The sequence below is a fragment of the Ochotona curzoniae genome, unplaced genomic scaffold, assembly GCF_017591425.1.
Source record: "Ochotona curzoniae isolate NIBS_2020 unplaced genomic scaffold, NIBS_Ocur_1.0 contig_1302, whole genome shotgun sequence".
Lineage (NCBI taxonomy): Eukaryota > Metazoa > Chordata > Mammalia > Lagomorpha > Ochotonidae > Ochotona > Ochotona curzoniae.
This window is the reverse complement of record NW_024465035.1, coordinates 11,778,911-11,923,089: the sequence shown is the minus strand read 5'-3', so window position 1 is coordinate 11,923,089 and position 144,179 is coordinate 11,778,911. Positions and strand designations below refer to the sequence as shown.

The window sequence follows — 144,179 nt, the reverse complement described above, 5'->3', positions numbered from 1 at the left end:
ATATTAAGTCCCTCAGATTTAAAGGATCTCCAATTGTTGTCTGTCCCACCAGAAGTTTTATATTCGGAACTTAAAAAAAAAACTCCATTGTAAATTTAGTGCATTAAATTTCCTTTACAGAAATTAAAATGCCTAACAAATTAGGTAGTTTGTAAATCATTCCTTCCAATACATAAACTGAATTTATGAAAATAGAAAAGTTAAGCCTTCAACCAGGAGTCTAGTGTGTATGTAGATAGTAAGAGTTCAACTTCAAATTGTGTGTCTACATCAACAACTCAGTAACACATTTCACATGGCATTATAAAACTGATATGTGGCTCCCAGTGGCAAACTTCTTTTGAACACTAAAATCCCTGAAAAATATCAAGCGTGCCTTTAATGCAAGATCTTAATTTTATAATTGTCTTCAATGTGTCTACATTTATTTCCAAATTTTCTCAAGGTTAAAGGAAACTTATTCATTAATGAGATATTTGTGTTATTTCAACTTTTTTTTTAATCTTCTCAACTACTAAAGGTTACCTAAAAGCTAGAAATAATGACTGGTACTTTCACAATTATTTTCAGGCTTCCTGCTGCTACCACCGTTAGGAAGATTGCATACCATCTGTGGGAGTCCTAGCAATCTCTTTCTCTTCTGTCTATTCACAAAACTTTGCAAGAAATACAGCCTTACCTTTTAATTAGATTTGTTCTGCTTGTTTCAGAATTATTTTCATCATCTGCCTAGATTAGGGCTATATGCAGCTCATAGTTTCAATAGATGCCTGTGTTTCTGGAGTAAACAATGTCATTTTAACAGCATGATCAAAGGGAAATGGGGCATACAGTGTGTTAAAAAAAAAGATAAGGAAAATGATTTAGGAGAGAAAAGCACAGAATCTATTAATCTTGCTATCCAGAGGCTGTTTTCACTGCTGCATTTTTTGAAGACTTGTTTATTTTTATTGGAAAGGCAGATATACAGAGGAAAGACAGAGAGGAAGATCTTCCATCTGATGATTCACTCCCCAAGTGGCCACAATGGCCAGAGCTGAGTGGATCTGAACCTAAGAGCCAGGAGCTTCTTCTGGGTCTCCTGCATGGGTACAGGGTCCCAAGGCTTTGGGCCATACCCTACTGCTTTCCCAGGCCACAAACAGGAAGCTGTATGGGAAGTGGAGCGGCCAGAATATGAACCGGCACTTAAGTGGAATCCCAGTGCATGCAAGGCAAAGACCTTAGCCGCTAGGCTACTGCACTGGGCCCACACTGTTCCAATTGCAAAATGATTGCTATCCATTAAAAAACAATTGTTAGCTAATCATTTATTCATTATACATACATTGAGGAGGCACTTATTAATATCTACCTTTGCCTGGTCTCTAAGAAAAAATGGATCAAAACAAATTCAATGTTTAATTATTGATTGTGCATAATTTTACTTTTACTCAACATGCCCATGCGTAGCAATCACCAAATTTAATTCACAGATAAGAAAAATAGGGGCTGCAAGGGATAAGAATACTATCCATTGTCCAATGTTATCAGATGGTCAAAACCAGGCACAGGCTTGATGATGGCAGGATCTAAGATGGAGTCATTTTGCTTCCAGAGATGTTACCGTGGAGCCCTCAGATAAACTGATTTCTGAAAACGTGTTAGTTTAATTTGTTTTTATAACTTATCTAAATAAAGTAAAAAAAAAATCACGTATTTCAGACCTATTTCATAAGACACATTATAGAGCATGGTGCTTAATTTGAGCAATAGAGACAGAGAGAAATCTTCCAATAGCTGGTTCATTCCCCAAGTGTTGGCAGCACTTGGGGCTGGGCTACTTTTTCCAGTATCAGTAAAACCCTAAAGTATGATTTATTCTGAGCCAACTGATTATGGCTTAGTAGACAATGAACAAGCTTATTGTCTGAGGACTGGGTCTCCTTTTTACTTTATTTAGTGTTTGAGCCATTAAGAGATTGGAAATTGGAACCCACACATGCCACCCGCCCAGCCAGCTCTCATTAGGATTCCTTCAATGGTTACTGTTAGTTATTTTTTAAAGTTAGCGTTCTAGTTATCATGATAGCATTACGCGCGCAGCTAATTCCCACAACCTGGTTATTTACCGTGAGCTGAAAACACCAGACGCAACGAGGTCTCTTAGGAAGTTTATTCCAGCGGGGCAGGAACGGGATGGAGGTGGTATGAGAACAGCAAGGGGGGAGATAGGGAGGAAGGAAGGAAGGAAAAGGAGGCCGGAAGGAAAAGAGAGACAGAGCCGCACCTGGGGGACCACCTTGTCACTCAGGTGAGCCTGCAAGGTGTGGGGCGGGCGTTGGGAGGGATGGAGAGCAGACCCCAGGGGATTGGTGCCTGAGACTGTCACAGGTGATTGCCTCAGAGTGATTGGTAAGTGGGCAGAGTTGGGGAAGGGGCTGGGAAATTGGGGGTGGGACTCTCAGGTGAAAGGCCTGATTGGTGAACAGAGAGCTGAGAGGAAAAGGAAATGGCGCTAGGTCCAGGGTGTGATATCCAAATAACTCCTTACAAAGTTACTCCTTTTCTACACTCAATACTCTCTCCCTAAACTCTGCAGCTCCCTCCTCAATGGGGTTTTCCGCCATGTTCTGTGCTGCATCTGCTTGGTGGGAAAAAGACGGTTCCAGCCAATGTTTCCCGAGTCTGTTACAAATGCCGTCCACATGATCATGTTTAGCCAACAAAGGCTACTGTTGTAGGGCCAGGAGTCCATGCCTCTAATCCTGGCTGACACAGATGGTGTGTGGGCAGAGATTCAGAATTTTTGAGTGAGAAAAGACTTGGACATATTAGGGCTACCAGCAGGATTTTATGGAACTTTCTATAGTGATGGTAAGAGTTTAGAAATTGCTATCCACAGTAGCCACTAGCCACACGTGGCACTTCAAATTTGACTAGAGTAACTAAAAAATTGAATTTTAATTTAACATTAATTTCATTCAAATGTAATGAGGCTATTCCATCAGAGAATAGATTATTCATTACTGATAGCGTAACACAAAGAGGAAGGGTCACGCAGGATTGGTACATAGCATGATTGGGACTGGAGATTGGATAGCTGCACTTCCAGTCTTATTCCTTCCCCTGCTTTCTAAATCCCAAAGGTGTGAATGTGATTCTGTAATTATACTGGAAGTAATGATATACCAGAGGCATCCTTTCTGGAGAAATCGGTCTTCCTTAGGCAGCTCCCCCATTCCTGGCATACTGTCTTTCTGGATCTATCAGCAATGTTTAGTGTGACATCTTTGCTAATTGACATCTGAGAGTTCATCAAAGCCAAATGGGACAAGGCACTCAGTTCAGCATCTGCAGCCTGAAAATATTTTACTTTTTCAAAGATAATGTGAGATCATTTGCTTCAAGCTCCACAGTGGGGCCTCCCAAGGATCGCTGAAAGTTGAGATGTAACCGTTTCCTTTGCAAAGTTCTGCGTGGCATCTTCTGGGATTTGTTCGCAGCCTCCACACCTCCCATGATGCTGAACAAGATCCTGTATCTTTAGCACATTTCAAAGCAAACATTTCTTGCCCAGGGTTTTACTGGCCTCTGGGTGGTTTCTTATGAGAATATTAGTATTCATTGAAGGATGCATTTTAAAACACTGCAAATTGACACTCAACTGGAGTATGGCTAAGAGCTTTCAGTCCAGGAAGATTTATCACTGTTGAGTGGAGAGAGGGAAAGAATTCTTCCTGCAATCCTCCCTTGTGATTTGACTCTCAGGGCTTTTCATCCTGAAACAGGTTTTCCCACACTGTATTGATAAGCTGACACAAACCAAAAGTTTGGTCTTTTTTTAAATTTTTCTTGTTTATTTGAAAGACAAGAGGAGAGAGAAACAAGAGAGACGGCAGGGAGATAGGGAGAGAGAGCACTTTGGATGATGTGTCATCGGGAGTGACCCTAGCAGCATTTCAGCCTATCACTTCACTTTGTGTTTCTCTCATTTAACTTTTTTCCGCTCGCAACATTTCGTAGTCACAGCTATCATTTCCCTGGTACACAGTAAGCATTTAGGAATACACTTTAAGTATTCATGATCTCTGATTACTTGGTCTATATTTTCATCTCCCGGGGCAACCAGGGATGCGTATAGAATGGCTAACATACCCTGAGAGATTTTTTTTTTCTAAACAGTTCTACTTTGACTTCATAAGAGACTCTAAGGATCTCTCTCACCATCTGTCAAGCTGGAAAAGATACCATAATCAGCGAAGAATGAAGCAAAGCGATGACCAGAAGGCTAAAATGAAATAGATTTTTTTTTTTTCAGTTGGAAAATATTTCTATCCCTTTTCGGCTCCCAAAAGCTGCAGACTCTATAGTGCAGACCTGTGTCTCATTTGGAAGCATGGGACAAGAAAATCTCTGATTCTAATTTGGATGCTAAAGTTTGTCCACCTGCTACAGTTTAAATGGGTAACATTAGGGTCCTAAAAGTTCATTCCATTAGACTAGCGATAACTCAGGGTTCCCCACCGAATAGATCTAATTTAAATCTGTTCAGTGGAATGCTATTTCCATGCCCTTCATATAGTGATCTAGAAACTTAGTGGGTTCTGGATAGTTTAGCATGGGTAAACATGGAGGTAAGAGTGGAGCAATGAGCTTTCTTTGTTCTTGAACAGCAGGTGCACAAGTCATTAAGGAAGAATAGGGATTAGTAGACTTGAAACTCTAATCAATCAAGCTTGATTTAAAATTCTGCCACCAAGGGCAAGTTGCTTGCTTTCTAAGCTTCTATTTTCTCCTTTTAAAATTTCACACAACAACATTGAACTTGGAGTGTTCTTATAAGGAAACATGCATGCTATTGTAGACCTTGACATGTTAGCATCAAAACAAAGACAATTATGGAATGGCAATATCTACATCAATAATGAACATATCAAAACTATAGAACATTCAAAGTTTTGCTTAAAATATGGGCTGCATCTCCTGCTTTTCTAGAAATTTGCAACTTGTTAATGCCAAGAGGGAAAAGAGTGATGATATATATTCAAAGTCCTTTACTTGTTGCTATTTTTGAGCAAATCCTTCTGGGTAGGGCTCCCTTGTGCTCCTGAACAAGTTTGAAACCTGAAGTATTTTCGGCAATTTGTCATCACCTCATTGGAAAGAGCAGTACTCAGAACGATGTGGCTGATGAAACACAGTAAAATTGAAATATTCTTTCATATATGGATTCTAAAAGGTCTACTTTCCATCAGTTTCTTGAATGACTGAAAAAAATCAAATAATCTCATCATTTTAGAATACAGTTTTATTTTTACTCCTTGTTTTTTTTTTATTTTTAATGATACAGTTCCATAAGCTCAGGAGTTTCCCCTTCTCACCTCCCCAATTATACTTTCCCCACTGATTTCCCCCATATTATTAAAATAAGATTGTCCTTCAAAAACAGCCAGAAGTCCATCATTCTTCTATTTAAGCGTATCCTGATATTGTAGGGAGAGGCAATAGTAGAACATCCAGCATCCTATCATCAAGATATATTTAAGTTTCTTTGTGACAAAATGGTCCCAACTAGAGACATCTTCCAGTTCATTTACAAATGCCCTCAAAAGCCATGATAAACTGGATTGAGCCAGAACCACACATTTGCAACTTTTTTCGTGATTTGTGTAGGTAACAGAGATCCAGGTAATTGCAGCATCTGATGGTGTGCCTCAGTAAGAAGTTGAGTCAGGAGAACGGTAGCTAGAACTTGAAATTGGGACTCCAATAAGGTGTAGAGTCCACCAAATGGTGACTCAAGCAGGGTACCACGTGCCCATTCCAATGTTTGCACTTAGGTGTCACACACATTCAACAGGATGATGCTGCAACATTCATAAAGTTTCTAAAAAAAACCCCATATATTTCTAAACAAGATTATTATACAAAAGTGTGGTATCAATACTACAGGCTGCAAGTCATACAAATGATTTAATTCACTCTCTTAGGAGTAGCCATTCACACAGACAGTAGTGAATTAAGGTAGGGAAATGACAATAGAGTTAAAATAATGTATTTGACTTTTGTAAGGTATGAAGAACTAGTCAAAATTAGGGTAATATGGTTTACTTACTTAGTGGAGGATTATAAAGCAAAGCTTGTGGTTATAAACAAAACTGAAAGCATGATACCATAAAAATTAAGAATTCAAAAGTAGGAAGAATGGAGGGAAGAAAGGTGGACAGGAAGCATCCTTATGTTCTTAAAACTGTGTATGTGAAATACATGTAAGCTCTTTATATAAATACTTACTTCCAGAAAAGTGAAAAATGGCTGCAGGAGTTCTGAGAGTGTCTGGAGTACAAGGTTTGCGATGCAGTGGATCTTCTCCATTCAGAGAAGCTTGCAAGGTTTGTTGAGTTTGCTGCTTCCTCAGGGAGTGAGTGGCAATAGCATTCCGGAGCAAACTCTTTGAAGGATAGCTGGCTGGACTGTGGTATGCATTCAGGCTTTGCTCCTTAGAACACCGGGCACAGATGAGCAGAATCAGCAGCAGCCGGGACCTCGTTAAAAACCACGCAATCTCAGACTTCAACCTTTCGCAAAGATCCAAATCTGCTTTTTGGTCAGGCTCCCTCTCCCCACCATGGTCATACAAATTACGATTTAAAAATACTTGGAACTGGTCTGTTAGAAACAGCATAAGCTGGCTCCACCTAATTCAAATTTCAGTGATGGAACTGACCAGAACGTTTTTGGAGGTCCCAAAGAAAAGAAGAAGGAATTGGCCACACAGAATCAGAAAAGAGGGTGGGCATTTGGCCTAGTGATTGAAACTGCAGCATCCTATTGCAGTGTGCCTAGCTTGAGCTCAAGCTTTGATTCCTGATTTGAGCTTCAGGCTAACACAAGCTCTTAAGAAAAACAAAAACAAAACCAAAACAAAAAGCTCTAATGGTTCAAATACTTTAGTTTCTTCCATTTATGGATTCAGCTTCAGCCTAACCCAACCACGGCTGGTGCAAATATTTGTCAGTCTTTTCCCTTCTCAAATAAAAAAGAGTAGAATATAAACTTGTTAAAAATCAGGAAAGAACATTATTTCTTTAAGAGCATAGGAATCAGGACATTCTCTTTCCCCATAAAGCAGTTATCCTGATTTTTTTTTACTCTCTGTCCCTTTTTCTTTCAGTTCTTGCCTTATTTGCTACATTTTTCTCTTCTTTCGTTAAACATTTACTGAATGTCTACTATTTACTCAGCACTGCGATGGCAATGGGGACCTAAGAAACAACTGAAATGGTACAAACCCCAAAGGAATTCATTGCTTCATTAGAAGCATAAATAATAAAAAGTGGCGTTAATGATGTAATCATAATTAACAGCATAATCAGAGCTATTGAAAATTTAAGAGGCAGATTTTTTTAAATGCATAATAAATCAAGTTGTTCCTAGTTAGCTTCCTACTTATAATCTGGAATTACAGTTAGATGCTACAGTTGGATGCTACAGTTGGGAGAATGACTAGATGCTTACAAGGCCAGAGTGGCACATGAAAGTGAAGTACAAGCCCTGTGGTTGGAACAAAATGTGATACCATGGTCGTGTAAACTAGATCAAAGGAGTCTTAAAAAATCACTTGTGAGAAAAATGTTTCTCTTTTACCAAATACCTACATTTTCCTTCTGAGTCCACAGCCAGTTCAGTACAGCTTTCTGGGCAGGTTCTGGCTAAGGGAACGTGGGTGAGCATTAGCAAACATCATTTAAAGGTCTCATCAGTAAAACTTATAGCTAAAATCCCATATTTTCTGGCTTATATAATGGCCCTTCTTGCCCTCCGGCCCAAGTCCTAGCGATGTTAGAACCTCCAACTGGAAGTTTTCTTGTCTTTGAATGAATATATGAAGCAGTACTGTTTCATTCCAACTTCTGATTGAAAGTTAAGCTAGGAATGATTGTGTAATACATTAAATAATTAGCTCAACTCGACTACATAACACATGAAAGATATTTTCCTGTTATCCTAAAGGCTCAGAGAAAAGCTTGGAATGTTTTCAGTGGAAAATATCCCAACTTCATATTCCTGGGAGATCCTCCTGGAAGAGTTTCCTGCCTGAATCAGTAATGTACCGATGAGTCAATTAACCATGGCTCATAATCACAGTTACGTAGCTCAGAACAGGTCCAGCAGGATCTGACGGCTGCGTGACTGGGAACCATTCATAGGAATAAAGGAAGGTTTGTGTGTCAAGCAATTACTCCAAGGACTTTTTCCTATAACATCCAACCCTTGGAGTAGATTTCTAAAACAAAACTGGGAAATGTAAATTATCAGTATTTTCCCAAGACCAACCTGAAGAAAGACAGATTTTTGGTACAGGGTTCAACAGTCTAGCTCAGTGATTTAATGAGCCTTTTGGGATCCTTCTTTCATTTATGTGCTTTCGTAGCACTTAATGGTTCTATCTTGATTTGAAAACATTTATTTATGGATTTGAATGGCAGGATGGAAAACAGGGAGGAATGAAAAGGGATCTTCCAATTTCTAGCTCACTAGTGTAATAGAGCAAAATATATTCAGACCATTCCTCCCCATCCCTTTGCCGTTACTAAACGCTTACTGAACATTCACACGCAAATTCATATCCTCCCCCAGTCTTCTTAGAAGGGTTCCAGGCTTTGCATTTTTTTACTTTTAAAATGAAAAATAACTGCAATGGATCATAGAGGTATGTGTGTAAGTGCAGCCATGAGCACACTGGTAAAAAGCACGTGAAGATAACAGAATCAGAGCTGATTAGAGTTTTCCAGACAAATGGAACCAGCAGAATGTATATGTATGGAAAGGATACGGGGCTTTGGTTCCATGCAGACCTTCAGCTGACTGAGTGAGGCCACCCGTCCTAGGGAGGCAACCTGCGCCGATCCGAAACTGGGAACCAGGAACCTCTTCCGGGTCCCCCATGTGGGTGCAGGGTCCCAAAGCTTTGGGCCGTCCTCAACTGCTTTCCCAGACCACAAGCAGGGAGCTGGATGGGAAACAGAGCTGCCAGGATTAGAACCGGCACCCATATGGGATTCCGGCGCGTTCAAGGAGAGAACTTTAGCCGCTAGGCCATGGCGCCGGGCCCCTGATTTAGTTATTAATCTCCTACCCAGACATCCTCACATTTATGATGCAGCACCCAAAACAATGCCTGATCAATTATTTGAGCCCTAGTGTCCATTCCACTCTATGCATATAATTAATCATCATACATGGAGAAATGAAGACAAAAATAGAAGTCAGAATGATGGATAGATATACAGATAATAGATAGATAGACACATTTAAAGATGCTCTCCCATCCAAGTACTAACCAGGCCCGACCCTGCTTAGCTTCCGAGATCAGACGAGATTGGGCGCGTTCAGGGTGGTATGGCTGTAGACTAAAGATGCTCTGATGCTGGCTTTAAAGACAGAGCCATGTGGCCATGCATGAGCAAGGCAGCAGGCTCTAGAAATTGTAAACGTGAACGAAACTTGCTTTTCCTTGGAGCCACTTCCTTGGAGCCCTGCCTATCCATCTTGAACTTAATGACTTTCAGATTTGTAACATAGCAAATTTACACTCTTTAAGCAACTACGTTTGTGGCGATTTGTGACAGCAACAAAAGAAACTGATTATAAATCCCAATTTAAAACTTTTCCTCAGAACCACAGGAAAGAATTACTCTTCTTTCTCTGGGGTTTCTGAGCCACTGGAATTCAAGCTGGGAGTTGCTGATGGATGGCAAATTTTTTTCTATCACTTTGGAAAACGCCATCTGTGAAAAAAACCAAGCAGAAAAAAAAAATAGAAAACTTAATGAAGACAGATTTTTAAAATACTTATTGTGATAAGAGTACCTAATTTGAGATCTGTCTTCTGACAAATTTTTTAACTGTAAAACGCAATGGTGTTCACTGCAAGTATAACGCTACACAACGCTATACTAGTCAAAATTCATTGCGTACAATATGAAAAGCTGAACAAGACCCATGAGAATATAACTCAGTACATTACCTGCTGTGATATCAGTGGTAGTCTGATAGAGATACCTGGAAAATCAAAGACTCAATTACAAAAAGAACATTAAAACATCTCATAGCTAATTGTAAATGGTCAGTAAACATTAGCTCTCATTACCATCATTCTTATTGCTATTTATTAGTATCATGACAATTCAGAGTATCATTACTGCTTTACCAACTGCAGTAATTATGGGAAAACCATGCTAGAATCTAACTGGAAAAATATTTTGTGAAGTGTGTTTAAGTACAAAAATAATTAAAATATTGTGGGCTTTAAAAAATTATGAATATATTTTTAACAAAGCAAATCACAAAAAAATTTTATTGATGTTGGTGGAGAGACAGGGTAGATACATTTTTTCATTAGTTGAAGAACACTCCAAATGCTATTTTTTGAACAAATTAGACTGTATAAATCAGGGGACTGAAAAAAGAGTGCATCTGCTCATTTGGTTGTTCAGGCCACATTCTATACAACTAAGTTAAAAGTGAAAAAAAAAGTGTTTTTACCAAAATAACAAAAACGAGACAGGAACACAAACTGATAATTTTCTTGGCGGAATCCTTGGGAACCCTGAATACTCCCACATAAATATACCAATGTTAGATTTTCTTACATAAATGCTTATTTATCTTTTTTTGGAATGCCTTTGGCTAGAGTTTTTGAAAACATTTTAGAAGCTCTCCTACAGTTTTTCAGTAACACTTTTACAAAGAGCTGGGGAATATCATTTTTGCTCAACAGTGGGAGGAAACGACTTGTTTCCCCTTTTAAAACATGAACATTAGATTTTATTGATGAAATAAACCAAATAAGAGACTGTGTTGCTGCTTCTGGTCTGGTTTCTTTAGTGGGCTTAAAAAGTATTTACTGAGGATCTGTGATAAGCAAGGCCCTGTGCCAAGTCCTTGGGCAGGAATTTAAACAAGATATTGTCTTTCTGCTCAATACCCATGAGTAAAGAGCTAGGACACAGAGTAGAAAATCAGCAAGCTCAGAACAGTGTAATGAACATCTTAATGTCCTATTAAGAGAAAGCTGTAGGAACGTAAGGTCAGGATGCTGATAAATAGGATGGGGAAAACGAACTCAACCAGAAGGAACTGTCCTACAAACCGAGATTGGAAGTAAAGGAAATCGGAGTCTGCCATGGAGTGGGAGTGGTGACCATGCCAGAGTGGGAAGCGCAGGTGCATAGATATGAAGATGAGATAGAACCCATTGAGCATACGAGTTTAGATAGAGTTCTCTCTCTTTTTTTTTCCTTTTCTTTCTGTTTTTGCTTATTTGAAAGGCAAGTAATGATGGCGAGTAAGGAAAGAAGGAAGGAAAGAAGGAAGGAAGGAAGAAAGGAAGGAAGGAAGGAAGGGAACATTTTCCATCTGCTGTTTCATTCTCTAAATGCCCTCAATCGCCATGTAAGCACCAGGTCAAAGCCAGGAACCAGATGATCAGCCCAGGCCTTCCACGTGGGGACCGGGGCTGGATTGCTTGGGATTGTCACATGCTGCCTCCAAGGGTGTACATTGGCCTGAAGCTGGAATTGGAAGTAGAACCAGAACTCAAAGCCAGACACTTTGATGAAATGCAATGTGGGCATTCTTAGCAGCATTTTAACAATTATACTAAATGTGCATGCTAAGGTTGCAGTAATTTGCAATGTTCTGTAGAGGGAAGAGTGTCCCAGGGTGGAAAGAGACATGGTGTTGGGGTCAATATATCATGAACTTCATCTTATGAGTTAAGGATGCCATATTATCTGAAATGTGTTCTCACCAAAGCATGAAGAGATTGGAAGGGAGCCACCTCAGAGAAAAGGAAGCTGATAAAAGATGTAGGCATCAATTCAGTTAACAAAACTTAACACAGGTGAGAAAAGATGGTAAGAGAATATGACAGCAACAAGGAGAATGTATCTGTAGGAATAGATAATCAATTGAATATTTTGGGTGGAGAGTCAAATTGGGAAAATTCTACACCTATGATGCCCAATTCAGCAGCCACGAGCCTTGCATAGCAAATGAGCACTTTAAATATGCGCCATAGTTTCAGATAACTTGATATGTTTCCCATACCTGATACTCCTAATATATTGTATACACCTAATATTGGAGATTTAGTATGAAAAGGGAATGTAAAGTATATCATTTATAATTTTATTTTGATCACAATTTGAAGTTGTAATTCAGATATAGATTCAAAATGAAATACATTATAAAATTAAATCCACATTTTTTTTTTTACTGTGACTGCTAAAAATTATAGATGTGGTTCACATTCATGGTTCATGTCAGATTTGTAATGAACAGCACTGATATAAAATGATTGGCCAGTGTCTGTCTTGGGTAATTTGGGGAACTGTGCTATCATTCAATAAGTTATAAAGGACGGAGGAGAAAATTTCTAGAGGGAAGACAAAGTGTTCTGTTTTTTATTTTTTCACTTGCTGACTTTGATGTGTCTACTGATCTTCCATGTGGTGCTGTCTGCTTTGTTGATAGTTTTAATATAAAGCTTAAAGGCTCAAGACTCAGTCTAGAGACAGATTGGAAGTGGGAAGTTGTAATCCTCCAAGTACCAACATTCTGTGAGGATGAACTAGACATTGTACTACTCACCAAGGACCCAGGCATTACACTCACTATTTTACATATATTTGATTCGCTAAGCAATTAATTCTGAATCTTCTAATAGGATTATCATCTTTGTTTTCCAAATGAGAAATCTGAGATCAGTGTAAACAAACTTCTGACATGATTAGGTGAGAACTTCCAGAATTACCCATGTATCCTCTGAGCTTGACACAAAGCAGCAGGGATCAGAGTTCTGACTTTACTCCAAAAAGAAGAAGCTAAGAGACATCTCTTCCTCTAGGGACCTGTCAGCCAGACTTGTCTGCATCTCCAGGGCCAGGTATGCAGGAATGAGACACTGGGGTGTGAGTACCAGGGAAGACTTCAATGGGTCAGGAGCATCAACTGCCTGGAGGTGCCCAAGACTGCTCCTGTGCAAGAGGCATCTCATTAACGAAAAAAAAAAAAAAAAACAGCACAGGGACTTCCAAATGTGGCATCAAAATAGTATATTGACATGCCAAAGAAAATACTCTCTAGAGTTCAACTGCAAGATATTTCTCATATTAGGAGCCAATCAAACAATAAACATATCAAAACCGTAAGAGAAAAAGAAAATGTGTTAGCAAGGTTTTGTCAGACAGAAGCAATAACAATAATAATGATAGTAATGATAATATACAATGTTTTTCAGAACTTGAGAACATTTAAATTTGTCAGCTTCAAAGATGATTGACTTTGTGGGGTATCTTTATTTTAAATAAATGCTTGCCTGTATCCTTCTTTTGCTTTGTTTTGTTTATGTCAATCTTATTGAGGAGTAATTTACGTAAAATAAGCTACATCTGTTTTAAACACAGCATTCAATGAGCTTGACAAGTGTAATTGCATTCCCTCCGGATATTTCCATCATGATAGAAAGTTTTCCTGTGTCCTACGGAAGTCAGTCACTTTCCATATTTAGCTCTGGGAACTACTGCTCTGCTTTCATTATAGATGAGCTCCACTTGATTTACAATGTCATAGATATTCAGTAACACATGGAATACTCTCACACTTTTGTCCTTAGTTTAGCATCATGTGTTTAACATTTTATTATGTTTTTAGTGTCTATCTGTAATACATTCATTGATTGTTTTGCAGGATTCCATTTGTGTGAATATTCTGTTGTTTTGCAGTTGTTTTCTAATGGACACTGGAGCTGTAAGCATTTTAGTCCTATTAGGCGTAAAGATGTTAGGACATTTCTGTGCAGCCTTTTGGTGCATGTAGGGGAGGATTGCTTTGCCACGGAGTAAAAAATAATCCCTTTCATAAAAAAGGACGAGCTTATTTCCAAACTGTTTATTTCCTTCTGCACTGTCTCTGAGATGAAAAGTAGACAATGTTTCCCGTGTTGTGTTTCTTTTGCAAAGAGAGCTGCTGCAGCTACCTAAGCATTAGACCCTACAAAACCTAGGTCCGCTTGTCAAGATGAGAGAGATGGGTCCAAGAATCCAGACTCATACATCAGGCAGGAAAAAACAAACAAACAAACAAACAAAAACCGGAGTGCAGTCAGAATCCCTGAGCATTCGCCATCTTCCTGTAGAATCTTACAGATGGATTTTGAAAGGGACAATTTTACCTATTAACTAGATAAGCGTGATTCTACATGTCACAGTGAAGGTGTCTTTAATGTGAAATTCACATTTGAGCCTACTGGACTTTATGCAGCATTAGCTTCCCAGCTGGCTTCTTGTCAATACCTCTTGGGAGGCAGTGAGTGGTATTTCTAATGCTTGGGCTATTGCAGTCTGTGTAGGGCACCCAAATGGTATTTCTACCTCCTGGGTTTGGCTTCCCAGTTCTGGTTTGTTGTAAGCATTTGCGGAATACATCAATAGATGGAAAGATGGAAGATATCTCCCCCTATCTTTCTGTGATATTATCTCTCAGAAATAAACTAAAAGTAATAAATAAAGCATAGTGGTATCTCATTGATTATTGATAGAGATGACTCAATTACTGTCCCCGGTGTCAAATTATATAAATGTAGTTATTTTTATTTCTACATGTAAGTCTCTAATTGTTATTAATCGTGTCACATCATTCACATTTTTCTTTGCATAGCAGTATGTAGGTGATAGACCTTAGCAACATTTAGTGTTAATGAGCAATATTAGGTTTTCCACTAAATAAGAAGGAAGGTACCTAAGAATACCACATATATTTTAATTATTTTTATTTTGTTTTAATGCTTACTACAAAAGTGAGGGAGTTGCAGATCCCTGTGGGGCTCTGATTATGGTGGAGAGGGTTGGGGTTGTGGGGATTTACGGGAAGATTGGTGAGACAAATGATTCAGTTTCCTGTCGTGTATCCATGGGATCAGGGTAGGAGAAGCAACACCGCTCTTTGCTGTCCATTTACCTCAGTGTCCAGGGAAGGAGACCATTGTTTGATGTCACTTTTGAGGCCTTGGTGTGGAGAATGTTCCAGGCATTTTACATGAGCTGTCTTGAGTGTTCTGAGAAGTTATTGGCTTCACTACGCCAGAGGTGAGAAATTCTGTCCAAGGTCTTGGCTGTCCTTATCTACCTTAGTGTGATTGCTGAAATCCTGACCTGGAGTCTTATTCAAACTGTCCTTTCCATTGTTGAATGAATTATTTAAATTCTTTGGCTTGAACGAGTTAGCTGTCTTGTCTTTGTGTTCATCTGGTTATACTGTAACTTCATTCTTGCATGAGGGTCAGGAACTGAGGTGGCTCATTCTGCAACATGCGCTCAGAGATAGGTCCACATGTCTGTGAACTTTCCTGATATCTGGGATTAAGTGCAAAGGTTGAACTAGGGAACCTGCTAAGAAACCTCACCTGGGAGGTCCTCAGACCTTTCTCTGGTGTAGGTTTAGGCTCAGTCTGGCCCCTTGCCTGCCAACACATGTACCAATCGGTGCAGCTACCTGGCTAGCCCTGGCTCTCACACAAACTAACAGGTGCTGCTGCCTAGCCAAGTCTAGCCTGCCCTTAGTCCTGGCTCCTGTGTGTGCCTGCGGGTACTGTGTTCTGTCCCATACGAACCCAATGCCATCCCCAGCTCTCATGTACTAAGCAGAAATTGTGCTCAAGCCATCAACTCTTACAAGGGCCATCCTCAATGGGTAAACCCCAAAATGACCCACCAGATCCACCTGAGATGCAGTAAAGTTAGCTCTCCTCACTTAACAATTCATCATTAACATTAATATCTAAGAGGCTGTGCAGCAGCGTAGCGGCTAAAGTCCTCGCCTTGCATCTGCCAGGATCCCATATGTGCACTGGTTTGTGTCCCAGCAACCTTACTTCCCATTCGGCTCCCTGTTCGTGGCCAGGAAAAGCAGCTGAGGATGACCCAAAGCCTTGGGACCCTACACCCATGTGGAAGACCCAGAAGAAGCGCCTAGTTTCGAATTGGCTCAGTTCTGGCTGTTGTGGTCACTTGGGGAGTGAACTAGTGGATGGAAGTTCTTCCTCTCTGTCTCTCCTCATTCCTGTATATCTGACTTTCCAATAGTAAATAAATAAATAAATCTTTAAAAAAATTAATACCTGTGTGAGTTTTGGGCAGACCAGTCCTACTCATTTCATAATGAGCATGTTTGGGATTACATAAGATAATCATGGATAACCACCCCCTCATATTGGCACATTTAATTAAATCAGATATTCTAATTTGCTTTTGGGGGGTGAGCGCCTTGGCATAATAGGCTATGCCTTCCCCTGCAGCACTAGCATCTCATATGGGGTCCAGTTCATGTCGCAGGTACTCGACTTATGATCCAACTCCCTGCTACTGGGCAAGTAGCAGAGCATATTCAAGCTCTGTACATTATAGCCATTCAGGAAGTAAACCAGCAGATGGAAAATCTTGTTGTCTGTCTCTTTCTTTCTGCCACTCAGCCCTTCAAACAAAAACAAATATTTTTAAAAATTTGCCTTTTGTATGTAAGATCACATGTTGCCAGGTTTTTGGCATGTTGTTCCTTTTGTGTGGTATTATTCTGTCAACCACAAAGTGGAAATTATTTATAACATATACATAGCAATCTCCACAATTGATTAATTAAGTAACTATGAGAAAATAGCCATCATATATATAGGTGTACCAGGGAAGCACCTGTGACTTGCTTCAACTTAATTCTGTTTCCTGTCTAATAACAACTACAGTCTAGGAAATCAAAATGATTACAAGTTAGGGATTTAGCTTAGAAGAGGAATAGTACCCAGCTCTTGGAACTGGAGAACGGTGTGAGCATTTCTAATTAAAACAAAACCATAGTCCGTTGCTAGGTAATCTGAATGATTTCCTTGTCTCTTCCAAGACAAAAGCCAAGATTTATATGCACTGCCTCAAGGTCTTACATATGAAAAATCTGTAACCCCACAGCAGAATGTCCCCCAGAAGAGAGGAGAATATGCTTAATTTCATATTAACTTCACAAATCATCATTTGGAAGTATCTATGTTTGCAAATTAAGAGGCTTTCCTAAAACTAATTAAAGCATACTTATTAACTTTTGGCAGAAAACTGCTATTCTTAATGTAAAGAAAATAAATTTAGAAGAAAGTGCCTGCAATCATAGGAATAAGACTTCTATTTATCTCTCAGCTTAATAACATTGACCATATTATATAGGGCATTTAAAAAATATCCCTCTTTTTGTATTTTCTAAATGGTTGATTAGATCCAAATCCATGGTTTCTTATTTTCACAAAGGTACCTTGATGGAGACATTCTATGTTGGAATTTTCACTCATTGATACAGGATGTACTATTACTGCTAATCAGAAAGCTGTGTCAGATAGCTTTATGTGGCTCACAGTAAGTTACATTCAGATACAACCCACTGAAGAATAAGGCAACCACACACACACTCCCAAAAAATTTGTGCTGAAGATCTCTCTGCTCGAGTATCATTACGACTCAGCCTTCCTGAAAGCCAACAAGCAAAATGACTTGTACGTGCAAATAAACTTGCTGTGACCTTGGCTTTTCACTGGTTCATTTCTCCTTGTCCACACCACTCCCACTTTTTGGTAGTAATTATTGTTTTGATTATACTTTGTGTTCAGATAAGAATCAGTAATGCCACGCTTAATGTTCTTTATAAGCATTAAAAAAAACCCTTCAGAGTATTGATTCCATTTGTTGAAAACTCCACTCTTGTTTTATCTAAAGTGGGTGCAAAAGTTCTGGACATGTAAAACAGGAAGTTTGCTGATAGCCCTTGGTCGTTATCAGTTAGGGGAAAGCGAGATTAATTTTCATCCTCACAGATGGATGTGGAAGGTGTGCTGCTCTGGGAGTCATCTCCGACATGATCTCTTTCCTGTTGAAATAAGTTACACGTTTATGAACTGCGGGTTTCTTTTGGCATTGTTTACATTGACTTGTCATAAAGGATCAACGGTTTCATCATCATCAGAAAAGTGAGGTGAGTTTTGCCTCAGTTTTTGTAGGATTCATGTTGCTCTGGTAGGGACTTTTTAAAATGAAACCTTTCACCTTCACAGTGCATCAAAACAGAGCTAGTTCAGATGTGTTAGTAGTAAGTTGGTGTCATTTATTTTGGTGCACCAGGATTTGAAAAGAAAGAAATACCAATGTTGCCCAGTCAGATTGAATTTTTCAAAGTTTCAAACCCAAGTTTATAATTATACATATGTGTAATGCAAAGGGTCTTTAAAGACCTCATGGAAATGAATATTTTGGAAAAAAGATCCGTGCGTGGAATCCAAATGTTTTATAATAAGCCATATAAAATAAGCTTATAAAATAAGCCAACCTTCCATAAATCTTTTCAAGTCCCGTTACATACCCAAGGGAATTGAAAACAAATATCTGCAGAAAAAAACAGGGTTTCCAGCTTCAATATTCATGATAGCTAAAGGGCAGATACAACACGAATACCCATCAATTGATGGATGAGTGAGCAAATTGCAGCATACCCACATGATGAAATATTATGCAGTCATAAACTGAAATATTTATCTGTACTGCTGATAGATGAACCTTGAAAACATTATATCAAATGAAAGAAGGCAGTCACAAAAGATCACATATTGTGTGATTTTTATTTGTCTAAAATACCCAAATCCAGCAGACCCATAAGACAGAAATTTTGTAGTTGCCAGAGGGCAGGGGAAGAAAGAAGAGAAAATGCTAATAAATAGAACGTATTCTGGAGTTTTTCCATTTTTGCACATGGAGAATTCTGAGTCCGTTAAAAATAAAATATAAACTTTAAAATGGCGAATTTTATGACGTGGTATGCATCTGAAGGAAGTTGTTATTTCTTTTTAAATCAAAAGTAAATGCATGGGGGAAAAAAACTCCTAATCCAGTGGCCTTCATCAAACATATGGCTATAACGCTAGTGGCATTCAAGAATTTATCATCACGTTGGATTTATGGATATCTTTTCAGAGAAAATTCACATTTTTAAGTCTCAAAATAGTGAAGCGAAAATAAACTCCCAAAATGATGTTTTGGGAAAAGAAATCTCTGTATTTCTTCAAATATGTTTTGCTTCTATTTAAATGGCTGCTTTTCAGATTTAGGTTAGTTTGAAATATTCACTTATTCATCCAAAAAAAAAAAACCCCAATAAAGCGGCTATGAGGTACTGAACTTACAACTAAAGTCTCTTTAGAGCATTCAGGGATGAATCCTACATGGGTAATGTTGAGACCACTTACAGAAAACACCACATGTCCATTTGCTATCGTCAGAGTCCTGATTCCTTTGCTGGGATCCATTTCTGCTCTGTCCACAGGAGATGTTGCTCACAGGATCTCTTCTGTAGATCCTGAAGATTTACTTTGAGTTCTTCACAGAACTCTCCTCTAGACAGACCCTATAAATTACTGAGCACAGAATTTGAAATGTATTTGCAAACTTCACTCACAAAACTTGCACATGATGTGTGAAGGAGGAACCTGCTTCACTAATCTCAGAGCGAGTTGCTGCTGGTGGAGGACTAGAATTTGGTTCTCACGATTCCCAACTTGTGAAAATGTAAATCATGATAAGTGAACATTAAGAGTAGAAGATATGCTAGAAAGAAGAGGAAAGATGAATGTGGACTAAGATAGAGAAGACTTTGTGGATGGTCATGGACTTACAGAAGTGGGAGACGAAGGGAAAGTCATGCCAGAATTCAGGCAATACCCAAGAGAAGGGCCAAGATGGAGAATGTCCATCATTAGGGCTGAAATAGAGCACATGGTTATCAGAGAACAGAATGTCCTTCTTCCCTTTCCACCCCTTTCCCTTCCTTCCCTTCCTTTGCCTTTCTCCCTCCTTCTCTTCCCTCTTGTCACTCTACATTTCAAGTAGACGAAATTTATTTTTTGAACTCAGAAAATACAGCATTTTCTCTTGTAAAAATTCTTTCTATCTCTTAGCATCATACGAAGGAAGTTTTGGAGGTGACTTCTCCGAAATTTTCCAAGGAAAAACTTTTGAACTTTCTCCAAAGATGCTTGCCTCATAAAGCTTTTTTTTTCTTTGGATCATATTTGTCCACCGTCTGAAGATTTTAAAATGTTAGGTTCATAAAATGCTGAGAGCACTTTAAGTCCTCTTTCCATTATATGATTTAAACGAACTAGTTATCTTTGCTCTGGCATGACAACGCATTGGGCCTGGAAAGGATTGCCTATAGACTGTTAAAGATCTCATTGTTTTTTCTGTCTCTTTCTTTCTCTGTAAGCTTACCTTTGCAACAAACATGTTACTTTAAAAAATCAAAATAAAAAATTCCAGCTCACCTAGACCTGACTCTCTGCCTGATTACCCTGTATCAAATTGAGTAAAATAATTTCTTCTCAGATTGTTTCCACAGAAGGAAGAGAGGCTATACCTTGATCTGATGCTAAGCAATAGCTCTTGGACAAATTGACCACATGTGCTAGATTCCATTGTTAAGGCTGTTCCTGGCACCGAAAGACACTCGTTTTCCTGGGTGGATAACCTCCACTTGGGTTATAACAATTCTCATCTGTGTACACCAGGTCATTCTCCCACAGGCGTGCTGTAGAGTTCCAAAAAAATCTCTGAGATGAAAGCTGTTTGTCCTAGAGAGGGCATTATTCCTACAGGATATCACAATTGTTGTATTCTTTCTTCTTTAGAAAAAAATGAGTCAGTTTTTGTCCTCTTTCAAATTTTCAAGTGGTAAAAATCACCCTAAACCAAATTGTTGGCTGGAAACTTCCACAGGTAAAAATAGAAATCTTCCTGCCATTCTTCCCTTCATCTTCAGCTCCAAAGAAGCTGAGAAGTCTTGAAATCTACTGGAAGCCAAATGCCACATTTTATAGCAAAGGAGATAGGAGTGCATGAAAAGAAACCATCTCTTTGAAAATTAAGCAAAACCATATTGCTCTTCAAATTTCCTATAAAATATATTCTAGGGGCGGCTCTGCACAGTGAAGAAAAAAGAGTAAAAACCTCAAATAAAAAAACAGATAGATAATTATAGAAATAAAGCAAGTAATGGGGCAAAACAGGCATTTGTAAGGATGAGGCAATTTTGCAAAATTCATATGTGTGTTATCATGGTGACATTCAGAATTTCCTGATCTTACCTTTCATCATGACAAACCTTTATAGAGGATGAAAAGACTTTAAATCAGAGTGCGTTAGGTACCTTGTTGAAAAGGTCTGAGAATAAAGGAACAAAGCATTAGGTGGCAAAGAGAGGCTTTTAGGAAAGGTTCCCTTTGTGTTGACTGAAGCTTCCTCAATCAGCCTCTAACGGGAGGATCTGCAACCAGATTATCCAGATTAATTTGCTGGGCCAAATTAATGGTTTCTTCTTTTATCTTTTTTTTTTTTTTAAAAAAAAAACACCTTAGACTTAATGTTTAAACTCAAAGGCCAGAATGCTCAAAAAAACCTTGTTGGCTGCTGGTTTAAAAAGAAGAGCTCAATGGTTTGAGCTCGAAACTGTGCTAAGAAAGAAACAAAAGGCTGGTGAAACAGGTGAGGATTCATTCACCCCGGTGGAGCTAGAATTGCTTCTACGATTGTTTTACAGTGGGTTGGGGGAAAGTAACACTTCATGAATGATTCTGTTTCACTAAAGACCAGCATGCAATAATAACCGGAAATAAAGTGAAATAGTATACTGGTGGGAAACTAACCCCGGTTACACTTTCAGGGAATGACTGAAGTATGAACGTGATGAAAGGGATGTTGAAGTTAAAAATATTGTCTTTTTCAGGAAACAAAAAGATGCTTTTTTGACAAGGTGTTTCAGAAATATACAAAAAGCCAGTTCTCCCTGCTCACCTAGGCAGTACCGTGACCGATGCTGGGCGTGCTAGATGTGGGAATTCCATCCCTAGGAACACCTGAAATTCATCCGGGTTCTAATGAACAGAAAGAGGAATCGCAGCAGCTGCACACGCTACAGGACCTTCTTGCCAGGGAGAGCAGTGAAATCCATTCATTTTCAACTTAGTAACCTTTCCTTCAACACTATGCCAGCCGGAATTCCAAGGACCTGGGCCAAAGGGATGTGTCTGATTGTTAGAATTACTGCATGTCTTTAATCACAAATCTGATGTTATATAAAGATGACACTGAAAGCTGAAGATTTTCTCTTCTAATCCATCTCTCTTTGTGAAGTTGTAATAAGAAAATATAAAAGATTCATTTTGCCTCTTGTATTTGTTTTTCCAACTTTAGTTGCTTATTTACTTTTCACTTACTTAGTGCTTCAATCTGACTTTGCTTTTCTCCAGTCTGCCTGAAGCATGCTCCTGCTAATTGCTTAAGATGACTCCTGGGACACTTTTTGCTTCAAGATGCTTGGTGAATCCTGTCAATTATACTTGGGTTTCTAGCTGAGACTTGGCACGCATGCCGTTCTTGCCTTCTTTTAGATCTGGGAGGGCACCTTAAAATTGGCATTTTCATCCATCAATAAGACAATGTAGCATGCAAAATAACCATGAGTATTCAGAGCCAGAAATTCTTCTGTCCAGTGTTTACTCTGGGGATACCCAAAAAAGTCTAGAAATGTCCTCAGAGTGGAGATTATCCTAAAGGAGTAGAGAGCTGGGGTAGGAGGCAGCAGGTGTTTGGTGTAGGAAAATGCACATGAAATAAAATGTTGTAAGTCTCACAAAGGAAGTTTTAAATATAGGCCTTTTTCTTACCCGCTTCTTAAATTTTGTAACCCCTCAGGCCCACGTGATAACCAATGGCTAAATCCTTGCTTTACACATGCTGGGATCCCATATAGGTGCTGGGTTGTGCTGGCGGCCCTGCCTCCCATCTAATTCCCTGCTTGTGGCCTATGAAAGCAGCAGAAGATGACCCAAAGCCTTGGGATCCTGCACCCACATGGGAGTCCTTGAATAACCTTCAGGCTTCTGGCTTAGGATGAGCTCAACTCTGGCCATTGCAACCACTTGGGGAGTGAACCAATGGATGAATGATCTTTCTCTCTGTATCCTCTTGTCTCTGTGTATCTGCCTTTCCAACAAAAATAAATTTTTAAAAACTTAACACTTTAACACTGTACTCACTTAGTGGACTTCTTTGTTCGTGATTTTCTTCTGGGAACCACTGGCATAGCTGAGAATTTGAACAAACCTTAATCTCCGTCTGTCTCTTTTTATGTCCCATAAACTCTACACTCTTGAGCATTTACTGGCAACATTTTCAATCCTTTCTATTGCAGTTGGTACTGCTTATCTCAGTCTCTGCATCCAAGACTCCTAAGTGAGGAGCTGAATTTGCTTCCATGGCGTGAGGGGAAGAATGGTGGAGGACTGGACTCCAGGAAGTAGCCAGTGAGGTCTATGAATATGTAAATTCAAAGAAGCAACAGTAACATAAGATTTCATTCCTTCTTATATTCTGAAGCCAGAATAACTTAGTTTTTATATCCATGCTTGTGAACTTACGGTGATACTTTATAAAGACTAATAAAGCATTGTCCATTTTCCCTGTTCATTCAAAGCATTTTGTGTTGCTGTATCAGAGATTGTCTAAAGCCAAATTGTAAGGTCATCATCCCTGAAAGATGCTGCTCAATACCATTTAATGTTTAAATTTTTGAAATTTTTTTATTGTTTTAGTTTAAGAGGCATACTTAGAAAGAGAGAGAGAAAGAGAGGCAAAGAGAAGTGTTCATTCCACTGGTTCACCTCCCCAAATTAGTCACAACGGCTAGGCTAGACCCAAGCTGAAGCCAGAAGCCAGGAGCTTCTTCCTGGTCCCCCATATGGGGGACAAGGGCCTAAACATTTGGACCATCTTCAGCTTCTTTTCCATACACGTTAACAGGGAACGAGATCAGAAGTGGAACAGCTTGGAGCTCCACTCGGTGCCCATGTAGGATGCCAGCATCTCAGGCAGCAGTTTCATTAGCTATGCCACAGTGCTGTGCTGGTCCCATTCAATAATTTTTATTTAGAATTTCTGACTAGAAAAAGAGTGATCATGCATCTGTGTATGTGTGTCCGTAAGAGTGATCGTGAGCTATTGGGACAAATTCATCAGACAAGCATAGATAACATTGTTTGGTTTAAAAGTCTCTACTACAAAGTAACAACTAGAGAATTGTGTGTGTGTGTGTGTGTGTGTGTATGTTAACAAATGACACAAAATGCTATTTGAACCAGCCACAAATGTTAAAATGGATCCAGTAAATGTGTTGTATCTTTCCTTTCACACTGGAGTTACGGTAATTTCGCAAAACCATAATTGCTTTATTCTGAAGGTCAGCAACTCTTTTTAGATTCCTAATGTGATTTTGTCCATTAATCCAGGCATTTAAGACTCAATTTCAACTTCTAACTCTAATATTTTGACATGGAACCACACCCCCACAGTAGGAAAGAAAGAATTTGACTTCATGTCTTTTTCTAAAACCATGACTCCTGTTTTTCGATTTTTATAATGGAGGTTTTTTTTCTCCTGTTTGAGAGGTATCATTACTTTCCTTTAGTGATTGTATTTTATGTCACATTTCAATTTCTGTGCCTCAGCTATTTTTCACCTCGACATCACTTTGTCAAGTCTTCATTATACAATGGCTCTTTCTATGCACATAATGAACAAAAATATCAAGGGAAAACTGACACTCTTCATGAGTTTATTTCTGAAGCTAGAATTCATTTACATGGGATCAACGATATTTTAGTATCACACTGGGTGCACTACATTTCTAAGATGAGAACATTCAAAACTGATAATGTTATTATTCAAAAGAAAGCTAAATGGAACAAACTTGCTTGCTTCTTTCTCTTCAGAAGAAACCCTCTGATTTAATTTGCATACTTTGAGTGCAATGCATAGTAGATGATTTATTAGAAAGATCACAAGCATTTCATACAGGATAACCTGTGCCAACTCATTGACATTTTGCTTCTTTCTTCTTGAAATAATGGCCAAGTTGCTCCTGAGAGGGCAGAGGGATTTGTTCATCTTGCCCCTACTTCCAACTGACTCCTTGAATTCTTCTCATTCTCTTTGCAGGTTCAGTTTAATTTTCTCTCTTTTTCAGGGCACCACCAACTAGCTCTTCTTTCATACTTTCAATCCCCTTGCCCATCATGTCTGTTAGTTTTTTTGTTTTGTTTTTTATCTCCTAAGATTTAGTTTCCTGATTTTCATAGTCTCACTATGCTAGTTGTGCAGTAAACTTACTTCATTTTTGTACTCATTGAATCAAATTTCACCTATCAAATTTGTTGCAAGTCCTTAGTAGAGGAGACATCATAGTATGGAGAAGGCAACAGTGCGAACAGCACAGTCATGCTATCTTTTGTAATGCAATGGCAGAAACGTCAAAGAGCAATGTCCCAAAGGAAGCAGTGGGGACCTGTGACTGAGGAAGCGCTGTCTTCATTTCTAGTTTTCTAAGAATTGTTGAGGTCTTCTTTGAATTAGAATATCTCCTCATCTAACTGGGGATATATATCCAGGCTCATAAACCAAGATTGTTTCAGAATGCTGATACACTCCTAGTAGCTCTGACATGTCTCCTTGAATGGCCCACAAGACCATACTAGATGAAATACCTTGGGAAGATTGTGATAATTGTGGTGATTATTGCACATTATTATTGCCAAATGGGGATCCTCTGGCCAAGGACCCTTTGACTCCTCCCCAGTTACTGCATGTTCTCAATCTTTTTCTCTAATCCTAGAATCCAAATATTGGCTTTTGGGTCATGAAGCGCAGAGGTTGGCAGTTCTCTCTGCTGTGGGAAAGTGTGAAGTTATTTCAACAAGGCTGTAGAATAATATTAAGATTTGTTTTTCTTGAAATTTAGAGCATCACCCATTACTTACTATTTGGAACTTATTAAGTAATTATTGAAAGGCTTCTTTCCTTAGTCAATGGCATGATACTTCACAGTGGACAGACAAGACCGATAAATACTACTAGTCATATATATTCACATTCCTGAGGAGTCACTTCACATCAGCTCACACTGGATTTGCCCCTGGGAATGGAGTATGGCTAGTGGCTATGGGAAGTAGACTTTGTAGCACCAGGAGGATGAGGAGCCCCTGGGTATCTGAGAGCTGCTACTGGGGAGCTGAAACCTGCTCGTGGTAAGCAAGGACTGTGCCTGTTCTCTTGGCTAGGAGACCTGTTTAGCTGGGGAATCTTGGGCATGTGCACAAGGATGGGAAATTTAGTTAAGTCTTCCAGGTCCTTCTCTGGCAAGGAAGCACATCAAATTGAGTCTTAATTTAAATCACATGTACTTCATGTTCTCATACTATGCACTTGGTATACATTTTCTTATTTAACCTTCTAGACAACTTTGCTACAGAGGTATTATTCCATTTCACTTTAGAGTCAAGGAAATTTAAGTACATAGAATTTAAGCCATATCAGGTAGCTTTCTAGAGTAGAAAACTTGACATTCAAATCTAGGCTTATCTCATTCTACAGCTGTGACATGTACGGTAACACAGAGTGTGAATTTTCTTTATTAATCAAAGTACATTACGCTTTCAATTAACAATGTGTTTTGACATTAGAATACAGATGAGAAAGTGCAATGGAAATTTTTGATGTTACCACATCCTAGTTAATATGTTCTCACAGCTCAACTAAAGGGAAACTTTGGGAGCATGAGTGGTTTGGCTCCTAAACGAAATGTAAAGTCATCTTGCAAAAACTAGACATATTCTACTTCCCACAGATGATACTTTATCAGAGCTTTGTAAAATTTTGGTCATTTTTATGTTAACCTCAGACACTTTAAGTTAAGATGTAGACACATGACTTAATATGGGTCTAATAAAGCTCACCTATGGTGATTTTCTTCAGTGAACTAAACAAACTTCCATTACTGTTTACTGTCATTTGTAGTTTTATATCAGAATAAAGCTGAACACATAACAGGCTGCATTTTGATATGCGTGACATGATTGCTCAAATAATTTTATAAGGGAAGCACACGGATTGTGTCTGTGCTCGTCAGATGCATACTTACTCCCAAAATAAAGTGATTAACTTCTCCGGATTCAGAATTCAGCGTCATTGATAGATTTTTCTTAATCGTTGTTGACGTTCATCCACTTACAACATCAGGCACCATCTTGGTCAGCACTCTGCTTCTCTCTTTACCTCTAAGTAACCTTTTACGGTTATTTCTTAGAATTAGAGTAGTTAACAATTGCAGCCACGATACCACATAACAAACAACCTAAATGTCTCAATGACTTAAAGGATTTGGAAATAGTTACCTTTCCAAATCATTACTCCTTATTACGAAAGTCATTGGAGGGTGATTCTATTATAAGTTGTCACATGATGAATGGGTCTTTCATCCTCTTTCAGACAGTGGTTACTTGAGATGTGTTTGCTTTGTAATGGTTAGCAGAGCCCAGGAAGGTAGGTAAGTTTTGCTCTGAATTAGTGCACTGTGATTTGTCAAGCAGAGGTACTTCGGGTCACATGATACAGATTAGAAGTGATGAGAATGAGATAAAATCTCTGGCAAGAGGATTTGTTTTCTTGTTTTTTTGGGTCTTTACATTTTGCCTGCTGGTTCCTTTTTCTATAGATCTATATCTTTATATCTATCTATAGATAAAATCACAACAGACAGCTAAGAAAAAGCCGCTTTAAAATGTCATTTAATTTGGGCAAAACTAAACACTAGGAAAGAGATTAAAATTACAGAGAAGCTACTTCACCCCAAAGCTGCTATTTTTCTTACTTTTGATTTTTTTTTTTTAAGATGAATCAGAAAGTTCTGTTCTGAAGAAGTATCTCTGACTGGGAAAAAATGGAAGTTGAATTTATAGCATATTTTCTCAAAGAAGAGTGTATATGTTTCATCTAAAGCACCTAATTTGTCATACAGTAGGACAACATGAGCATTCATAAATCACCATTCAGCACATGCCCAAAATGCAGTGCATCTGAATTTACTCTCTTAAGATCTCTTACCTTAAGATAACAGTCAACTGCTAAAATTATTGGTAAGAGTCTTGGTCCTGACGGTACAGGTGAAACCCAAATGCATCCATCACTATTACATCGTTTAGTGTATTACTTACTAAAGATGAGAAAGGGTTCTTATCAAATCATGCTAGCTTGTTGATAATACGGCAGCTTGGTTAAAATATGCACAGTCAGCTTTGATGAGACCCAACGTCTCTTTATTGATAGAATACTCACAAGTAACTTTTCATCATAGCAGAAGCGAAATTCAAGACTAAAGGCACAAACTTGGAATGGGATCAGGTTATTCTGACACCGGAGAGACAGCACAGCCTATCATATATTAGAATTGAGGTCATGGTTCCCCCCTCCCTTACAGAAGGGAAGACCCTTGGTTTTGGATAAAGGGGATAAGACTGGCAAATAATGTATGTTTCCTCAACATAAATGAATTAACTGGAGAGTTAATTACCATGGTAATGAAAAACTTGTGGGTCTTTTTTGTTCTCCCGGCATGAGACAGCATTGGGAAGGAAAGGCTTGGTGATGTGGTCTCTAGAATCCTGCATATATTTGAAAATGTGTCATTCGTTGAGTTTTTTCCTCCTTGACTTCAAATTCTTTCATCTATAAGATGAATTGTAGTAATGTGCATTTCAGGGAGTAGCTGACATGAATTAACGTGACACCTGACACTTAGTACTTGCTCAATAAATATCAACATAGGTGGCTGTTGCAGTGGTGTAGTAGACTAAGCCCTTCACCCACGGTGCTGGCATCCTTTATGGACACTGGTTCAAGTCCCAACTGCTAGAATTCTGAACCAGCACCCTGGTTACAGTCTGGGCAAGCAGGAGAGTATGGCAGAAAGCCTTGGACTCCTACAACTACGTGGAAACCCGGAAGACAGTGTTAGTTTCTGACTTCATATTGGTACGATTCTGGCCATCGTGGCTGTTTGGGGAGCAAACCAGCAGTTGAAACATCTATTTCTTTCTTCATCTGTCCCACCTTCTCTCTGTAATTCTGCCTTTTGAATGAACTAAACTAAAACAAAGCTTTAAAAAAGGTATTACTACAATAAATGTTGTCATCTGAAATTATTATTTTGATTATTTTTAACAATTTTAAATTTATGCTGCATAGAATTTGGCAGAAATATGCTATTATATTGAAATCTAACACCACACTTCATCTTAATTTGACAAACATAGGTTATAGTCTTTTACAGCACTTTAGATTTGCATTTTAGTCCCTGTGAGATTGTAGTTGAGTAGCTTGAGAAAGAATATTTGATTTCACATACCTTTGAAGCATATCTTTTTTGGATGTTGCAAAGCACAGCCTCTCATACTATAATCTCCCAAATAAAAACACAGAAGCCAACCAGTCTTTCCAACAAAAAAGGCTGTAGAAATACATATGTGGAGATGTAGCAGAGCTGGATGGGCACAAATCCCCACTGCTTGCATAGCTCAGGTCAAACATTAGACAAGACAACTAATAAATTGCATTAACTTGAGCTGAGACATTTTTTCTGTAAGGTGACAGTGGTTACAGCTTTTGATTAAAACCTTAATTAGAAGAGGTCTTCAAATAAAATTAACTCCATCCTTTTCTGACAGTGAGGAGAAAGGATCTGAGGTCATTTGATCCATGGTACAATTTAAATCAATTCTATTTTAGGCTAGATCGTGTTGAACTTGACAGTAAAACCATGTTTCCTGGCTAGAATAATTAAGGTGTCTTTATAAAATCTCATTCATTATAGGTATTTTCATTATGAACCTTATCTATATTAAAGGCCAAAGTATAACGTTAGTAACAACCACAATAACAAATAAAAATGATGGTGATGATAGAGAGACAAGGCAGATAAGTAGATGATAGATGGTATCATCTATACATGATAGAATCTAATACATGCCTGAGTGTTTTCCCAAGCAAATTCTTAAATTTACCTACTTGATGTCTCTGTTGCTAAAACTCCTGTTTGGGTCACTAAGCTTTGGTTTCCCACTTGTACTGAGCATAGCAATGATCTTGGTTTCTTATCCCAGTCTTTCTGCAGTCTGATCATTCATTCTGGACATGTTGCCAGCTACCCTGCAGAAATGGAAAGCTGATTGCGCCTATGGCAGCTGAGGACTCTTCAATGGATCTCACAGGGCAGAACAGGCTGATTTTTTTCCCAGAGAACTAAAGGTAGGGGAGGCAGACAAAGAAATCTGGAGAATTATTGGATTAAAGACAATCATTCTGGAAAACATATCAGGCTTACTCAAGAAAGCAAATGACAGCAACTAGGAAGGGTCTGACAAAAAGAAAATATTATTGAGGAGGAAATTTGCAGCAACTAATTTATTCCCCTTTCGTGCAGAATTTTATGAATATACATGGAGGGGGAGAGTAAGAGGGAGATCCTTAATAAAGTTCAAAGACATGAGCATAACTCCTTCTGCATAATATACCTTGGAGTCATGTCTATTTTGTTCACTGTTTTTTACAATTGCTCTCATTTTCTACAACTGTCTATATGGCCAGATTTTTAAACACTGAAGTCATTTTCATTTTGCAAGCAAAAGAAAACAAGTCCTGGGGTCTGTTTTACTACACCACCAGGCAATGGAAACACTCGGTTAATTGGGGCTCTCTGCACTGGCAGTTCTCACCTCACTGTGTAGTTGAGTCTGGGGCACAATGAACTGCTTTCTAAAAGGCATCCTACCACCCTCAGCTTCCATGTATCTTTTTTGCAAAAGTCCTTTGAGTCTCTTGCTGGTAGAACTATCATTCCTGTTAGCCAAGCAGAGCCAGCTGTGGGCATCATGGACCAAATGGTAAGCTGATTCTAATGACAGTGTTTCTTTTGAGAGAAGTGAGAGACAAGGGCCTCATTTATAATCCTGGTCAGAGTTTTTGAACCCCCTATATAGAGAGATGATCATTGAAGTTGTGAACGGAGCTAATCTACTGTGAAAAGTACTGGAAGGAATTTGATAACACACACACACACACACACACACACACACACACACACACACACTTCTCCCCAGTTTAAGTCCCTCATTTTTAAGAATAACTATTTTAATGGAGTTGTTGGAACTTCTAGCTCTGAGGAAAATGCCTGAGGAAGCCAAGGCAGGAGCTTGCAATCAGGATTCAGGGATAAAATCGGGGACACGCAGATATTACATCACTTTTCCAATTAAGATGTTTTATTACGCAAGGCCATTTCCTTTTTGAAATAGTCACATGGATATGAAGTCAGAACGGTCTGCTCATCCATTATTTTGGCTCTTTTGCTCTAAAATAACTGAAGCAAAGCCTCTGATCCTGTTTCTGTACTTGCATCTCCACAGGGGACATTTCCAGAAGAGACCGATTCTTTGCCAAAGCAAAGTTGATCCTTAAAAATTAAAGGTCACATGGAAAGAAATAGGCATGGTAGCTAAAATGTGGCGGCATTCATTGATTCGCTACATTGGCTACAATTTCCTCTCCAAGAAAAGCCTCCTAACTGCGCCTTGGATATCAAAGGTTTCTGTTGCGTTATTTTAACAGAGCCCACCATAAGAGAACACCACAGACTCTATAGTTGAAGCAGGGATTCCCCTTAGCACAATGACAGAGGCTTGAAGGTCCAGATGAAGGTGTTAGAAGGTTTGGTTTCATGGGAAGTCTCTGCCCTTAACTGAGCGGTGCCGTCCTTCCTGCTGTGTCCTCATCTAGGCTACCTCTGTGGGTACACATTCCTGCTGTGTCTGTGTCCCTCTCCCACTTTCTTTCTACACAGACAGGAATTAAACTGGATTATAGCCCAGATGGGCAGCTTCATTCTAACCACACAATCTCTTGAAAGATTCTATTTCTAAACATCATTCCATTCTGAGGCACTGGGGGTTAGGGCTTCAATACACAATTTTTTTGGGAAGGAGCACAATTCAGCCTACAACATATGTCAGTTATGAAAACAAAACCGAAAAAAAGCAACTAAAGTATTGCTTACTCTCTTATAACATTAACAACAATGGCAATGTAATCGGGCAGCCCTGAGATGAATATGTGGCTCCCCCAGTTCCTTTCTACCCAGCCTCAAAAACAAACAAGCCTTTCAAGCCAGATTGTCCCCATTCTTCTAAATGCCTGACTTCTGTCCAAAAGCATTCATGCCTCATAAAGAGGTTTATGTACAGAGTATGAGTTTTGGTATCAAGTCAATGTCTGGAAAATCCCATTTTCTCACTTACTGCCTAGGAACGTATTGGACATGTCACTCAGCATCTCTGGGTTCTAGCTCCTTCACTTGGAGAAGAGTGAATGCTTTCATCCTCTGTGAACTCCATTCCTAAAAGACAGGTGGGGAACAAACAGAGCAAAGCTCACTGGGGGCCTCTGAAATCGGGGGATTTCACAGCAAAGGACAGTTAGATATAAGACATTTCTGGAACGTGATAGTAACTCTGAGGAAATAAAGAAAACCAGAGCTTGAACAACATAGAATATGTCTGGAAACAATCTACGAAATTGACGAAAATATGAACGTGAGCAGATAAAGATACATTTCCTCCTACTTCGTTACATAAAATGACTGTGGGATCTGAAAGGGACAATTCTAATGGAATGGAAACTTGCAAATGATAAATTGGAAAACAATCAGAATAACTGATGACTCTTGTGTAATAGATGCCAAAAAGTAGAAGCAATTAGACTGCAGCTAGATGGGCAATGAGATCACGGACATCACTAAACAAGAAGCCCTAACTTTTCTGGATCTCCAAGCATGTGAGACAAAAAAAGGAAACCTTAAGAGGGGTTCACATTACATGCATGCCCCCTGAGGTGACAGTGTTCACTCTGTCATGGCAGCTAATTTTGTCCAAAAAGCAGTGTTCTAGAAGAAACTCTAGTGCAAGGTGCCCCTATAGGCAGTGCTATCATCTTAATCTACACACGGAAGAGGTTCAATGTAAAACAGAGGCCTAGGTCTAACCTACTGAGTCCTGCTCATTAGGGCTGGGAGAATGAGGGAACAGACCCCAATACTATGCCAAGTAAGTGATTAGCTGTTGATAGGTAAAAGTGGAGATTTATACACAGGGACTCCTCTGTTTACATTTTTAAAAGATTTATTTATTTTTATTGGAAATAATGATATACAGAGAGGAAGAAAGGGAGATCTTCCCTCTGCTGGTTCACTCCCCAAGTGGTCACAAAGGCCACAACTGATCCGATCTGAAGCCAGGAGCTTCTTTCAGGTCCCCCACGTGGGTACAGAGTCCTAAGGCTGAAGGCAATTCTCAGCTGCTTCCCCAGGCCACAGGTAGCAAGTAGGATGGGAGTTAGGGCCGCCAGGATTAGAGTCCGTGCCCACGTGGGATCCTGGTGTGTGACTTTAGCCTCTAGGTTAACCTCCATTTACATTTCAATGTGAAGGTGGAAAAGCGCTTCTCAGTGACAATAGGATAAAGGATTGGTCCTGTTAGTCTCCCCAAAGGTTGCCTCAGGCAGTACTTTCTCCTCTCATTTGAAATTCTCTTACCACTGTAACTCACTCACCTGGGGGAGCCCTGGAATTGGCAGGACTGAATCAGTTTGAGAAGACCAGTAGCTTGTCTCCTTCAGAAAAAATGGAGCCAATTGAGAAGAAGCTGTCCTTGTGTGATCAACTCTATCACTTCCCCTTTGTGCTTTTTAAGTATTTATTTTTATTTGAAAGCCAGGATGCCAATGTTAGGAAGGAACACACAGAGACAACTTCCATCTACTGCTTCACTTTCCAGGTGTCTTCAGTAGCTGGAGCTGCAGCGAGAAGAAGTCAGGATCCAGGAGACCCATTTAGGTTTCTGACATGGATGGCAGAGACCTGAGCTCGTAGGCCATCCTTTGTTGCCTACCCAAATGCATTAGCAAGATCTTCCATCAGCTGATTCACTCCCCAAGTGGCCACAAAATTGGATGAGAAGAGTAGCCAGGACTGGAACTATGGGATACTCCAATATGGGATGCTGGCTTTGCAAGCAGTAACTTAATTTCCCATGCCACAATGCTTTCCACTAGGATCATCTTCTTTTAAAATCTGTTCAATAATCAATGACATTAGTTCCAAAGACAGAAAGTCAATCCTTAGGTCAACAAATTATAGATTGCTTTCCATTTTCCAAATTCTTCTCTGACAGAAAATTAAACAAATGAAAGAGCACAGAGCTGTGACCCTAACTTCAGAGATAACTACAATTTCTTCATTTCAGGATTAGTTTTTAAGAACAGACCTATAGAAGTACTGTCATGTGAATGTCTGGATGGCCACTGAGAGTACACAGATGGTTCTTTTTGAAAGAAGTGAACAAAATACATAACATTTGAAAGTCAGAGAAGAAACCAAGCTCACGAATTTGGTCAATTACTATTTCTGTAATAAAAAGTGTAAATGTTTTTGCTGAACTTGAGAAACCTAGTCCACCCCTAGGCCAAGTTACTAGCAGGTTCACTTTGTTTGGTGTTACCATGATCTCTCAATTCTTTCGGTATCTAGTTCTTCATGTTACCCCCAGTCTGTATGCAGGGGTCACATTCTTCCTTTTGGTTCTACACATTGACATATGGAGGCTATCTGTAACAAACAGATCTGGTAATTCTATTTGCAGGAATAAGAAGGTTTTAAGAATGACAGATTTCTAAAAGGTTAAGCTGCAGCCTAGAGTGCAGGCATCTCACAGGGGTGCCAGCCAGAGGGCCCAGTTCTGATCCAACACCTTGTTCGTGCACCTGGGAAGGAAGCAGAGGATGGTCCAAATGCTTGGGTCCTTGCACCCAGGTTTTAGACACGGACGAACCTGTGGGCTCCTGGCTTCAGCCTGGTCCCACCCTGACACATGTAGCCATTTGGGAAATGGACCAGCAAGTGGAAGATTTCTATTTTCATCCCTCTCTTTGTAACACCGCCTCTCAAATGAATAAAATATCTTAAAAAAAAAACAACTTTTTTTTTAATTTGAAAGGCATATTCTACAGAAAGAGAAGGAGAGACAGGGAGAGAAGATATTTCATCTAATGGTTTGTTTCCCCAGTGGCTGCCACGGACAGAGCTGAGCTGATCAGAAGATTGGAGCCAAGAGCTTTTTTTCTGAATCACAGACATATGTGCAGAGTCCCAAGGACTTCTGCCACCCCCCATGGCTTTTCCAGATTATACGTACAGAGCATCTGGGACACAAACCAGCATCCATATGAGATGCTGGTGCCAAATGGTGGAGGATTATCTGTGCTGCAACACGGTGGTGGCCCCAGAACCACAGATTTTAAAACTCATGTGATGAAGCCTTATACACATTCTGAATTCTCAAAGAAATTTGCTTATATCCTGGTGTATTTTCCTAATGTGCTTGTGTATCATTAGAAGCAATTTTCCAGGAAAGATAATTTGTGTCCTGGAAGGGAAAATGGGCGGGAAATAAGGACAGAGTAGCGGTTACCCTCAAACCTGGATGGATTTCAATGTCAAAACTTATAAAATAAGTATCTAAGATCATCCTTAGGACTTTCCTCGCCCTGAAATTCTAGGTGCTCACTTATCTCTTGTGCTCTGAACATTAAAATTGAGCAGAATTTTCCATTCCTCAACTCTACCAGATATGAGAAAGTACTGTAGGCATTGAAACTCGTGAGTCAAAAAGAAAAACTTACGCGCTATCTCACACTGTCTTAATTTTTGATGATGTTAGAATAAGAATTATTGTGAGGATTCTGAGAAGGATGAGAAACAGAACAAGGCATACCTTGCAGATTTTGTATATCAGTACATTGCCGTTTGCCAGAAAAATGTTCTTGAAAGTTAAATCTTCCATTACATCATTTTTTATCACTTTATAATAAAATGTTCCAGTTGGCTTGCATGTCTGATGCTTTGCCTTGCTTCAGAGATAAACACATTGTCAAAGATTAGCCTAAAATTCCTATATATTTACACAAGTTCGAAGTTAAGAGAGTGACGCCACAGGAGAAGGTTAAGAAAAGATATTGTTATTTAAATACATTTATAAGGCAAGATTGGGAGCCTCGGATAATGAGATAATGATTCAAAAGCCATAGAATCCACGAGTAGAAACAGCCACAAAGTTTTGGAAAGTAAGGAAACAAGCTGTTAGCAATAAAATAAAATAAAAGAGCATTGTGGTATGCTGTGTTAAGCTACCACTTTTGAGGCTGTCATCCTATGGCAGTACTGGTTCAAAGTCCTGACTCATCCACTGCTGATCCAGCTCCCTGCAAGCACCCGGGAAAGCACCAGAATGGGGCTGAGTTGTGTATGTGAACCAGCTGGAAGCTCAGGATGGAGGTCCTGGCACCTGACTTTGCCATGGTCCAAATCTGACTGCTGCAGCCGTTTGGGGGTATGAATTGGCAAATGAAAGATCCTTCTACTCTCCTTTCTGTGACTCTGCTTTTCAAGTAAATATATTTTTAAAAATATCTGGAGAATTCTGTGTTACGTACATATTTGTAGATGTGAATCTCATTAAGTTCCTTTTACTCACTGACACTGGACACTGCTACCCAATGGGTTAGAGCGACCCTGCAAGCTGAAGGAAGAGCCTTATCCTTTCTCGTACTTAAAAACAAACTCAGCACTCACTTCTTTAAGTTTTGTTTTGTTTGCTAAGAGTTGAGTTCCTTCTCCAATGGCCTAAAACAGTTCATCAGAACCTAAATTTTAAGAAAAATCTATTTTTGGAAAGCATGAATGGTACTTGTAACTAGTGTTTCTGTAAGATTCAGGCAAGGAGGTTTTTAATGAAACTAAGACGTGTATTTCAATTTCACGTGTGAGATGTATTAGGGAGAGATACAACATAACAAGCGTGTAACTACACGTGCAACATTCCTAAGAGAGTTTTCATTTACTCAGACGATCACTCGACCTGTGCCGTTTGTCATTAGGAAGGTAAGCTCTTCTTAGTATGGTTCTCAAGGTTACTTTGAGCATCTCTGAATGGATTATGTGATTTCTGAAGACCTTTGCAAACTGAACATGCCCCACCACTCAGACAGAGTTGATTCATCTTATCAGGAATTGCGTTAGTAAAGCCTTGCTTTTCCTGTTCTTTAGAGAGAAGCATGTGTTTTCAATCCAGTTATGCGTTTTCCCACGGTAGCACTTTCAGAGACATATTATAATATTTGCCTCCAGGGGGCGTTAAATCTTCAGCGAAGCTCCAGTGTCTCTGGAAGGAACTCAATTCTAGTTAGCAATAGCAGGTAGCTTGACTTTCACTGGAACGAAATATCCTTGATTTCACAGGCTCATATCCTTGATTTCACATAGGGAAGTTATCTCAGCCCTGCAGACTAGACCTCACGGCTCTCAGGGTGGTGAATGTGGACCTGAAAACATCCAAAGCCCTGGAGGGTCTGCCAGGAGCTGAGCCCAGCTTCGTTCGTCAGAGACATGTGCCAGGCCTTGGATTGGCTGACCCTTGCTGTCTCCTCCGGTAAATCTTTTTTTAAGAGATCATTTTAGGGCTTTCCAAAGGGTATAATGTGATTCCTCAGGGTCCAAAAATAACCTCATATGGAAGAGGAACCCACTTTTCTGCAGAAGCTTATTAAGGGGTACCTTTGCCACTACTTCTGAGTGAAAACATGGGTGTCAGAGTGCTTGCAAGCCTGAGGAACTAACAACTTAGGAAGAGGCAACTCTATGAGCGCGAGGCACTTCTGTTTACTACCACAGAGGTATAAAGAGACCATTATATCTATGATGTTTGCTGTAAGCACTAGATTCCTGGATTAATTACTTGATTCCTGAATCTCTAACTCCGCATCCATGAAAGTGGTTCTAAGTATCAACTAAGACAATCCGAGAGAGCTCCTGGTAGAGTCAAGGCCCCCTCCTTGTTATTTAATAGAATAATTTATCTTATTCCCTCGTTTCCATTTGAGATCTCTGCCAAAACTGCTCCAGGCTTGCCTCTCACTTCTCCCCTGACAGAGACCTTCATCTCAAATACCTTCTTCTGTCTGGATCTCTCTGCTTCTTCTCTCTTCCTTCCACATGTTATCACCTCAAGGGAGTCCAGGCAAATTTCCAATAATATCTGTAATGACAACCTTAAAAGCTCCAAACACCACGACTTTGTACTCCATGAACCAAACGTGCTTTCCCTTACTATTAATGACAGAACATAGTACCTCAGTTGTGTGGCAGATTTATAGGTGCATTCATCATCTTTGAAGAGTTGCATAAATGTGTCCTTAATGTACATCCATTTAAACATGTTAAATTACACATCTAGCAGCCAATTCGGTAGGAACAAATGAAAAATTTCAGTCCTTAGAGACAGAAAGACATGACCAAAATTTAAGTTTAATAGTTCTATCTGGCAAATCCTTGAATCTTTCTGTTTCTCCTATATAAATAGGGTTGTTTTATGTGCAGTAAGGATTTAGAGACAAAGCAATAATATAACAAGGCTTCCACACAATTGCTGTTGCATAATTAAAGCTTTCTCTTCCAGCATAGCTATTTCTGTATTTTTCACACATCCCTGTCCATTGGATGACAGTATTGAGGTCAGAATATATGTATGATTCTTTTCTGTTCAATTTCATTCAGCACAAAGTGGAAACCCAATAAATATTTGGTCTTTATGGCTGAGCAAGACCCATTTTGTAAACAAATGTCCCATCTTACACCTGCTCAGGATGCCACACACCTGAGCTTGCTAAAGCTTGCTACTTTAAACTCTGACAGATATATGACTTGGTCAATAATTCAGCTATGCCTCCCTAGTGCACAGTAGCACGTAATAACACATTTTTCTTTACAATCATTCTTTAGAGTCATAAGGGTTATCTGCTTTTCTTTACAGCAAATAGAAGGAACAAATTATTTTCTTGATCAATAAGTCACTCTGTTTTCCATGGTTCAAAGTTAAGCTTTTATTTGGTTTTAAATTAAAAAAATAAATTTCATTATTAAATAGTGAGATGAATCTAGCTAATGTTCAGACAGTAGCTTACTCAAGAATATACCACTTAGGGGTCCAATAAAAGGAATGAACCATCTAAACTAAAAGAATTTGTTATGTTGTCATGTTTGTTAAAAGTTTAACAGTGGCAGAATTCAAAAGAAACCAAAATAGAAAGTTTCAATGTTTACAATGGATGAGAGAAGTAAACCACTTATTCTACTTTAGTTACAAACTACTTTCTTTCTCAGTGCCAGTCAGTTTGAACACTATACCACAGTGCTAATGTCATCAGGTTCATCTGCTTTCTTCTGCCTGCTTGGCAGGGATTTCAAGTATTCCAGGTGTCTCCGTGCATCCTCCTGGTTTTGCCTCACATAATATACCACGTATGAGATCACCATAGTGAACCAGCCAAACATGGTGACCAGCATGGCATAGTCAGTAGTTTTCTTAGGGAGGTTACAAAGGTCAGCATCATTGGCAGCGTTGAGGAACGGTCTTCCCGCATGCTCATCCAACACAGAGGTCTTACAGATCACATTGTGGGCTGTCTCGTGATTGGAGGCCATGCTCCTTAGAACCTGCTGCAGCGTGCAGTCACAGTGCCAGGGGTTGTTGGCAATTCTGGCCCTGGCCTTCAGGTTGTTGAAGGCATTTTTGTGCACGCTTTGAATCCTGTTGTCGGATAAGTCCAGACTCTGCAAGGTTTCAGCAACTCCTTTGAAGGCATGCTCATCGATAAATTCAATGCCATTTTTAGACAGGTTGAGAACTCTCAGTTGATGAAGGTCCTTGAAAATCTCATTGGGGATAGATGTGATCTGATTGGAGTCCAGGTATAATAAGACTGTCTCGGGGGGAAGATCTCTGGGTATTTCCTTGAGATTTGCATTGCTACAGGTGACATTTAAACCCCCAGAGGAAGAACAAAGACAGCCCTTGGGACACATACTGGCAGAATGAAAGCACAGTATCATAAGAACAAAACTTTGAAGGAGGAGACACATGGAGAGGGAGCGGGTTAACCACAGGTCTACCAGATTCATGCTGGAATGTCACCATAATCACAAGCCCATTCCTCATTGATTCCAACAAGTGTGGCAATGCTTCCAGCCCTGTCCACACTGTCGATTTCCTTCTTACGTGACTCAAAAGGCTGCAGTTAATACATGCGTCTCCTCATTACTCCTGTTCTTGCTTGGGCACCTAAAGAAAAGGGAAGCAGATGCAATTAGTTCTTTGCAAAGGGAGGTACACTGCAATTAAAAGAGCTTCCAGGCGTCTGGCATCCTAGGCAGGTAGGCAGGCTAGTTAGGCAGGTAATTTCCATCAAAGCCTTTGGGACTTGTGTGCGTAATAAGAGTCTCCTGTGCACATCCCTGGTGCTGCAAGTGAGGACTTTCTATAAATGACAACATTTCCGAATTCTGGTGCCTTGTCTCAGTTCGAGCAGAGTTCAAGCAAAGTGTCCCAATTTTCCTCACCTCCATTATTATTCTCCACAGTCTGGACCCCCTGAAAATTCTATAGCAATAGAATTCAATGACGTCTTTCACACCTTGCTACAATGGCAGTTCCATTCATGCAATTTAGCCCCGGAACTTGGGAAGAAATGAGAAATAATTCTAATATTTCATGGTTAATAACCATCAACAGGAGTGTCTGTCATGGCTTCGGAACTTGGAATAGTGGCACCAAAAATCATCTTATTCAGATGAGAACATGAATGAGTCATTGCAACCTTCACCAAAAAATGTTGCTGGGACTGACAAGCAAGAACCTTAAGAAGAGGGTCCTCCCATTGGACTCCTAAGGTTGCACTGCATACCCGAAGATGTTTTTATCTGAACTTTTTTTGGTGGTTAATTTTCTATTTGAATTTTGAATTATGTGGTACAATTTCATATAGGCTGGGACCCCCCAAACTCCCACCCCCTCCCTACAGATTTTCCCCATTTTACTACAATGGTGTAGTCCTTCATAAGGAATCATAATTTTATCAGTCTCTTACTTAAGTGTACCCCGACATTGTTGGTACAGACAATGTCAGACAGTCCAGCGTCTCATTGCCTACACATGTCCACCAGTTTCATTGTGAATCCATCTTTTGTTTGAAAACATATCTGAACTTTTAAAGGAGTCTGTTTTCTAAACAGCACATATCCCCTCCAAACAGAACTTTAAGTAAAAAATGACACACATTTATAAAACCATTTTGGTATGAAAAGATAATGAGAAAAGAAACCTCTAAGATACATTAGCCCAAGAATCTATATGCAATATAGATTTACCCAGTGATGAAAGGAACCCAGAAATTTTGAACTAAATTGATACAAGCAAGGCTATAAAGCTGACTCTGCAGCACAGAACAGAGATGAAAGTATTAAGTTAACCCTAAGAACTATTCATCAGGTTAGAAAGGCTAGACATTATCATTGGAATCAATTCATAGAGAAGACTAGTGGATTTCGGAGGGATTATGTGACTTACCCAAGGTCGAATAGACAGGACTGACGCGAAACCCTTTGTTCTGATTCATTAATCTCTCAATCCATTTCACTACCTCTACAGTTTTCCCCCCAACCCATCTGCTCTGTGTGACCAGTGAGCAATTGGTGAGCTTCACTGGTTGTGATTTCTAGTGCTGTGAGGTTGCATTCTAATCCCGGGAGCTATGAATCTTGGACCTCAGCAGAGATGGCCTTCTGCACTGGGGGAGGGAAACCAAGCCTGATTTCAGAAGATCCTACCCTCCCCCAGGATCTGAGGAACAAGAAGAGCATTAGCTTCTCGTACATTCAACCACTGAATTTCTGCATGAACAAATGACTTTGCAAACTTATCTTTTATAATGATCCCAGATGGATAAATACAGAGGAAAATGACTCCAAATGTTACCAAACTCACAGAAGAGATGATTAATGTGAACTGAAAACATAATGAACTGGGTTGTTAATCATGGAAAAAATAAGATTAGCAACAACAGACTGGAGTAGACGTACTTTTGGAATCCAAGTCCCTTAAATGCTAGAGAATGTTAGAGAAGGGCCCCAAGGCTTGCAAAGCCATCTATCAACAGCTCATTTCATTTGCAGGGAAAGTGTCCCTCCCTTTTATGTCTGTCTTTAGCACTGCACTAGATGGTATTTGGGGCTTCCAGTAATTATGCAGATGGGAGAGAGAGAGAAAAAAACAATAAAACAGATGAACTAGGGAGAAAGCTCAGGGAAGAGAGAAGGGGAACAGAAAGCAAGACAAAAAATATTGAAAGAAAACGTGAGAAGGGCAGAGGAGAAGGGAGGCTTGAATGTGAACAGCGAAAATAAGCAAAAGGCAACCCAGCAATTCCCTATTAACCAAGCCTGAACCTACTGAAAAGTAAGAAGCTTCCCTATCATATTTCTGCTGACATTGATTGACAAATTGATTGATCGCTTGAAGTGATTTTTTAAAGATTTATTTTTTTTTCTATTGCAAAGTCAGATATACAGAGAGGAGGAGAGACAGAGAGGAAGAACTTCCATCCAATGATTCACTCCCCAAGTGACTGCAATGGCTGGTGCTGTGCTGATCCGAAGCCAGGAGTCAGGAGCCAGGAGCTTCATTCTGGTTTCCTACATGGGTGCAGGGTCCCAAAGCTTTGGACCATCCTCAACTGCTCTTCCAGGCCACAAGCAGAGAACTGGATGGGAAGCAGGGCTACCGAATTAGATCCGGCACCCATATGGGATCCCAGACATGTCCAAGCTGAGGACTTTAGATGCTAGGTCACCTCGCTGGGCCACTTAGAGCTCTTTTGAAAACAAGATATACTTGTTTTTATTTGAAAGGCAGAGTAACAGAGAAGAGAAAAAGAGAAATATCTGTGATGCATTGGTTCATTCCTGAACTGGCCACGATAGCTACAGCTGAGTTGATCCAAAGCCCGATTGTGCAGAAGGCAGAAGCGTCCTTCAGGCATCTTACGTGAGTATAGGGAACAAGGTTTTGGGTCCTCCCCCACTAGCCTGCCCTGACCAGGAACTGGATCAGAAGTGGGGCAGCTGGGATATGAAATGGTGCCCATACAGAATGCCGGTGTTTACTGGCTGAGGGAGGATTAGCCAGTTGAGTCATCACACAGACTCTCCAAGTGATCTTCAATTCAGATTATAATCTGCTTGAAGGCAAGGGCTAGACTCTGCTTCAGGTAGAAAGAATAGTAAATAATTAAACGAAGAGAATAGTCAGTAACTTGTATCTCAGTTTTGTTAGTAATGTGCATTCTCTCTGAATCTCATTTTCTTTATCTTCATACAGATTAGAAAAGCACTTAATTAAACAATTGATTAGAGAATTACATGAGATGATCCACATGAAGTCCTTAGTGCAGTGCCTTGTAAGTGGTGTAAGCTCAATACTTGTCAGCCCTATTGATTAGGATTACTTCCAGATACATCAGCAGCATGTGGCATAGGGCTTGGCATATGGTAAGGGGCTAAATAGGTATCAATTATGTTGATAAAATAATGAAACTTCAAGTGTTGGGTTATAATTTTGATTCTCTACTGTGATAGGTATGATTATTTTGAGGTGGGCATTTGTTGAAGTGGTTGGAAGATACACGTTCCATCCTGGAGTAATTTGCTTGAGTCTGGCCCCATTATTTCCACTCAGTTTCTTTTTAATGCACATTCCGGGAGTCAGCACATGAGGGCTCACGTACTTGAATCCCTGCCACTCATGTGGGAGACTTGACTGGAATCCCAAGCTCCCGGCTTCAGGCTGGTCCAGCCTCAGCCTTTGTGAGCCTTGCAGTGTGAATCGGCAGATGGAAGATCTCTCTTTGTCCATCTCTGTCTTTCTCTGTATCTCTGCATTTCTAACAAAATGAAAACAAGTAACACAAAATCAAACTAAATAAGACATGTCAGATGTGTACAGGTTTGGCATGTCAATATGCCAGGCTTTGGAAATGTCATAAGGACAGGCTCCTAGAAAATAGAAGAAAAAAATGAATTCTTTCATTTCAGGGTTTCACACAGAAAGTGATTAGGAACCAGCTTGAGTTCTCACTATGAGAGTATAAGGCCTCTCTACCATTCTCCAAATGGTCCTCCCACACGCTAGATGGGATGTTGCTCCAAGTCCAGACGTAGAATATCCATTGCATTCAAGAAGACTGGGACTCAACCTAAATATTTCATTTCCCCTCTGTGCTGTTTGATAAGAGGAATAAAACATCCTGGGAAAGGTTAGATTGCTAGAGCAGTGACGTTTGTCCTTTAATGCCTTGTCCTTTAGTAAGGATGACGTTCAGGCAGTGCAGGATTGTGCAGAGCGTAGCCACATAGACTCATATATGGAAACTGAATCCCCCAATGTGAGGATATTTGGAAATGAGGCCTTTGGTGGAGGTGAATAGGTCATAACAACAGAGCAGGAGTGGGATTAGAGCACTTGTAAGGAATACACAGGAAGCCAGCATTGTGGCAAAGCAGATAAAACACCACCTGCTATGCTGACATCCTGCTATGCTGGTTCAAGTTCCAGGTGCTTCAGCTCTAATTCAGCTCTATGCTGTTTCCTGGGGGGAAAATGTGGGAATATGGGCCAATTCCTGAGAGTTCCTATATTGACATAGGAGATCGAGAAGAAACTCCTGACCTTCTAGATTCATTCTGGACCAGGGTTGGCTACTGTGGAGAATGAGAGAGCTGTCTCCCTTGCTTGACACTGTCTTTGTGGAATGGCTAAGAGTGAATAAAGGAAGACATGAGGAGAGAGACACCTCAGATGGGAAAAAGGTTGACATTCCTCCGACTAGTTATCATCCAGCAAAGCAGAGTACTCAACCAAGTGTTCAAACCTCAGACTACATTCTGCTTTGTTTCCAACCACATCTCTGGCATAAACCCCAAAAGGCAAATAAACTATATTTCTGAGAAAGAGATTCCTGGTAAGAACTTCCAAATGAATGAGGAAACATAAAAAAGGATCAGCAGCATGTTGGTGAAAATAAGAGCAGCCAAAGCAGTCACTGCTTGTGCTTGTAACAAGGAACCAGTTTCTCTAAAGGGATGGATGGAGTTAGGCAATAATATTTGTCTCTCCCAACACCCCGCCCTCTGCAATTCTGAACTCACAGGACACCCGATCCTTACCACTCAGACCCTTCAAATATGTCTGGGTAAAGCAAGAGTAATGACATTGCTGAATGTGGTATTTGGGTATTAGCCATGCATCAAAGAAACAAATTGGATCTGTCCGCATTCTCCTGCCACAAAAATTTCTGAGCTGTATCACTTAAGTTTGACACTGTGTGGTAACTATCAAATATTATTTACAGGAAAAAACAGAAAGTTCCCTTAGTAGATGGCTCATTCAGTGAGAAGACACCTTATTCAGTGGCTGATCAACAGTTCTGTTTGCTTTCCAATGTTTTTCCTCATCTTGAAGGATGGTCAGGGATGCCCAGATTTTCCAGCAAAAGCCTTTCCTAGGCCTTCTGAGAACTGAATACATCAATTCAGAAAGAAATACTAGACATATCAACTTCTTGCAGCTACTTTCTATGACACTCTGCTAACAAAGAGGGGGCATTTTAATTATATATATATCCAGTCTGTATATATGTGTGTGTATCTATAATATATATGGTTTCTATGTATATGTATATGTGTGTGATCACACACACATGCATGCATATATATAAATAATGACAAGAAGGTCTTTTTAATTGACAACACAAAATTAATACCAGTGGGGAGAGGAATTCATATGCTTAAAGACTTGAAAGTGAAATATTCCACATGGCAAAAATAAGGTCATAGACAAAGTCAAGGGGCCAATGACAAAACATTGTACTTGTTTTTCAAATATACAAAAAGTAAAGAAAGAAGTTATCCAAACAGAAAAATGGATAGCAAAACAACAGATGCAAATGCCAATGTATATAATATATATCATGTCTATAAAATAAGCTATATGGAAAGATTCTTGCTTTCCATGGACAGTAAACCACATTTCTGGTGAAATATCAATCCTTTCAGTAAAACCTCAGATTATGAACTTGTGAAAGACATATCATTTTCAAACAGATAATGAGAGAGTAGACCGGCTAGTTCTTATTGTATGAGCTATTTGGAAATGCCGAACAGACGTTTATAATTTAAGACTTGGCTTGTGCTGATAGCAAGATATCAAAAGATGTTCCTCCAGAAAAGCATCTTAATAAGATGGGTACTCCAAGGGACCAGCATGTGGTGCAGCAAGCTAAGCTACTGTTTGTGACATTCTCATCCCACATCAGAGTGATGGTGTGGGTTCTGGCTGCTCTGCTTCCAATCTAGCTTCCTGACAATGTTCCTGAGAAAGCAGCTGAAGTTGGCCCAGGGACTTGGTCTCCTGCTGCTCACACAGATTTCAGGATAGAGTTCTGGCTCTTGCCCTCAGCCTGGTTCCACTGTAGCTGTTGCAGCTCTTTGGAGAGTGAAACAGCAATAAAAGATCTACTTTATATATCTACTTCATACATATATATGTCACTTTGCCTTTTAATTACACAAATAAATGTCTTCCCAATACACAAATAAATATCTTAAGTACTATTTATTAATACATTAGTCTAAACTTTTTCAAAAGCAGTTAAATATGTAGATTAAGGTGTAATTAATATGCATGTGCACGAATCACAAAGAATGTCTCAGAAACTTAATAAATGGTTCTCTCAAAATGAATTGTGAAAGAGGATTTGTCAGGGGAAAGAAGTAATTGTCTTTAGTTAATCTCCTAAAGGAAGCTTTTGATATTGTTTTATTTATTTTAAATGTAGAGAGTCTTCCATTCCTGTTTCACTACCCCAAATGGTCGCAGGAAATGGGCTTGATTTAGGCTGAAGCCATCCTGGTCTTGCACATGGGTGGTAGGGCTCAAGTATTTGAGCTATGTTCTGCTGTTTTCCCCAGAGCATTAGCAGGTGACTGGAGCAGAAATGGAGCATCAGAGACTCAGACTCTCAGCCTGATACAAGATGCCTCTGTTGCAGGTGTCAGCCTGCTTCACTGCATCATGGTACTGGCCCATTCTGCATGGTTTCAACTTTTTATGGTCTATAAACATATCGAACTTCATTTTGTCAGAAGACTGAAAAGATAATAACACACATGGATTAGGGATTAGCTGGGAAATGAACCCAAACATAAAGCCTCAGAAAGAAACTGTTGGGCAACAGTGGCCAAACAAAGTGGAGAAGAGAAACCTTAAAAAGCAGAACGTATTTCAAGATCGAAACATACAAGCAGACAACAGTCTATCAAAACAGGATTCGGACCCACAACCTCTGCAGCAAGCAGTCCAAATCAACTTAGAGTTTCTCAATACATGAGAGCTTCCCTAATTTTTGACCCAACTTTCAACTTTAGACCAACGAAACAAAGCCAAAGACGCAACCTGGCCAATCCACAGGATGCCCTGCTTTGTGTCAGCCCACTCGGGGCAGCTCCAGTTTCCAACCAGGGTAGATCTACAGCTTTTATTCTTCCTCACTATGAGGCTTTTACACTTCACACTTTCCAGCCTCCCTTTGAATTTGCCAAATGCAAAAGATGTTGGCTAGTTCCCTTTCTGTAGAAACTTCAGAAAAAAATAATCTTGTTTGATCTAAATTTAGTGGTTTCCATTTATTTGCACAAAATCTTATGTCTGAGGACTTGATATTTTCAAGGCAATATTTCCAAAATTAGTTTTCATACCTCATTATAGAAAATCTATCCTGGTTTTTTTTTCATATCATCAGATTTTGTGGAAACTCTGGATTTCCTGACCCAAAAAAATTGTTCAAAGGGAATGAGGGCATGAAGAATGCAGACGAGTGAATTAGACGGGGAGTTTTCTCCATTGCTGCTCTATGGGCTCATGTTTACACACACAGCTCCTTCATTCACATCTGAGGTTGGAGTCGGATCAAGCACGAAAATCCTGCACTGCTGTCTCTTTCAAAGGAAGATTCATCAGCGCTTCAAAGGGTGTATATGAAAGTAGAATCACAAGTTGTGCCCTTCAGCTCCACCCAACAGCCTCCTGTCTCCTCAGCAAGCCACCTGTTCTTTCCTCTTGATTTCTGAAAATGAAAATTTTGTTTCCATTCTTCTTCCTCTCTCTCTCTTGCTTTACATTCCTGATGCTTCCTTTCTATTGGAAACCTACAGCACTTTTTTTAATTTTCAGAAAAAAAGGATGAAAAAAAAAAGGAAAGATAATAAACCTCCTTCCTGAGCTGCTCTGCATCTGTTGCCTCTCTGCTCTTTTCCCTAGCATTGGGTTAAAACAACACCCTGTGTCATTCTCGCAGGCCAAGACACTTTGATGCTGTTGATTGTTACCAGCAACTTCCTTTCCCAGTTGTGTCTCCCACCATGCTTTATTACATAGAATTCATTATTATTATTTTTTATTGGAAAGGCAGATATACAGAGAAGAGGAGAGACAGAGAAGAAGATCTTCTGTCTGTTGATTTACTCTCCAAGCACCTGCAATGGCTGGAGCTGAGCCAATCCGAAGCCTGGACCCTCTCCCAGGTCCCCCACACGAAGGCAGGGTCCCAAGGCTTTGGGTCATCCCTGATTGCTTTCCAAGGCCTCAAGCAGGTAGCTGAATGGGAAGCAGGGCTGCTGGGATTAGAACCAGCACCAATATGCGATTCCGGTGCATGCAAGACCAGGACTTTAGCTACTAGGCTACTGCACCGAATGCTTTCTAACTCATTTTAAAGACGTCAGCTAATTTGTCATACTATAAATTCTGAGGCCCCATAAGAAAGGTCAGGTCATCCATTTTTATTTTTTTATTTATGTTTTTAATATTTATTTCAGAGGGAAGGAGAGACAGAGGGGAAGATCTGTCATCCGATGAGTCACTCCCCAAGTGGCCACAACAGCCAGAACTGGGCTTATCCAAAGCCAGGAGTCAGGAGCCTTTTCCATGTCTTCCACGCAGGTTCAGGGTCCCAAAGCTTTGGGCCGTCCTCAACTGCTTTCCCAGGCCACAAGCAGGGAGCTGGATGGGAAGTGGGGCCACTGGGATTAGAACTGGCGCCCATATGGGATCCCAGAGTGTGCAAGGTCAGGACTTTAACACTGCTGACCTGGAGGTGGGAGGAAGAGGAGAAATCAAGTTGCTGGCTACTCCATCTCCCTCTGAGCTTGAAACAAAAGGAAGGAACGGAAACCAAAACAAAACCCTCGGTATCTTGGTTAATGATGTGACTTGAAAAATACTTTTAAATAACTATATTTAATGTTTACTTGGCTTTAAATTATTTGTGATTTTACGTCATGGTAGAACAATCGATTGCTTTAAATCAAGCACTGCATTAAGTGTCTGTTTTTATTCAGCAAGTTAAGGTTGGTCATCAAGGCAGCAGTAGTTAAAGCGATGGTATAGATAACAGGCATTATGTATTTTATTCAAACACTATACATATCACCTCACAAATCTGCATACTCGGGGAGACATGCTTTTTGATTATTTCTAACTAATTACTTATTTATTTATTTTTAGTGAAGCTTGGAAAATTCTGGGGTGCAAAAACAGTGGAACTAGCTTGAAGTGAAGAAACCAAGGCCCCAGTCCTGTTGAGAGGAACTGATCCAGCACAGGCATTTATGTGTGGTCAGGGCCGACCCACAACCTTTACCAGGTGGCACATGGCTCAGGTGGATACCAGCAGTTGTGACCCCTTACACAAACAATCAAGCTGCTAAGTCACAGAGCAAGTTCTTCTATATCTTTCAAGATTTCTTTATTTAAACAGCAGAGGTAAAAGAAAGAAGGAGTGACAGAGAAAGAGAGAGAGCTATAAATCTTTCACTAACTGCTTACTCCTCTAACGGCCAAAATGAGCAGGCCAGGTTGCAACCAGGAGCCTGGAACTCCACCCAGATCTTCCACAAGGCACCTTAGTAGGAAGATGGATTGGAAGTGGAACAGCTGTGATGATAACATCCAGTCAATTACAAGTCAAAAACAAGTTCTCACCTTGAGTTCTTTGGCTTCCACCACGTGTGGGTCCAAAGACACCATAAAATATTTTGCTGCTAAATTATATATTGTTTTCATTCTCTGCCAGTTTGACATGTAAAACACCTAGAAAAATGTTCTTTTACATGATAGAACAGAATAGCCACATTAGAATAACCACTTTGGTTATCATTCCTCCTCCTGTTATCATACCACCTTCGGCTTGCGTTTGTCTTCTATTATGACAATTATAACCTATAAATTAGAACCACTACCCTTTCATTGCTCTCTTTCCGGTAGATCATTTTTCCATTTTTTTCTAAAGAGTCAATTATTTGATTTTTCCTGTATCATTCACTTCCCTATGTTACTCCAAGGAGGATCTGAATAATCCACAGTTGTGGCAGAATCATGGAATGGTAAAGAAAATAAATCATGAGTATATATACATTGGGTGGGGATAATTTTGATAATGGCAAATATTGTATGGGTATCCACTCTTAGACAAGAACTGGGGTAGATGCTTTTAATGATGCAAGGAATCTTATTCCATATCTTATTTAAATCATTAAGATGGTAAGATTTGAAACATTTGTGGTGATAATATTGAGGTACCATTTGGGGCTTCCGTTTTCTATTCTTAAAGGCTTAACATTTTTGAGAAGTGTTGGGATGTGATAAAGGTATTTTGCATGGAAGGTCGACTTGAAACTCTGATGACTCAGGGTGAGCTAAGGTTACCCGAATCTTCCCCTAAATATCTAGGTCCTAATCTCTAGAACCTATACATGCCATTTTCATTAAAAATAGAGTTTTCAGATGTGATTAAGTTAGAAATCTTGATTTGTACAAATCCTCCCAGATTATTCAGTAGACACCTAAGTGTACTTTTATATGTCCTTGTAAGACAGGGACGAAAGAGCTGATGCTGTAGCTCAGTGCATTAAGCCACCATTTGCAATACCAGCATCCCATATTGAAATGACCCATTTAAGTTCTAGCTGCTCTTTTTCAAATCCATCTTCATTCTCAAGAATTCAAAAAGATTCCTTCCTAAGAAAGAGTGGAGGATGGCCCAAGTGCTTGATCCTCTGCCACCCATGTGAGAGACCTACAAAGAAGTGCCTATCTCCTGCTTTCAATTTGGCCCATTCTGGTAGGGTTGCTATAGGTATTTTTCTCTCATATTCTGATTTTCAAATAAATAGATGAGTAACTCAAACAGATATTTTGCACAGAAGGGGCTAAGGAAATGGCACTACTGAAAAATTACACTGGAAGTTTCAAGTAGCAAAGAATACATTCTGTCTTATGCCCTTAAAAGAAATTCTATGATATTTCCCATTGAAACTGATTTCAAATTTCTGTCTCCGGATCTATTATAGAGCAGCTGTTCATTGATTTTACCCACTGATGTGGGAAAGTATAATAGCAGGAAGGTAGTATAGTGGCAAGTGGATGCTAGAACTCCAACTCAGCTGTATCTGACCCTCATTACACAAGAGAAGAATTTTTGCTGCCACTGAGCTTCTCGGTTAGCTCCAAATCCCCCACAAGCCAAAATAAGAAAACAAAAATGTCAAATTGCAAAATGGCTATTGTCTAATACAGCGACAGATGATGTACTAATGAACAATTAGCAGAGATAACATTTTCAAATATCATGATTTTTAAAAGAGCCTTGGAAAAGGCCACTGCACAACATAATGGATAATGTCTTTGAAATTTCAGTGATGATGCAGACTGATTCTTCTTTAGCCTCAGGCATGATGTGAAATCATTGTTCTGTGAACATCATCTAGGGGTGATGTTTGCTAGATATGCAGAATAAAACCGGGATGGGATAGAAAATGTGACAGAACAGCAGAGCTAGTATGTCTTTTTTAGGCAGTGTGTCCATGCAATTTGTTTTCCAAAGACACAACCGGTATTGAAAAGCAAGGCTACTCACAATTATGTTGGAACAATAGGCTCAAGGAGGAGCTGTCTAAGCGAGATGAGATGTTTCATTTTCCTACAAACAGCCTCCTTCAGATGGGAAGGTATAACCAAATCTGCAGGATGTCAGTCTCTAAATGACACTGAATGAGAATTCACAATCTACCTAGATCATAACCTTCTAGGGACCACTAGCTTCACATTTGATAAATAGCATAACACAGCAGATACAACATTAAAAAATGTTAAAAAGACAACCTGGAGTGCAAATATCCAACAAATGTAATACTTTATTTGACCAGTCCATTTTATAGGCAAGAATTTTGTATTTCTATCTTTTTCAAAGTTCTTAGACCTAGGGACATTTCTCATGTTGAAAATTATTTTATGTGTTAATTATTTAAAAGGAAGATGGATAAAAAGATTTTCCATCCCTCAGCTTACTTGCCCAGACTGAGTTCACTAAACCAGGTTGATCCAGGATGGAAATGAACCCACCCTTGAGCCTCCTTCCCAGGGTCTGCTTCAGCAAGAAGCAGTGCTGGAACTCAAACTCAAGCATTGCACTACGGGATGTAAGCATCCCAAGGAGCACCTTAACATGTCGAAGGTCATTGTCGCCATTTTAATTACTGAGTAGAGCTTCAGTAGTATGGTTATGTATTAGGTCTACATGCACATTTCTCTTTTATTATATCTTTAGATCATCTTCCATATTTTAAAATATTCCAATTAATGTGGAATTAAAATACATCAAGGATAACATAATGATCAATGTCTTTAACATGAGTTAAGAGTTGGCTGAATAAGATCTGTGACCATAGTATCAAAACTAACCTACAAAAGCTGTTCTGTGGGGAAGCTGTTCCTGAAGGGGCCGATCTGCTCTCTGCTGTTCTTGGGCATTGTGGCTACAAAGACATATGATGGGAACCATTCTCTCGGTTCCTTTTGATCCCTGGTTAGAACTAAGCAGGTCAAAAAGCCAGGTCCATTTTATTTATCTATTTGTTTGCTTATTTATTTATATTTTACTAAAAAATATTGCAAAAACTCTTCACTTAAAGCTCCTATAACTATTTCTCCGCGATAATTCATTCTTTTGTCCAAAAAGATCTATTGTGGGAAACCACTACTTCTTTGTGTTTTCCTTAAGATAGTAGAATAGCAATTGCTAGAGAGTAAAAAGAGTAGGGTAGCAAGGTTAGGGAAAAACCGAATCATGTCAAACAGGAGAAGCATGCTCTACTACTCTGCAGCAGTAAGACGAACACAGTTTACAATAAGCTGCTTTATATTTTATGAAGAACAGGAAGGCAGGAGTTTGCAGATCTCATCCATAAAGCAATATTAATGACAGGAAAATAAAAGTTACCATGGTTTGTCCTTTACACATTGCAAACAAGTGTTTAATTATCACACTGTACCCTGTAAACAGGAGGAGACTTGCAAAAGTTCCTGGGAAGACAAATTGAAGGATCATGTATGCTTCTATTAACTTTTAAGCACTAATTTATTTTATTTGGTTGAATACATAAAGCAAGAGATATAGGGACAAGTAGAGAGAGAGAGATACTCTTCCATTCGCTGACTTACTCCTGAAATGGTTATGATAATAGGAGCTGGGCCAGACAAAAACCAGCAGCCTGTATCTCCACCCTGGTTTCCCATACAATTGGCTAGGATCCAAGTAGCTGGAACATTTGCTGGGAATCACATCAGCAGACGGCTGACCTGGAAGTTAAGCTGTCATGAGTCAAATCAGTGCTCCCATAGGAGAGGCCAAGGTTGTAAGGGGCAACCAAGACCCTGTTGTTCCACAGTGCTGGCTTAACCATGATTTTTTTGAGGAGCACTCATGGGTGCAATTAGTATAAACAAAAACAAAGTTTCAAGTAAAAGTATAATGGTACAGATATGTATATATTAGGTTTTATAATACTTAATGCCTACTATAGCAAAAAAGTTTTAAAACTACAATTAATATATCCGTTCATAACAAAGAGACTAAGCAAATGAATGTGATATTAATAAGGAGACTGAATAAATTTCAAACTCTGATAAAATGATGTTAGATGCATCTTACAAGGGGAGTATTGTCATGTATGAACTCTGTGCAAGAGAACGGAGGCTTTCCATACACACACCCATGCACACATACTGTGTTCAAAGCTTTAAAAAAAAGTTGTCCAAACAACAACAAATTGACAAAAAAAAAAAAAAAGATCTTATCCCCCCAGGATTCTGAAAATTGGTGATACAGAGGAAAATTGTTGTTTTATATAATTTTCTACTATCATACCTCCTTACCAGGAACATAATCACAAATGGGAAATAAATTTAAAGATCTGTGTATAGGTATTGATGGATAATGTATTTTTTGGTAGGAGCTTTGCAGGGCATAAAAGTACATGAGACATGACATCTCGCTATACCAGGTAGGCATCTACACTTTCTGATTCCCAGAAAATCAATTCCTTTAGAGATTCATTAGAGAATTGAGTTGTCATGTCTTGCAAATCCTGCTGAAACAGAATTGAAATATAATATGTTTTCATAATCCAGAAGTCATAGCCATGTATGGCTATTATTTCGCCCTCACTGCATGTTTTCTTTGCAAGGCTAGCACCCAATGGAGCCCACTCCCCCAATCCCCAGGCCTGGAGAGCATACCACCCCCTATTTTCATATTTGCCCTCTCATCCCCAATAAGTATTGATTAAAACTGGTTTCACATAAATTTTCCCTGACTTATCCAGGTGGACAACCTGAGACTGATGCCTCTTGATTTTAACTAGAGCAAAGAGTCATCATTTTCACACTGCTTATCCTTAGTTTCAATATTCTTCCCAATCAAGATTTTAGAAATCTGCTTATAGAACCAGTGAAGCGGGTGGGAGGCTGAGAGATGAGGCGGATAAAACAGATAATGAATAACATGATGATGCAGGTAGTCCAGAATCTCATACAAGAATCTCATGCTTCTTGGCATCTCATAACTCTTCCTCTCCCAAGCCACTATCCATCAAGCCAAGTGGAACCTGCTAGCAGAGTCCAAGCAGTGAATACATCATTGCCAACTTCCATGTAATTCACCCTGCATTGCAGATCAGAGCTTTTTCATTCTCTCTCGCACTTTGATGTGCATTCCCAAATTTCATCTCCCCAGTGATCACACGAGGGATCAAGCGAGGTCACATTTATCCTTATTTATTTTCTCCTGCGATACATTTTTCAAAGAAATTTAAGCCTTCCTTTAAAGTGGAAGACACAGTGGAAATAGTTGCCAACTAATGTCCATAGAACTGTGAAGCCAAACCAGGAATTTGCGTCTCTGTTGCTGAATGCAGTCTAATTCTAAGAGCGGAATCATCAGACAGGCTGCCACCTGTTTGCTTACTGAAGCCAGTGGATAAATATGTCAGCCCCAGTTGCATCAGAAACGTGAATCTACTCCACAATTGTCCTTGCCTCTCCATTCTCCACATGAACTACTTACCTTCTGAGTTAGATGCAGATTTTTACCAACCTAGAGAGAACTTCCTTCACAGCGTAAGAATCCCTGAACGTGGAAAACGACACTGGGGTTATGGCACTTTTTTCTTTTTTCCATAGGTTGCTGTTTATTGAAGTTCCAAAGAGATATACATTGCCATGAGTTAGCTTGGTTTTCCTTTGGGAGACGCCCGGAAAAATTAACAGCTATCTAGGGGATTAGCTTTTGTCAACAACAAACCAAATAAGAATTTCCAAACCCATTTAATTGTCTGCTTGACACAGTAAGACTTCTCCTACCTCCTTGTTCAGACACAAGTCAGCTAAAATAAAATGGAATTGGTATTCTTCACGTTAGCATCTGTTTCAGAGATGCAACCAGCAGGTAAAATAAATAAAAGTGGTAGAAATCTTCCAGGCAAATCTATGAAAGTCAGACAAGGAGGAACGAGTAATTTCTGGAACATACTATAAATCCCCTCTTGTTGTCTCATAAAGTTTGCACAAATGTCAAAACATAGATCACCGTAGCATGCTGTCCTACATTTCACTCCCCGTGAGGTTTCAGAAACTGTGATCAAGCAACTACCTCATAAAACTGATGTTTATACACAACTGGAGACACGCTAGGTCACCCACCACTTTTTGGTGGGCCTGACATGTCTGCCCAACTTCTTGATATATTAACAATGTAAACAGGAGTACAGAATGCCCAAGCACTGCCTTCCCCTTCTCTGTTTCCACTTCAGAAATTCCAAATGACAGATGATAGCACTAGACAGAGCAGGGCAAAACTCCTGTGCCAGAGCGGACCTGAGGACCACATAGAAATCAATGCTGTGACTACAACTCTTCTGTCAAGATGCAGTCCCTGCAGGTGAGCACAAGAACCAAGGCTGGGAGCAGCCCAGACCAGACCAGTTACATTACCTGCTGGCAAACCTGTGGGACAGGTTCGGAGGTGGGCCAGACTATACCAGTTTATAATATCTACTGGCAGATGTGAGAACCAGGACAGGGTGCAGGCCAGCCCAGGTTGGGTAGCAAAACCAGCCAGTTCATATTAGGGCTGGGTCTAGAGGCTGGGTGGGCTGGGTCTAGGGGCTGGGTGGGCTGGGTTAGGCTGCAGCACCCACCAGCATGAGCTGGAACTGGGTGCAGGCTTGGCTGGGCCAGGCTATAGCACCTGCCACCCAATGATGAGGTGAGGTGAGTCATGCCAAACTGGGTTGCAGCACCAACCAGCACACATGAGACTCAGGGAGAAGGGTACAAGCCCAGTACGGGAACAGGGCAGGCTCTCCTGCTGGGCCACTGCTCTTGCTAGTGAGCATGAGAACTGGGACTGTGGGCAGACAAGGCCAGGCATGACTACATGTGAACTGTGTTATGGGGAAAGGCAGGTTAGGCTAATTGTTTGAGTCAGAGTCCGTGCAGGCTTGTTGGGCCTTGCTGCAGCATCAGCTGCGAAGTGCTGGGTCTAGGGTCTTCAAAATCTTTCGACATAGACTGCAGAACCACCTGGAGAGTGCAAGATCAGGGACTGAGAGTAGGCTCAGTAGGGAAACAATGACCACCTCTCCGAAACTCCAAGCATGAGAACCAGGGCTGGGAGCGGACCTGGCTAGACAGGTGGTGGCATCTGCCAGCATGAGTGTGGGCTGGGTAATGGAGTCGGTTGGCTTGAACTAAGCTCCACTGTCTATTATGTACAGGATGTGAGGCAGACTGGACCAGTTGGCCTCACTGGCAAGCACAGGAACCAGGGTTGGGGGAAGGTCTGGTGGGGTCATTGGAATCATTCCAATTAGGCTACAGTTCCTGCTGGTGAACGTGAAGGCTGAGAGTAGTGGGCTGAGTTGGCCTGGGCCACAGAATCCATTGGTTTACATAAGAGATTGTTGTGGAGACAGAAACGACCCAGGGTTTGCGACTACCAGTGTGTGTATAGGTTGGTGTGAGTGACAAGACTGAGTCAGACCCCATACCAACAAGCACTATGAGTCAGGTCTGGGATCACCTCAGATGAGGTTTCTTTGGGAATCCCCCCAACTTCACCACTGAACCCAGAGCTCCAACAACAGAGAAAATCGCAAGATCTGTGGTCTGACAGTGGGGTACGTGTGTTAGAAGTAGGCCTCCTTGGTGGCTATGATGGTACAGTAAATGGCATGCCCAGATTCACATGGAGGATACAACAGTCCATTGGGGCTTGCAAAGGAATCTTTTACCACAGCAGAGGATGGAAGACAGAACAAATCGGGCAAACATCCCAGCTAAGCATTGACAGCAAGACTCTAAGGTGGACTAAGTCAGTTAATGGACCTTGTAAGTATTTCTTCAACCTTGGATCAGCAAGAATGACAGCATTTCAGAACTATTGAAGCCACTTAAGCAGAACCCTTGGAGCATGCTCCACATCGGAGACCCTGGGATGACATCGGGTGGCCTTTCCCCATCCCTGGGCACTGAGGTGGTTGACAAGCTGGGTGCAGCTTCTCCGTTTATCTTCCCACTTCCCCCAGGTACAAGAGAAAGTAAAAGGAATTTTGGAAACAATGATCTCATCTCATCCACTTTCTCTTAATCCTCAATCCTTCCTACCCTAATCAGCTATGTAAACATCATAAATTTTTCTTTTTTTAAAAAAAGCTGTGAGCACCCCACAGCTGTCTCAGGGAGAATAACGCTAAGATATATTCAGAATCTGCTTGTTCAACAAAGGACTAAGTATCTGAAAATGTAATGGAGGCCCTCAAGAAGCTGAAAATTTCAGGCTGGGACAGGTCACCCTGAGCTTACCAGTGTAGGCTTTTGTGTGCTCACATGTGTTCCAGTTCATACAGCAATAAAGGAGGCAAAGGGGTATGAGACAGAAGCAGTGGAGAAGAGAGAAGTGGAGGGTGAGAGTGAAGACGAAGGAGTGCGGTACTGACTGTGCACCTCACTTGGACAATCAGGTCTGAAATAAAAACAGAAGCCCTGTGTCATGGAGAAAATCTGAAGAAGACAAAGTCCAACTCAGGAACATTTATATTTAGCAAAATGAGGATGGTGCCTATGTTGCCCGCAGAAAGTTGGGGCCACTATCAGGAGGCGGCCAGGCCTTGTCGAGTGGTTGCCACTGTTGAACATGTCAGCAATGCCTTTGCATACACTGTCTTTAAGCCTGAGACAATGTCTTGGCTCGCAACGTTCAGCAGCACAGCCAAAACATGGAGGTGCAATTTTTCTAGGAGTGAGAGGCAGGGAGAGACTGATCCTGCACATAGTGGGCTTCTCACTTGACATGGGCCAGTATCTCCCATCACAGCTCTCATCTGTTTCAGCCTCAAGAAGAAAGACAGCACTCTGAACCCTTAGGAGCCCTAGAGGCCACTGAGATTGTACTTAGCAGCCACAATTCCCTGCAGAGGATGCAAACATTGAGGCTTCAGGAAGGACGGTCTCCGCAGGACAAGGCAGCGATCTTCCCATGATGCGGAAACCCAGGCCTCTGCCATGCCAGCTTGCATTCATTCCTGGGTCTGTTTGCCCAACCAAGTGCCCAACAGCAAGTGCAGTGCTTGCCTTTCAGGAGGAGATGGAGTGTTGGCAGTGGCTAAGGAGTGGGATGGGGTGGGATGCGGACAGGCCATCTCTATTGGTGCTGGGAAGTGTCCCCTGTCCAGACCGAGCTTTTCCCCCAGAGTGCAAAGAAGTAGAACCATTCTTCCTGTAGTTTTTGATTTAGAATGGATGCCTGTTCCCTCTGCAGGGGAACGTTAGTCTTCTCGCTCGTGAGCAGAAAAGGACAAAGAGCTGCAGGCTCTTTCTGCCTTCTGAAAGTCTATGTCTTGTCTGTCATTGTAATCTTCAATGCTTTGTCCGTGCACATATCCTAAAGGTACCTGAATCCCTTTCTCAGGTAATCATGATGGGCAATTCAGTGAGGTGTCATTATGTTGTCCAAGCAAGGAAACATCCGACAATCTTTCCAGAGGCTATTGGCACATTGTCTCCTGCTTTGGCGACACTGTCCAGTGGCTGCTATGCGATGAACTCAGGCTTTGGGAGGTGGAGGAACCAAGGCTAATTCTGAATGATTCAAACTCCAGATTATCTCAAGCTCTGATTCTCTTTCCTTTCCATCTGCCTCCCTGGTCCTGGGTCATCTTCTCTCCTCATTATCAACAGCACCAAAGGGAAAGCAGAGGAAATGAAGGGAGAGGAAATTCAAATGAATCAATTCTGCCACTTGTTAGCAGCTCAAGTCGCAAGTGTGCAGGAGAAGAGGCTGCAGCTCTCAATTCTCCATGCTATTCTGGGCCCCTGTGCTCTGCCAGGCAAGTTAGAGTGGGTTGTATGGAAATTATCTATGCTGTGAGAGAAGGGGTAGGTGGAAGGGGCTCTCTCTAACTGCACCATCTTCAAAGAAAAGGAGAAGGAGTTACATGCTTAGCAGCGAAATGCTGCACAGAGCAGCCCAGATTTTATGAAACAGTCTCATGTTTGGATGCACTCTCTCCCCTTAGAATCAGAGCAAAAAGGATACTGACACGTATTCTGAACATTTATAGTACAGAGTGTCATAGCAGGGAAAGGAAAATGCCAAGGACAGCAAAAGCAAAGGAGGATGCTGCAAAAGAAGAAAAACACATAAAGACCGTTAAAACCATTGTCTGCATCACAGATAGGACTGCAAGCCCAGGGTAGAACCTGAGATGGTAGAACTGCTTTCATCTCTCTGAGCTTAAGAAACAAGAGAGGATTGAATACAGTCCCCAACATCCTGCTCTGTTGGACACAGGCAACCCCATCCCCAGGTGCGCCTGCAAAGACATCCAGGAGTGGTGGTAACGTAGAGCTTTCAGTGGGTGATCTGTTTAGGGGTTATTCTGTGACAGAGAGCCAGTCCCATTTACCTTCTAGGTACAAGTCACATCCAGTCACTGCTTATGGGTAGGAAAAAGACTTGGCTATCTTGGCCCAATTAGAGCATCTGTTGGTTGAAAATACATTTGTTATCATGGGGACTCTTGCAAGAATATTTGCCATCAGATGACAAAATCGTTACTGGGAACCAGACTGAGTAGTTGATGTAACATATCCGGTACATCACTGAATGACGTCAATCAAAACATTCGGATCCCTGGCTTGCGCGGCATCAAGCAGAACACTGCTCAGTGAATGGAGATTCATGTTAATAAAATCCCCCTGAATCATCTTCTAGAAAACTTCCAGCAGTTTGGCTACCTCACTAAATTTAGATGTAAAATAAAAAGTACAAAGCTTGTTTTAAAAATAAAGTGAAATACACACGTGAGGTATATGTATAAATGGGGCATATATATGTGTAGATCTCAGTAGATGTAACAGATATAGCAGACACAGTGGATGTAGAGCTCAGTGGAGAATAAGGAATGCAAAAAGAGGGAGGGAGAGAAAGACATTTCTGCAACTTAATATTATTAGGGAAAAAAGTACCCATATAAAGACAGTGTGTGTGACACATAATTACATTTAGCCAACAAATATAAGCACCTATGCAGTATGAGGCACCGTTGAGACAACTTCACAATCACCAACTTGTTTAATATTCATGACCACCCTTTGAGGAATTTACAATTATTAATTTTATTTTTCAGGTGACAAAACTAAGGCAAACAGAAGTTGATTCATTTCCCCAAGGTCACAGAACTAGTTAGGGATCGAGTCATGATTTGAACCTACTCAGTACTAATGCTAAGCAAGAGCATTTGCTCACAGTACTCATGCATGAACAAGCAAAGATGACCATGAGCCAATCAAAATCTCTCCTGCTCTCACGCCCCTCTTCAGCACACAGAAGCTAATGCTTGCCAATGTGCCTCCGTGGTGTCTTGGGATTTTACCTGCACCTACACAGAGTGCAGTCTTTGTTCCAATGCTTCTCAGAAGCTTCCTTGGCTCCTTTCTTCTTTTATGAAGTATAGGAGTAGCAGCTTTGTCCTCTATGCCGTGACCTTGGCTAATGCATTCTGAGTGTTGAGCTTCTTTGTCAGTCTCCACTTCCTAGCTCACCCTCTCGGCTTCCTGGGTCAGTTATCTGTGAAGAGCAGAAACCCCTCACTGACCATGCTGGACAGATAGCATGGATGGAAGACCAGCCCCTGTCCCTAAAAGGCTTTGAGTTTTGGAGTCTTGCAGCAATACTAAGCTGATCCTCACAGTTCTCCCTTTACAGGAAAAGAAACGAAGGCCCAGGGAAATATACTGACTTGCCTGTGGCCCCACACTGGGAAGATGAGCAGCACATTGAGAACCAGAGATTGAGAGGGAAGGATATCAGGAAATATGAAAGTCAAGCAAAATTGGGAAGGTGAACAAAGAAAAGGTGTCTTTTAAGTCACTATATGTGCTTCAATGTATGACGGAGAAGAAAACAGAGAGTAGCTGCTGAACACAGGGTCCTGAATGCCATGTGGACAGCAAGTTCATGCTGAACTTGATAAATGTGTTTACAGAAAGTCAGTGCTGTGGTTTGAATATTTGTTCCCTCCAAAACCCACACTGCTATGTGATTGCTTTGTAACAGCATGAAGACGTAGGACCTTCCAGAAGCGATGCAAGGAGTTGTCAAAGAGCCCATTTGGTTCCCTCCCATCTTCTTGCCCTCCCACCTTCCATCATGTGATGATGCAGCAATAAGACCTTAAGACTTGCAGCCTTTCAACCTTGGACCTCCCAGGTTCCCAAAACTGTGAGAAAATAAATATTATATATTATGCTGTCTTTGCAGCTCTGCTATAGCAGCACAGAAAGGATTACTAAGTGTTTGTACCTACTAAGGCCAGCAGTAAGAGAGCTGAAACAAAGGGGCAGAAACTACCAGAGAGGAGACAGCAGAGGACAAACACAGAAACTGCACATACCATGGCCAAGTTCAGGACTCCGTCAAGACTTTCTGATCAGCCTGCTTGTTTCCTGATACTGCATGATTCATGAAAGGCTAGGTCAAGGTTAATTTGGCTTGTTGGGTAGCAACTGGACTAACCAGCTCCATAAAAACTGCCTTCCCCCTTGGTTTCTTCCCTGGTCATCTTTGGAAAAATGCAGACTTTACAGAGAGGGCTGGAACTTTCCCAACCTTGTTTTTAAAAAGGGGTTAAAGGGCTTCCAAGAAATTGAGCATGATCCTAACTGAATAACTTGAGCAAATTGTCTACAGTGGCTGATTCACCAGCAGAAATGGGACAAACACACGGTGGGCAGCTTAGCCAGAAGAAAACATCCAGAGATCAAGCCCAGTAGGCTAAGGATCAGCCTCTGTCAGATATTTACATGCTGCACACTCAGATAACAGCCCCACGAGCTGTGCCAGGGTTTGCTTGGTAAAGTGCTACACCGTGAGCACAGGGAGTTGCTTCCTGAGAAACATGCAGCTGGCACTTTAGAAATGAACATCCCAGCTCTGCATGAGTCAGGGAAAAGTGGCTACGATGTGAACTTCTGGTTAGCCAGGTAACATTGATGAATGGCAGGCTGCCCAGAGTGGTGCAAATGGTCCTGCTTTGAGCAACATTTTAGCATGGAATCTGCCATGGCTTTTACTGCTTCAATACGGTATAAGTTTTAAGCATATGTAGATCCACACAGCTACAGCCCTGTCATCCCATGTACATGCATTCATTTCCGTTTAACATCTGCTGGTGGGATCCTTTCAAGAATCTAGGCCCCTCCAGGGATCTAATCCCCAGCATGTTTTTGTCAGTCCTTTCTTTGATTTCTATACGTCTTACTGTGTGCAGGGACAGGAACCATTTTTCTGTCAAGGACAATATGGATATTTTATAACATCGTTCTCAGGCCCTCCAGATTTATTAGCTGAACATTTCGATTGCTACAGATTTACTGAATTTTGATTCCTGTCTGCAGGTGCCTGGGCTGGGCCAGACCAGATGACTTTATGGGTTTTATATCATGGCCTGTGGGCTGGATGAGCCACACCCTTGGAATCAATGGGTCTCCAGGAAGTGATACTGCAATCATTCACATTGGACATTCCACCTGCTGCTGCTATAATTTTACGTGCTAGATCACATGGCTGTTTCACCCTCTAAGAAGCCAGGGTTTATCATGTCACTCTAGGGGACTTTGAACTGCTCTTCTCTTCCCCAACGGGATAAAGGATGCCCTGAGACCTCTTTTAAAATATTTATTTATTTTCATTTTGCTTAAAAGGGAGAAAGTGAAGATATATATATATATGATATATATTATAGTCCATATATATTCCATCTAACAACTCATTTCGCTGAATATCCACAACAGCCAGGAATAGGCTAGAGAGAAGCCACAAGTCAGTAATTCTATCCAAATCTCTCATCTTGGTGGTAAGGCCCCAAGTATTTGAGCCATTGTCAGCTGCCTCTCAGGGTACACACTAGCAGGAAGCTGGATCAGAAACAGAGAAATCAGGACTCCACGAAGCAATCTGATACACAATGCAGGTGTCCCAAGCAGGATCTTCATCAATAAGTCCATCATTCACATCAACCCCATAGCCTCTTAGTTTACATTTTCTGGCCCTCAGTTTTCTCATCTTCCTCCATTTTCAGATGATGCACAGATGTGCCAGCTGTAAGTAAGCATGAGTGAAATACAAAAGAGCTCAGAACTGAGCTGCCTGAGTTTAATTGGTGTGAAAAAAGCAAGGCAAGATGACTTTTTCATGTAATTCTAACAAGTTGCAGAATGTTTGAATAGAGAAACACAGGGTGTAAATTAGGAAATCTCAGATCTTGGATTGCTTTAGGTAAACACAATAGAAAAGTGAAACAAGAAACAGAGAGCTAATTGATGCAGAAGGAAAAACAGCAATCTATTGATATATACTCTGGCTGAATACACTAACAAAGTACATTGTCTTGCCTCGTGAATATGAGAACCCAAAGAAAGGAGATCCTGGGAGGTTCAGTGATGCTTTAAAGTCAACAATAACTGCTACCAAAGGGAGCACTTCCTTTGTCTTCAGGTTGGGGGCCACTGGTGCTCTTTCTTGCCAGGATACTTTCCCATCTAAACACTTCCTAAGAGGGAAGGAAGGACGAACAGCTCTTCCCACCAGGAAAAGGAAAAGGAAGCATAGTTATTCTGTAGAGCAGGGGACCTGATAAGACAGCAACCAAGGAAGTTCTCTTGCACAGGACGAGGTGTGTATGTACTGAGAGGAGAAGGAGTGGCCCAGGAGGAAGATGGAATGAATCGGACAGTTTGTTAGGTAAAGGGTAGAATTAGTGAGAGTTTTTGGCGAGGGAGTCTCAAGTCCAGATAATGTGTAAGAAAAAGTTAAAAAAAGAGCATTACATGGCAGTTGGACAAGAGGAAGTGCCAGCTGCAATACCAATGCCAAGACCCACGTGAGAAAGGATTGGGAGTTAACTATTTAACTAGGTTTTATTGTAAAATGGATGCAGCTGACTACTCAATCTGATAAACACTCTGCATATATTGATTTGTTGCATGAATCATTTCATTTAAATATTCAGCTCAAGAGCTTTTGCTCATTTCAGAAGTATTTTTATTTATATCAAGTCCAGCAACCATCTGGTTGCTATCTTGTACCAGATGGTAATTAATCCTAATAATACAGTTATAAGAATAATTAATTTAATTGTAGTGACTGACATTTGTTTAGCCATTATTTGGAAGTTGGTGCTCAATAAACTATCCTAGTCTACCCTCAGTGCTTCTATGAAAGGTAGGAACTTTATAGATGAGGAAAGAAAGGCTTTGAGTAGCTTGCTTGAATCAATTACAATCCAGATCTTTCAATTCCACAGCCTTAGTTCCTAAACATTATTGGATATTTTTTCTTCCCAAAAAAGATATGTGGGGTTTTATGTCTAGTCCTCCCTAGGCACCAAGAGCATTACACATGTTAATTAAGTGTTCTCAGAGGCATGTGTGGGGTCTTCAACAAGTTCATGGAAAAATGTATATTATTAAAAACAAAACAAAACAAAAACGGGGGATGGGAGGCGGGGAGTGCAGCACTGTGGCTTCACAGGCTAATCCCCCACCTGAAGTGCTGGCATCTCATAATGGCTCTGATTCTAGTCCCAGCTGCACAACTTCCAGTCTAGCGCCCTGGAAAGCAGAGAAGGACAGCTCAAGTCGGCAGGCCCCTGCAACCACATACGTGACCGAAAAAACTTTCCTGGCTTCCAGATTAGCATAGGCTTACATCCGAGCATTGCAGCCATTTGGGGGGAGTGAACCAGTGGGTGAGAAATCTTTCTCTCTGCCTCTCTTCATCTCTGTAGAGCTGCCTCTCAAAAAATAAATAAATAAAATAAAATAAAATAAATCCATCCCCACACCTGAAAAAACACACCTGCATTTCACTTTTTTTTTGTAATCGAGGTTTTTGTTGATTTCATTTTCTCACAGTTTCTGAAGTATCCTCATGCTTAAGTTAGCATTAGTTTTCAAATAAACAATTTCCCTGCTAAAACTACATATCCAATCTCATGTTTTTACCCTAACCAAATCTACACTTTATTGTATTTGTTATTCTAATTTAGTACCCTTCTACTGCACCTGACTTCACCTCAACTATGTCTAGAAAAATTTCCATAAATACACAAAAAATTAAAAATACAAGAAAATATGAACCAGAACTGAAATTACATATTAATTGTCTCACCTGCCAACGTTGTTTTTTTCTTCTTCTTCTTCTTTCTCATTCCCTCAAAAGCTGGTCTAGAATAGAAATTAATTTGTCTTCTGTATTCCAACAAAAGTGATTTCTTAAATTTCTCTGTTCATATTGCCATGGGTCTTTTGATTCCAAAACAAAATAGTATGACTGGCAACAAAATAGAATAAAAAAGTCACCTTTATAAACTAAGATGCTTCTCTAAAATATTCCGAATTCTGTGTTGGGTTATGCCAAAATTAGCTCCTCTTAGAGGTGTATAACATGAGTAGTGTGTTGATCACATTGGAGCAGAAGTTGTTGCAGACATAGTAGCAAAAGCCAGCTATGAATTTTTCCCTAACAAATGCAATGTCCAACAATTTTTGCATGTTTTCTGTAGGCTTTCATCATTCTGTGTATAGGAATAGAGGGTGAACTATTCACATACTTCTGGACTGAATAGCCATTGCATGTTTGTGACATGAGTGACAGAGAAGTTTCGAAAATAATTTACATGGGGGCATTTCCAGTTTCACTTTTCCAGCAAGTTCATGAGAAGTGGAATTGTATTTCCCATATCCATGGATAAACTTATCATCTCTGACCCTGACATTAGACCTCACATAGCAGAAATATTATCAAAACTTTCTACTTATTTGCGTACAAAGATCGTATCTATTTCCTATATAAGCCAAGACAAATATTTCAAAACTGCCAAGATTCTTAATCACAAAAGCTTCAAGAATGGTTACACATGTCATTCTCCCTCTCAGTGAATGATTTTTATATTGGAAATTTCATGAGACTTGAGGCCAAAAACATAAAAACAAAACAAAACACAATTTACTGGTACTCCTGATTACTATGGGAAAAACTGACATGGTAGGAACTGGCAGATTCAATTTCTGTGAAAAATTTTCTGAAAGTTAATTTCAGCTAATATTGAAACTGGGCATACACCTTCTTATTAAAAATAGGTTTAATCATCAAACAAATTTTATTCTGTAGAAACAAAACTGTTATCCTGACTAGGAATCTGCTTCTTATCAATGCTCTGTTTTTCAATGAGGTACCTAAGACCATTATTTTTCAGTTTTCCAATTTGTAATAAAAGGGCACAATAGTTGTCCCAATCTCAAAATTTGTTATCTGTCTCCACGGCTGTCAGAGCATCAATAACAGGTTATCAATCCTGTTGGAGAAATGGAAGAGGATTTTGTTCTGACCAGGTAGCTTTGGATACTACATAGAGGTAGTGCTCAGAACTTCCCTCTTGTATAATAAAAATAATTTGCAATGAAATGAGTGAGGGCAGCCATGCCCTCCTCAAGATCACACAACTTATCAGGGTTCCTACCTATATTAACTACTGTAAATATAGTAGTTTTACAATTGGTACCTCTGTTTTACATCCTAACTGTCATTTATAAAGTGTGCTGTTGGACCTTGCTTCTCTTTCACGTATCTGGTTGTGACAGGATAGTGGTAGAAGGATCCGGGCTTTGTACTAAGGGATACTAGTTGAGCAGCCCAGGTATGACTGTCTCCTTTGAGTTAGCAAGAGTAGAGATGAGGAGATGTGGATAAACACTCAGAAGACCAGGGGAATGTGCAAGACTATTGGAATGAAAAAAAAAATAAACCATGGCACGTAAAACACAATCATAATGCATCCTTTATCCTGCTTAATGCGGACATGGTCACAGCCCTTGGTCCAGGTCAAGTCTTTCTAAGATAGAATATTCATCCTAGCAGGTATCAATGTCACTCATTCACTCATCAGGATTTCTATAAAGCCTACTATATGCCAAGTGCCTGGCAAAGAGCTGTGGCTACAGAAATAAACAGCACAGAGTCCCAGCCTTCACATCAGTGACTGTAGCCATCACAGGATTAGGATGGGCACCATGTGCCCACTGGATAAACAATTCCCATGTCTAAATATTGGTGACAGTAGGGCACTGTGGAAAGGAAGGGTGAGCTCAAGGCTCACCAACTTGTAGTCCTGAATGGGTTGTGTAATTCTAAATAATTGATTCAACTGTTCTGAGAGTCTGTGAACTTCTTCACAAACTGTGAGCAGGGCCATGTGTCTTCTCATGTGTCATTTGTCTTCACCTGCTGTTGACAAACGAAAATCAGAGAGGAACCACCGTTTTGTTCTGACAAGAGGATTTTTAAGAAGACTATGCATGCATGACATCCATGCATTCTGACACGAAGAGCTCCTTCTTCATGGGAAGACACTCCACCATGTCATTCTACTGACCAGCCCGACACTGGACTGTTGAAGAAGTTTGCCAGTTATGCCAATATTATGCCAATTCATAATCCAATGGCCAAAGTGAGCAGGATCTTCCACATTCAGTGGAAATAGAGTGAAAATTACATTAAAGAATGCTTTGTGCATTTGATAACAAAATCCATTAAGCAACTGCTTCAATATCAAGCTCTTGTGTTATTTTGAATTCTCAGCAAAGATAAGACATACGCAAGTTGAAATTATGTAACTTTAAGCAGGGAGGAGGACTCAGGACTGGATTGCCCTTTTCCTTCAAAATGTAAAACAAAACCTGGGAAATATGATTGACTTTGTAAAATAGATGCAGTCATATCTAGGTGGTCTGGATTGTGTTATCCTACACCTTCCTTCATCTTTAACGACCTTTAAAAAATCAAAAGCAGTGTGGAATATGATGCTCATAAGAATTAATTTGGGGGAGTTTGACTTTATTGTCCTGGAAGGGGTGCTGATTCCTGCCTGGGCCTTGTCTCAGCAAGGTTCTCCTGTTGTCCTCTTGCTGATCAAGGCTCCCTGCACCTGTAGCCCAGGCAAGAGGAATAGATTTAGGGGATCAGGAAGGATGGGAAGTGCCTTTGCCTGCAACGTGTTTTGTAATCCTTGCCTTGCTCTTTCTTGTGGACTCACAGCAGCTGGTACAGCCTCAGAGACTCAGGAAGGCCAAATCCAGAGATGCAGCATGGCTGAATAGGGGAAAGACATGCTGATTTCCACAACAGAAGAAAACGGTATGGACTGTATTCCCAGGGGGCAGTTGGGAAGTTGGCAGTGGAAATTATACAAAAAGAAGAGGGAGGCCATGCAGCAGTGGGGACAGTTCAATGCTTTAGCAGCAAACAGGATATTGCCAGCAACTCTTGCAGGTGCCTGCTGGAGAAGATGCCATATTCTTGCAGTAAGGCACCTGCCAGCCTTTAGGGAGGACGCATAACCTTAAGCAGGAGAGTAGAGGATACTCTGGCCTGTGCTTGAGTAGGAGATTTTATTGGATGGATAAATCCTTGACCCCCACTATCTGAGTCTGGCCTAAGGTTGGTGGTGTGGAGGGCACTCACTCAGATGTGTGAAGATGCTTAGTCTCCTCAACTCTGTGAAGGCACCTGGACTAAACTTGCCAATGGAAAACATGGAACTACCTCTACCTATTAAACCCAAGTGAAACTTAGCGCTCATATGCAGAATGGTTCAACACTCACCAGCCAGGATATGCGGTACGTCACACTAACAGACTGAAGAATAAAAACCAGATGATAAACTCAACATCGTCCATAATAAAAACCTTCAGCAACTGAGTAGAGAAGGAACATTCTGCAACATGATCAAGGAGACATATGACAAACCCACAGCCAGGATCATACTGAATGAGGAAAAGTTAGGAGCGTTTGGGGCCAATGAAGCGGGTAAAGCCACTGCTGGCAACACTGGCATCTCATTTGGGCACTGGTCTGAATACAGACTGTTTTACATCTGATCAAGCTCACCCACCAATGTGTTTGAGAAAGCAGCAGAAGATAGCTCAGGTGCTTGTGCACATGTACCCACATAGGAAATATGACAGAAACTCCTGGAACTAGCTTCAGATCGGCCCAGCTCTGGTCATTGCGGCCATTGTGGAGCCAACAATCAGATGGAAGATCTCTGCTTCTTCTCTTTTTGTATCTATACCTTCAAAATAAATCTATTATTTTTTTAAAAAATAAAATTTGGAAAGATTCTAAATAAATGTGGAATCAGACAAGAATGTCTAACTTCACCACTGCTATTCAAAATAATTCTGGAAATATTAGGAATTAAGCACACACAGAGAGAGAAATGAAAGGGATACATGCTGAAGTCCAATTATCCCTGTTTGTAAATGATATGATCCTATGTATAGGGGAATCAAAAGACTCCACTAAGAGACCCAATAGACATAACTCTGATAAAGTTGCAAGTGTGGGAGTATTGGTGTTAACAGCGTAATCTTCTGCCTGCAGTTCAAACATTCCATTAGAGTTCCAGTTCAAGTCCAAGCTACTCCTGTTCTCATCCAGCTCCCTGCTAATGGCCCGTAAACAGAGGATGGCACAAGTCTTTGGGACTCTGCACCTACATTGGTAACCCAGAAGAAGCTCCTGGCTTCAGATCAGCTCAGCCCCTGCTGTTACAGCCATTTGGAGAGTGAACTAGTGGATTAAAGATCTTTCTGTGTCTCTCCTCTCTCTGTACAGTCTGCTATTCAAGTATAAATAATAGAATCTTTTTGTTTTTAAGTTTTTGTGTACAATGCCATGGCAGAGAAAAATCTTGTAATGAAGTTTGAATCAGAATAGCTACAAAAATAGAACTAAATTACAACTTAAGGATGTGAAAGATATGTACAAAGAAAATTATAAAATATTAACTAGAGAAATAGAAGAAGTAGAGAAAAGTATAAAAACAAAAATGAAAGAATATTTTACATTCATGGGTTGGATGACTTAATGTCATCAAAATGTCCACACTACCCAAAGCAATTTAGATTCATAGCGATCCCAAATAAAATACCAAGGACCTTATTCTCACATATAGAAAAGATAATAATAAAATTCATATGAAAACCCAAATAGCTAAAGCAATCATAAACAGAAAAAAGCCAGAGGCATCCGAATATCAGATTTGAAGACACACTACAATGCAGTTATAATGAAAACAGTCTGCTACTAGAACAAGAATAGACATATCGATCAATAAGACAAACTAGAGACCCTATAAATTAATCCACACATCCACAACCAACTAATCTTTGACAAATGAGCCAAATCAAGTCCTGGAGGAAAGATAATCTCTTCCACAAATGGTGTCAGGGAAATTATTTATATGTATGCAGAAACAAATGGACACAAGACATTCACAGGCATTTTTCAAAGGCTGAAACCCACTCCTGGGTATTTAACCCAAAGAAATGAAGTCAGTATATGACAGAGTTATTTGTATACCCATGTTTATTGCAGCTCAATTCACAATAGCTAAGATATAGAATCAGTCTAGATGTCCATTAACAGATGACCAGATAATGTGTCACATCTATATATGCATACACACACACACACACACACACACACACACACACTGTGGGATAATACTCAGTCACAAAAATGATACACTGTTTTGCAGCAAAATAGATGTAACTCATAACCAGTATGCTTAGTGAAATATGATAGTATCAAAAAAGGCAACTACCATATGTTTCCTCCAATTTGTATTAGTTAACATGGAACACACAAAAAAATAGATAGGAACAAACTAGACATCTTATTTTCAGTCCTTGTTTACCACCCTTTGGAAATGGGATCTTTATACTTTTTTACTTGTTGAATATTGCAGTTGCTGGTGCATTATGCTTTTGATTATGAAGTGGACTGAAATTATGTTTATAAAATATAAAGATGAAAAAAGGAAAGAAGGAAAGAGAGTAATTATGGAGGGAGTAATTGATGGGGGAATGTGTGGCTATTCTTAGTATTATACCTAAAAAATCTTGTTCTACTTATATTATTATTTTAGAAGGAAGAAGTTATTTTTAAAAAAGTAGCATTTCTTGCTACTGCTTGTTCTCATTTCATGGAGAGGGTGTGGTCATGGCTGACAGAATCCCACATGCTTTATGTGCTATTACCTCTCTTTCTCTGCCTCTCAGTCCTTGCACCCTTGGCTCAATTATCAGCCACTTTCTTACGAGCCTCCTGTGTGTCTGGTACCATTGCCAATGCTGAGGATGGATTAGTGATTGTGACAGACCAGGTCTCTGCTTCCGTAAATCTTTGTGTTCAAGAGAAATAAGGTGTGGTAGATTGGTGACAAAGAGTAAATGATTTAAATTTAGGGTACAGCGGAAGAAGATGGAGCATGTGTCAGTGCAATGGCGCCATTTCAATGAGGAGGAACAGTTGTGAACTTGGCAAAGAGAGAACAGACCGAGTGAGGAAGTCGCCTATGAAGATAGTGCAGGGAAGAGTGCTCCATGCAGAGGGAATAGCGTGTGCCAAGGCTGTGAGACTTCCCCAACATGTCCCAAGAAGAGTGCAAAATTTAGGATGAGTGAAAAAGTAGTACACAATTGTAGAGTTAGTTTTCAGGCAATCAACAGGGGACAGGACAAGAAGTTCCTCAAAGAAGAGGACTTAGACTTTGTTTTAAACATAATGGAAACCACTCTATGTTCACCATTTTCTATCAGAGATATAAAATGATTTGATTGAGGTATTTGCAAAATTCTTCTTTCTGTAAACATAATCATCACAGAGCCTGCCCACACTGAATGCTTTTCTAGCTTCCTGTTCAAAGATTTCAATGAATAACTGATTTAATAGGTGAATTAACAGTTCTTTTGGGTTGGATGATGGATACTCAAGGTAACTGAACCTGTGCTGTATTTATTATAATCTTTTATCATAAAATATATCTTGATTTGTTATAAGGCAGGTGACTTGTGTCTGCTCAAACATCTCTGGAAGGCTTGACCTCATTAGATACACTTTAGCTTTTACTGTTTTTGTTGTTCTTATGAGAGACAATAGGAAAAGCACACATTTTTCCCATGAGAAGAACTTTAGCTAGGAGTCCTCATGCCCCCAAACCCTTACTTCTTCTTTACAGTCAAAGGCTTTTTGTGCTAAGCATGAACACGTTATGAATTGAGTCCAGGAAAACCTCCAAAGCCATGTTGATTTTTGGTGCTGTGCAGCTTTTCCAATCCTCTTCGGCAGCAAGCTTCAACCAACACCATGCTCCTCACTTGGCTTTGCAGATGCCCCTGTTCTTATGGGCAGCCCTTATGCACGGGTGCTTTCCAGCAGACAAAATACGATTCCAGAGATCCCATTATCTTTAAATAGTGCGACCACCATGTGTTAATTAGATATTTATTTGATTAAAAAACATGAAATGTCTTCAGAAGTTCATGAAAATGCTGATTATGGGAAAACACATGTGCTTCAAGTAATTCTGTACCAATTCTTTTTCATTTTCATTTCTTTTTCATTTCATTTTTAGCCAGCTTTTTGAGGTACATCGTGTGTACATGAATCCCACTATTTCTCAGCCAGATTTCTCCAAGTTTCATGAAAAAAGCATCCTGAACTTTCAAATAACATATAAAACTCTTAGTACAAATACGTATCAGAGTGATAGCTCATTTTTCATTAACAAATGCCTTGTATAGAAGATGTTTCTGTGAAAATAGAACATTATCGTTGTTTCATGTGGTACACATGGTTCAAATGCTTACAGCATAAACACAGCACTATTTTCGGCATTCCACAGCAAACTGGCCCACTGCCCAATCCAATGGTAGGCACAGAACTTCCATTTGTCCCTTCTAAGCCTGTAAACCCATGCTGGGACCATGCAGGAATGGCATGTGCCAGAGCAGGTGAATGTCCACTGCTCACAGTGCTTCCTCTAAGAATGGGACTAGTACCACCCTCTGTCTCACCTCGGTCATGTCTGGGAAGCTTATGGAAAATGTAGGATCTGCAGCAATCCACACTGCCAGCTAATGGTCTTAATACTAACCTTCATTCCCAGTTTCCAGAAAAGATAGGGCTGCCTCGGCTGATCAGTGCCTTCTAGTTCTATGGTAATGCCCAATCTTTAAACTGCTTCATGAACATTATTTCTCATTTATAGCTAAGCATCCTGCTGAGGAAGAAAAGTATGGCTTTTATCTCCACCTCTCAGGTGATAACATGGATGACACAGCTTCACAGCCAATCAATAATGGAGCAAGACCAACACTCTCAGCACTTGGACATGAAACCTTGTACATTATTGCTACTCCATCCAATGGTGTGCACAGTCCTATTTTACATTGAATATTGAGGTATAAGCAATTCTATATCTCAATGCAGGGGGTATGCACAGAGGAGCTTGAACTTGCATTTTATAGCCCATATTGCTAGACGTGCAAAATTCAAAATGAAAATAAACTATGGAGTGTCACATTTTATTTTGGCAACTGCCATCACTATTTCATAAAAGAAATGCCATGTGTCATTTCAACACTCACACACACAAATGAAAAGGAAATGTTTTAGCATAATGACTGGATTTTGCTAAGAGACAATCATTAGGGCCCGGCATGATAGTGTCACGGTGAAAGCCCTCGCCTTGAATGCGCCAGGATCCCATATGGGCGCCGGTTCTAATCCTGGCAGCCCTGCTTCCCATCCAGCTCCCTGCCTGTGGCCTGGGAATGCAGTTGAGGATGGTTCAAAGCCTTGGGACCCTGCACCCGCATGGGAGACCTGGAAGAGGCTCCTGACTCCTGGCTTTGGATAGGCTCAGCTCAAGCCGTTGTGATCACTTGGGGAATGAGCCATCAGATGGAAGATCTTTCTCTCTGTCTTTCCTCCTGTCTGTATATCTATCTTTCCAATAAAAATAAAATAAATCTTTTAAAAAAATCATTAAACATTTTTTGTCATCCTATATAAATACCTCTCAGATGCATTTAAACACAGAGAGTTAAACAATTTTGTTTAACTATGGTTGTTTGAGTGGTACTAGTTTGTCAATCTGAGTCCATGGCAGCATATATTAGTACATACAACTAGATATATTTAAACCTAGATATATATAAGCTCAACAATACAAGAAAACCAGTTCTTCCAATTAACTTCTTTTTTATCAATCCCATCATCAAACCTCCAGTTTCACAGACTGTTTGGCAAAAATGGGAACAACATGCACTGGGCTTCTTCACACAGCTCGGAATATTCTGGGCAAACTGAAAGAAGTTGAGAATTAATTGTTTCCATGCCACCAGCCGCTTTCCCTACACTCTCTCTTTTGCTGAACGCCAGATAGACAGTGGGTAGGTGGCAGATTGTGTGCCGGGCTGAAGGTAGCGAATGCTGCAGGAAGGGGGATGGGGGACATTGAACAACTTCTAAGATCCAGAACCAGTCTCACAATCCATGCAGCCTCCAGAGTAGGCATTCATACCGTCCATCCTTCAGACACTCAGGTTCAGGTCTATGCTAAGAATCACTCACTTGTTTGAATGCTGTACTTAAGGTAACACATTTGAAAAGGACAGAAAGTTCGCACATATATGGCATCTCTCTACTTACCTATTCAGTTCTTTTTAAATGCAATGGAAATCAAGTAGGAAGAATTACATAGGGAAGACTACTTAAGTACAAAGAAAACCAAGATCAGACATTCGAAATGATCAAGATGAAGATTTCTTGTCATGTCTACTTGCAATACCCCAAGGTGTTTCTCTCAAATTGTATCAGCTTGAATCATGAGACACTAACGCAATAACCAAAACTACTTGAATCGTTTCTAGTTATTTTAAGCACATGCTATTTCAGAAGTAATTTAGGCAGGACAATGTCTAGGACTTGATTTACACTGATGCTTGGCGGGCTTGGTGACTCTTCACTGAGAAAGAAAACATGGCACAAGTAAGTCAGGTGTTGAAAGAAAAAAAAATGGGGCAAGGAGATCATTTTGGAAATTCTGAGGTTGAGGTATTTGTGGGTCTTCCATGTTGCAATGCTAAAATTAGCATTTAGGAAATCTAGTTGCTGTTGCAAGAAAGAACACAGGCCATGCTGTCGTAGAGAACCTAAATTAAATTTATAAATATATATGTGTATATATGTGTATATGTATTTGAAAGGCAGAGTTACAGAGAGAGGGAGAAAAAGAGAGAGAAATTTCATCTACCAGTTCATTCCCCAAAAGGACACAATGGCCAGAGCTGGACCAGTCCGAAATCATGGGCCAAAGGCTTCTTCTGCATCTCCCACAAAGGTGCATGGAACCAAGAAATCTATCTGGCTCTCTTTGACTGTCTTCCATGGCACAGTAGTCGGGAGCTGGATGGAGGGGCTCAGCGGGACTCAAATTCGCACACTTACAGGATGCCACCAGTAATGGCTTATGGGCTATGCCACAGTATCCAATCCCAGAATCTAGATTTTAACAGTAACAATTTCAAGAGTAACAGAATGCTTTTATTCTTGGAGGAAACTTGTTTGAAAATATATAATTCAATTGAAAATTTTGAGGAACATCTTCCATTTCCTTATATAAAGAAACAAAAATAGAAGCTAAGTACTAAATCATTTACATAATCCCAATATTGTATTTTATTTTCATCTGGCTAAACTAGTCAAATCCTTAGAATTAATTTTAGTTCATTTAATTTCATCTTAATGTTTTTTTTTCAGTCATAAGTAAATGTTTTGCTATTCTTCTATGACAACATGACAAAAATAATTTACCAAATCTCTGTAATTAACCTGCTGAATGGGAGATAGTACAAATACTGCAGCCTTTAAAAGATCTTCTCCATTAATTAACTTTGGAAGGTGATGAAAGTCATCACCACATTTCTGATGGTTCTGCACTGTTAATCCCCAAATTAACTCCACGTAAAGCTCATATGTAAAATGTAGCAGGCAGAGTAAACAGAGAGACACGAAACAAGAAGCAAGATTGAAGATACTGCTTTCACTCTATGCTCTGCCAGGACACAGGGACAGCTGAAATATCTTCTGTTTTACATGATAGGAACACATATGGTTTCACTGAACTCACCAGTATGCCTTTGCATCCAACCCAACCCACTGCCTATCCATTTTCTGAGATTGCTTTTCTCATATTCCTCGAGCAGCTGAGAAATCCTTAATCAAAGCAAATTTTCATTGCTCTGTGGCTGAGCTTCTGTAGCATTTCTCCTCTCTGTGTATTCCCCGATACTTTCTTACAACATCATTTGATTTTCGGCTCATTGCAAGTGTCTCAAAAAGCACGACACTGCTGTCCGAGTGGCTTAAAATGAAACCCTCTTGAGAAATGGGCTGGAAGATTGTAGAAACTCAGTTTTAGATACTGTGGGTCCTGATTTGTTTTAATGAATGTGAACCTATGCACAATCTATGAAATCTATGACCAATTCCACTTACCCAGATCTGCCACTTTTGCAAGGAGATGCCAGAAAGGCAGCAGACCTCTGTTTGGACTATTCAGAAGTAATTCCCAAGATTGCTTCTCACAGCAGTACCGACATTTGCCAAGCCTAGACCTTGAGTCCCAGATGTTCCATGACTTGGAGTCCAGAGTGAAAACTGTGAGCCATGAGTGGACCTAGCCTGTCATCCAGCGCACTTGCCTCGCATGTAACTTCACTGTTACCAGAGTTATCTCGCATAGCATCTCCGTGCAAGAGCAGCCAAAAATACTGTTCTTGTGTTCTTGCGGACAGCTAAAAATACTGCTACTCTCCACAAAGAGCCCCCTCAAAAAGCAGGCTATACAGATTCTCAATTAAGATGTTCCAGAAAGGCTAGGATTCGTTCTCTTAGAAATGTAATTCAAAGACACAAAAAGAAGGCTCACATAGAATCAAAGCAAAAACCTTAAGCAGGTACTTGGCATAGCTACTCTAATTGGAGCAATAGATTTGGGGCTGAGGTGACAGCTACTGATAGAAACTGGATAACGGACTTGAGATTTTATGTTTAATAATAAAAGTGGTAGTACTATTAGACTGACTAGGTTGGAGGCTGGGAGCAGAATTTGGATATGAACCGTAGGTGACTTCTGAAAGTTAAGTGTCAGCTAATGTTAACACCACTTAAAGGGTTTTTTTTTTTTAGACTCTTAACATGAAATCACGGAGCTTCATATCCATTTCTCTGCAACAGAGTCAGTTCTTTTGAGTTAAGAACTGCTCTAACAACTGAGTAATGACAATAATAAGAAATCAGACTGACACTAGAGAGTGCACGGTTTGTTAAAATCTTTTATTAGAACCCTCCTGCCCAGAGAAGTACTGCTTGCCTATAATTAGAGGTGGGTCCCTCTTCTTTAGCAACTTTTGCTTATGAAAAGTCAAATCATCTTAAAATTGTATTATATGTCCAAAAAAAGGTTTATTCAATTCTAGTTTTGCAAAAAGTTACTTGTAAGGCAGAGACACAGGGTCTCTCTCTCTCTCTCTCTCTCTCTCTCTCTCTCTCTCTCTCTACACACACACACACACACACACACACACACACAAAGACAGTTCACTCCTAAATGCCTGCACAGCCAAGAACTCTATTCACCTCTTCAGTGTCAATGGCAAGAATGCAAAGTTATCACTGCTGCCTCTCGGGGTGCATGCTAACAAAAAGCATGGGTCAAGCACGGGAGCTCAGTCCTGAGGGTAGACACTGCTATGGGACGTGAACATGCTGATTGCTAATTCTGCTTTCAAGCATTGTACTTTAAAAAACTGTGTGCATGTGTGTGACAGCAACATTATCAACATTTATAGATAATATGTATGTTAACACTACTTACATATTATGCGAAATGCATGTATGAATATAGATACATATCAATTATGTACTCAAAATATTTCTGTGAATCAAAACATAAACATGAGACATTGTTGTGATTCAGCTCGTTAAGCCACTGCCTGGCAGGCCAACATCCAATACCACCTACATATTCACCTAGGAAAGCAGCAGATGATTGATTGTTCAAGTACTTGAATTCCTGCCAACAATGGGGAGACCTGGGGAGACCCAGATGGAGTTCATGCTTCAGCCTTGCCTAGGCAGTTGAGGAGGGAACCAGCAGGCTAAAGATTCTTGGAAAGCCTGATATACAGAGAGGAGGAGAGACAGAGAGAAATATCTTCCATCTGCTGGTTCACTCCCCAAGTAGCCATAACGTTGGAGCTGAGCCGATCCAAAGCCAGGAGCCAGAAGCTTCTTCCAGGTCTCCCATATGGATGTAGAGTCCCAGGGCTTTGAGCTGCCCTAAACTGCTTCCCCAGGCCACAAGAAGCAAGTTGGATGGGAAGTGAAACAGCCAGGATACAAGCTGGCACTCATAAGGGATCCTGGGGGTGCAAGGCAAGGACTTTAGCCACTAGGGTATCATGCTAGGCCCAGCTTATTTGCCTCTTTGTGCTTTTTATTAACAAATATTTATTTGAGTCAAAAACCTCCTACTATAGCACCAGGAGAGGAATTCCAAATGAAGAAAATTTCCAAAACTTCACAAGGTGAGATTTTTCAAATTATCAGCAGCGATTACTTACACGAACAACACTCTTAGCAAAAGAACTCACCAACACTAAGCAAGGAAAGCCCCAGGAATGCTGTACAAACTTAAAAATCTGATTAAAAAAAACTTTATCAATGCTTCCACCTTTCCTGAGGAATTACTTCTACAATGTGACATAAGAAACCACAGTAAAGGGATCTTCACCTACTATGGCATCCAACAAAAACCAAGTTTCTGCCCCTAAATGACTACAATTCCATTGCAAAAATTGTACAATGGTAAGGCCTTCAATGGTGCCCTCATTGGCCAGGGCAATTTCAAGACCTCATGACCATCCATTCTGCTTTGGTCATCTACTCTGGTCTTTCATAGCCTTCATAGCCATCTTCCTTGCTGCTTTTTGAAAGAGGCTTGTCATTCTCAACTGCATTTCTTACGCATTAAAAATTCTCCTATTATTTTCACCAGACCCATTTATGAGGTAAAAAGGTGGGGGGAATCCCAGTGCCTATAAAACTGTATCACATAATAAAAAAAAAAAGGATGATGTATATACTCTATGCATTCCCAATATAGATTATAAAAAGAGAAACATCATTTTAATATCTACTACAACTCAGATATACCCCCGGTATCGTGTTATTTGAACTAAAACTGTTTATGAAAATATCAACTAGAGACTCAAAGCAATATCACATATCCCCATATTGTGACATTGTTTTGATGTTGAGTTGAAGAGTTTTTGCAATCCAGTGCCTGTATCTATAAGATAAGGAGGAGCTGGACATTAGTGTCACGTGTGGGCATCAGCACTGTGTATGTCCCATGTCTAGTGTCAGTTTATTCTGCGGCCAGAGATACTCTATGTTTTGTAGGCACGTTGCCAGGTGAAGTGGCAATCTGATTTCCACACTCCTTGCATCTAGGAATACTCATGAGACTAGGTTTTGGACAATGAGATATAAAGATGAAGCATTGTGTAGTTCTTCTACAACATATTATTTTAAGTGAAAAAGGCTCATCTTTCTCTTATTCCATCCATTTGCAAGGAGTAGGAATGAGTGAGCTGGAGTCCTCTTTACCCTTTTGTATCATAAAGATGGGTGGTGGCCAAACTCTAGGACTGCAAGGGTCAGTAACTACAAGGTGTCCACGTCCTTGGACAATCTGTATCTCCCAATCTAGTTCTGGACTGCCTTCTATGATATGATTCTAGGCAAGAAAAGAATAAACTGTTCCTTGTGCAAGTTGCTTTTTTGGCACGCTAGTTTTTTCAGACCTCTGTACTTGTAGCCAAACCGAGTCTTAAAGGATATATGGAGCTTTACGTAATAACCAATTTAGTGGAATACAGAATGAGAATCCTTAATAAATTTAATAATACACTAAGTTCTGTTAGTGAATATTAAGTAGGTATGATCCTTAAGAGTTCATTAGGAGGTTGGTATCTTCATCAAATCTCCCAGGGGCTGAAATGTCTTTAGGTATACCAATTTGAACTTAGACTTCTTTTTCTTGAAAATGGATTTTAATAATAATAAAAATATTCACAGGACAATTTACTAGAACTCAAGAATTCTAGACATCGTTATGAAATAGCTCTTAGTTTTAATGGTCATTACTTATGAATTTTTAATTGATATCTTTCTCTATTAGCCAAAATCCCCATTTTTGATGGAAATGTTAGCGTTGGTATATTTTCATTAAAATAGAAATTTCCATTCTATGATGTATCTTACGGGTACTGCCCAAAGCTATTGAGGTCATGGGAAGAAAAAAAGACTAGGAAGCTGCCACAGATCAGAGCATGGAGCTTGACAATGAGATGTACCATGGATCCTGGATGCTGGTTCATTGGATAATGGGGGGGGGGAATGGTGTGTTAGTATAGAATCCAATCTAGGCAATACTTGGAGTTCTGTTAACAATAACATATCAATCCTGGAGCTTGCATGACTGATGTAATACATGAACATCAGGGGAAACCGAAGATACACAAGAATGCTTATGCTCTTTTTTTTTTTTTTACCATTCTGAGTGTCTATATAGAATTACAATTTTAAAATTTATTCTGGTAACAGCAATAGCTATTGCCAGGTAGGTAGGAGAACTGGTTGGGAGAATAAATACAAAGCCTTGGGTTTGTATTTGGAATCGAATTGAGGATACCATTTTTCCTTTTAAGTAAACGATATCCCACAAAAGTTGAACATTTTCTGTTATCAAGAAGTTTGCTGACATGTATTCCTTCCATTTTGACATTATTTTGTAGTAAGCTTTCATAAATACAAAGATGGCTCTATGTTCACCTCTCCTTCTCTACCATAAGAATCTATTGGTTTTCAGCACCTATGTAAGTTGCTCTTCCTTCTTCCTTAAATTATTTTTCTCTCAGCAATGTTCCTGACCTTGACACATTTGACTATGCATGGGTCCCAAAAAATAGTCAGTGCTCTCATGAAGTATGCACCATAAGTTTAAGGACAAAGGTTCTCTTTCCTGTCTTGTTCCTCTTCTGATATTCCACCATTGTTTTACTCAGAGTTGGTACTCAGTGTGTCTCCTTTAAATTGATTGTGAACTAATGAGCAATGAGTAGAATAAAGGGACTGTTTCATAAGTCTGGAATGATTTATTGCCTTTGCAAACATTCCAGCATGATGTCAGATTTAATTACAACACTATACTTTTAACACTTTTGTATTTATTTCAAAGCTCTATGTTGAACAGATTTTCCTGTACATCAGCTACTCTGGTGAACATCAGGTGCCTCCGAGAGCTCCAAGAACCTTTTCAAACACTAATATGAATACAGTGAAGGAAAATCTCTTTTAGAAAACTACCAGAGTAAGAATACAGCGAATGAACCTCTATTTTAGAGAAAAGAAAGTTTGACTTGGATGCCTACATTAGCCCCAAATTTCCTCTCTTATTTACTGAGAGTTCATGGTAATTCAATAAAATAACTTGTATTTCACTTCTTTTGTGGCTCATTCAGATAATTTTAATATCTTGTTAGTTATTGCTTGTGCTATTCTCTTAGGTGTGCTGCTTTAATTCCATCCTCTGTATCTGTCAGTCCTATAATCTATTCCTTCCTACATAGATGACAACTTTGTGAAGTTTGTTTTGATTCCTTGTAATATGAGAGGTTGGCTAAGAAGGAAAACACATCAACAAGAGGAAGCCATGAAGCTTCTAGGACATATTTTTAGCAGAACTGAATGAGGAGGATGCGAAGAGAACCAGGATGATAACAACACGTATCCTGATAGTCATGAGTCAGGAATTCCCTGGAAGCAAATGATACTGATGTCCTGCCCACATAGGTCACCAAGATAGATTCCGATGGGCATCCACTCCCCACAACATGCACCCAGGTCTTTACTGCAGGGAGGCCCTCAGGCTGCAGCAACCTGCTTTGCATGGTATTAATGCTTCTTCAAACTTTATCTGCAGGTCTACAACATCAGAATCACCTGGGGACTAGCTGTAAAGGCAAATTACTTGTTCATACACTAGACCTACTAAACCAGAAACTCTAGTGGTAGAGCTTAGTAATCTAACACATGCTCAATCTTGAGACCCACTGTGCCACGCACATAGACAGCCAAATCACTGAGGGGTGGGAGGGCGGGGTGCAGTCCTTAGCCAGTGCTGACAGCAGTGAGAATGCCAACACTGTATTGCTCTTGGTGGGAGCAAACCACAAATGGGACCTGAACTATTTCCAGAACTCCCCAGCAGACTAGAGACAAAATTCTTCCCTCTGGGGCTATCTGCATGGCACAACTTTACTTGGCCTCCTTGTCTTCACTCCTCCTCTCACTTCCCTGACTCCTGTCATTGCTTCCCAGGGACACTTCCAATACATCGCCTTTGGTGAAAACTTCAAGTCCGTTGGTTATAGCCTATCAACCTCACATTATGTTAGCAACCACTACAAGATGCCAGGTAGTACAGGTGAGGCTGCAGATAAGTTTAACAGGACTCTCTCCACCCTCAGAGAATTTAAAGACTGACAGTGGAATGAAGCAAACACATTAACAGATATTGTAAATACTATAACGCTGACCTTCTCAAAAGTGGTAATAACAATTTTATACCTGGATTCCTGGAGAAGATTCCTGGAAAAGGCACAGACCAAACTGTCAAAGTGTGGATGAAGGTCAGGATATGAAAAGTGAACAATACACATCACGCACTGAAACACAAGAGTAGGAATAGAGAAGAACCATGTGTAATCTGATGGAGGAAGGACAAGTGATGACGTTGGGAAAACGGAAGTTCCACTACACAACAAGACTGCCAAAGCTTTCCAAGTAGGATGGGCTCTCTTCTACAGGAGATGGGTATTTGCCGACAGGTCTTAAGAACAACAGCTACAGGATCTGAAATGTTCATACAAAAATTTTCTCTGGGTGAAATAAGAGTGATGATTTCATCCAGGAGACCAAGCCAAAGGCGAGTGTGGTAGTCCGAACAAACCCCAAAGAGCCTGAATTAGGAGACTGTGAAAGACAGGAAATAGTTAACAGTTAAAATTGGCAAGATGCTGACTGAATAACTGTAAGACTGAATGACAGGGAAGGAAAAAGGCAAAAAACGAACCCAAGTTTCTGGCTTGGGTGATGCAATTAACTTAGAGCTATAATCACTTCCGCTTTGCCAGTTCAGCATGATAACTAAAACAGCCATGCTAAGAATTGCTGTCCTCCCTTGGGAAAGCTAGATAGAGCTAACACTGAAGAGCTACACAGTCAAAGAAAAACTTCCCCGATCCGAAAAGATCATGGACAGCCTTGATTAGCCTTAATACAGAATTGTCTAATCAAGAAAAATACCAGGGACAGTTAACACACATGTCGTTTCAGTTTAACACAGTTTAAGCATGGATGCTTTAAATGAAACATTTATGATTTTTCTAGCATTGCAAAGATAACGAATGCATTTCTAAGTCTTGGGAGAATTAGCTATAGAAATATGCAAAAGTTTAGAGGAAGAGGGAAACAGTATAATGATGATTACGGGGACACTTTAAAATGTTCAAGGAAATAAAATAGTTAACTTTAGTGATAAATATTTTGAAATACTTAAAAGTTCACAAAAAATCTTTATTGTAGACTCCTGGGCAGGTAGTCAGTATGGTGTTGAGATGTCATTTGAGATGTCTGGACAGAAAGCTTAGCTCTACCTCTGATTCCAGCTTCCTCTGAGACAGCAGTCAGTGGTGACTGGGTCCCTGCCAAGTGTGTGGGTCCTGGTGGGAAACCTGGATTGTGTACCAGTCTCCTGGCTTCTGTCTGGCCATTGTGGGCACTAAGGGTGTGACTACCAGGTGAAAAATCTTTGTCTTCTCTTTGCCTTTCAAGTGATTAGATATATCATATATATATATAGATATTTATTTATTGCTACATACTATTTATCATCTATATGTAGTATATATTTAATGTATATTTTATATATTTACATATCATTTATATCTTATATAACATATAAGATATATATATAATACATATATATATGTATATCATATATGTGTGTGTGTGGTTTTTTTTAGAAAAATCGATGGATGGGCTTTTACTCCAGAATAAGCTTCTCCTTCTGGTATACTTTGCTCTGACCTTGTAGTATCCTCATATATGTGCATTGGTGTGGGAGGAGTAAAACTGTAATCAATGGGACTTTTCTATAAAGTTGGCTACAAAACAAAACTACACAGCACTATCCAGGTAGAAACACACACACACACACACACACACACACACTGTCTCACTCCTCTAGTACATAAAACTACCCTGAAAGGAGGAACTCTTGTTTTACAGAACTCAGTCTATACAAATGCTGAGGCAATTGGCATGGAAGAGGCTTTTCCTGGTGTCATTGTGCCTGGGAGAGCCAACTGCGTACAACTCAATTGCTACCAGGCTGTTAAATCTCACACAGTGGGAGAGGGGTGATAGCAAAACAGAACCAACACAAGCATTCAGCTTCCCTGTGCCCGAATGCTCAAACTCTTGATTCCTAGCAAGGTCCTGTGGGCGGTGTAGTTGTATACTCTGGCACTGGCTTAATTTGACAGAAGTAGTATCAGGGATAGAAAAGATAGCTTTCCTAAAACCATATTCTTAAGGAATAGTGTTTTTTTTCTACCTACTTCTTGAATTCTTGGCCTAGTGGAGGTTAAGCTTGTGACTTGAAAGAACATCGATGGCATATGGTTATAAACGTTAAAGAAAAACAAGAAAAGAGGGAGGATTAGAGTCATGGAAGGAAGAAAGACAGTGTAAGAGTATCCCTATGCTTTTAACTCTGTATCTTAGGGCCTAGCATGTTAGTCAGTGGCTAAATCCTTGCCTTGCATCCGCTGGGATCCCATTTGGGTGCCGGTTTGTGTCCCGGTTGCTCCACTTTCCATCCAGCTCCCAGATTGTGGCCTGGGAAAGTAATTGAGGACAGTCCAAAACTTCGGGGTCCTGCACCTGTGTGGGATACCCAGAAGAATCTGCGAGATCTGGAAGAAGTTCCTGGCTTTGGATCAGCTTAGTTTTGGTCATTGTGGCCACTTGAGGAGTGAACCAGTGGGTGGAAAACCCTTCCTTCTGTCTCTCCTTTTCTCTGTAATTTTGATTTTTCAAATTAAATATATATATGTGTGTGTATATATATATATATGACTATTTTAAAACTAAGCATATGAAGCACATGAAATTTAATCACATTTTTGTAGGTAACAAAAAGAAAAAAAAGTCCACAGGCTTTATTATTCTCCCATCTGTCTATAAAAAGGTTGTCCATCTCGCTGAAGAAGTTAAATGAGCTGGGGAAAGAAAGCAGTAATAATAGGATCCAAGGGACATCCCCAACACCAAAAAGAAAACACCCTACAAGAAATTTAGTTACATTCAAATCTGAGTTCGAATAATGTAAGTATGATACACCCCCCCCCCACACACACACGAATCTGTCCAGTATTTCACTACTCTCTTTCCACAAGAACAACAGCTAGTTAGAAGTGTCTTGAGAATTCAGACAGGGCAGCCATGGGAGAGCAGACAAGGAAGCGATTCAAGGGTGAACTGAACGAGGCACTTAGTGGCAGAAGCTTTGGCAGCAGGATTAACACATCTTAGTGTTGCAGCAACTGCAGGTTTTCTCCCAAGCTTATCAGATGACTATTAGTCCTAGTGAATCAAAATGCATCCCTTATATCAAATGTTCGAACTATCAAAATGCAGAATGCAAGTGGGACAAGGCAGAGAGTCCAAAGACAGTTAATGAATTTAACTGACTATAATGGTAGGAAATGAGGAGGTAGAGAGAGGGCAGGCTTTCATCAACAGCTATAAGAAACGATTCAGTTACCTAACTCAGAATAATGGTAAAGAACTTTAAATGACCTGAAATCCGTATTTTTAACGGTAAAGGTAATTGCATTTCTGTAACGGCATGACTCATTCATGGGAAGTGAGAAGTGAACATTGTGGTGATAGGTTAATGACAGCAGCACTTATCAAAGGATCTTTGGGGTTACCAAAAATTTCCGCGGGGTCATAGAGATCAGAACCCAGCATTCTGTGGGTTATCCTTAGAAACCAGTGCATTCTAGACCTGTATGTGATTTTTTGACCTTCCAGCCTTTAAGAGGCACAGAAATGTTAAGAAGAAAATCTCACTTTTGATTCTTCAAAAAGATGAGTTTATTTGTATTTATTTTAAGCATAGAGTTAGAGAGACAAGGTCTTCTCCACTCTCTGATAGCTGCCATTAGTTGGCCAATGTCAGACCAGGCCAAAGCCAGGGATGGCAAGGATCCAAATATTTGGACAGTCCTCTACAGCCCTTTTAGACACATCTATGGGGAGCAGGATCGGAAGTGGGGCAGATGTGACCTAAATCAGGGCCTAGATGAATGAGATAATTGTGCCTCAATTGTATGAATGAGATAATTGCCCCCCCCCCCCGGGCCACCAGCTCCTTGGTGTTGAGCTTGAATTGGAAGAATCTAATAAAGTTAGGAAATGCAGAGTAAACTTGCTGTAGGAAATGAATGACAATTGCATCAAGTTCTAACTCTTAAGATTTTTAAATATTTTGCTTGAGCAGGACAGGTGATTATTGTCATAAATGCAGCAGCAAAGTATGCACAAAGATGTTCATGACAGCCCTGTTTACAATGGCAAAGCCAAGAAATTTGTAGTTAGTATGGTCTTAAAGATAAGAGTAATCCTTTATTGCTCTTGTTGGACACCATGTAGTAAATGTTAGGTGAAAACACAATACCTTTACCTAACAAAAGCCAAAGTCCCATGTATGTGCATATAGGGTCCAGGCTGGAGAAAGAATTTCAAACAATGACGTACCCTCCTTTAGGGCCCAGCATCTGTTGATTGATTTAAAATGCACTCCTAATATATTGAAATGCTTTATAAGCTGGCACTACTATGATGCCAAAGGGGTAAGATCAATAATAAATTTAACTAAACACTAACTCTTACATAAACTGTCTTTATTATTTTTAAAGATTTTTATTATAAGCCACGCACTATGATTCCATATACTCCACTAAGACTTCCTAAAATAGGTACTACTGTTATCTCCATTGTAAAAACAATGACCTCATATTTTGCATGTGAGAAGTGAAAACTGGCAGGATTTGAACTTAGTGCACTCTGACCTCAAGATCTTCATCATGTTTTTAAAAGATTAATTAATTTCTTTAAAATCAAAGTTATAGATGTAGAGTGAGAGAAAGAGACCAATACTGATTTTTCATTTGCTGCTTCACTCCCCAGATAGTCTTAACAGCCAGGTCTGGGCCAGACTGAAACCAGGAGCCAGGAACCAGGAGCCAGGAGCCAGGACCTTCAGCTGGGTCTTCTATGCACGTGGCAGCAGCCTAAGTACTTGGACCATGCTTCAAGCTTTTTCCAGGCCATTAACTGGGAGGTGGGTAGAAAGTGGAACAGCCAGGAAAAGTTGCACCCATATGGAAGCTGGAATTGCAAGCCACACTTTAGCGTGCTGCACCAAATTTTCATTTCTGACTATTTGTTGTATTGTCTATGATCCCCCCAACCTGTTTTGTCTTTTGTTGTTTGAGAGGCATATATAGTTCCTCTCTCCTTGTTTACTTTCCAGTGGCCTAGCACTGGAAAAAGTTGAACCAGAAACTGAAAATTCAATCCCAGTTTCCCATATGAATGAATGACAGGAACCCAGTTAGTGGAACCCTCACCTGCTATTTCCTAGGACACGTTGGCAGGGGGTTGGAACCAGGAGCAGCAGCCGGGTGTGGAACGCAAGTACTCCACATGAGATGTGGGCATCTTCATCTCTAATCTAGGTAACACACCCTTGTCTGCAATTTTGGCGTCAGATGTATACACCTGGATGACTGTGGGAGACAGGGGTTCTCACAGACCATTCTCTCTTATCAACATTTGCTCTAGAACACTCTTGGGGATCGTACCTAATCTCTGTGAAACACGGATACATTAGACACTCTACTATATAACATCTCCCACTTGTCAAACCTAAATAAGCAGGGGGGACAGCACTGTGACAAAGCTGGTAGGACCATCACATGCAGAGTGGGCATCCCGTATAAGCTCTGGTTCAAGTCTAAGCCATTCCATTTTGGATCCAGCTGTATGCTAATATGCCTAGGAAAGCAACAGATAATGGTTCAAACGCTTGAGCCCTTGCACTCATGTAAGAGATCCAGAAGCAGCCTCTGGCTTTTGGCATCAGCCTGACTCATCCCTGGCCATTGCAGTCATTTAGGGAGTGAATCAGTAAATAGAAGTCTGTCTCTTTCTCTCTATCTCTCTGCCTTTCAAATAAGTAAATAATATTTAAAACTAAAAAGGTAAAGGAACCCTATCCTAGAAGCCATGGGGAAGGAAAATGATGATGTAATTATTTGATGGTTCTACTTCTACCAAGCCAGCTTTGAAATGTCATGTAAACACACAAAATCCTCTTCACCTTTGTCCTGTTTTAAATTTATCAATTTATTTAAGATACATAACCATTTATAACTCTAACATTTACTCTGAAAAGTTACCTTGATCGGTGGCCTACGAGAAAACAAATTTCTACCTGGCCAAATTAAATAAAAATGCTTTGACATAAAATCCACTTTCCTTTAAACCATGGCTTTTTGACAAAAACAAAGAAACTTAATTTATATTCAGGAGGTACCTCTGTCACATGCATCCACGGACCAGAAACAGGGTAAGGAACAAAACTCCCATAATCCTTCCTTATCAGAATTTTGTATTCTTAGTTTCCCAAGATTCTTGGACTGTCTGAGGGCAGCTTAGGGCAGTTATGAGGAGCTTTCTGCATTATCTCCAGCTAAAAATCAGATAGAGAAAAACGTTGCAACTGGAGGAGATCAACCTCGAGGAAAAGTGAGGACATTTTGCAGAATGAAAAATGTTCTGGGATGAAGCAAAGCAACAAGGAAAGATGAGCTAAATCTGAGCCCAAAAGTCTGTGTTAAAATCACTTCCATCACACTACACCTCTCCAAATGAAAAGCTAACTCCAGAAGGCTACGGAGCATCACTTCAATCCAGATGGGCCAACACTTCAGGGAAGACTCTCCAGGGAATAATCTTTCACAATGCAGACATGAATCAGATCATCCGAAGGTTCTTTTATTGGTCTTTAGCTTCTATGCAACATTCTGTTTTCAGAAAACCTGAGCAAGGAAAATTCAAATATATATATATATTTGTTTCTCAAATATATATATATATTTGTTTTTCATTTAAGTATCCAATCCAAATAGTTCTTCCTGGAAAAGGAGCACGAATACAGAAACAAATAGAGACTGATGAAAAATAAGTGGGATATTTACCTGATACTATTTGGGTCATCTCAATATCAATTAAATACATGTGTGGGCTTTGAACATATCTGCATTTAATGTTTGAACCGATCTTTGTATTTGTACATCATTTAGAAGACTTCATAGACATTATTTTATTTCAACTTACTGGTCCTGAGAGGTTGATGACATATTTATTATTGGATCCATTTAACCTACGATAAAACTGAGATGGAAGGGTCTAATATTTTAAATCACACACAAATCCTGTATGTGAGCTCAGGAAAATCATAGCCTGAGAATGGACTGGGACGCCAATCTGCCCTGACTCTGATGATTTGAGAAATGAACATAGCCTCTTTTTAGGATTCAGTTTCTATACAAAGTAGAGAATAACAGTACCTACTTCCAAGAATGGTGAAAATAAAATGAGCTAGTATTTACAAAGTGGTTTGCAAGTACTGGTAAGCACCATCTATGTGGCTGTTCCAAATAATCCATTAAGTCCCATTGGCTAATATACAGACATCTATACAAATAAATCCAGGGTCTGGTGCGATAGCATAGTGGTTAAGTTCTCACCTTGCAAAAGCCAGGATTCCACACGGACTGCGGTTCTAATCCCGGTGGCCCCGCTTCCCATCCAGCCTGAGGCCTGGAAAAGCAATTGAGGATGGCCCAAAGCCTTGGGACCCTGCACCACCCACGTGGGAGACCCAGAAGAGCTCCTGGCTCCTGGCTTTGGATTGGCACAGCTCCAGCACTTGTGGCCGCTTGGGGAGTGAACCATCAGATGGAAGATCTTCCTCTCTGTCTCTCCTCCTCTCTGTATATCCACTTTTCCAATAAAAATAAATAAATCTAAAAAAAAAACCAAATCCAACAATAATTATAGCACTCAGGACAACCGAATTACATCATGGAAATATTTGCAGAATTAAAAATGTGGGATATAATGATTTAATACACATGCAAGTATTTCGTCCTACCTCTTCTATGTTAACAGAGAGTAGAGTTGTGATGTTATAGTCTCAATATTTACATTTGAGTATCCCTGAACTTTCAACGAACTGTTTAAAACCATTACCAAGTTAGCACCTGATCCCAACCCAGATTCCTAATCTATTATGGATCCCTACGCATCACAGGGTTTAGCATTCATTTTGTCAGGTAATCTATTAGTCAGACTCACCTCATCACTCAGATGGAATAGGGCCTGTTATTTTCCTCCTTGTTGTCTGTTTATATGCAATCACAGATGTGGAGCTGCCTAAATTATGCAAAATCACAAATGTTCCAGAGGAAACACTGTGCAAAAGTATTACAACCTGGAAAAACCTTTACGTTGGCCTGATTGTTATTTGCTATCTACCTCTCTAACGTGCAGACTGGTTAGTTCTCTTTATCCCACATAGTAGACCACCTGCAAATGGCTAACGTGACGGACGAGGCCTTGGTAAGACTGAGAAACCTGTCTCATCAACTCTATTTCAGTGTGTGGTAGCTGGACCAGTAGCATCCCTGGGGAAGCCGATATCCTATCTTAGCTGTACAGCAAGAAAAAAAAAACCTGCATTTTCAAGATTCCAGATTTTCCTTGTGGCCATGGAAATTGGAGAAGCACAAGGCTTCTTCTTCAGTGTAAGGGTTATTGAAGGACAGACATCCTACGAGTTGTTTTTGGAGATAAAGGCAAGATTACCTTAATTCTCTAGTCAGAACACTGCAGTAAACTAGAACAAAAGGCAGCTGGTTTTTCTCTAATACCTCTTATTATTTAACATATTAAAGGCTTAATAAGGCAGCTATGGGCTCACCTGCAACAATCCGGGAAAATAAAAGAGTGAGTCATCCCTATGCACCATTAGAATTGGTTATGTCTTTCAATTCATAGATGGGTGAGCCTAGAAATGAATGGAAAGGCAAGCCAGTCACCCTGCTGGGAAATATAGCTCATAAGGCAACTTCAGAGGTAATGATGGCCTCCGCCGGAATGAAGAAGTTTTGTGAGAATCCAATAATAAGAAGAAGAAGGAAAAAAAAAGGAAGATAAGTTAATGAATCACTGTAATTCTAGGACTACGGAAGGCATGAGTTTAAGTGACTAATACCATCCATTTAGAGAAGTGATTTAGCAAATTAAAAAGGCAAAATGCGATCATTCAGGACAATCCTTCCCACAGAAAGACTTGGGAACCTAAAGAGCTCCACGTTAGATCTCAGGCAAGGGAGTCACTACTGCTTTGTAGACCCCTGGGTACTTTTGTCTCTGGCCAGAGAATGTTTAAATTAAAATGTCACTCAGTCAGTGTCAAGCAGGTAAAATGAGCAATGCCTTGCATAATGAAATTTCAGACTCAGAGATGATTCAGCCTATTGCCTCCCAGGGTTTTCAATCACCACGGGGTATGTAAGAGTGAACATCTACTTCCCAAATTCATGGACAGAATTTCCTGTTTCCTATTTCCAGGATCCGCATTACAGCATAGCAGGTAAAGCTACTGTCTGTGATGCCAGCATCCCATATGGATACCATAATATTCTGGATGCTTCGCCTCTGACCCAGCTCCCTACTCATGGCTTGGGAACTGTAACTGAGGACAGCCCAAGTGCTTGGCTATCTGCCACTCCCATGTGAGATGAATAGAACTCCTGGCTCCTGCCTAGGGTCTGCCAGTTGCGGCCATATGGTGGCCATATATGGCCATTGCAGACATTAGGTGGTGGTGGCGGGGGGGGGGAGGGTTTGCAGCAAGGGTCTCTCCCTGTCTCTGTAACTCTGATTTCTAAATAAACAACTAAAATTTTCAGCAGTTTAAAACATTTACTATTTCCATGCACAAATTCTCACTTTGTTGAACAGTGGACGGGTACGCTGGAAGATCTGGATACAGCAAATAACATTCCAGGCAGTAGATCCTTAAGTTGAAGGTTATGAGGACATTGTAACAAAAATTTACCATCTCTTTGATATTTACTCACTTACAAAAACTTCCTAATATGTGACTAATTTGTACACTATAGACTATAAAGAAAATGAGAGGTCCTTTGGTTCCTAAATGAACAGAATGCTTTGCTGCTCAGAGAGTTTAAATGTGTGAGTCACTCTTGCACAGCTAGGAGGTGGCAGAAAAAAGAAATCTGTTCTTACATTTTTCCCTCCCAGTCTAGGTCTTTGTCTACGCTCTCATGCTAAGCCCTCAATTGCTTGACATAGCATGCCCACAGATCCCATCTCATTCCAATTTTGATCTCAGATTGTCCTGTAGAGTACAAAGCAGCAGGGGCCACTTGATTTTGATTTTCAGATGAGAAATTTGTCAAGTGGCCCTAGCAATGGGTCAGCAGAACTGAAGCCCCAATCTTCAGATGCCTTGTCTCAGGTCTTTAGTCTTTTTCCTAATGTGGTTGACCTTTAAAAATGATTTCTTCTAATTCTGGGGTACCTAGCTATACTTGTGTGTGACAGTTTGTTACTAGACTATCTTCGTTGCAGCACATAACCATCCCGGCATGCCCCCTCACTGGGGCAGTACAAGCAACAGCCCATGATTCTCACTCTACTCCAGAGATTGTCTCTGGATGTTCATGACTGAGCCACCACAACCTGGGGAAATGAACGAACTGCACAAAAATTATTTGGAGACAGGGTGGAGGAGATAAGGTCAAGTGTTGCTGTGAAAACAATTTCTATGTGAATTCCAGCCCTGTCATGTATTTACTGTACCAACCTCGGGCCAGTCCCATAGGCTGACTTTGGATTTCCTTATTTGTGAGATGGACTGTTGGATGGACATATGAATAGATAAGGATAGATAGATAGATAGATAAGATGGGTGATACGAAGATAGGAAGGAAGGCAAGAAGACGAGAACACATAGAGAAGCATTCACAGTGAGAGCAAGTGTGTTCTTCCTGGGATTATCAGAACAACAGGAACTGTCCAGCTGTCCTGCAGCCAGGCTACAGAGACTGACCAGATCTGAAAGTCCTTCCAGAGAGGGCTTACTGTGATGTTTACCTTGTTTCTCAGCCTTATCCCTTGTAACCGTTTAGCACTCAAACTGGCAGACGCAAACACATGTTGCATTCTCTATGGCAATGCTGACAAAATGCTGATTGCTCTCGGGCAAACCCTGCAAGGGTCCTGGTCAAGGGCTGGACATGTCTGATACTAAGCTGTAATTCTGCCTTTCCAATAAAAAATAAATAAATCTTTTTTTAAAAAAGCCATGGGTTTGTTAATGTAAGTACAGATTAGGAAATTGATATTATGAAGTAAAATTAGTCATCTAACATGATACAATCTATAATTCCTACTTTCTTTCATGCAGTGCTTACTCATTTCTGCTGTATTCATTACAAAATAAACAATCTCCCTTCAATGGTTACATTTGTACATGAAAATACAGGGAAGAGAATATGAATTTGACATACAAGCCATTTTGCAGAATATTCCAGAATGCGGTATTCTCTTTTCCCGCTCATTTCTGCCTCCTGGATATAGACAAAATGCTGCATGGCCCACTCCATGCTTTCCACTTCTTCGTCTGCCATTTTCTCTGCCTAGAACATTCTTCACACTCCCTGCAGAAGAAGTCTTTGTATTTCTCATTCGTATTTATTATATCAAGCTTATTTCTTAGCAATTAGTCTGCCCCGGCCATTAGGTAGTCAGAGGGGAGAAAGACTCAAGCGTCTTGTGCAGGTTATTAGATGCAGCCCACCAGGGACAGGAACACCTCACAGAAAAGCAGTCAAACTCTGGACTGCTTATCCCGCCAGGAACTGTATTGTATAGGCTATTTGAAGCTGTTAATCAATCATGGGAAAAGATAGTCATCTGGTGCCATAAGGTGTGGACACTATGAGCTTTGTCACCAATATTAATACAGCATAATCTACTTCTTTATAAACTAAATGGCATGATTTAATGAACTGCCCTTATCAGTATGGGGTCCTCCAGGGCCGCCATATGGGATCACCCAGGACACAAACAGGAGAAAAACGAATCCTCAAAAACAAACGGTTCACAATGATTTTAAATGAGTGACATTATGTAATTCATCAAACACCTGGCCCCAAGCTGCAATCAGAGAAATTATTCAGGCACCTAAAACACGCAGCATAATGAAATTTTCAAAATACTGGCTGTACTGCAGGTTATCTCACTGTTGCTTAAAGGACATTGCTAGCTCTCCTTGCTGTGACTCTTCTTTTTGATAGTTTACATGTTTTGTTTTATACTTCATCTCTTGCAGCCTCCCAGAAGCTTAAATCACTGAGAAATGACATGTCAGCTTCTCCTAAACCATTATTAATGACAGACCAATTTCTGCAACATCTGAATTCACATGTACAGCCAAGCCCATCTCTGAGAATATTGCAAATCAGTCTTCGCAGATGTCATTCCTCGGCCTACAGAAAAAGGACAGGGATTCTAGATTTCACGGATAAACTCTGCAGGTATTGGGCCCAGATAACAAAACGTCAGGAAATGCAAGGTATTTTCTTTTCATTAGTTCCCAACAATATTTTCTTCTTCCCTTATTGTTCTCTTTCTTTACCAATAGCTGTTTAATTTTCTCAATCTTTCAGGCAGGTTTGTTCCCTTATGTTTTGTTAAATCTTAGAAGCACGGCCTCAAGTTTAGAAGGTCAGCTTTCCTTAAGTACAATTTGTCCAGGGGGTAATTCCATCTCTTGTCATCTCCAACTTGTACCAGGCCATACCTTGTGCTAGAAACTGAGAAAACAATTCCCTCCAGAAAGAGATTACAGCCCATCTGTGACATATGATGATCAAAACGGCATAACAAAAGCATACATGAATATGGACAATAAATGGAAAGAGAAAGATCAAGGGACAACACTTTTAGGCTAGTAAAATGCTGACAAATGCTTTGTTTACTTTCTGTAGCCCTGTAAAATTTCTGTTAATAGAATTTTAATTAAAAAATCAACACTTTTAAAAGAGAAGGCTAAAGTCTTAGAAATGTGTTTAGATAATTATTATTTTTTTTAAATAGTGAAATAAGCTTCAGAGTTGGGGAATCCAAACAGGGAAACCAGAAAAAGCAAGTACCTCTGCAGAGGACGACTCAGCACATGAACGTGGAAAAGCAGCCCGCCCTGCTGATGCGGAGGCTCCGAGCACAGAAGGGGTCTCAGACCTTCTCCACTAGAGAACTGTCTCCTTCTCCTTGCAGGGTCTAATCAGGCACTGAGCCTGCTGGTCCCTACCTGTACCTGCATTTAGTTCCTGACTTTTCTGTGACTCTCCCCTAGCTTCCCCCTTCTATCCCACCTTGTAGCTGTGAGGTGGCATCTAACACTTCCTGGCAGCACATGTTGGCAGGAGCTGGTGCCAAAGCAGTGGAGATTGAGAAATGGAGAAGATCTCATAAAAGGTTGGGCTCTGTCTCACAGGTTCCAGCTGCCCTTCATTCCTGGGCTGAGAGATAGAACAAACCCAGCAAATCACACAGCTGCTGGCTCTACGGGTACATGTGTGTCACTTCAGGAACCATTGTTCACCTTCAGGGATCAGCTCATCTGGTTGAAAGTGCTCTGGCTTTTCTCCCATTTTTTAGGATGTTCCATAATGTCACACACTTGCACCCACCCTTCTCTTTACCATCCAGAAAAATACAATAGGCAAGGATCTGCACTGTGGCCCGGCAATCACCTCCAATGCTGGCATTCTATATAAACACCAATACAAGTCCCAGCTGCTTCACAAGTCCGGCTACTCCACCTCCTTTCTGGCTCCCTGCTAATGCACCTGGGGAAGCAGTGGAGGTTGGCAGACTCAGATGAAACTCATGCCTCTTGGCTTTGGCCTGATCCAGTCTTGGCTGGCTATTGTGGCCATCTGGGAAACAAACCAATGAATGCAAAATCAATCTCTCTCTCTCTCTCTCTCAATCTATCTCTCTCTCCTTCTCCTCTTTCCTTTTTTCTGTCTGTCCAAAACTGTTTTTCAAAACACAAATTATATAGGCTGCACAGCATCTAGAGCCTGCAGTAGCTAAGAGCCAGTCTCTGCAAGTTCAAATCCATCCTCAAGCACTCTTCCTGCAGAAGTTGTCATTTTTCCTATCTCTAAAATGGCTGTTCATGAGAATTCATTGAGGTGCTGCATAGCAAAGGTTCCAACTATACTAAATGTCCAGTGTATCGTATTTATTATAATAAGGTCACCACCTTCCAATCATCTTTGCAGACTAAATTGAAAAGTGAGAAAGCTGAGGCACTTTTTTCCCTTGACTTGAATAGGACCACTTTTCTCCCTTCCTTTTTATTTGGAGGGGGGAAGAATGTATGGGAGAGAGAGAAAAATAGGAGCAGAAACATGTATAAATATATGCAGAAATGTATATCTATAGATAGATAATAAAGAGAGAGAGAGCATCCATATCCTAGTTCACTTTCAAATGGTCACAACAGCCAAGGTTGGGCCAAGACTGAAGCTAAGAACCCAATTCAGGCCTCCTCTGTGGATGGCAGGATGCTAACCACTTAGCCTTCCTTGCTGCCTCCCAGAGACTGCATTACCAGGAGCCTGGAAAGAATGACCTGAGTCATGTTTGGATTACAAGCTGCTATGCTGTGCATAGACCCTAAGTACTGGACCCACGTTCTAGCCTAAAGATCAAATCATTAGGTGAGACAAACCCTCCTGTGACACATGGAAGCTTAGCTTTGCTCTCCCAGATTCAATGAGCTCCAGATACAAAAAGATGTACAAAGTATTTTCAGGATACACTCTAGTATTTGTTTAAAGGTTGAGGGATTGCAGAAATAAAAGACAAAAAATTATATTGCTTCATACATTTTTAAAACCCAGGCAGTTTTCTCACAATATGCATGCCCATGGACTTTTTTGGAGAGTTTTATGTTTGGGTTTCAAGATTGTTCTGGACCAAAGTAAGCATATTCTTTAATCCCATTTCCATGAACTTTTGAAGAATCTGTGTATTATGATTTTTTTCCATTCATTCATCTCTCATGCATGCAACAAATATTTACTGAGCACTAACTCTATACAAGACAGTTGTATAGGTGTCCAGCACGTAGCATTATTAAAGCAAATGTCCTGACCCCATGAAGACCAAAACAGAAAAAAACACTAAGCAAGCAAACACACTCTAAACGGCCCCACCCATCTATAATACCTGACCTTGACAGAAGGGTGGGAAATGATGACAAAATGTTACAGGACCGGTCAGAGGCAGTTTCTCTGAGAATAAGTCAGAAGAACCTTCTCTAAAAACTTCCCAAGAAAAGGACTGTTCAATGAAATTAAAATACACCTGATTCCCAGGAGATTCTAGTACACAGAACTCTCAGAATAAATCATTTTTCACATATCTCTTCTTGCATGAAACAATGATTTACTGTTGTAATCATGAAACGGAACGAATGTATTACATGAATAAATTAAAATGTGCGCTCAGAAATCAACAGTTTTGTTTTTGGTAGTGACCTGACACACACACACACACACAAAAGAGAAAATGGGCCCACATAATTAAAGAACTAATGCAACTCAAGGTTCATGTATTCAATTTTACAATTACTGTGTGTTATTTTTGAAAAGATTCATTTATTTTTCTTTTGAAAGTTAGAAATAGAAAGAGAAAGGTCTTCCATCTACTGGTTCACTCATGGCTGCAGTGACCAAAGCTAAGCCAAAATGAAGCCAGCAACCTGGAGTCCCTTTCAGGTCTCCCATGTGCATGCAGGGGCCTAAGGACTTGAACCATCCTCTGATGCTTTCCCAGGTCGAAAGCAGGGAGCTGGATTGAAAGTGGAGCAGTCAGCACAGGCATCAGCACCCATATGGGATGCCAGTACTGCAAAGCAGAGGATCAGCAATGCTATGCCACTGCGCCAGCCCTGAAATACTGTGCTTTATTTCAAATGACTATACAAGTGTGGGTTTGGCTGGGTGTTGGGTGGAATGGTCAAGCTGAGCTGAGATAGCCCCAACCTGTATCAGAATGCTTCATTAGAGTTCCAATTCCATTTCTGATTCCAGCATCCTGCTAAAGTACACCCTGGAGAGTAGATACTGATGCTTTAAGAATTTGGTTCTCCGTCACCGATGTGGGAAGGCTGGATTAAGTTTTGAGCTCCTAGCCTTAACTTGACCCAGTCTTGGCTGTTGTGGACACGTGAGGTACAGCTCAATTAACGGAAAATCTCTATTGGTCTCTCTGCATTTCAAATAGATCTAAAAAATAAAACTAGAAAAGTAAAAAAAAAAACCAATAATACATACTATTAACTCAGGCTGAAACAATAGCTGCACCTCAGGCAAATTAAGGACTTTGAACCATCACCATCATGCATGTGTTATTGAGTGGACAACTAAGAATCTCTGTCAACAGGCAAAATTGGAAAATTTTGTTTAATTAGCTGTCACATAGAATACAGTATTTATTAACTTATGTCATAGAAACAATAATGTACTAATTTAGAACTTACATATATTATTACATTTTGATACTAACAATCCACTAAAACTTTTTTTTTTTCCTTTGCAAAGAGCGTTCTATAACTGGCAGTCTGGAAGTGCTAATGTTTGGTGATCACATTGAATTTTCTAGTAGCAGCTACTGCTTGCATCCAACGTATGCTGCTCCCTGGTTGTGTCCCAAGATCGCCACTAACGAGGGACACTGAATGACCTTGTTCCTCATTTCCACATAAAGTATGATCTCTCCTTCCAAATCTGCTTTAGTCTCCCCATGAACATTTCAGATCCTGAAACATAAAGGCATAGCTTCAAGCAATGCAGTTGCTAAGATCAGCAGAGAAACTCATTTGGTTACCATAGAACGGGAACCCTCAGCACTCCTGTTTGTGGGAATCAGCATTGCCTCACTTCAGAGAGTAGATGATGATCTATGTGCCAACCAAGGCGGTGGATGGCTACACAAAATATGAGATGTGGCTTTAAGTTTTTTACAAACACACTGAGAAATAAACATGGAACAGTGTATGACTTTGAAAAGTAGAAAATAGAAGAAAAGTAAATTCAGGAAATAAATGTTTACCTAAAACAAGGAATCATTTTCACCAGTAGTTGATAAAGAATTTCTATATTAGTATGAGGGTGTTTCAGAAAACTGGTGGAGGGCCTAGTGTTATAGCACAGTGGGTTAAGTTGCCACTTGGGAAACTAGTATCCCGTATTGAACTTCTGGTTCAAGTTCCACCTGCCCCATTGCCATTTCAGAGTGAATCAATGAAGACACAGTTCTTTTCCCCCATTATCAAGAACATTAATCAAGAACAAAGCAATGCATTTCTCATGGCCCAAGGTGAAGTGACTTCCCCCCCAGATTCAAGATTCTGCTTCATTTTCTTAAACCGCATATTTTAATCTCCACTGAAAGAAAAAGAATCTCTTATTCATTCCTTGTAAAAATGCAGAGTGTCTGTAGGGAGAAGGAGGCATAACACACTACTCCGTGCTGAATCTGCAAGGTGGTAGGAAAGGACTTTGTACCACCTGAAATCAGCCCTGATCACTGCTGATTCAGTCTCTCCCAGGGTGATGTTCACACTTCTAAAATAACACCTCTTTCTAAACATCATGAATAATGGATAGAGATTTCTGAAATTCCCTTCCTTTCCCTCCACAATTTAAATCAAGCCCTTTCAAAGCCAACATACTACATCGTGATTGAAGCTTGAAAAGGTTATAAATAGTTGAAATTTTTCCACATGAGTAAGTAAATGAAAAACACTCCTTGAACTGTACAAAAGCAAGGTGTACCCATCACCAGGACAGTCAACAGGCACTATTTTATCTTTGTTTGATTGGTTGGTTGATCTCTTTTTTGAAAAAAGAAACTATTTATTTTTATTGGAATGGCAGATTTACAGAGACAAATATCTTCTGTCTGCTAGTTCACTCTGCTCCCATGGAGCTCAAGGATACGAAGAAAAGATAGTAAATACAATACATAGATGAGCCACCATCAGAACTCAAGGCAGTCAGAGATGCTGTGAAGCAAAACCAGGAGGGTAATGCATGCGAGATGGGCCAACATTGGGAAGCTACTCTGAATGATACTCTTTGAGCTAAGAAGTGAATAGCAAGCCTTGGGTCCAGGGGTTGATCTTAGCAAAGGACATTTCAAGATGAAAGTGGGAATATGCTCATTACAGCCAAATCACAGAGAAGAGGTCAACCTGAGACATCTGAATCCTAACTGAGTGACCATCAGAACCCAAGAACACTGGAGTGTAATAGGCACTCAGTGAATATGTAAGCAAGATATATTGAAATCACAGAAGCCATATATCATGGTAGAGGCCACTCTATGTGCAGTTATCTTGATTTGAAAATTATTATTATGAAACCTATTATCAGAACCCAGGCAATCACAGTGAACTGTCTTCAGATAGCCTCTCTTGTGGAATATTATGAAGCCATTGCCAGTCTCTATGTAATGTCGATGCTCCTTAAAGTAAAACATGCTTATCTCCATATCTACTTCCTGATCAATGCAGTAAAGATATTTAAATTCATCTCTGAGACTTCTAGACGACTCAAAAAATCTACCATGTTCTACAACTTGTAAATAATTTTGAAGTCTAAATCTACAGAAAGTTTGTAAGCATTTCAAAATGAACACTCCAGACTGATCCACTGTAACTATTGCTTTTCCACTCCATATACCTGAGGTGACTTCAGAAAGTTAACAAAATGAAGTTAAAGCTTTATTTTAGTGTAAAGATATTTTTAAATCCCCACATCGCTTTTCATCATGTGTCTGTGCATAGATTTGAACATATGCGTGGATGCATATATTCAGAAAGGTATATGCAAATGTAGATGTGCTTATTATCTGTGTTTATATTTATGTGGGCATCATCATATGAGAACATGCATTAAGACATTTCTTTATGAACTATATGGGTGTTAGTTGTACACACTGCTGTGCTTCATCCCTATTTTTTCTTTAAGAATCTCTTAAGACCTAGAATATTCTCCTATACTGCAATGATTACATTCAAGGAACCTAAAATTGATCATTGTGCTATTTGGTAATATGTAGTTGGTTTTTAAATTCCCTTAACTGTCCCAAAAAGTCCTTTATTTCTTTCTATTTTAGTTCAGGATCCATTAAGAATTGCACATTGTATTTAGTAGTCATAGCTCATTATTCTCATTTAAATTAGGATAGTTTCCCAGCCATAGTTTTCCTATTTCTCTCTCTCCCTTTGTTTTTTTTTCCAGTCTTTTCCAACACTGACATTCTTGTGTAGTCTGGGGCCAGTTGCTTTGCATAATTCCCCTTCATTTTATTCTGCCTGATTGCACCTCCTAATTATTTTCTAACAATCTAGGTATCAAATATAACCAATATAATGTAGACGTTAACTAACTCAGGATCCCAAAAAGAATTTTTAGGTTGAATCATCAAAGCAATGAAGAATAAAATCACTTCTACCTTGGGTATCATGTATTACTTGATAAAGAATCTCATCTTTTGAATTTTTTAAAACAAAAGTTTCACCAAAATGATTGTTATGGCTCCCCACAAGTTAGATGCTCACCTTCTAGATTCAAGACTTTTGCCACAGCCAAATTCCTGCTGCGTTAGCACTTCTGTACTCTTTTTCTTGAGTCATTTTACTTATTTAATCTATGTCTCAACTTAAGAAATAAATGGATTTCCTAAGTATTCTATACTTTTCTAATGTCTGTCAATGTTTACATTTACAGTGAAAGAACATACACACCTAGATCTACCTCCAGTGCCACAAGGAGATGCTTAGGAGAGAGGAGAGTGGGGTAAAGCCTTTCTGTGTGGACACAGATGTATGCACATGGACATGTTGATGAATATGTGCATGTGGAGACTTAGCAGGCAAGAAAGGACTTCTCAAGAACTTAGAAAACAAGAAGCTGCCAAGGGTACCAGGCCAAACTGAGGACAACATCCAAACAAATGACAAGACCTGTACCTCCTGAAACACTGCTGCTATATAGAGTCCCCTGATGTGAGATTGATTGTTTCCTAGTTCATTTCCAAATCATTCAACTGAGAAGATTGAAAAGGAGCTCAGGAAAATGCCACTCAGGCAAACTCTGACAGTGATGGAATTCTTGTGCACTTCAGAAAAACCACTGTGGCTGGCAAAAAAAAGTGTATATGTGTGTATACATATACATGCAATATATATGCATGTACAAGTATGTGCTTATATATATGTGTACACAACACATGTTTGCATAGTTCATGTTGTATATTTCCATATATATATGAATATATTTTCACATGTTATCCATAATGCCACATAACCATCCTGGTTTCTTGAATTTCTCCCAGGCACTCTGCTCATCACTATGTGTCCAGCCCCAAGAAGAAGGGCATTCCGTAGGCTTCACCATTAAAGAAAAGTGGCCATTGTTCTAAAACTGAACATTCTGCCTCCTTTCTGTCCCAGGTCAGAACCTGTGGAGCAGGAGGCCTGGCCTGCTCATGGATGACAGAGGAATGACCCCACACATGCACAGGCAGCTCAACGACAGCCAGCTTTCTACTGAAAAGGACACTTTTAAGGAATCTCCCTTCTCCTCCATCTCCACATCTTACTGGTGGCTCCGTTCTGTGATTTCTGCCTCCTTAGTTTCTCTCCCATTCCTCATCTCCATCCCTTGGGACATGATTCTGTGCAGGTCCACAGTCTCCCTTCAGCTCTTACCTTCTTGGCCCTCCTGCTGTACTACCTGTTGGCAAACCAGTGGTTCTTGAAGTAGAATTCAGGCACTCTATGAATCTCCCAGGATACTTTCTGGGATTCCTGAAGAGAGTATTTCTACAACATCTGATTTGCCTTTTTTACTCATATGCATCCACAAATGTTCAGTGACACTTTCTAAAGGCATCCTAATGTGAGGTGAGATATCACAGCAGAGTGAATACAGAAGCAAATATGGAATCCAGCAGTGTTCTATCAAGCCAGACACAACAGAGATATGCAGAAATGTACAATGAGACCATTGTTCTACAAAAGTTATTTTATTTTTCAAAATACTATACAATGTGTTTATTGCTTTTATGAATTAGTAACTATTTTAGCTTAATTTATTTGATTTTTATTTATTACTTTATTTAGTTAGATTGCAAAGAAAAACAGAGAGAAAAATAGCCAGCCATGACTAGGTCCTAACTGCTGCTAAATTCCTCAAATGTTCTGACAGCTAGGAACTGGTCAGCTTGAACCCAAGAGCCATAAAGTCAAACCAGGTCTCCCACATGGATGAAAAAGACCAAATTCCTTGATCCATCACCTGCTGTTTCCTAGAGTGCACACACATTAGTCAAAAGCTGGAGTTAGGACAGGTGCTAGGACTGATATCTAGCACTTTAACCACTGCACCAACACACGCCTCTGTCAATCTTTGTTTCTGATATGATTGACATTGGTAAATATGAATCATAGAATTCGACTCTATTGATTGAAAGCTCAAAAGGTTTATAAAGCCAAAAAGCTTTCAAATGTTTATTTTTAAGAAAACTCATTTTATCAAATTCCTCTTCCATTTTTGTTTAATCCACGAGGTTATGAAATCTGAACCCTGTTGGCAAATAGCTTTAGGCCTAATAGTAGCAGTAGAGACGAAAATCCTTCCTAGACATCTTCAGGCTTCCTGTGGTACCTATTCAGTGACTTCTTGGTCTCCCTCCCTGCCATTACCTATGTCCTGCCAGATCTTGGCCTCTTCAGCATCACCCATGACTTTGGAACTCTGCTTCTGCCACAAATTCATTATTCCATGTCATTCATGGTTATTTTGCTTCCCTATTCGCACCTTAATTCGTAGAAGTCTTTTGGTTTTGTTTTTTTTTTCTGGCTCTCATCTGGTGAACAACACTTTTTATCTCTGCTGAATCAACTCAGGGTCCCTGATGCCCTTTTTAGTTATCTCAGCAACTCATGACCGAATTGGCCATGATCGTCACAGCCTCACCATGCCCACTGTGCCCGCAGACACTCTCCCCTGCAATACTTTATGAACCCAGCTTTGCACAGGCCTGCTCTCTCCTGTCTGCAAGCCTTTTGAGATCAGTCTCTCACTCTCTTCAGCTTTGCATTCCCAGCCCTCTGTTTGCTAAATGGCCTGAAGAGAGAGGAGACGGGATAATTAGGGCTTCATGTATTTCCAAGTGTCGGGCATGGGAAACGAGGATGATGAATGAAATAGTGTGGAATAAAGAAGTTCCGTATTTCCAATTTTAGAGTTATTTTCATGGCTTTTTTTGGGGGGGGGGGTTGTGTTTTTCTTTTTTGCATTTTCTATCTATAAAAAATACTTAGGGAGTTTATTAAAAATGAAGTTTCCTAATACAGCATAGGGAAGCGTTTTGATTTAGCAGGAATGGGGCAGTCCTAGAACCCTCTTAACAGAATACCTGACACTCTCATGATGGAGATTCCCACGAGAACCAATCGAACAAGGAATATAGAAGAAGGAAGGGTTATTAGGATAAAAAAAAAAATCTTCAATTGGCCCTTCTTGGAACCCTTACCATGGAGGGTGGAAAAACAAGGGAGACCTCATGAAATACCATTTCCCAGGTCCAAACTCAGAATCCAGAAGTTATGATTCACATCTAGATCAGTGAACAACCCCAATGTAGGTCTAAGCTAGGAAAGTCCAGTCCTGAAGCTAAACTGCTTAGTCAAGAACATCTGCGATAAAAGCCTTAACTGTCTTGAGCCCTCAAACTTCTCCCATCAGCCTTCTGTCTTTGAAGCGGAGACTATGTGATGGCCTTGGACATACAGATGAACATTCCTAAGGAAAGGACTTGGAAGGAGGAGGTCACAGGAAATATTTGTAAAAAGATGAGCAGCTTTGGCGGAAATATTGCATTAATAAGAAGACTTAAAAATTATCCATAAAAATGACTACAAATCCTGGAAAGACAAGCATGTTTCTTATTTTTACAGAATGTGGTTGTCTACATCAGGCTTCTGGACCTTTCTCCATTATTTCCCGAGAAAGCAGTTGCTAGCCACAAGGTAGCTACTGAGCATTTCAAGTGTGCTCAGTGCAATAAGAAACTAAATAATTCATTTTATTGCATTGCAATTGATTTAAATGTAAAACGTAATTATCCAGTATTAGAAGACATTTAAGTACAGTTGAACTTAGACACACGAACTTGCTTTTCAACTCTAATTTTATGAACTAAAAACACACATCAAATAATTTTGATGAAAATTAAAAGTCCAAAGTACAATCTACTGTAAAGTACAAAATAAACATCAGGTTTCAAAAAATTAACATGAATAGAATTGAATACATTTTAATAGTTTTGAATGTATTAGTAATTATTGAAATTAAGAAGTAATTTTTCTTTATGTCTTCAATGTTAATATTTTCTTCTTTATGTTTTTAATATGGCTATTATAAAATATTGATTTATGTGACGGATGGTTCACTCCTCAGGTAGCCACAATGGCTGGAACTGATAAAATATTTATTTATTTGACAGATGGTTCACTCCTCAGGCAGCCACAATGGCTGGAAATGGGCCAATCTGAATGGGAAGCAGGCCACCGGGATTAGAACCGGGGCCCAAAGAGGACCCTGGTGCATTCAAGGTGAGAACTTTTAACCACTACACTATCATGCTGGGCTCTGTTAGAAAATATTTAAATGACAGATATGGCTAGTACTGTCTTTTTATCCAGCAGTGAAGTTCTATTCATGACCTCATAAAGAGTGACTATTGAAATGTGGTCATTAAGTAGCATGAAATTATCTTGGAACACGATCTTAGAGAGAGGAATAAATATTTCTTCATCAGGTAGTCCCCCCAGAACATTATCGATTGATTTTGAGATATGCACAATTCCAGAAATGCATTCCATGGGGCTCATCAGTGTCCTACCTCCACCTGTTCTGGAGGAAGTTTGTACTAACGCAGATTGCTTCTAATTTTTTCTCTACTGATTTCCAACTCCAGTGTAGTATTTCCATCTACTTTAAAGGCAGGTAACATAATCTACTACTGCTTTCAGTTTCTGGACATTACCAATGTTAAAAATCACAGCTTCTTAAACATTACAACTTAATTCTTCCCCAAATATCATTTTGTGTATAGCTTGTCTTTAAAATTCAGGACAGTTCATTCTTTCTGACCCTAGATCTCATAGTATACAGACGTGAGTACCGATCAACTGTCCTGTCATTCACCAGGACAAATGAAAGATGCATTCAAGCTTCCTCGTGGCCTGGATGCCTTTGACATTTGACCATTATCCTTATCCAGAGTGGTGTGCTCAGCACAGGGAAAGAAGTCAGTCATTCAAATTAGTCCTTATGCTTTTTGCAAAACTGGAAAGTCCAAGTGAGAATTTTTAATTCTTTATAAGTTAGCATTTTCTTTGGAAATATGAAAGGCAGATGGACTAGACCGGGTGAATGCAAACATATTTGATGGTTGAACAAAGAATTGACGTGTGTAACTCAAAGTAATTTGTAGTTACTACAGACAATCCCTCAGAGAGTGATACTGGCCTTGAATAACGTTGTGAGTTCTATGAGAATCAACATGTTTTCTATTGCTTCATTCATGGGTATCTTACATACTGTTTTACAGACCGTTGGGTATATCATCTAGAGTGTGCATGATTCATTGGACTATAAAAAAGATCCATTGCAGGGGATTATCGCTAAAATCCCCATTATTGGCAGCCCACGACCCATCCACAGCCTGGGTGTGCATGTGTCATTACTGCAACACATGCTATATGTCAGGCCCACAAATGGTACTAATACCTGGTCGCAGACATGCTCATATTTCCTACTCTGCTTACATTTGAGTAGAGAGAATACTCCACCATCGCTGTCAGCACAAGGAAACACTTTGGAAAAAAAAAAACAACCAGTGGAGTTGAGCATCTTGTCCTATGATTAGTGATTATGGACTTCACCTATTCTCTTGTTCAGTGTATGGCTCTTCTGCTTTTTTATCCATTGAATTCTGCTTACCGGAGCATTAAGCACACTAGCTACAATGAAAATTAAAGACAAGTTACCTCAAAAATAATACACAAAAGATGAAGAAGCAATAAGCAAAGAGGCCATGGCACTTATCTCATCCTAGAAAGCTCTCAAAGTCGACGGCAGCATTGACGCACTGGAGCTTGACAACCAAACACCAATTTCCCAGTAACTCAGCAAACTTGTAATCATTTTTCTAAATATCAGTTGGGTCTTCCTCTTCCAACATGAAAAGTGAGCTAGTGTTACCACTTAATACTGAAGCTTCCCTCAGTCAGGCATGTGCAATGTGAATATATATTTAGAACCACCACGGTACCTTCCAGTTAAAAAAGGAAGCTCCGTGGGGTTGACACAGTAAGCCCAGGCTGGGGAGAAGAGCCTCGTGCATATTGGAAGCTCATGTTTCTCTCCACTGTTGTCCCAACATCCAGAAACACCCTGGACTGGAAAACAACATTGTCACGTTTAGAAATTTTGCTATGTTTTTTTTAAACACCCCAAACGAGATTCAGCCCACAATTTAATATTGTCAATACATATTCTTCATTGCACAACTGGCATGCCAACTGTTACCTAAGCATTTCAGACTCTTCAAATCCCACACCCACACGTTCTGAATTCATCTGCATTCAGATATGAATAACGACGAAGAGCATCTCAAGGGAGTAGCGTCTTCCTTCTCAAATGCCACAGAGCAAACACCTGGTATGTCTGAGTGGTTTCTTAGAGAAAAAAAAAAAATCTCAAATCCACCCTATGTCAGAAAAAAAAAATTTCTATGGCAACCTGCCCATGGGGATTTCAAATTAAAAGGGATCTCAAAAGTCCCTTCCAGTGTCAAATATCGAAGCTTTTTTCATAAGGGAAGAAGTTTCTTTTATATTTTGCTAAACTCCAGTTAATTAGATTTTGTCAGGTCAGCAGTCCAACACAGCATCTCTTTATTGAGAATGGTTCTAAGAGACCTTGGCGAAACTGTAAATGATTACAAATTGTCACTAGTTCACATGCTGGGCAAATAGAAAAGCATGCTGATTGTATTTATTTTACTATCATTGCACCTATGTGGGCTGAGCCAGTAAAAACAGTGAAGTCTGTTAACGCTCTGAAGTTTACTCATTGACTCAACAGGTAGTTACTGAGTGCCTACTGTGTGTCAGGCTGGTGGCAAATAATAATTTTAAGAAGTGGGCAGGGAGAGGCACATTTCACATGTCTGCTCTCCCTTTCCCAGTGCCAGAGATGTTTTGCAAAGTGGCGAGGCACCCAAGATAGCCTATAGCAAGGCACCATAGACATAATGAACTGAAACCAACAAAACAAAACAAAAACCAGACATTAGTTCTCACATCCGGAAAAGATACCAGCAGGGTCGTTCTGCAGCATAGGCTTTCTCCTTCAGGTATCGGTGGCTGCCTTCTCACTGTATCCTCATATGGCTTTGCCTTGCTTGTGTGTGTGGGTGGAGAGAGGGAGGTGAGAAATTCGGTTATCTTTTCTTATGAAAGCAGTGATCCTGTCACGAGGGCCCCACTATCATGACCTTGTCTAAACCTACTTAACTTCCCAAAGTCCCTCATCTCCAAATACCATCAGCGCTGGAACTAGGAATGGTGATACCCTCTTCAGACCAATGTGCTATCTCACAACGTTATTTCAACAGAACAATGCATTTCAAATCCATCTCGGAGGAGCCTTGTCTCCTGCAGCTTTGAGAACAGGGCTCCAGGCTTCAGCAGCAGAAGGACCCATAGCAGCAGCACCAGATGCCTGCATCCCAGGGACTTGGGAGGCTTAGGGCCTGGAAGAGGGTGAAACAGACTGAGGCTCAAGTCAGCTCTTGAGGCAGACATAGCAAGATCTCTGCACAGGAGCCCAAATCCATGCTGAATACGCTTTTGCAAGTCAAGTGTCCTTACTTCAAGGCCTGCCAACATCTTTGAAGCTTCTTATGATAGAATTCAATCAGGCAGCGCAAGTACAACAAATAAAGATAACACAAATCAGCCAGTACCAAGACTCAAAGTGCTGAAGTTTTTGCAAAGCTGCAATCATAGAACTCTTTTCACCAGGCCTGATGAAGCAGTCAGGCCATAGAACTCTCTCAGCACTGCCAAAGCAGAGATGCACCAAACCCAGCCCTTCAAGTAGAAATGATCTGACCCTTTTGGATTTGATAATTTTCTTTAAAACCTTCACAAAGTCAGTTTGAAATGGAAAGAGAACAAAAGATGGGAAATGACTCACATGCAAGTGCAGTTTGGCCTAATCCTGACGAGCATGTAATGTAGCTAGTTCCTTTCAAAGACTTCATGCCCTCATCTCCAGGGGGCAACACACTCAACGCACACTATGTGGAGCTGACATGCACCTTTCCCCTGGCATCCTGAACCAATGCTGAATCTATCAATAAGCATTAGCCAGCTCTCCGACATACAAACTTCCAAAATGGAACGTCAAGCTGTTTTTCAGAGAATGAACATGAAAAATACACCTACATTTTCTTCCCCCATCTACTGTTGGAATTAATAAGCCATGTGAGGACATCTGAGAATCTCTGGGAGACTTGAAAACTCTGCTCACGGTTGTAATGAGTAGATGGTTCAGCCATGACTCTTAGAGCTTAGAAATAATTCCCACACTTATCTGGGTCTTTGCCCCCAATAGCAAGATATGAGGAAAGGAACATAAATACATGTGTGACAGAAGAAAAATAAGTTCAGAGAACCTAAAGGACTCTCATCATCACATGATGCCAGAATCACACTCAAAATCAAGTATTTCAACTATGATCTTAGCATTCTTTTTTTCTGATTTCTTTTTCCATTTTTTATTATATTTTGACAATCTTTATGTAGTTAATTATGGTAAAAAGATTCAAGGGCTACAGGAAAGTGGGTAAGACTATTATTTCCACAGTTTCCTTCATGTATCTGAGGTAAAGGGGGATTTTAAGGGACAAGCCCCACCCAGTCTCCCACCCACCCCAGGTCCCTGATGTGGGGCATGCTCCAAGGGTTTTGCTCAAGTGGTTTTCATAGTTAAACAGTTCTGAATTGCTGCCAATCTTGCCACTCCAAGCACGATGAGGCCACTGAAGAATCCACTGATTGACATAGTCCAGCTTAGAGTCTCCGTTTGCCCAGTTTTTCACTGCCAACATATGGTTGAGGTGGTTGATTGACTTGTTCTGTCCTCTGTCTTTTTATGGTTAGAGTTCTGAGTGGAGAGTTTCGATTGTGGAGATCCCAAAGAGACTTTGTCTGAAGTGTTCCCAGACCAGATTCTTGTATGTACTAGCAAGTACAGGGTCTGGCACAGTCCATCGCCCCAATTAGCTGGTGGTTGCAGTTGCTGGGTCAGTTCTTTTTCCAGAGCTGTCTTCCACACGAACCAATGGGTGTTGCAGTCCATGCTGGTTCTGCCTAGCACACACTCAGCCCTCACATAAACCAGTGGGAGCTGCAGCCTAGTTGGAGCGACCCACCGTAACCCCCACCAGGCCTGCCCCCTAACCTGGTTTGCCAGTATGTGAGGCAAACTAGTCCAGTCTGTCCCACATTCCATTCAGCTTTCATACATGTCAATGGACATTGAAGCCTAATTCAACCCAACGAGCCCAACTATCCAGCCCACACACATGCTGTGGTGTGCCTTTTTGTCAAGCCACCCCAGCCCTTGTTCTGGTTTCTTGCCTTCCAGTGGGGGTGGTAACCCAAGAGGGAGGTGCCCACTATTTCCCTTGTAGGCCCCTCCTACTCCCTGAGCATGCACTCTCCAGGTGGTTCTGTAGTTTAACTTGACAGATCTTAGCATTCTAAAGAACATTGAGAACCTAGAGCTCCGGTCTTCTGTGGGATCCTACAGTTGTGTTTGGTTTAGTTTTTCATTTTATTTTGCTTTTTAACTCGGTTAACTACACTGAAAAATCCACAGCTTTTATATAAGAATCTGGATTGTTAACAGGTTTGAATGTGTCCCTCAAAATTGTATGTGTTAGAACCTGAATTCTTCAATGCAGCAGGGTTTAACAGGCGGAGCAAAACAAAAGGCACTTGGGTCAATGGATTGATGCTTTCTCACAGGACTGGATTAGCTATCACAGGGGTTTGGCCTTCTCTTCTCTTTGCATATGTGAGCTTGACCTGTGTTCAACCTTGAGTTGAAGTAGTACAAAGCCTCCACTAAGAGCTGAGAAGTCAATGCCAGGGTCATAGATTTCCTAGCTTCCAGAATCGTGAGTCAAATAAACATTTTCTTTATGAGGTACATAGCTCTGGTATTTTGTTGCTGCAACAGAAAATGGATTAAGACACAAAACTGGTACCAAGAAGTAGAGTGTGGCTATAATATCTGAAAACATGGAAATGTCTTTGGAACTTGGAAATGGGTAACGGCTGTGGAAATTCAGAGGAGCCAGCTAGAGGAAGCTAAGAATACTATAAACAGCAGTCAGAGTGGTTATGATGAAGGCTCCAAAGAGAACAAGAAGATGAAGGAAAGTCAGGAATTTCCTAGGGATTACATTAGGGACTGTGATAAAAATGCTGTTAGGTATGTGGACAATAAAAGTCATTCTGACAAGATTTCAGGTGTAAATGAGAAACATCTTATTGGGAATTGGAGTAAAGGCTCTCCTTGTCATGCAGCTGCAATGAAATTGGCTGCAATGTTTCCATGCTCTAGGGATTTATGGAGGTAGAACTTAAGAAGGATGAACTAATATTTCTCTTGGAAGAAATATCTGAGAGGCAAAATATTCAGTCTGTTACATGGTTGCTTCAAAATGAACTCACTGGAATTGGAGAGTAAGGGGATGAATTAAAGATAATACAATTAAAAAGGAGACAGAACATAAACATCTAGAATGCCCTCAGCCTGGCCACATAAATGAGAAAAGACATGCAAAGTTGTAGCAGGCAACTAAGCATCAAAGAGACTGCCATAAACAGGAATGAATCGGTGCTATTCATCTAAAAGGAGAACGGTCCCAAAGGATCTTCAAAGACATTTCAGGTTACCCATCCCATCCCATCACAGTCCCAAGGATTTATTATTTCAAAAGACTGGCGTAGCGCCCTCTTCATGAACTTGTTGCCTTGCACAAGTTTACTGCTGCCTGGGTACTGCTTCCCACATTCAAGCACAGCAATCCATAGCCCAGCAATTCTTGTGACTCAGGTGATACCACTGTGGCTCGGCTGCTGTTCTAGAGGGCACAAAGGTCTTAACGAATTCAAAAGCTATGCAGGCATGGCAAACTCCATCTGGACTTCAGAGGATGCATTGAATTGCTTGAACGTTGTGGTTTGAATGGCTTCATCAAAAGCTCATGTGTTTGAATTTTAGCTTCTCAATGCAGTGTCGGAAGGTGGAGCAGTGTGGAGGCATTTGAGTCATTGAGACAAAGCTCTCTGGATGGATTAATGCCTCCTTGTGGTAATGGGACAGACTCCAAAATCATGAGTCAAATAAACAACTTTCCTTTATAAATTACACCATCTCAGACATTCTATTAAAGCAATAGACAATGAACTAAAAATATCCCCGATACTGTTAAAAGAACCTTATCATGTTAATGCTTTTAAGCCTCACAACTACCTATTTCTACATCCATCTCACATGAAGAAAAGCGAAGCACATTACAGTGTCGGAGACTATCTCACAGTCACTCAGTTATTAAATAGTAGAAGCAAAATAGAACTTATTCTGCTACTGATGGATGGCTATGTGGATGGCTATGGGGATTAACAAAGAAAAAGAAGTGAGCAACAGAAGAGACAAGGCAGAAGGGGAAAAAAAAATCCGTGAACTCTCAGAAATAGGAAATGTCAAATGCAGAGAGATACAAAAGTATATTTTCTGCTTTAGAAACAGCAAATCTATTCAATGGGTAGGGTTTGTGCTAACATGTTTTACAACCACATTTCTCAGGGAAAAGCCCTGCTATATAGCATCTGTGGTGTCAATACTCCTGTAATGGCTGATTTTAAGCTGCCAAACTGGTAGCACTGAATACTCAAGTGGAGGGAAGAAATGTGGACAACTGTCAATGTGAGCCTGCTCTAACACTGTAGGCCCTCGGACATGCCAAGGAAAAGGCTATAAAAAAAGACGCAGGTGGCAGTCAGCAAATAAAGGGTCTAATGAGTTATACTTAGTCTACAATCTTCCTATATGTATTTAACAGAACTTAAAAGTTTTTAGCAGAGTTATGTGAATACATGGGCACAAAGAGTTAGAAATAAGATGGGTCTATTGTCAACATTTTAAGTATGTCTTTCCCTTTCCTGTACCTGGCTGGCAGGACGATTAGTGCTGCAGAGAGGGTGGTCCATTGTTTCACCCTTTCCAACACAGTTCTTTCACCATTCGGCATTTCCATCATTCAAAATGCCCACTCCCTTCTCTTTTTCCTAGGCTCCCCGAAGTACACCCAATGTTATATACCCTCAGCATTATAGAATGTCCATCTGCTATAAAATCTGGGACAAGTAAATCTCAGAGATCTGGAAGGGGGTTTTAGAACTGTTTACTGCCCAGTTGTGTTCTTATGTAAGAGTAGAGCCCAGAGAATTTGATATAACTGGCCAAAAAAACACTATGCCAGTTAGTATCAAAGCCAGAACTTGATCCAGGTTGCTTGTTTCCAAGTCAAATAGCCTACAAGCACTTAGAATGTTGGCAAATATACTTTTTCTCCCTGAAAAGCCAAACAATTTCTTAGATTCTTTTCTTCCATTAATCAGATTCCATTTCATTAATTAGGATACACAAAACACATTACTTTCGAGGAACAAGGACGTTCTGTCATTGTCCCCCAGTAGCCAAAAACACGAGCCAGCTGTTTTGGATTCCGGACCACAGACTCCTCTCCATCACTAAGTTGGAGAATTCTGAAGCTGACATTTTCCCACGCATTGGTCTCCATCCACTTTCCTCATCGAGGCCATTTCCTGGCAACAAGGAAGTGGGCAGGGAAAGGAAGTGAACCTTTGAAAACTATTGTGGCAGCTCTACTTAATTAAAAAAAAAAAAAAAAAACTTGTTGAAGGGGAAGTTGAAACTTTTGGCTGAAATGCAATATAGTTTGATAATTCATCCTTGATTCAGGTGACATTGGCCAAGGCTAGAGGGAACGTAGCCAAAGGGGCCTTTGGGAACCAAGAATGCCAGCCAGCATTTATCCAGCCAGGATTGGTGAGGTTATTGTTGCTCCTCAAAAAGCCAGGTTTTCAGTCCTTTCCAGGGCATTTCATAAACTTGTACCAAGTCTCTGTGATGAGATCCTCTCTCAGATGAAGGTTTTTCCCACTTTCTCACAAGTTGAGCAAATAAATTAAATTCTTTGGTTCCCAGAAATGAAAAATTAGTCCGGGGTAGGCAGATCCCAAGGAGGTCAAAGTGTGTAAGATGATCTGTATGATAATTACTGTCTTAGAGGAGTAACTAAGAACCCTATCATTCATCAAAGAATCCCAATGACAGATAGTACAATACACGGCCAGTCTAGCCTAGAAGCACTGGGAAAACAGATCTCCAAGGCATCAACCAACAAAATTGAGGAGACCAACACATTTGAATGAGCAAAAAACAAAAGGTAGAAATCACTTCATTCATTAGCCTTAAAAAGCAATATGCATTTTTTTCCATTATGAATGTGGGTTGTAAGTATTAAAAGTCCTATGGATTTTGTCACAATATAAATCAACTATTTTCATATCATAACTCAATTGCTATAGTCATCTCACAGTAGTTTTTATATTCATCCTACTTAGAAATGATGGTAACCATTAGCTCCAGAAATAGATCGTGTTATACGTGTGTTTATATCATGAGCACATACATCCGTAACAGCCTAGTTTGGGTAAGAAACATCCCAGGACTGGATTTTGCTATACCCATGTTTATGTTGGAAACATTCACAACTTTTAAAATAAGTAGCTAGTTAAATAAAACAAGCTCATTTTATAACTTGATGTGTCAAATTTTATGCATTTAACCATATCATTCTAAGGTCCCTTAATGTTATCAGACTTTCAAAGGGCACCATGGAGAAAATCAGAGCGAGATCTTAGAATGAATGAGAAGCCATGAAAGAAAGGTTCTCTTGGGTATCGGAAAGACCTTGTCCTTTGCCTGAACTACTGACTTGCTTTTGAGTTGGTATAGAAAATCAGAATTACTTTGGTTCATTCATTTTTCTTGCATATCTCTTCCTCTGCAGTCTTTATACTCCCATTCTCTGTCTTTTCTTACCCTTAGATCTTTCCTACGTGTCCTTGAGTCTTAGCGTCCTCCTCTAACAAAAATCTCCTTGCTTAACCTGTTGGGTTTACCCTCAATAGGTGGCTTATTTCACTTCTGCCCATGACTCTTTTACTACCTTTTATGCCTTACTCACCTTCCCTGTCTGTTGCCCCTTACCTGGCTAACCATCCCTCCTGCATAAAGGTGTGGCAGACGCTTTGGGCAGCTTCCATCTCTACCTTCAACTTGAGAATACTATTCATTTTATTTGCAGCTAAGACAATTGAAAACAGTCATCTCCATTAAATGACTGTGTAACACTCCATAAGGGGAAGACAGCATTTTGAACACCAAAACAGAAAGACAGTATGTGGAAATGGTGGAAGGCATCCAGCTTGATAATCCCTGAAGGCCGGATATGAAACGAGGATCAGCAGGCTGGGCTGGGATTTGTCTCAGAGAATCAATCCTGGTGCATCCTAAGAAAAGCATCTTGCTTAGTCACTGCTAACAGAGGGAGTCCTCTATCAGCAGGGCTCTATAAGCATTTTTACCCTGAATCAGAGAGGAGCTTACAAAGCTGGGAGAATGCCAATGAGAACTCGGGAACTTTGTGCTCAGCTCTGGGCAAATGCACAGGTGCACTCTTCAACCCTGTCCTCATCAGGAAACATATTCGTCCTTAAAAAAAAAAAATCAATCTATCCCAGTAAGATACTCAACACAATCTTTTTTCTGATAAGAAAAAGGAAGTAGAAAAGAGAAAAATAAAAGAAAAAGAAAAACAAAAGAAACTACATAATATATGAAACACACATAGTGTCTCAAAAGTATTATTCCATAATTGAGAAGAGCTTATAGATTTTTGTATTTGTTTCTATTTTCCTTCAAGTAAAAGTCACCCAAAACAGTTTCTACAAAAACTTAAATTGTAGTGACATTTACACTGGATAAACATTAACATAAAATGTAGCTTACAGAGCTTAGGATAAAATGAAACTATACATCGCATAACCTTTACTAATCTCTCCATTGATCCGCTTCCAGAAGGAAGCCTGTTTGTATGAGAGGTTGTCCGTTTTCAGCGTTGAATTGTAGGTTTATTTTAAAGGAATAGCATCAACTCTAATATTAACTTACTACTCCTGCAGAAATGGTGTTTCCCACAGTAATCATGGTTTGAGATTTCAGATTTCATTCTCATAAGAAATGATTTCATGTCTTATTGAGATGCATGACTGCGCTAAGACTTAATGAAATGTTCACAAATGCATACACACGTATATGTGGATGCAATGGAGACGTGGAAAATGGAGAAGGATTCTGGAACACCTTCACTCATGGTGTCAAGAGTCCCCAGACTCTAAGGGATTCCACAGACCCTTAGAATTCTGGCCTCTCAGACCCCCTATGTCTTTTCTTGGTACCTTCAGCACCGGGAATCTTCCTTTTGGAGACAAGTCAACAAAATATTCACTGGAATAAACAGGGAAGGGGAATGAGAAAAGCTTAGAATCACACCAGGGTGGCAAGTACAGGAAGAGAATGGAAGTCTACATCTTTGATATACACTAGAATATCCCATGCAGGCACGTCCATCTTCACTCCCAATTATTTATCAAAGATCATTAGAATCACAACCTACCAATCAAATGAATACTGGGTGTATTTACCTTCTGGGTGACACAAATATAAACACGGATCAAGATATTACATATTTATTTAGAATAAGGTTTCTGATGTTCTATTCCAGTCTTTTTCCTTTTTGTTTCCATTCTCCTTTTCAGACTCTTTCCACAGTATTATCATTTGGCTTCTCTTGTAATTAAAAATATGCCAAGTTCATAAGCTCTTAATCTTGCGTCCTTTTAATTTTTGAACATCTAATATAAAATGAGCATTTTAATTTACATTATATGTGGCACCCATATTTACTCATTGTACTCTGACTTAGAGCTTTGATGTTCTTCGTTCAGAACAAAGGACTCAGCAGTAATTGTTCATCTAAATGTCAATACATTCGTGTGTATATGATTTAAGATATACAAATATCCAAAAAGTTGTCCCAACAGAACTTGCATGCGAGCTCTTTGATACTACGCTACGTGGAGGTGATAACAATTCAAGCAGTGGGCACACACACCATGTAAATAGGATGAAGACACACAGCTCACTCGCCTACTGTCCCTGAGAATGTAGGAACTGGAAACCAGGAATTCGGTCTACGTTCCAAATATTCTTTCTGTGGTTTCTGAGGAGCAAATATCTCTTACTTTATGTCTCACTTAATTGTGGTATTACCTCCCATTTCTTTAGTACTGCTGTAACCCAGTTAACCAGTGCAGTACCTTCAGTGAGTCACCCTTCTAGATGGTCTGATTCTTTCAGTGCCTTTCCCTGGAGAGGGGCATGGCTGTGCAATACATTTCTACTTACATTAAACACACATTGATTTCTAAAGAATTCCCTAGAAAGGGAATACTTCTGGGCCCGGCACTGTACCCTAGAGGCTAAAGACCTTGCTTTGCAAGCACTGGGATCCCATATGAGCGTCAGTTCACATCCTGGTGGCCCTGCTTCCCATCCAGCTCCCTGCTTGTGGTCTGGGAAAGCAGTCAAGGGTGTCCCAAAGACTTCCCAAAGACTTGGAATCCTGCACCCACATGGGAGACCTGGAGGAAGCTCCTGGCTCCCGGCTTCTGATCGGCTCAGCTCCAACCTTTGAGGCCACGTGGGGAGTGAATCGATACAGAGAAGATCTTCCTCTCTGTCTCTCCCCCTTTCTGTCTATCTGACTTTCCCACAAAAATAAATTAAAGATAAAAAGAAATAAGTCTCTCTCAGATAACTGCACACTCTGTGTTAGTTATTTTTAAAAGTTAAAGTTCTAGTTATTATGATATTATTGCAATATTACGCGCAGCTAACTCCCACAGCCCGGATCTTTACTGTGAGCCGAAAACACCAGGCGCGATGAGCTATCTTAGGAGGTTTATTCCAGCGGGGCAGGAACAGGACGGGGTTGTGGCGAGGCCAGGAGGAAGGAGAGGAAAAGGCAGAAGAAGAAGAGAGAGACAGAGCCGCACCTGGGCTGCTTCTTGTCACTCAGGTGAGCTTGCAAGGTGTGGGGCAGGCGTTGGGAGGGATGGAGAGCAGGCCCCAGGGGATTGGTGCCTGAGACTGTCACAGGTGATTGCCTAACAGTGATTGGTAAGCGGGCAGAGTTGGGGAAGGGGCTGGGAAATTGGGGGTGGGATCATCAGGTGGACGGCTGGACTGGCATGAATTTCCTGAGCTGTGAGGAAAAGGAAATGGTGCTGGGTCCCGGGTGAGACGTTCAAATAACTCCTTACACTCTGCAACTCAGATCAGCTAAGCTGATGCAGACGGAGGATGGTGGGCAGGAAAGGAAGTGAGGAAGACTTCTTCCTTGGTATCATTCTTAGTGGGGTTTTCTCTCTCGGCCTTCTTGTTTATTCCAGTGGATTTTTTTCTATTGGTTTGTCTCCTAGGGGAAGTCTGGTACTGAAGGTACCAAGGAAAGACACAGTATTCCGACAAACCAGAATTCTAGCGTCTATGGAATCCCTTAAGTAGCTGGACAACGCCTTTTGGATGAAGGGGCACCTCCTTTCCTGCACCCCAAGTGCATCCACTAGGAATGCATTGCTTTGTTCTTCATTAATGTGAGCATAGGATTTAATCCAAGTGTCAGAGATCCAGGGAGGCAAAACGCTGCATTCAAATAACTTTCCCCTCTGATGTACCGATTTTTTTTCTTATTTTCACAAATTGGGAATATAGCATGATAGAGCTATTCAACACTACTTCACTACAATGATTGGGAATCTATTTAGAATCATTGAAAGGGTTGCATGGCTAATTTGTGTTGATTTGAATGCTTATAAAAATTTTATCTCGGGCCTGGCGGTGTGGCCTAGCAGCTAAAGTCCTTGTGTTGAAAACACTGGGATCCCATATGGGTGCCGGTTCTAATCCCAGCAGCTACATTTCCCATCCAGCTCCCTGCTTGTAGCCTGGGAAAGCAGTCAAGGATGGCCCAAACTCTTGGGACCCTGCACCTGCGTGGCAGACCTGGAAGAAGTTCCTGGATCCTGACTTTGGATCAGCATAACACTGGCTGTTGCACTCACTTGGGGAGTGAATCATCGGACGGAAGATCTTTCTCTCTGTCTCTCCTCCTCTCTGTATATCTGATTTTCCAATAAAAATAATATAAATCTTTAAAAAAATTTTTTTTCCTCAATTTTTACTAAAGAGGCACATTGGTGATACATATGGGATAGTGAATTTTTCTGGTTACATTACTTGAAATGAATTTGTGGGATAAAAAAGAAAAAGCTTCTGTTTTTAATTTTTAAAAATCTTTAAGATGTTTGAAAAATAGGAGCAGTGAAAATAACCTATATATTCATACATTTATGTTATTTGGTGAAAGTTCAAAAGAGGGTGGTTCTAACATCAGCTCTCCAAATACAGTGAGGGACTGAGCTCAGTGTGGCTTCTTCTCGCAGTGTCTGCATTGGAAGGGATGGTAGCTGACATTCCTTTTCGCCCTACCACTCTGTGATTCAAGCCCAGACAAGCACTGGTCTGCAGGATGTACGGTGTTATCTCACACTGCTTCTGCAGTGTTACCCATGAGCAAATTTCTGTTCACATTTGGATCTATTCCCCTATACTTCTTTATATTAAAAAAAAAAAAAGGGAATTTCTACTAACAAGTTCATAAGTCCAATGCCAACAGCCAATTCCCTAACAACTTCTTATCCTAGCATTCTATTCTGCCACGGTGCCACCCAACCGACTCGGAGACAGGTACTAGGCACCACCAATGTCCCCGTTCGTCTAGGAGCTGACAGGTAACAACCACACGTATCTCATATGATCTTAACATTGGGAGTAAAGGATCGGGGACATCATCCATGTTTCCTTATGGAGGATCTTAGTGCCAAATTGGGTTGGGAGCGTGGGATGTACGGGACACAGTCTGCTGAGGACAGAAACCGACCTCATCCCTTAAGGGTGGACAATAATGAACAAATAACTTAATTCCTCCATGGCTTTAGTTCCTTCGTCTATAAAACTGGACAATCTCATCCGCTTACCTTTCAGAATTGTTGTACTGCTTGAAACCAAGAGGAACACATGAAATATTCAATAAATGCTAGCTTGCCTGTCCTTGTTATCATGTCTTCCTAAGGCAACCTGAGAAAATGACCTGAGTAGGAATATGGGGCTTCCTCCAAGACCCCCAACAGTATGTCTAAACCTGTTTCACCATGCAAACAGAAGCAGTCAGAGCACAACCCCAAGGTGAGAAGCACTGAGAAAGAAACCGGACCTCGGAAATTATTTTCAGTGCTGAAGTATGAACTGGTATCCTGGAAATGGTAATTGCAAGGAATCCTGCACTCTATCAGCCATAAGAACTGGCCAGAGGAGGGTGAGGCCTTGCTGCAGGGAAGTTGCACCATTCTGTGCCTTGGGGCTTGAGAGTTTGCTGCGGAGGGGGCCTGGGTTCGGAGGCGGGGCGGCAGGGAGCTCACTGCTCCAGAAGTGCCCTGGAAAAGGAGTGTCAGACCTCTGGTGCCTCCCAGGAACCCTGGGGAGTTCCGGCTTTCTGCAGAATCTGGCCAAGTTATGGGACCTAGAAAAGTGATTACGCTGCAATTCTGCATATGCAGGAGAGCAGGAGGCATCTATCAGACTTTCGCAGAGACTCATATGCCCCTAGAAGTCTGAAGGTGGGTGGCCTGAATCCCAGGCTCAGACGTTTGTACCCAAGCGACCTCTGAATGCCACTAAGAATCTGCAATTCTCAGCCTATGAAGAGACTAAGCAAGTGGCAAGTGCTTCTTTGGGGAGAGAAGGGCGAAGTGAGAGGCTTCCTAGCCTTGGCATCAAGTGTGTGCCCCACCACCTGTCCCCAACACGTGGGAAAAGCAGAAGGTGGAGTCTGGAAAGGGTTGGTTGCCCCTTTACGCAGCCGCAGGAAGGGTCCCCTCCCGCCAAAGTTGTTGCGATCCAGCTCAAGAGGAAAGACCCTTTTCGGTTTACACCCGCCAAAGCTTCTGGAATAGGAAGGGCAGACCCTAGACCGGGAGCTGAATTTGCCCTCGCCTAACATTCACACCCTCTTACTTTGCCTTTCCCCAGCGCAGGCTCCAGCTCTTCCCTCCGGATTTTCCCAAGAGCAGGGCTCTCCCACTCCTTCACTCCCCCAGGTGCGATTTGTAGGGGTGGGGGGATGGGATGAGAAAGAAGTCCTGGCAGGGTGTTAGTTGCGGGGAGGGCAGTGTTGAGCCCTGGGCTCCCCCCGCAACAGCCTCCGCCCCTGCTCTCCAACCAGTTGGGTGCCCCTGCCTACTTGCCTGGTGGAAGGCATTACCCCCTTCCCACATTGCGGCTACCGAGAAATCCTTGACTTCCAAGCTCCTGGCACCGAGGGTGGGCGTGGGTCTACTGCCAAGGCTGCGGAGGTGAATGGGTGTAGAAGCAAGCCTGTGTGGGAGAAAAGGCTATGATCTACTTCAAGCCAGGAAGATCATCCCTGACCACCACAGAAACCAACGCATTCAGATTCTTGCTGGGAGATCGGTTTGCTTCTGGAAAGGGAGAGCGCCCTGTCCCAGACACCCAGCAGCTTCTCTTTTTCAAGTTCCCCTGGCCCGCCATTCCAAAGCTCTATTCCAGGTCTCTGAGTCTTCCCAGGTGCCCAGCCCCTCCTCCACTTACATTTACACACCCAGACCAGTGCCTTCCAGACTCAGTTCTCATTTCCTTCTTGTCAGATGACCGTTCTGGGCTGGTCAACAAAGCCTTTTCGACCCCCGCTCACCTGTGGGCACAGCTGCGTGGACCCTCAGCTTTTTCTTCCACCCTCCCCTAGCTCCCTTCCTTTCCCCTAACCACTTCATTCCCCCACCCGGATCTGCACTTGCAGTTCTCACAGCGCACAGCTCACAGCCACACCAAGGGTTTCCTTACGAGTTGGGGGTGGTGTGCACAGGGGTGGACCCACTCCCACTGCACTGGGCAGAGCCTCGGGGGTGGTTTCTGCCTTCCCCCGTGCCCCACTTCTCTTATTTTCTCCTCTGCTCCTGCCTACAGGCAGGATGAGCACCAATGGGTCCCAAACCTTCACATCTCCAGCGGGAGCTGCGGGAAGTGAAAAGTCGACTGGCAAGCTCACCAGAGAGAAATGGGCTGATGCATTGCATTCCGCCAGGAGGGTGGGGGAGCGTGCACATGAGAACTAGGCAAGGAACTTGCAATGCACCGGGGATCAACGCATGGGGTGGGGAGCAGGGGAGGGGATACAAAAGTTTACAGACTAGTGCATGGCAGTCAGATGCACTGGAGCAGAGAGGGTCTACTCACCCTCTCCAAACGGGTCTCCCCAAAGATTTGCGCTAAAGAGCCCAGGGGAGCTTAGATAGACACGGCTCAGGATGGGATAATAGTTCTTTTCTAATTGTTCTGGGAGGCGCGGCCTAGGCACCAGGACAAAGGAACAAACCCGCGCTCTGCGAAAAGCAACAGGCGGCTGCACCTTACCTTGCGCCAGTCCCGGGCCGGGGCTGCTGCTCCATCCTCGTAGCGCAGGGAGGAGGCGCTGGGTGCGTAGGTCTACCGGTGTGACAGCTGCTAAAGGCTGCAGCGGCCGCCTCCTCCAACCGGCTGCAAACCCGATTGCCCACCGCAGACCAAGCTGGCAGAGCGGGCTCGGCTCCTGGATTACGGCGGCGCCGGCAGCGGTGGCGTGGATGCGCCGTGGCTAGGCGCGGGATGCAGGCGGTGCGTGGCGCGGCTGGCGTCTTCGGGCGCAGCCACCGAGTGAGGGTGCGGCCCCAGGCGGCCGTGCGGGGCACGCCTAGGCTCTGGCTGCAGCGGTGGCTGCTGCAGACCCTGCGCTGGGAGCTGGAGCCCAGCAGGAGGAGGAGACAAAGAAGCGAAGGAGGCAAGAGCCGCTTGCCCAGGAGGCAGACGGTTCGGCTCAGTCACTAGAGGGGAATCGCCTCCAAGCCCCAGCTGGGTCTGAGGGAGGATGGGCGAGGTGGCTGGGGACTCGCAGAGCGGCAGGGAAAGAATGTGAACAGCAAAGCCCTACCGTTAACCCGCTAGTCCGGCAGCCTTGCCTCGGGCTTGGGGGTTGGAGGAGCTGGAGAAGGTGTCCGGAACCAACAGAAGGGGCGGAGCTGTGGCTGCAGGGGGAGAAGAGCCCAGGTGGGAGTTTGAGCCCCTCCGGCTGTTCTTGCCTTCCTTCCTCACACCAGCTCTACTTGCAGATGCTAGAACCCACCCCCCCCCCGCCCGCCCCGCCTCATTTTTTTTTTTTTCTCCTGCTTTCCTAACTACAGAGAAACCAGCTGCATCTAGCTGGTAGAAGCAAAACGTGGCGGTGGTTCCATTGCTTTTGGTGGAGTGCCAGGGAATGCTTAAAATCAAATGATTGCCTAGTGGGTGCAAAGTACTGTCGGGGAGCATGAATAAGAATCTCCTCCTCCCCTACTCCATTGCTTCAGAAAGAAGTCTGCCCTGCGGTTGCTGAACTTGGAAGTTTTGAGGTGGGGTTCTGGTCCCTGTCCTCACCATGAACAAGTCTGCTTTTATTGCTAACATTCGATTTTCTATTCCTTTTTCAGGAATCACTTCTGATGTGCTGCTAAAATGGAGACTAGAAGCCCCTTTAGAAAGTGTGTGTGTGTGTGTGTGTGTGATTTTTTTTTTTTAATATGGGAAACTTGGCTTTAGCAATATTTCTATTTCATTATTTTATTAATTATTACATTTATATGATAATCCAACTTGGGGTACATGAACCAACCCCACCACCACCACGACTGATTTTCGCAAAGATATTTTTAAAATGTTTTTTTTTAATCCCTTGGCTTGCTCCCAGGTAAACCTAGCCTTTCCATTCACCTCAATACTTCTTGCATCAATTGCTTGCAAATCTTACATGTCAGTAGATTTTCACTTTTCTGTATTTTCTAACCTGTTCCTATTGCAACATTCAGCAGTGTTTTGTATCTAATGGTACTGAAAGAATGCTTTTTTGAAGGTCATTCTCTCCTTGAAGAGCAACTGCATCCTGGTGGCCCCAACATTGCAGGGACTTGGATGACAAACTTTGAAGTGCTTCTGGAGGGGGACCACCATGTGTACGCACTCTCATCTCCTTTACGGGGAGTGTGTAAAATCATCTCATTTATTATTTTTTTTTGACACGATTTACTTCTTCTGCTGACCATTCCTCTTGTGTTTGCAGAATTCCCAAAGGCCAAAGGAAATCTAGATACGAAATGACTGCATAGTGCGAGAGTTATGCCAGCAGCTACCAACACCTAGAACAAACCTATTCCTGGTGGAGAATGACCAAGAAATCTTTATCCATGACTTGTGTCAAGTGCGTTGAAAGTCTGCCAAAGGTTCCTCGTTTCCAAGGAGGCTTCTTATTCTGGATGCATTTTAGAGTAGTCTTAGCATTATTTCCACACCGAGAGGAGAAGCAATGCGCTTAGTAGTTTAGGGATGCTTTGACTCATTCCTTGTTTTGTCTCCCACTTCTGTGAGTTACAGGGTTGAAAACTGCCAATCAGGAATGCCTTATGAAAAAGACTATCAAGCAAAATGACTCCTATGAGATATTCTAACATTGTATCATACTAATATTAAAAAGGATGTGGTTTTTAGTATTACAAAAATAAATAAGATTTGAAGGCATGGATTTATATAGATAGTAAGTATGTGATTTGATGTGGATTGCCTGAACAGACATTTGGTATTTCTAATGAAAGCATCAAAATTGCGCATGACTGCTGTTCAAATGACCCTGCTTCTAAGAATTCATCATCAGGAAACAACCAACAGATGAATAGCAAGATGTTATCTATGAAGAGGTTCATGTCAATGTTGTTTGTATTAGTGGAAAGTCAGAAGGAAATAGAACTAAGTTAAAATGTTCAACAAGAGAGAAATGATGCAGTAATTTGAAATGTGTAAGACTGAATATAAGACATTATACGGATATTATTGATAAAGAGTTGGATTTATTGTGAATGATGACTGTGGCATAAATTTAGTGGAGCTTTTTTTCAAGAGTTATTTATTTTTTATTGGAAAGGTGGATATACAGAGAGGAGAGACAGAGAGGAAGATCTTCCTTCCGAAGATTCACTCCCCAAGCAGCAGCAACAGCTGGTGCTGAGCCAATTCAAAGCCAGGAGCCAGGAGCTCTTCCAGGTCTCCCACGTGGGTGCAGGGTCCCAAAGTCTTGGGCCGTCCTCGACTGCTTTCCCAGGCAACAGGTAGGGAGCTGGATGGGAAGTGAGGTGGCCGGGATTAGAACCGGTGCCCATATGGGATCCTGGTGTTCAAGGTGAGGATCTTAACCACTAAGCTAAGTATAAGATATAACATATTTATTGGAAGAGAGAAAGAATAAAAAAGGAGAGAAAAAATTTGCAATAATTCTAGTAATACTATAGTGGCAAATAGTCATCCTTATCCTTAAATGCCTTTACATGAAGTATTAGATGTCTTTTAAATATTTCTATGGTAACCAACAAGTAAAATTTATATTTTATGCAACAGTAGAAGTTGTTTTTAAGTTAGTCACTTTTTAAGTAAAATAACAAAGCATTTCCAAACATTGCTATGGGAAAGCTGTGGGTTTTGGTTGCTTTAGTTGATTCATCAGCAAGTCATCAACATGACTTGTTGACTGCTGGTGTCACCCATGCCATAAAAAGGATAAATGACAGGGCATGGAGTTTGTCACCTCTGATATAAGCTTAGATTTGTTTTGAAGCAACCAGGAATCAAATCCAACTCTGCAAAATATGCTGTTTAATATGAAGAGCTGATTGGCTGCTACCCTTGCCCTGTCTTGACAGCCAATCAAAAAATGGGGGGAGGGAGGGTGGAGAAAGGAGACATCGCACACTATATTTGTGACTTTGATTACTGATTACAGGCTTATAGGATTTGGTGAACTTCACAGCCATAGCAATGGCCCTTCTGCATCTGAGATGGATCCTTTGGGAAAATTTTCAACATGTATTACAAATGTTGTAAAAAATGTGAAAGAGAAAACGATTTGTGGATGTTTTCAGTATAACTTTAGAGATAGGAGCATGTTGTTAAAAAAAAAAAAACACTATGTTTTTTTTTTGTTCCAGGTCATTTGTATGTAAAAGAAACTCCTTAAATGTTGAATTATGTTCTCTCCCCTTGGAACTCTACAAGCATAAAATTGTATTGCTTTGAGCACACGAATTGTGTTGCTGAAACCTGAATCTTGCTGTCAAACAAATGTAACGTTTTCCTGATGATTGTCATTATCCAGCATCCTTTGTGGAAGATACTCTAGTTAAACACAAACCTTCTTAAAGGCTCTTGACTTCAACTACCAGGAATCATTTATTTACCCTGAATTTGGAATTTGAATGAAGCACATAGAGTAGGTTTACTTTGGCCACATAGCAATCACATTGGAACCTCTTTATTTAGAAGAGAAGAATACCCTTTCCACATGACCCACTCTTGTCTGGCACGTTCTTTGTTTGCTCTGGACCAAGATCTCGATAGCAGTTGAGAGCTAGAACCTTGACTTGCTTCCAGGGAAGCCTTTCCATGTATTCCTCTGTGCAGGTTCTCCTAAGACTTCCTTATTGCAGACACACACAGACACACATACACACACACACGCACACACACACAGCCTGAAGAAAGATGATGAGGCCTGGATGCCTTAGTATTGCCAATTATACAAATTTAGCCAGTCTTCACATAACATTACGAATTTGAATCCAAAATTCACCGGGAAACATGACCATCTTGATAATTTAGGCAAACAGATCAATGTGCCTTACATTTATTGGGATAATCTCATCAACATTTGGAGAAGTAGTCCATGAAGTGGCTTAATGATGATTTATTTATATATTTAAATTTTAATGTTGAACTCATGTAATGAAGATCAGATTCTTGATTATGGCTTTTAGAGACGTCTACAGTGAGTCTCTCCTTCCAGTCTTATCCCATCACTCTCTCTGGTTTCTCATGTTGGTCTGTCTCACCTGGGTCCTGTGTTTTGATTTGTTTTAGGACTAGTGCTTAGCAAGTTGGCCTACCCTATTATAATGGTAGGTTCCTCGAGAACAGAGACTCTTTTCCAGTCACTTTATGTCTCCATGACCCTCAGCAAAGAACCATGCTTAGAGTATATACTTGATATATACTCACGGGAAAGATGAATAATTCAACATGTCTTGCCTTTCCAACTCAATCATTCTATCTCCAAAATGGCAAGATCACTTGTGAGCTTCTCCACAGGGGAGCTAATTAATTCTCTGAAACTGGGAAATATTTTGAAGTTCCACAGTACTTTAGAAGCTCTCAAGAACATTAATATGTTTAATAGAGACGTCATTATTACTTGCCTAACACACGAATGGTGAACAATCCCTTTTTAATGTGTTTGTTTTGAATGTCCTTGACAAATTTGTAGGAACTAAATCATTGTTGGCTCATTTTTACTAATGTCTGCTTTGTGCGTACTGAAGACATGGCCTCTTCTAGCCGTTGTTTGTTCATTTCCTCAGCCTTTGGTACTGCTATTAATACCTACTTCCCACCAGAAAAAAAAAATGATCAGAACATGCGAATCAGCCTTAGGGCTTCTGTATCTTCACAAGGAATGTGAATATCTATGGGATCCTGCGTGTGCTTTCCTTATGTAACTACTGCCCAATAGAGAACCACTGTTCTAGGTTGGAATCCTGTGAGTCTTCTCTAAAATTATACGCAAGTAAACTGGGAAGATTGAGTTAGTCTGTCTGGTGACTATGCCTGAAAGAGACAAGCTATAGAGACCACAGTTGGGTCTATTCTCTGTAGATGGAGGAAGCCACATTGTCCCACAGGCGATCAAGCACCCACGCTGAGGTGATGAGACACATACAGGGACTGCCTGCCCAGTCTGTATCCCAGCATCCAATTATTTGGAGGTCCACCTATGTCTCTTTTCTGCTTTTTTCACATATTTTTATTCATCATTCCATTTCAGGGAGTTATGCTTTTTGCTTAAAGTAGTACAAATTTTGATTTCTGTCACTTGGGACAAAGAAAACTCCAACTAATGCTACAGTGAGGCAAGATTTGAGAAATGCCTCTCAGAAAATGTTTGATGAAAGCTTCGAGATGGAGCATTTGGGGATGCTTTGATTTGAGGCTTACATTTTTCAAAATGAAAACCTAGTGAAAGCAAAACATGGATGGCATTTTTTTGGATAATAAAAACAGAACCTTCTAAAGGAAACAATAGAATTCCAGTCCTTCTGATTTACAAGAATGTAGACTTTATGAAGGGAGATCATTGAATCCTTTGCTACTCTTCTTTTGGAAACTCAAATAGAACTCTGGATGCAAGAGGGATTAAAACAAATTATTAAGTGGTTTAATGTATGCATTTGTTCTACCCCTTCCTTAGTTCCAGAAGAAGTATGAAAAATTCCATTATTTATCAAACTCACACTAGCATGCAGCCATAATAATGAAGTCCCAAGAAAATGTCACTTAGTTTTCTACCATATCTTGACATGGGCTGAAGGAACCACCATGGATTGAAATAACTTGTTCTCATTGGTTAAACAGTGCTAGTCTTTCTATGTTGAGGCCAGCCTTTGAATCCATGGTAATATTATCTTCAAATTATGTAATTTCTTTACAGTACCATAATCAATGATGACAGATATTTCTTTTGGGGTAGTAAGCTGCAGAAGTATAATTGGGCTGATGTTTTGCTTTACATACTATCACAGTTTTGGGATATAATGAACGTGGCATCAGTCCCCTTTTTATAGACAACTATGTGGAGGTCTGTGGGACTGCCTCTGGGCTCCACAGTCACATTAACCTTGGAAAGCCTCCTCAACAGGATGGATGTTCAATACTTTTACACACAAAAAAAATCTTATAACACTCTAGTGCATTTGGCTGGTGATATTCCACCATAACCCCTTGATATTACCATTTAAAAATCCTTAGCCTCCTAATGCAGGCATTGCTACACTTTTGAGGAGTGATGTAAAAGGGGTAGGCTTGGAAATTGATGGGTAGATAGCTCACACATTATTTTTCTATTGTTAGGTCTCTAGGGAATGCTGTACATTATTTCCCAGAGGGCTGCACTATGATTGAGCCCTGCCCTAAGTGCCCACAAAATCAACTGACCGAGATGTGGCCCCTTTTAGCTTTCCTGATTTCCATGTCTCATTTCCCTTAACCTCTGTTAGCAACTTTCCAATGTACTATCTGAATTCATACTCTGATTGCAGGTGATTCCAGAATACACCATCTCTCTGGTCTGTTCACTCCTGACTCCTAAAATAAAGGGTCAAATTATCTAATCAATGAGTTTAAGAAAAGAAACAGCATTCTCCTTAGTGTTCCTCTCATTTGGAGATACACACACTTGGATTGTTCTCTGCTCAGTTCTTAAGGGTTTGCCTTGCTGGCTGGGAATATCCTGGTGACTGGAAGGACAAATAACTTTAACCTGTGTGTGATTCACTAGAACATTTCTAGATCTTTGCTGATCTAAAAATCACATTTTTCAACAGAGCTTTAAAAAATACGTGAAGCATTTTTATCTACATAAGAATTAGACACAATTCAGTACAGCCACAAAGTAACATCAACCTAATTGTCCATCAGAGGACAAATGACCTAAGAAAACACATCATTTCTATACAATTGAATGTTCTTTGGCCTTGAGCAGGAATAAAGTACCAATACACCTGATGATGTGGATGGGCTTTGAAAACATCGTAAGTGAAGAGTAAAGCTAGGCACAAAAGAACACCCATTGCTTGACTGTATCCATATGAAACTTCCAGGACAGAGAAATCTACAAAGACAAAAAGTAGATCAGTGGTTGCCTAGAGCTGGGATGTGGGTTGAGTAGGGAAAAGGGAGTGATAGCCAAAGTGTGTGGGATTTCCTTTGGCAGTGATAAAAATGTTCTAAAAAACCTACTGAAATTATGGTTGCCCATATCTGTGAATATGCTAAAAGCTCTTGAAATACACACCTTAAATAGATGAATTTATAGTGTGTGAATTATATACTAATAAAGCAGTTAAATTGTTAAAATGATTTACAATTATTTTAAAAGGTAGTATATAGGTGGAAAAAAGATGCATTAAAATATACATATTAAAAGTTGGTAAAAATCAATGAGAACCCTATATTACCTTTGCAATCTACCTCAGTAAACATGAAATGCTCTCCTCATACAGTAGCATAAGAGTAAAATCTGATGGTGGTCTTGCACATTGCCTGTTTCTGTCCTTCTCCCCTCCTCCTTCTTTCTAACTCAAACAAAGATTCAGGTGCACATGACAGAGCCGTTTCTGTGTCCTGGGCATCCTGATTCTTCTAAAGTCATTACCTTTTGTGACTTCCTGTCAGTTTTCCAACATAAGATTTGGCCTGACGAGGTGTATTTAGAGTTCTAGCAGTGGGATTATTATTTACAACACTACATTTGAGTAGTTATAATGAGCCAGCCCAGCTTACAATGCCAGAGATCCAAAAGGGGACACAGTCCGAATGACACTAATAATGGAAATCAAAGTTGTCTTTGGGCACTGAATTATTCCTGTCCCTTCTCCCTTCCCACAGACGTTTTTGTTATTATTGGTGTTTTGTGCAAATGATTCTGTTCAATAGCTCCTCATGGAAGCCTTGAGTTGCAGATGCAAGCTTTCCTTTCCTCTTGTAGCACTTAGAAAAGCCAACACAAATTTCTGTGTGTTGGTCTGAAGTCAGTTCTGCGCCTAATTATGGGGTTGCTTTTCTTCTTTTATGTTAAGATTTTTCTCCACCCACTGGGGGTGTTTCAGGGATTTGAGAAGAAAGCTTTCCCGATCATCCCCATTTCTTTGCGAGAAACCAAGGGCATGGGGAACATGCCCTTGCTAGTTAGGAAGCTTGGGTTTCAATCCTTCCTCTAAGCTTACGGAAGAGGAAGTCTTAGATGAGACAGCTAATCCCCCAACTGTCACTGTTCCTTTCTGTAAAATAAGATAATAGGTCTAACCCATCTTTGAAGTTCCTCTCAAGTCTGACATCCTCTGAAATTCAAGCATTTTCTTGAAGTTTATTGACATGTAGTTGCAAACACTAGAGGAGTGCTGATATGTTGTTAGCTAATATTATCCCTCATCTATTTGCAGCATCTTGTTGGGAAATCATTACCAGGAAGCTCTCAGGGCTGTTGCATCTGCTCTGAGGGGAGTTTTGGAGAACACCAGAAGAGGATGCAGACCTGAGTGGGGTCATCCGTCGTGGGCAAAGGTGGCATTGTTCTGTTAAGGCTCTGAGCGAGATACAGAGCCACCAGCCCAAAGCTGGTCTCAGAAGAAGAAGAGCATGACATAAGTGTAATTTTACTTTCTGCATTAATCTTTGCTGAGGTAATTGCTTTCATTCTATTTTCAGTGTGTTGTTGGCAATGCCGCATGGCCTACTGACAGTTGTTCAATAAAAATAGAGATTATATCCTAGAGAAAAAAAGCACAATATTCACACACGGCCAAGGCTCTGCTTCTGGAAGGCAAAGTATTCAGTTCTCCAAGAGTTAAATGGAGGTAGGCATTTGCTGCAATTTTTTTCCCCCAGAAATCAAGATGGAATTACAGCGTGGTTCTTGGATAAGTCTAGCACATAAATTTGTATACAAAGAGCCACTAAAAAAGAAAAGAAAAAAAAGAGGGTTCTTTTCAAAATGAGTGCACTTGGAAGTTGTATACTTCTCTTCACACAATACATACGCATTGTTAGGTCACCCTTACCCTCTATAAAGATCATTAAATGAAACCAAATTTACCTCCTAAATATCTTCTGTTCCAGGTGACCCTTCCTGACTGCCGTCTTGATTTATAACAATGTTATTCCTCACTCCCCATCCACAGGTGTTCCTTCACCTGCTTTCCTTTTTCTCTGCAGCTTCTACCCCACAAATGCACCTGTGACCTGCCTTGCTCTCAAATTTTCAGTGTTTCTCTGTCAAATGTAATTTTACTAAATTGTAAGAAAAGTCACACTATAACCCCCTGCCATCCTCCCTCCTTCTGTGATCCAGCTGAGTTCAGCTACTGGCAGTTCCTCCACACAGTTTCCTCACACGCAGTTCCTCACCACAGCCTTGCATCTCTCTGTGGAATACCACCTGGCATTTCCAACTCTTACAGTTATTCCTTACCTTATACATGTCTATCCTTAAAATCTCCCAGAGTGGCTTTCCTAACTCTTCATGCCTAGACCAGGGCCTATTTGGGTTCCATTGTTAGTGCTCCATCTCCCCCCACTTCGTAACATGTCAACAATCAAATTAGGATTGTGCTAATAAACTCAAAAATAACCACCTTCATGAGAATATGTGTTGGATCCTCATTATCTTAGCAACACACAATGCGAAAAGAATATATGAAGCATTTAGCATATGTTAGGCTGGTTATTTTACTAAAACTATCCTATTTATGGATAGAGAAAAGAGGCAGAAGAAAATAAACAGGATATGAGCTAGGTCTGACAGAGCAACAAAAGTGATGAGTGAGAGGATTTATTAATACTAAAAATCATGTGCTTTGATAAGTCAATGAGTCATAAAGTCCTTTCGAATTGAGTAGAAATTAATAAATAATGGCAGGGGAATGCAAATGGAGGTTAAAATGAAAGTAATAAGGAAACCTGACTCCAAATGACTTTCACCCCAGCAGGGAGAAGAAAGGCACTGTAGTCATCTCTACGAAAGCCTCCTGGCATGTAAGAGGATGGCCTTAATGACCAAACACCTAACATACGGAGTGACTTGAAAAGCACAGATTTTCAGAAAGAAAAGAAAAGAAAAAAAAAGCCCTGTTCTAGGGCTTCAGGGAAATTCTTAAGTAGATAACTTTGTACTCATAGCATTTAATCATGCTTCAACGAAAGTGTTCCCTTATTCTTTTAAAAACCCAAGGATTTGACTTCAACTTTTGGTAGGAAGTGTTGGAAAGTGAGGCAGAGAATAAATTATGAGATGCATCAATGATATTGTAGAGGTAATATTTTGTCATGGAAGATGGAGCATTATAGAATCTTGAACAAGGTATGTTTCAGTTGCATATGTAGGCTGGAACTCCTTGGTCACTTCAGATGAGTTGAAGATGAAAATTGAAGGAGTGGATAGAAAGACCTTTTAGGCCCATGGACTAGTGTTCTATGATGGTCACAGCTGAGTTCAAAATGATAATGCTTGTTTCCATGTTCCAAGTGTGATAAATGTCAGTCAAAGCAAGAGAAGGAGAGGTGGTAATACACACATAGATCAAAAAGGGAAAGTGCTTCTGAGATAAATTAAGTCATTGACCTTTAGTGAGTGAGCCATGGTATGATGGAACCTAATAGTCTCTTCCGTGTGCTGATTTAGTGAGGCATCTTCAGCCACTCACTATCCCTGTGGCACGCCTAAATTTAACACTGCAGTAGCTTCCTCTTAGTAACCTTTCTCTTCCCCAACAGTCTTTCCTCAAAACTCATTTCTTTTCTCAGAAAGTAAAAACCTGTTTTCAAGCTCCTCTTTGAATGAAGCATCAACATCAATACTTCACTAAATATAAACTAAAGGGAAGCTTGCTGGGTAAAGTGTTTCTCACTATGAAACTATCAAAAGAGTAGTACTTTCATTCAATAGTCATGTTCTTTGACCTGGCTTGAATCAACACAGCCACTTTGAGACTGCAAGAGGATATCAGAAAGACAAGAAATACAAAAGCCAACCTGTGCAGGATGAGGAAGTAAAAGGATCTTTACTGATGTCACCTAACCCATTAAACTAGTCCCCAATAATATCTACAAATTTTTTATGTGGGTATAAGATAATGCACAGCTGTTCTTTCGAAGTTCTTGCTACCCAAAGAATGGTCAGTGGATCAATTATATCAAAACAACCAGGAAATTTTTTAAGATTTATTTATTTCTACTGGAAAGGCAGATATACAGAGAGAAGGAGAAACAGAGAGGAAAATCTTCTTTCTGATGGTTCGCTCCCCAGGTGGCTGCAATGGCTGGAGCTGAGCCAGTCCAAAGCCAAGAGCCAGGAATTCTTCCAGGTCTCCCATACAGGTGCAGGATCCCAAGGCTTTGGGCTGACCTCGACTGCTTTCCCAGGCCACAAGCAGGGAGCTGGATGGGAAGCAGAAGTGGGACTGCCAGGATTAGAATTGGTGTCCATATGGGATCCTGGTGCTCAAGGTGAAGACTTAAGGCAATCACACTGGGCCCACCAGGAAATTTTTAAAACTGTAGAATATAGGACATAATCCTGGTAATCTGAATCAGAATCTGTGTTCTAACCATATCCACATTCATAAACTCAAGCCACTTTCATTTGGGTATTTGTTTCTTAAGCTACTTTGCTTGAGTCTTGAATCTTATTGGAAGCATTTAAATTATTATATTCACTGTACACACAATCCTCTTTACAATTGGAATTGATTTTTTCTTATGATATTGTACAAATTTTGACAACCTCCTCTGTCATAAAATGAATTTTATTTTGTCATGCATTGTTGTGAGTTGACCAATTGTATCCCAGAAATGAGTTGGAGGTGGACTCTTGGAAACATAGGAGTCTCTTTTCACCAGGCAGCACCTGCTGCTGGACCATCCCATGCTACTGCAAGTGAAAGAGAATAGCTGCCCTTACCAGCTGTCTTCAAGTGTTTCTAAGCAATTAAGATAGTCCTGCCATATGATAGAAATCATTCAATCAACCAAGCTTACAGTAGTGAACAATACAAGTTATTCAATCAGTTGTAGTTGCACAAAAGCACCATACACTCTAAACTATCCAATCAGTAAGAGCTGAATCCTGCCTAGTAAAGAATGAGTGGATCAGGCAATATAGAGCAATCAGCTTACCTACTGCATAAACTGTAAATGAAAAGCAAGCTCTCTTCCTGAAATGAGATATTTTCTTGCACTAAGTTCCTTTAGGGACTTTCCAACAACCTGAGGCTATGGACACGTTCCAGAAACATATCAGGAAATCTAGCCGTACTATTGTTCTTTTTTTTATTGTCTGGGCTATCACTGTATATGTGGGATGATCAAAAACAACTCTATATCTTGTTTTTTTCTTATATTCTGCTTGCTACCTGACATTGAGTTAATGAATACTCAATATTCAAATATTTGTTGCATGAATGAATGAGGCTGTGTTTACTTCTGTAATTCCTTCAACACATGAAAATTTTAGAATCTCCAAAAATTAGATATAATGGATTTTCACTTAACTGATGATCCATCTTGGGTCATAAATAAATTCTGTTTTCTTATGAAATGGTTGTTCTATCCCAAGGAATCTCTCAGAGGCAAGATGCTCAATGAGTCTCAGGTCTTTCTATGGGGAGCCACTTCACTATCATTGTCCTATATTTTAATTGCTTTATTGTCACCAGAATAATGAAAGTTATCTCAAAGTTGTTCTCTTTAAAGTCACCAGATCCAGTCCTCTTGGGACCATTGTGGAAGAGTAAGTGCTTCAGTTTAAAGTAATCAACATTTTAAATCCATTCATCTTTGAACAGTAAGTACTGACCACCAGCAAAGGCCAAGGAGGAAATCCCTGACCTCCTAGAATTCAGCAAAAGCCATAAAGTTCAGACCAATTTTAGCTGACTTTGCTTTCCTTGAAAGGTTTTGGCAGTGGCCAAGCTTAGAGAAGCTAGCCTACGAGGATAAATATAGCAAATTGATTTGACTTTTTTTCACTTAAGAAAAAGCATCCATAGATTTCAAAGTGTAGGAAACCTTGTGTATAGGTCATCTCAACAGAGGACACACACACACACACACACACACACACACACACACACACACACACGCAATAGCTTTTAGCCATGTTACCACAGAGGCACAGGTGCACAGCACTGTTATTTGGTTTTCTATTTCACCCACGACTATGTAAATAAATCTTCACAGGTCATGCTGTGACTGTGTGCTGGTTTGCTTGCTCAGTATGTGGCGAAGCAGTAGGCAAGAGAAGTGGGATAAATAAAAACTTAAGGAAACATGTAGGTTTTTGGGCCAAATATGATCTGATTAGAAAAATGAGTTTATAACCTTCTTCATATACCCAGACAAGGCTCATACTTTTGAGTTGGAACACCTTTCTGTCTCAAGTTTTGGAGTGGATAAGAATCATACAGTTATCGGATGAAAGTAATTTCAAAATATTCTTGGGAGTTATGTTAGGTAATTTAAAACATGTTGCTGCTAAAGTTCAATGGGATGAAATGTCCAGCCTGCAGTCCAAGAGAGACCAGTGAAATCATTTGATCTGATCTTGACAAGGTTTCAGAGGGCCTTGAAATCCAGTAAATCTGCAGTAGGTTAATTTTTAGGGTATATGGCTCAGGAATGATGTCATGAATATCCAAATGACCCTTGGCAGGATTAAATAAAAGTTCCCCATCTAACTATTACAAACATGTTATGATCACAGATACATCTATGAAGCAAATAAATAAACTTTGATGTAGCAAAAATTCCCTAGCAATATCTATAATCATACAATGTTTTGTAATCTAGACTTAAATTTGGTTTGAGCAAATTGCCATAAAAAGTCCCCTAAAACTGTATATACACAGCGGTGATTATGAGTCCCCAATTGTCTTTTAAAAATAGGAAAACTTTAAAAGCTATTTCAGAATGTAAAATTGCCTAGTAGGAAATTTTCTCCTTTTAAATTATTATCTAGATTGAAAAAAATCAGTCCCATAATTGGCAGGGGCATTTTTTTTCACTCCCAGTAGCAAGGCTAATTTTATATTTGTATTAATAAGCTTTTGGGAGCACTATTCATTTGAAATTCAGGGAAAGTTAATTCCTTAGGAAATAGAACTTGGTTAATGAAGTCATGGAGTTTCTGACTTGGTTTAAAAGATGTTTCACTTGCATTTCATGCTTGGGACAGGTGTTCAAAAATGCATATAGGACATGCATATTGTGAAAAAATTATGTGCAAACTTGAAAAAAGTTTGTATCCACTGAAAGCAGAGAGATGTGGAACAGAGAGGAGGTACAACGCAGGCTCACCATCAGAATGAAAAACAAATTTATGGAGGTGTCTACCTGCTGGCATGCAAACAGAATAATCACACATAGAAATGTTTGATAGAAGGTCTCTCTGTGAACATACAGAGAAACCAGAAAATAAAAGTTGGGAAAGAGGAGTTTCTGGAGATAAGTCTCCCAAACACACTTGAGGCAGTCCGAGTAGAGTATTCAAGAGTAGAGGCACTTAGCCAGGAAAAGTCTCCTTGATTCAGCCTTGATTATGCGTTTTGAAACCATTGTTACGTTTTCATGCTCAGTTTTGGGAGGGATCAGAGCGGAGTAGGTAAAGTAGAAAAGATCTCATCTTAGGGCAGAGAGAATGGGAGGGGGAAGTTAAGAGGGCAGAAATTTGGAAAACAGGCTTCATTCTTTTTGAGCAGCAGGCAGTCTCTTCTTTGCAGCTAGCTGAGTGAGGTGAAGAACATCACAAAAACCCTGATACGGTGGGCAGGCGATGTGCAGAAAAGTTCCTCCTCGAGGTTTACAGGACCTTCTCTCAGAGCATGTGTCCAGATCTAAGAGTACAGATGTTTTGCGACTTTTACCCAGAGCAATGATTCCTAACTTCTGACACTTTTGCTCTGCAGCAGACATTGTCTGTAGACATAGTTTCATTCTCACAACAGCTAACAGGAACAAGTGGGAGATAATGCTAATCATCCTGCAACTCACAGAACAGGTGCCAACCAGGCTAGAGAAGCCGAAGACCAGAATTCACTTTCAGGTGCAAAGGTTTGTATGCAGACATGCACATACAGACATGCATGTCCCCACAAAGGTGACCAGAAAAGGACAAAATACTTGTCTACTCCTGGTTATCCAGAATTTTCTGAGCTTTTTACCTTACAGCAATATCACATCCTTATTTTTAAAACTCAGTCCCCCTCTGGAACGAACATCATTATCTCAGTGTGTTTTTTGAAAATATACAAGACATCTTTTTTGGTTGTCAAAGTAAGTAGGGTGCTGTTGACATTTTGTGCCTGGGTGCGAAATAAGCTAATGATGGAAATCTTGCAGAACCGATTTGCTCCCGCTGTTTGGCACCTGTAGTAAGATTGAGTGGCTCGTTGCCTAATGCGTTCTTCCCATCAAGCTCTGCCTGTGTTCCAGACATTGAGCTCCATGGTGCTCCTCGAAACTGCCAATCATACTTTGATCTCAGGGATCTGGCACCAGCTGATCCCGACCTGAAAAGCTCTGCTCAAATATTCATGCATCCTTGTCTCTCATGCTTCAGTCAGGCCTTCCCTACACTGTCATCTCAGCTGAGAGACATTAAGCTGGAGTCTTAGCTTTACTCTTGTTCTCTTTACTCCAGAGTTAATTCTCCCCACACCCTTTTCCCATTTCATTTGCCAGAATCTGATATCATGTGATAACATTATTAATTTATTATTCTATCCTCTGTATTATACATCTCCCCAGAAAATAAAGAACCCCAGGAGGCCAGAGTCGGAAGATTTTGCACATTTCTGTTTCTTTAATACCCAGAACAGCTTCTGACACAGAGAAGCCATCAGAATAATTTGCAGGGGCTGAACGAATAAACACATGTCTTAACTTAGATTTAAAAAGAATAGCTCCTGATAATTTAAGTGTGGTCATAGTAAGGAGAAAAAGCATAAATTTCTGTCAACTTGATAGCTATACATTTTTTTAAAATCTAGCATTGCAGAAAAAAAAAAATCCTGCACGCACTAGAAACTGAAGACAAAACTATACTTGAAAAGTTATCCTGGGACCAGCACTTGGAATAGCCGCCAATGTTGTTGCCTGTGATGCCAGCACCCAATACGCACACCTGTTCAAAACTCAGATGCCCTACTTCCCATCCATCTACCTGGGAATGTGCCTGGAAAAGCAGTGGAGGATGCTTGAAGTCCTTGGTTCCCTGTTTCCTTGTGTGAGACCCAAAAGAAGATCCTGGCTCCTGGTTTTAGACTGGCCCAGAACCGGCACTGCAGCTCTCCTAACTATTCAGTTATTTGGGACCACCAATCCTGTTCCTTGGGTAAGCCAATGAGTTTTTCAAGTATTTTAGGAATTTGAAACTCAATTATTTCTAGCCACAGGTTGTAATCGCAAGTCATATTTTGGGATTCAAAATTTCACAAACTACTTTGTGCTGGCAGTAGTAAATGTGTAAATTCCACAGGAATGGCAAGACAAAGAGTATTTACTCCCATTAACTTTTGTGGGCGCTGGGTGTCTGACAAAACTTCAAATGCCTTGGGGTCTGATTTGATATTGGAAGGGCAGATTCTCAACAGTCCCATGATTAGCAAGCAGACTCTAATGCCATCACTGATCAAACTGATGGGCCACAAGTGAGTCTCAGCCTCCTGGCTGAAGAAACAGTGAGGAAAAATTGTGTGGAGCAGGCAGCTGTCACACCCGCCATGGGTTTAATCTGTGAACCCCATGTGTTTTGAGTCATGTTCCATAGACTTAGAGTGTGCTATGGGTCTTTTTCTGGACTAGGTTATTATGGGCTACTTCCAGGAGAAGCGAAGTGTAGGAAGAATAGATTACAGGAATAAATATAAGCAAATATGTAGTCTCAACTGAAAACCCCTTCAACCTGGAATAACCAGTATTAGAATTCCACAGAAAGCACACACCTGCATACAAGAAGAGCCTTTCAAATCCCTTTGCCATCAATCCAGGGTCTTTGATAGCCCAGTAATTAGAGGTTTCATCAACCTGGCAAGGTGCTTCAGTCCTTAGGGGGGATATTTCTGCAAGAATGCAGGATCATTTAGAACATAGCAACTAGTACACACACCTGCTGAGAGATGTTCAAGAGATGGCTCTGTCCTGTGGAGGACTTGAGTGAGGCACTGGCACCATTTTCCTCACATATACCAGAGTCCTGCGATTCATGAATCACAGACATAATTAAAAAACAAACTCAAAGCACCCTCTGTTTGGGTGAGTGCATAGCACAGCATTGTCTATAGTGTTATGTGAGAATCATGTCTGTCATTTTGAACTTCTTTCAATTGAGGACAATATCCACCCAGTGTTTGTGCGACCAAATCACAGTTCCTTGAAATGTTCCATGCACTTTACCAAAAGACGTACAACAGATCTCAGAGAATTGTGGACAAAATTAATAATAACAAAATGTCAAACTTAAAGATTTTGAAAACATGTCTATTTTGTTGAAAATGTTGGATAGTAACTGAAATCATTTTAGCAAGTGCTTGAGAAATTTTATTTGTATATATGTTCACTTATTTATTCTTTAAGTCTTTCAAAAGTTTTTAGTTTATTTTCATTTTGTTTGAAAAGCAGAGGCAGAAACACAGAGAGAGAGAGAGAGAGAGAGAGAGATCTTATCTCTCTACTGGTTCACTTCTAAACAACCAGCAATTGCCAGACTTGGGCCAGGTACAGGATCCATGAATTCCAATCAGGTCTGCTATATGGGTGATGGGGACTTAAGTACTTGTGCTTTCACATATGCACAGTAATATAAAATTAGAATGGAGAGAGAGTATCTGGAACTCAAACAAAAACACTGTGACATGGGATGCAGACGTCCCAAGTGATGATTTAAATTTATAAATGTTTGAGAGAAAGTAGAGAGTCCAGGGTTTCTCAACTTCTAAATAGTATTTGGAGTCATCGTATCCACTGTAGTGTATTTGGTATCATCCTAACCTCTGCTGTGTAGATGTTAGTGGGCGTCTGTGCCCCATTTCTTTCCCTTCACATTGCCAAATGTCCCCAAAGGGCAAAATCACCCTGATTAAGAATCAGGTGGTGCAGCAGACCCTGTCGTGTAAGCATCCAAAAAAAGCCAGTTCTTGTCCTGACTGCTACACTACCCAACCAGCTCTCTGCTTATAGCCTGGGAATGCTGGTGGAGGATGGCCCAGGTCCTCGGGACACTGCACCAATGTGGAGTCAGAGTCAGAAGAAGCTCCTGGCTCCCAACATCTGATCAGTTCAGGTCTGGCCTTTATAGCCATTTGGCGAATGAACCTGCGGGTGGAAGCTCCTTGAGTGCCTTTCAAATATAAATAAGTCTTTAAAATAAAGAGCCGTTAATAAAGAGAACTCCAGACAATCTTTGGAACCATCTCAAGATAATGTAATATTTATATGCTTTGATTAACCTTAGAAGTTATTCTGAAGCTTTGGTTCCTTGTCTGTGAAACCAAGGATCCCGAGGGATTCTTATCTAACAACGCTGTTCTAATTGTTTAGGTAAATACCATTGGGATAGCATAGAAGACGACCCTTCAATCAATCTTTTCTATTCCTTTTCTTCTGCACTAAAATGCTTTTAAAAGTCATTCTTCTTACATGTGTAATAGTTATTCTAAAGGGCCATTTTACACAAATTAAGACATGATACAAGGTTTAACTTCAAAGATTTAAAATTGAAAAAGAAAATTAATTCCTTTTAATTGGAAAAGATGTCACTCCTACTTTCCCCCCTTTTATCTTTTACTTAATATTCTTTGATGAAAGTGTATTGGGAATTAAGATAGGCATTTAAAATAATTAGCATTTTCTTCACCATGTGCCAAATTTTCTTCTGAATACTTTGATAGATTCTGTCTTCAGTACATACTACTCATCTCTTCAATTTACAGTTGAGCAATTGAAGGAAGAGAGAGATTATGTTACGTAATCAAAAAGAACAGAAAGTGGTGACATTGGAATGTACGTGAAAGTGGTCTACTGGAAGGTGAAAGTGCTGTGTCAACCTCGAAAAACCCAAGTGGTGGTTTGGGAAGAGAAGTCCACAAGAGAAGAAGCTACAATTAATTGACAAATTCTTTGTTGTGTGCCTCTCATATATGGTCAGAAAGATGTAATTCTTCCCCACATTCAGTTAAAACTTTTGAGATTCTGGCCTGGAAGGATTACAATTGATTCTCCCACCCTTAAATGTTTAAGAAGTTCAAAAACAATTACCAATAGAAACTAAATGTACAAATCTTCTGGAAGTTTGTTTTCTCATAATAAATAGAGTGATTCTTTTAAAGTATACTAGATACTATCTTTTTAAACAATATTTTTTTTCATGTTTAGTTTGTTTATTAGATGTCCAGTACCTAAACTTTTAGTTACTTCATTCTCCACCGAATTTTTAAACTTTTATTTATTTTCACTTTAGTAGAAGGGCAGCAAGACTAAGAGAAAACACATAGATACCGATATCTTCCATTTGGTGGTTTGTTTTCCAGATGTTCTGAAGGGTTAAGCCAGGTTGAAAGCAGGAGCTTGAAATTTAGCCATGGTTTTCCACGTGGATGGTAAGAACCCATTACATAAGCCATCATTTACTGTTTTATAGGATGTGCATTAGCAGGAAGATGAATGAGAAATGGAGGAGCTTGACTTGAACAAGACACCCTCTATATGG

At 40.5% G+C, this 144,179-nt stretch overlaps 1 protein-coding gene across 1 annotated transcript; it reads right to left on the bottom strand.

Annotated features, from left to right (window-relative positions):
• Positions 1–38,965: 38,965 nt before the first annotated feature.
• LRRC3B (leucine rich repeat containing 3B) lies at positions 38,966–124,656 on the bottom strand. The gene is made up of 2 exons (XM_040965335.1): positions 124,178–124,656; positions 38,966–40,228 (listed from the first exon to the last, which is right to left on the bottom strand). The coding sequence occupies exon 2, from the start codon at positions 40,066–40,068 to the stop codon at positions 39,289–39,291; it is 780 nt and encodes a 259-aa protein (XP_040821269.1). The 5' UTR covers positions 40,069–40,228; positions 124,178–124,656; the 3' UTR covers positions 38,966–39,288.
• Positions 124,657–144,179: the final 19,523 nt, after the last annotated feature.

Excerpts from the sequence above, each read along its gene's own strand:
- LRRC3B (XM_040965335.1), bottom strand. The coding sequence starts at position 40,068 with ATGAATCTGGTAGACCTGTGGTTAACCCGCTCCCTCTCCATGTGTCTC.